At 40.3% G+C, this 144,179-nt stretch overlaps 1 protein-coding gene across 10 annotated transcripts; it reads right to left on the reverse strand.

Annotated features, from left to right (window-relative positions):
• Nucleotides 1-511: 511 nt before the first annotated feature.
• On the reverse strand, nt 512-92,287 carry ADGRF1 (adhesion G protein-coupled receptor F1). Of its 10 annotated transcripts, none has more exons than XR_007401156.1 (23): nt 92,137-92,287; nt 63,376-63,463; nt 57,329-57,460; nt 55,476-55,620; nt 53,020-53,219; nt 52,809-52,889; nt 52,631-52,715; nt 40,819-40,897; nt 38,861-38,953; nt 37,480-37,537; nt 35,135-35,284; nt 33,718-33,891; nt 31,977-32,077; nt 31,070-31,128; nt 27,005-27,165; nt 25,718-25,881; nt 23,878-24,066; nt 20,785-22,158; nt 19,038-19,079; nt 17,981-18,040; nt 14,245-14,311; nt 3,230-3,605; nt 512-1,848 (listed from the first exon to the last, which is right to left on the reverse strand). XR_007401156.1 is itself a non-coding variant. In XM_049092138.1 (20 exons), the coding sequence occupies exons 6-20, from the start codon at nt 40,846-40,848 to the stop codon at nt 3,511-3,513; spliced, it is 2,817 nt and encodes a 938-aa protein (XP_048948095.1). In that variant the 5' UTR covers nt 40,849-40,897; nt 52,631-52,715; nt 52,809-55,620; nt 57,329-57,460; nt 63,376-63,463; nt 92,137-92,287; the 3' UTR covers nt 3,101-3,510. The 10 variants fall into 10 exon arrangements, 2 of the variants coding, with proteins under 2 accessions (XP_048948095.1, XP_048948096.1); XR_007401154.1 differs by having other exon boundaries at nt 52,809-52,892; XR_007401155.1 differs by lacking the exon at nt 52,809-52,889.
• Between the last annotated feature and the right edge of the window lie 51,892 nt (nt 92,288-144,179).

Here is a 144,179-nt window from a genome sequence, read left to right on the forward strand (position 1 = left end):
CCTTATCCTAGACTCCCTGCCACCACTCCTCCTGGAAACATTGTAAGATAACTGAACACACATATACTGTACTGTAGTTTATCCAGAAGAAATATTTGCAAAGAAAAAGCTGGAATTCGGTAATGAAGTCTCACCTCTTGGAAGTAGAAGTTGCGTCCCTACCAAGGTGCCGATGATCTCAGATCTTGAACAAAGTTGCTTATTGCCACATCTATGTCTGCTCTGTAATTTTGCACATGAAACTGTTTTATCAGCTGTGCTGGAGGAGGAATCCCAGAGTTAACACGTTGATTGGAACTTCATAACACTACCAGGCCTGGCATGGAGGTGGGAGGAGGAAGGGTGTGTGTGTGTGTGTGTGTGTGGAGTTAACGCTTCTCTTGGAGTTATCTTCAGGGTCAGCATCACGATTTTCTGCATATCTACTATGATGACCAAATCAGCAGATTTGAGAGGGGTGTGAAATTTTTGTGAAAATGAAATTCATCCAGACCATTTTTATGCATATAAGTAACCATATAAAACAGTGATTTTTATTTTGAAAATTAGATATAATTCTAAGGCGCTAAAGTTATAAGATCTATACCCTCTGTATTTCATACCTAGTTCAGTCTCATAGAACATTTCCAAATTTCCTTTACGTGAATTTTTGAAATAAACACCAAATATAAGCTTGCAATGTATACAGTGGGCCCCATTTGTGGGCAGAGATAGTCATAACAGATGTATTTCAAATGTTTGACAATGATTATTTCTTGGAGAGCTGGGGGGGGGGGCAAAAGTATAATAAGGAAAGGATTTTTACTTTCTATCTTATATACATTTTATATTTGTAATAAAATCAAAGCTGAAAGTAAGAATAGCTAACATATACTAAACACATATTATGTTCCAGAAATTTTGCTACACATGCACTATTTTATTCAATTCTCTTAACAACCCTGTGGGCAGGTCCCATCACTGCCTCAATTTTACCACTGAGGAAACTGAGGCCTTGGGAGAGCTAAATCACTTCCCAGGGACACATGGCTGAGTAGGAGAGCTATAAAGCAAATGTGGTATTCAGATTCTGTACTTCTGGTCACCATACTAAACTTCCTCAACTGAATAAATAAATAAAACATAAAATTCCATTTTGGGAAACAAAGAGTCAATCTCATTACCCCATAGTCACACCTCCAATACATCTTATGCTTATAACTTGGAATGAAAAGTTTGGTTCATGTAAACACTCAATCAAATGTATATAACTGGGCTGCATAACCCTTCCCAGCTCCTGCCATGCCAGGGTGAGGACAATGCACACATGTTGGTGGCAGCGTGAGAGGGGTGGGGCAGGGTGGGGGTGGGTAGAAAACAAGAAAGCCCAGAGAACGATATCTGAGGCTGCAGGCTGGCCTTCCTTAAAGAAAAACACAAAAGCAGAGGGAGAGACAAGCTAGAAAAATCTTGTAATTTGGAAAACTGAGAGCATCGCACATTAGAAGTCCTAACTAGAAGTTACAGTAATGCTTTTTGATAACTTTGAAGTCTGTTTTACATTAACAAAGTAGAATAATTAGTACTTTCTTCTGGTTTGAACTCTTCAGTATTCTTCTTTTCAAAAGCTCTTTTTGGTTTTTTTTTCTTCTGACAAATCAAGGGTCATTAAATTTTTCTATAGGATAATGAGCAAGAAAAAAATATGCATAATGGGTTCCTCTCTTTCATGGTCTTCCTGGTTTCCGCCTCTTTTAAACAAGTGTTTTCTAAGCCATCCACATAGAATGTCCCAGTATGAATATTTTGTTTGATTAAATCCCTATGCACTGACCTTCATACTCTTAAAAGTTGGAGTTTATTTTCCCACTGAAAAAGAGAAAGGAAAAAGAAAATTTAATACCTGTAGTGTACAGACACTAAACAAACTGTTCTATGGACTTCATTTAAGCCTTCCAGTGACCCTGCAAGAAAATTGTGATCTTTCCTATTTTACAAATAAAGAGATAAGAAGATAGCCTGTCCTAGGTGGCCAGTAGCAGAACTGAGATTTGAAGCTTTGTCTATGGTGTATCTTTCCTCTCAGTGCACTGCTTTGATGCAGTAACAATGTTATATGGAATCCATGCTTCATTATGAACATTAGCATTATTAATGTCACTAATAGCCACCATTTGTTGGTTGCTTAGCAAATACCAGGCAATATGCTAAAAGCTTTCAGTTTCTCTGGGCACCTGAGTGGCTCAATCCGTTGAGCATCTGATTTTTGTTTTCAGCTCAGGTCATGAGCTCATGTGTTGTGGGATCAGGTCCCTCCTCTGACTCTGTGCTCAGGGAGGAGTCTGCTTGAAAGTCTCTCCCTCTGCCCTTCCCCCTACTTGTGTGTGCATGTGCAATCTCTCAGATAAATAAATCTTTAAAAAAAAACAATAAAACAAAAAACTTTCAGCTTCTCTCACGTGCTCCCAGCTTTACATAGAGTTATTACTTTTGCTTATGGATTAAATAACGAAGGCTTGGGAATGTAACAAGTTAACACATTTAGTAAGTGTTAAAGCCAGGCCTCAAACTCTTTCTTAACAGTTATTTCACATTACCCAGAATCCCGCCATCCAGCATTAAACACCTCTCTGCTCAGAAGTGTTGGCAATAGAAAATAAAATTGAAAAAAAAAATCCAAAGAAAAAACTAAAAAAAACTAAAAAAAAAAAAAAAAAAAAAAGAAAAAAAAAATCCTCACTCTCATGACCTATACACGAGGGGAGGTTCCAGAGACTGGTAATGCTTATCTTCAGCCTCAGTCTGGAACATTCCCTCCCTGAGTTCTCTAAGTCAGTGGTTCCCAAATCTGAGTGTGCGTCAGAGTCACCTGGGTGTCTTGTTAAAATATAAATCCTTAGGCCCCACTCCAGTGCTTCTGCTTTAGGTGGTCTGGGGTGGGTTCAACAATTGGCATTTCTAACAAGTTTCTGGTCGTGCTGATGCCACTGGTTGGGGATAGGCTTGAGGAATCATGGCTTTGGTCTGAGAGAAAGTAGGGCATGGGCAATTCATGTCATGGCAGACTTTAACAAGTAAGCAATTGTCAACCTAAATTCTGGAAACGATTCCGTAAATGTCACTTTGTTTTTATTCCTTTTTTTTAAATTGATGGGGAGGGAGGCTGTATAACATTCCCCACAATCTGGTGAAGCACAGGACAGGTAGGACTGGCTCCCTGGCCCAGCCAACTTCAGTAAAACAAACTCACATTATCACCAGGGCCCGGCAAAGCTTTCATGCCTCAAAGAGTTGTCCTTGGCAGTGCCCAGCAGAACATTGTCATGGAATTCACAACTGCCTTGCTCATGCCCTGTTTGGGGACATGGCTGACATCTAAGAACCAGGAAACCTTATCCATAAAAGCAATGTATCCCTTGGCAGCACATCACACTGGGGTACTCCTCTGCTCTGGTTTCAAGCATCAGGTCAGAATTCCAAAGGGGTGTTGCCTCCCATCTGGTTGGCATAAATGTAGCTGTTGGCAATGCTTTATCTCTGATTCCTACCCAGCAAGATAAGGTCCTGCCAAACCCACTTGGGCTGGTCCTCTTTGGTGATAAATTTCTCTTCTCTCAGCATGTTACCTATGAAGAGACACAAAATCAGAGAAGGGCAGGACTGGCAGGATTCTCTAAGCTTATCTCATGAATGCAGATCTGTGGTTTTACTGATGGGAAACTGCAACTCCGAGAGATGCCTGAGGCGACTGGCAGTGAGGCGTCCCAAGGACTCCTTCCCAGAGACAACCCTCCATGTCCGCGCCAGGAGGCCATTAAGGAAATATAACTAGCACACTTGGTTGGGATCGAACCAGGTGAAAGGTAGACCCATTCTGGGAAAAATTCGTTGTCATCTGTGAACAGGGGACTCTTCTCCCATCACTTATGGTTTACTTGTTCCTTAAGTCCCAACTCTTCCTCCAACCTCACTCGAGTGACTGAGAGAGTCTGAAGTAAAAGTATTTGGTAAAATTATGTCATGGTATCTTGGTATCATGGTATCCTTTTTTTTTTTTTTTTTTTGGTTTATTTATTTTTAAACATTTTATTTATTTATTTATTCATGAGAGACACAGAGAGAAAGAGAGGCAGAGACATAGGCAGGGGGAGAAGTAGGCTCCCTGCGGGGAGCCTGATGCAAGACTATCCCAGGACCCCAGGATCACTACCTGAGCTGAAGGCAGATGCTCAACCACTGAGCCTAGGTATCCCCCATGGTAATCTTTTAAAAGACAGCCTTGGGAACCCAATATTTATCCCAGAGGGGTACATCTCTGTTCATAAAATATCAGGCACTATGCTACTTGTGTAGGCGGAGCCCGGGGGGCTTTCTGAACAAGGGAAGTGAGGCCAGGTGGGGTAGAGCAGATTCTCCTCCCTCCGTATTTGTTCTCACCACAGGCAGGTTACCCAAACCCTGAGCCACCACTTCCTTCTCTAGAGGGGGAAAGGATATAGACCTTAGAGTGTTGTTTCGAGGATCAAAGATAATCTAGGCTGAGTCTAGCACAGAAACTGGAGTATCAAAGGCTCCATAGTCTCTATTCCTTCTCCCACCTTTTCTTCATATCACGCTAAGTGCTAAAGCAAGGCTGGCGGTGAGGTGAGGGCTGAGGAGCACCCTGCAAGCTTTCTGGTCCTTCCTGAGGAAGCTTTGAGCGCCTAGTAAGTCCCTGCTCAACATCCAGCCAGTTTTTGTTGATGTTATTTTGCCCCCTCTACCCCTAGTATGTTGGGTACAATATGTAATTTGTAAAGAGTTTGAATTAGCTCAGTCATGGAGTGTGTGGCTCTTTTCTGAAAAAAAAAAAAAAAAAACTATAAGATTTGCTATACTACTTCCTCCGAAAAGAAGAGAAGAATACAAAAAGCTCAGAATATTCCCAACCTATTTTGTACCACGTGCTTGAATTAACTCTGAATTTGCCCAAAGCACCCAAGGATATCCCATTGATGCAGCCCAAATTCAAATAAAACACTGCCTTTCTGGCAGGTGGAAATCTCGAGCCAATCGTGGCTAATTCCTGCTTTGGCTTAGAAGCAGGCAGCCTCCCCCCTTCACCAGCACCCTTGAGCATAAACCCAGGAAATAGAGGCATTGTTTGCCATCTTGAAACAGAGCTATTATGTTCTTAGCTCCCTAAGCGCTTTTACTGTACAAAACACACTAGGTACACTGTAAACTGTTCCTAATTAGAGTAGTTGGATTAAAATGCCTTTTATTTCCCCCTGATTCCTGAGTGCATCTCAGGTGTACTTAAGCTTTGAATAATCTGTCCAGGATTTATTTCTTGGTCAGAGTCTGCCCCCTCAAGTTTGATAAAGGCAAGTACAGCACAGCCCCGCTGGCCGTCTTAACAAAAGACAAATGCTTTCCACTAAGAATCATTTGTAGGGACACAGATTTGGGACTCTTGCCAAAATCTGCATCAGTCTGAGAAACCTGCTAGGTGCTACAGAATAACTCTTCACAGCTCTTTCCTAAAATTGCTAGTTCCAGATCTAGAAGAGCTTATCCAATATAAGGCCAGGCAAAGTCTAAATTTGATTCCATTCTGTATGTTCAGTGTGAAACTTTCCCACAGTGGAATTTCTTATTCTGCATATCTATTATATTATTTTATCTTGGTAGAAGATGGGAATGAGCAAGTCAGGGTCTTTATCTACCTTGGCTCTTGTATCCTTGAAATCTCTCTTGAAATGCTTTTCTTAGCTTCCGAGGTGCTACGTTCTCCTGGTCTCCCTCCTACTTCACGGGTTGCTCCTTCTCATTCCCCTCTCTGGATCTTCCTCCTCTCCCTGTATATAGATGATGGGGTTCTCAGGTTCAGTCCTTGGACCTCCTCACTTTTGCCCTGTACTCACTGAATGATTTCATAGGGTCCCATAGGTTTAAGTACCATCTTTAGCTCAGTAGACTAGCATATCCAGTGGCCTACTTGACATCTCCAGTTGGAGGGCTCATAGGCATCTCAAAGACCCAAAGGAGCTGGCCAAAGCCACATAAGCTTGGAGAGTCCTGGGGCCTTTGAGTTCAAGGAAATGAATCAAGGGGACTTCCAACTTTTAAGATATCCCTTGCCCTCTCCAATATGCAAGAGTGCATACACACACACCCCACATTTATTTATATTTAACCACAGTTACATGGATATGATTTCAAGACTCAAAAAACTACAATTTGCTGCTTCTCGGGGAAAATCTCTGTTAACTGTTTTAGCTTCTTCTTTTGATAGTTACTTCCATTTTTTTAAATATCATGATTATAGTGTTGCATCTTGGTGTCTCAGTTTTATTGATTTCCAAACACAAAGAAAGAAGATGTAGGTCTCTTCTGGCATCCCTCAATATAGACCTCCTATCCTGTATCTTCCCAAACACTTTTATTGTTAGTATCTTGGTTATATCAAAATCACTTTTGCATTATTGGTACCCTGTCTACTATATTCACAGGTGAGCTAGGTAGTATGTTTAATTACTTTTTCTTTTCCACATATTTTGTTTCTGTTCGATGTAACATTTGCTTTTTTTTTTTTTTCACTTGCTTGGATTTCTGTGTTCTCATCAAAAATTCATCCCAACCCATCCCCAGCTATGTAAATTTCTTCTAAATAACTCTCAGATCTATTAGGTATCCTATTATTTTCATCTTCTCAAGCAATCTCTCTGCAGATCCAGCCTGTATCTGCCCCGGGCTCCACTTATTCCCACCCTGGAGGCTCCCTTGGCTCTCTCTTCCAATGCATCTTTCATTTTTGGGGACCCAAGTCTTTTTCTCTCTGGGTTTATTGCCACATTTGGGATAGTCTATTTCCCAATAGCTTTTGGGAAAAGAAGAATTGCAGGAAAATTTATGGAGAATTTCTGGTCTGAAGAGATCTTTATTTTTCCTCACACTTAATTGCTTTTGGGTTGCAATACTCTTTTCTCAATATTTTGAAACCATCCTCCGTTGTTATCTAGATGATGATGTAGCTGTGAAAAGTTTGATAATATTCTGATTTTGACCTTTTACATAAAACCTTTTTTTTCCTCCTCTGAAAATGTTTGGATCTTCTTTTTTTTCTTCTATGACCTGAAATTTCACACTGATGTTGTCTTAGTTGGTTCAGGCTGCTATAACCAAATACTGTAGACTGAGTGCCTTATAAACAACATTTATTTCTCATAGTTATGAAGGCTGTAAGTCCAAGATCAGGATGTCAGTATTGTCAGGTTCTGGCAATGGCCCTCTTCTGAAATGTAGACTGCCAACTTTGGGCTTTGTCCACACTTAATGGAAGGGGTTAGAGAGCTCTGTGGAGTCTTTTATAAGAGCATTAATCCTGGGGCACCTGAGTGGCTCAGTTGGTTAAGCATTGCCTTTGGCTTGTTCAGCTCATGATCTCAGGGTACTGGAGTCGAGCCCTGTGTCCAGCTCCCTATTCAGTGGGGAGTCTGCTTCTCTGCTCCTCCCCTCACTCATGCTCTCTCTCAAATAAATAAAATTTAAAAAAAAAAAGAACACTAATCCAATTTCAAAGATCCCACCCTCATGACCCAAACACTTCCCAAAGGCCCCACTTCATACTATTATCACTTGGAAGGTTAGGTATTAACATATGAATTTGGAGGGACACAAACCTAACTGCGGATCTCTTTTTACCTATCATCTCCTTGAGTGTGGCCAGGACTTGTGACTTACTTCCAGCAATAAAATATGGTAAAAGTTATATGATGTCACTCCCTTGATTACGGTATGTTATATATCTCCTATCTTAAGAGCAGACTGGAGTAAGAGACTCTTCCTGAAGGCTTAAGGGCATAAGTGACCATGTTGGAGAAGCCCATGTGGCAGGAAGTATAGATGGCTTCTAGGATCTCAGGGTAGCCTCTAGCTAATAGTCAGCAAAAATTCAAGATTCTCATTCCCACAACTACAAGGAAATGAATTCTATCAACAACTTGAAAGGGTTGGAATTCCCTAGTCAAGCCTCCAGTTGAAAATGCAGCCCTTGTTTACAGTCTTTCAAGAACCTGAGCAGAGGACCCAGTTAGCTGCACCCGGACTTCTGGTCTGTAGAAGCTGTGAGATTATGAACGTGACTTTTTTTTGGTTGCTGTTGTTTTTAAAGATTTTATTTATTTATTTATTTATTTATTTATTTATTTATTTATGAGAGACATACAGAGAGAGGCAGAGACATAGGCAGGGGGAGAAGCAGGCTCCCTGCAGGGAACCCAATGTGACTCAATCCCGAATCCCAGGATCATGACCTGAGCCAAAGGCAGATGCTCAACCACTGAGCCATCCAGGTGTCCCTGGCTTGTTTTAAGCTCCTAAAAAAATTGTGGCAATTTAAAAAAATATTTTATTTATTTATTCATGGAAGTCACAGAGAGAGAGGCAAAGACACAGGCAGAGGGAGAAGCAGGCTCCATGCAGGGAGCCCGATGTGGGACTCGATCCCAGGTCTCCAGGATCTCGCCCTGGGCTGAAGGCAGTGCTAAACCACTGAGCCACGAGGGCTCCCCCTGTGGCAATTTTTAAATTCAGCAATAGCAGCTATTGCAATGTCTTACTCTTTTTCCTATTCTTTTATTGTTTTTAGTAACGTTTTGGGAAGGAGCAGAGGTGACTGTTGTATGTAATCAGTGGGTTAGACAAACATGGCATAGGATATGGGATCAAACATGCTTTCTTTTGTCTCTCATCATCATTGTAAAATTTATTCAGTGGGAAAAGCTTTTCCCTCCCACTGCATATGTTCCAGATATTACTCCAACATCTCCAGCATTGTGGTCACTTTCAATAGCAAACACACTCATTTTGGTGATTAGGATGTCCTGTCTCATGTAATAGTAATAAACACAAATAATTTGGCATTAAATTTCTCTTTTCCCCCAGTGGAGTCCTGCTTTGAGTTGGCTGCTTGCCCTGCCATATCTCTCTTGATGGACTTTTTTGTCTACCTTTTCTTATTCTCCTTCTACCCCACCTCGGGCTTTGAGGTTTCTGACCTCCTTTCCCTCAACTCCAGGGAAGAGAGTTTTGTAGCATAAGATGGGGTTGCCTTCATATAGTGCCAGGTCTCTCTCGATAATAAGGGAAGGTGCATGCAGGAACTCTTCAGAAATCCCATATCCCTGACTTCTCTCACATGTAACTCCTTTAACTCACACAAATTCCTCTGTATTCCAGGTGCTCACCTGTGACACCTTTCTCATCCTCTAATCTGGCTTCATCACCAGCTTCTTGCTGTTCTGCTTCCACCACTTTGGGGGGCCTGATAACACAGTATCCAAGACAAACCCATATTGTCTCTCTTTTCTTGCTTATCTCACCATGCACCATGTGTGGAAAGCACATAGACTTGCTTCACCCTGACAAATCCTAGGTATGTAGGCTGGTCTCAATTCAGAAACCATTCAGGGCCCCACTAGCAGAGCTGTGGCCACAGTTTCATGCAAGAATCAGAACTCCCATTCCCCCCTCCCAGTCAGCCCTGTGATCTAATAGAAGACTGAGAAATCTTTCATTAGGTTTGAGGTCAGAGGAAAAGCATCTCTTCTTCTCTCACCTTTTAGAGTAGATGAGGAGGTTTATGGAGTAGCTTTCTCCAAGGAAATTCTCAAAAACTTCTCTTTTGATTTGTATATATCTCTGTGGAGTATGAAACCATCTACTGATCCTGCATCATTTCCTTTGAGCATCTCACTATAGCTCTTCACCTGTGCTATGTCTTGGTGCCATGTGGAACCTTGCATTTTCATTTATTGTATGTATGCCTATTTAATCCACCACCACTAACTAGAAGCGCCCCTTGCTCTCTTTATGTGAATATTATGAAGCCTATTCATGTCGGGAGGCTAACACATATCTTAAGATTGTGCAATTCTCAAAATAGCCCATTCAGAAATCTGTTCTATGTCCTACTTGCACCTGCCTATTGAGTGCTCAATGTGTCCATGGGACTGAATTCAGATGCACTGCCCTGAAGAGGACATGTTGTGGTAGAGAGCCTGGCCTGAGTACCAAATGGTTGACATAAATTTACATGCTCTGATGCCTTCCTCCATCAATAACTCCAAACTGGCATCATGAAAAGGCATCCACGTCTCCTCTCCTGTCAGTAGGAGAACAGTGAAAGAATGTAGGGTAGGGACTGTCCAGCCTAGAGTTTGACCTTTCTGGGCTTGCTTTTCACTAAGTGCTGGCACTCACATCTGACCTCTCTAGCCTGAAAGATAGAACTGATATATTCTGGGTATATCCAGGCAAAGTGAGTCAGAGAATAAGAGGAGGTTACTCTGAACCATTTTGACACCATGAGTAACAGGAACCTTAGAGACATCTAGGATTGGATCTTGGTATGGGCATTGACAATGTCTATGAAAGAGAGGTGTAGGAGTGAGGCTTCACCAAAGAAACTCTGTAAACAGCAACTGTGAATGTGTGAGAGGCCAAAAAAAAAGGGAGGCCAAGGTGGGTGGACCTAGTCAGGGTGACCACAAATGTCTGCAGATTATGGCCCAGACCACTTTAGGTAGCACCATTAATAGCACAGGGATAAGAATGGCACCCTCTTTAGTACACAGCCTATGAAGCCATATGCAGTGACCTTGTGAGACTGGCCTTCATTATCCCCTTGGGGACTTCAAGAAATAACTGGGAGGACATGTTGGAAGACCCTAACTTCAATTAAACAGCCAATAATAATTATAGCTACTTGTTATGGACAGAGTTGTGTCTCTACAAAGTTCATATGTTGAAGCCCTAACCTCCAATGTGACTGTATTTGGAGATGGGGCCACTTAGGAGGAAATTAGGGTTCAATGAAGTGATCAGGGTGGGACCCCTATCTGATAGGATTGATGTTCTTAAAAGAGACACCAGACACCTCTATTTACATACACACAGAGAAGATGCCATGGGGGGCCAAACAAGAAGGTGGTGGTCTATGAGACAAGAAGAGTGGTTCCATCAGAAAATAACCCTAAAGACAGTTTGATCTTGGATATCCTAGCCACTAGAACTATTAAACTATTAAAAAGTGAATTTCTGTTGTTTAAACTACCCACTTGGTAGTATTTTCTTAAGACAGTCTGAATTAATATACTACTATAAAAAGCCATGATAAATGAACTTGACTTTATCTCATAATCACAGGGTGCTGAGATTCAGGACATCATGGTTATGCGTAAAATAATAACTAGATCATGCAAGACTACTAGAGGATTCTACAGACCAAAAGGTGTAAGATTATAATTACAATTACATAAACAATGCCATTTTCTTATAGTCTAATTTATTTTATTTTTTTAAGATTTTATTTATTTATTCATAGAGACACAGAGGGAGAGAGAGGCAGAGAGAGAAGCAGTCTCCATGCAGGGACCCTGACGCAGGACTCGATCCCGGGTCTCCAGGATCACACCCCAGGCTGCAGGTGGCACTAAACTGCTACGCCATGGGGGCTGCCCTTATAGTCTAATTTATATAACCCCTTACCTATTATAATTCAACATCCACAACTATGATCTTGGCACTGCCATTCACCATCCATGTTGCCCTCCTCACATTATTTAGCCTCTTTGTGCCTTTCTTTCTGCAGCTGTAAAACGGGACAGTAATATTCCCTATTCACAAGCTTATTATAAATATTAAATGAGTTAATATAGGCAAGGCATCAAGAATAGTGGACACTTGCTTTAAACACTACCTGTACAGATTTCAAGGATTTCTAAGATTTCTGGAAGCAAGGATAAATCAGAGGGCTAAGTCCTGAGCCCAGTAGTCAAAGTTGAAATTCAGGTGAGCCCAAAAGGTCAAAGTATGGGAAGGAAATACTGCTTTATGTGGTGTCTATCCACCTGCTGTTCTGTATCTCATCTAAAAGTGGCCCTGGCTATACATGCAAAGAATTCCAAAAGTACTTACAGTGATTATCAAGGAAAACCAGGATGTGTTAGGGTATCTTCTTGAAAGGTGACAACCAAAATCTCTTTCAATTTGCCTCCTACATAGAGAGAATTCTGGGAGTAATGAATCTCATATCTGACCTTATAAATGTTGTTAGGGTCACAGATGATTTCCAAAGGCTGTTATAGGCTGTAGAACTGGACTAGGAATCCAAAGTCCTAAAAGTCCTTAGTACCCCTTTCCTGGCTTCCCAATCTCCACAAGTCACTCCACCTCTCTGAACATCTGTTACCTCATCTCTGCTCTAGATCAGCCTGGACACCTCACTTCACTGGCCTGGGGACCAGATGAAAGCATCCCGTAGACTGAAAAAGACTGCATTACCTACGAAATCATTTATTATACTTCCCAACTAATGGCTACAAAACTGTCTGTAATGGAATATTTCATTTTATTTCTGATTAAATTTCAAAATTAAGTGACTGAACCTAAAAAGAAAAAATAAACATATAATTCAAGTGAAAAAATTCAGGGAAAAAAAAAAGAAAAAATTTGGGAAGCAAATACCTTTTCCCTAGGAAATTTGCACCGATGATTTTTTTATAGAAAGCATGCATGGTCCATCAATTTATCTAAGGTGATTTCATGAAGTTTTCTTACTCCAATTCAGATAACTGGAAATGCCATGGGAATAATGTTATTTGATGAGAAAGGAAATCATAGTTCACGGCAATGAAAAGCTGGTACCACTGACGCAATTTCCAATAAAACCCACTTTTCTACATTTATGAAGCAACTTCTTTGAATCAAACCACATGGAAATAAATGGTTCCATTTAACTGAAGATACAATGAGCCGTGATGAAGCTGCTGAAACCTTTTTATTTTATTCCAAGACTTCTAAATCAGAAAATTCCATTTAAGATTAAGCTAATTTTTTCACTGACATTTAGCTCTAAATGTCAAGTTGCACCAAAAAAATTTTCCTTGATTTTATGGTTCGCAGCCTTATTCAGTTGATAAAAACTGAGTTAGCATGATGTCATTTGAGGATTCACCAGTATGAGAAAGTACATAAATGCCTAAGAGAGGAAAGAGAGGATAAGAGTTATTGTTGCTATGTCAGAATCAAGCATGAGACCAAAATGAAAAGAAGCCTATGTAATCCCTTACAACTCTGGCCAGGTCCGGGAAGATGGTAGGGAAAGATGCAGAATGCAATTGTTTGACTGACAGCATTTCATTAATGCCAGAGACTTGTATTTGTCAGACCTCTCTCATTCGAGAAAAGAAGCACCACATCTCTCAGATAGGGCTGGGAAATGACGTAAAGTAGGTTTGAGATCATAAAATGTTGTTGCTAGAAGAAAACTTTGTGATCTCTTCATTTTTCATTTTACTGATGAGGGACAAATGTCCAAAAAGGTTAAGAGATTTGTCAAAAGCACTCAGGCTGGCCGGTGACAGTGACATGGGGACCCAAGGCTTCTGGGTGAGCATGTTGAAAATTTTGGGAGGGAAGTACCTTTGTGAGTTCAGACACTTGAATTTATTTTGGAAGTCAAATAATGTTGCTTGGAACCTAAAATGAGCAGCCTATTTCCCTGCTTTCATAAAGATAGTAACATAATTTAACATGAAATGGAACTCAGGCACCTAAAGATGACTTCAGGTTAACTTGCAATGCAATGTCTCTTCCTCAGCCCCCCCAGTTCCACTCTTCTCCTCCAGGCATACGGCGATTATTTGCAATGCTTACATAGCAGTCCTCTAGGCACTGAATATCACTGATTTTAGCAACAGCTAATAATGAGCATAAAAACAATGCATGTCACAGGTGGAGGGGACAGTGCTTCCTCACCCACAGCAAATGGTGGCTTCTCCCTCTGTGGGAATATTTTAGGTATTTTAGGAAGGAGGGTATGTCTAATGGGGCACAAATACGTGGCCCACGCCTACTGCTCAGTAGCTGGAACAAAGTTGATTCGAACTTCAGGAAGGATACAACTGGTGTTTGTCTAATCACATTTTGTACCCCGTGACCACAATGATCAATATCACCATTTATAGAATGTCTAAGTGAGGAAATGGCTGTGATTTGTGATGAAATTAAAAGGGACACTAGTGGTCTCCATGAGCATCAACTCCCTGACAATGTTCTATCAGCCATGTGTACCATCCTGATGAACCCCAGACACAGGACCAGCAGATACTCCCCTATTTCTCATGAGGTTTTTAAAAGTAGCCCTTCAATTTTCCTCATATGATATATTCACATTCTTTCATCTACCTTTTGTTAACCTTTGACTTACTGTTAACTCACCTTTGTTCTGCAATGGGTTGAAAGGCTTTGGGAATTTGGGTTTGGCAGATACATCTGATGAGTCTTGCTGCACAGAGAAAAACAAGTCATTCTGACATCAATAGTATTATTTTAGTCATGCTCTGTATTTCTTGACATCTTAATGTCATTAGCAATCCTTTTATTAGTACTCCACTGATGTGGGGCACCATTCTTTTTTCAAGAAATTAGAGTACTCCTTTCTTTCTCTTTCTCCTTTAGGACACTTTTCTCCTTTAAAATGCTTAAGAATGTATTTCTAACTGAATCTTGTGTTCCTGCTTATTCTCACAACTTTTAACAGCAAACTAGAAAGCAATTTTAAGGAAGATGTTATCTTTTTGATGTCCATGCTTATATTTCTTTGGTTCACACACTTACCTCTAAAAGGGGAAACCATGGAGATAAAACAATAGTTTTATAAAAATGGTCTCAAATAAATACTTTGCCTTATTCTCACTCATCTTAGTATTCAAATCTCTTTGTGAATAATCTTTTAGTAACTGGAACAGAGGCTAAACAGTTCAAAATTTTGAAAACTGAATTATCTAAAGGAAATAAAATATTTAAATAAGAAGCATGTACTTATGGGGAAAGGTAAAAGTATTAAGATACATTGTGTCTTTGTCCACCCATGAATTTATTCACTAATTTAATACCTCCTGTTGAGTACTACTGTGTGCTAGACACCAGGAATATTGCAAAAACAAACAAACAAACAAACAAACAAACAAAAAGCTTCCATTTCCTGCCACAGTCCACGTCATGAGGAAGCTAAATCAAGATGTGAGAAACAGGTTCTTGTTATATGCAGTGGACAGCTCAATGATAGCTCCTGATTTTCACTGAAATATGTAAATGGCTATCCCACATTGAGCTCTGGAAAAAAATTATCATAGAGAGAGAAATGAGATATGTAAAAAAAAAATCCAAAGCAAAATTGATTTTCTAGAATTCAGGACTGAGTAAATATATAATACTGTAACCCTTAAAGAAAAATTCTATAGTCGTTATCACTGCATTTAAAATTGCATCCTACCCCATTTGGAGAAGTGATTCTTAGATTATATAACACATTCAGGACTCTACACAATCTGGGGGAAAGCAGCCTCTTCAGACATGAAGCTAAGTTGTTGATCAAATAACAGGGCCTGGGTCACTGGAACCATTAATAAATAAATCTCTTCTCCCTGGAGGGAGAATCTGTAGGGGTCCCCAGTATCTGTCTCTCAGTGAAGGGTGACAATGGAAGAGCCAAGAAGGAGCCTTGAGACCCCAGCAGGGAGAGGATTTTGAGAAAAACCACACTGTGGGGCCGTCCACACAGTGTGATGGTGTCTTGAGGGATGGTCCTTGCTGAGAACATTGTTGGCTTCTTTCATTCCATTCAGCTAACAACCCAAATTTTCATTGCTCTTTTAAGACTCCTATGTTACCATCCATTTCCCGAACATCTCTTAGTGGATAGCCTTTTCTCCTACTTTAAAAATAAAACAACACAAAAAGGTATCCAGGTCTGAATTCTTTCACACGGTGACCCCATCTGTACCCATCGTCCATCTGCATCAAACTGATGCTTCCTGTGTCCAGGGAAGAGGCTGATCCCTGCGTATTCAGACTAGACACTCCATCCGCCTTCCCCCAGGAATCCTCTTCCCTCAGTCATTCCCCTCCACTCCCCATCTGTCTTCAGCCTCGCTTTGCTGGCTCATCCCTCCCAGCATATGGACTTGCTTATACCCTCGTGACTCAGCTCTACCACCACGGCTGGTCCTGAGTCTGCATCTGGTCTCCACCCTCACTCTCTTTTCTCTCACAACGAGTTTCTTGACAGGAACATTCCCACTGAGGTAACTTGTCCTCGCCTTCTCTGTTCTCAATTGCTGTAATCTGGGTTCCTGTTTTACATCTAAACTCCCTCAGAAAATTACAAACACCCATCTTCTCCTCTGCCAACTATGCATTTATTTTCAAGCAAATGAGCCACCTAACCTGAAAACAAAATCCCATTTTTTTTTTTGTCATCTGATTTAAAAATGACGTTGGAAAGGGAGTACAAAGACTGAATGCTCCTTAAGACCTCGATGACCACTGCTGCGTTCTGCAAAGCGTCAACACTTTACATTAGAAACAGGGAGAGAAAACACTGTCAGGCATCCTTACTTTTGTTCTTGTTTTAATTTACTTTGGGGTGTGTTTCTCTCTTTGGTTTTCAAATGAGAAAAATTCTGACTTTTTACTTGGCGGTATGGGGCTGTCCTCTCTCACTCTATTGACAGGTTTTTCTATACTGCAGCCACATGGGCTGTATCTCCTTTTCTTAAGCATAGTTAGTGATTTATTCATTTCACATTCTCTGGTTCAAGAGATTTTAATTCTTCAAGACATAAACTCAAAATCACGGAAAGTCAGAACTTTTGCTTTGAGTAACTAGTCCAACAGTTAATGTCAACAGTTGAAAAAAGTTAAAACCGAACAGTACCATGTGATTTTCCTAAAATCACTCAGCCAATTGATTACGGAGTCAGAAATACAAGGCAGATCTGCTGGCTATTGGACCACTGCTCCCTAATTCACAGCAGTGCCGGAGGAAATGCAGACCCAGAGAAAACGTTTAAGGTTAGAGGTTAATTTCCTCACTTTTTAAAAATTATTATTTCAAAAGATTATATTGCCCCTTGTAAAAATCTCTAACACCTGTGTAGGTTTTCAGGCACTTAAGTTAGCTGACTTCTATCAGACACAGAAATCCCTACCTTAGACCTCTTTCCGAAAGGCCTTCAGTGTTTTGCTGAAGAGCAAAAGTCTAAATTAACTTCAAAAATACAAAACATGAACATGAGTGCTTTTGTTGTTAACTATACTCTTCTCCTAGGGACTGCACTTTCCTGGCAAAGAAACAGGAATCCTTTGTTTCCATACAAATGTCTCAGTTTGTAGATTTAAGAGCTCAAGTTGCAAGGGTCAGAGTCAGTTATACCAACTTAAGTGAGAAAACTCAAAGAACAGTTCACATAAAGAAGATAATCAAAATTTCACCCTTTACATTATGCTGAGTGAAATAAGTCAATTGGAAAAAGACAATTATCATACGGTTTCACTCATACGTGGCATATAAGAAATAGTGAAAGGGACCAGTAGGGAAAGGAGGGAAACTGAGTGGGGAAAAATTAGAGAGAAACACAAACTATGAGAGACTCCTAATTTTGGGAAACAAGCAAAGGGTTGCAGAAGGGGAGGTGGGTGGAGGGATGGGGTAACTGGGTGGCAGGCACTAAGGAGGGTGCTTGATGGAATGAGCACTGGGTGTTATACTAAATGTTGGCAAATTGAAGTATATATATAAAAAAAAAGATTTTGCCCTTCCTTTCATGAAGCCAAAATGATCTACAGGAGGTGCAGAAAGTCAGGTAGAGAAAAGGGTCTCATGGACTCTAGATATTGGAAGGCAAGTCAGATTAAGCAAATGGCACCGTTCAAAAGTATTTGCCCATTTTGTAACTTTCCATGACTTCTCATTCAGTCGTTCCCTTGTTCATTTTCTCACTCAACTTTGTGAGTAGCGACTCTATGTTGAGCACCAGGCCAAATAGCAGAAATAAAATGGTGACAGAAACTCCAGAGCTTTTGCAAAAGTGGGTTTGCTGTGGGACTGCACACAGAGAGAAGTAAAACAGGAATTGCACACATTGGACCTACAGCAGCAGGAGATAATTACCTTTGATGCTTGCTTCCAAGAGCTGAAAGGAGATAATTTGTTGAACAGCAATTGTCGCAGCTATAGGGCAACAGAGAAATATTGAACAGAGACACATATACAATCATAATACATAAATCCAGAAGAAAACTATAGATTAGAATTGCTATTTGACAGAGGTATTTCCTGGAAGCGCTTAATAGACCATAAGTATGGCTCCTGATGAAAAGATTTCTTTTATTTGTTTGCTTTACTTATAAATAAATCTAGGATTAAACAAAGAACAACAGTACCAAAAGCCAGAATAATTCAGATCCTAGACAATAGTAATTGGCAATAATTGCTGAATTGAAATTTATCTTTGAAGTAAAGGGTTTCCTAACCTGTGAATGGTGCCATCAAGAGAATTACTGAGTCCAATCAAGGACAGAAAATTGCTTCTTTATAAACAGGGATTTTGTGCATGTTCTACAATTGTACTAATTATAAAATATTCTTATCTTCTTAAAAACAGTCTATATCACTTAAGTTACTGTCTTGCCTCTCTCAACAGAATTGCTCAATGGGTGGGAAAAATGATAACACAAGTTTACATATATCTTTTCTATTATCTTTTACTTATACTGATCATCCTTCATTAGAGATTTTATTTAATGTTAAAGGTTATTTAATATTTACCATATAAAACTCTAGAAATGTAGAAGTAGATGCATCTTTCAGCATATCCTATGTAAATGCATACATTTAATAAAGGAGCAAAAGGGAATTCACCCCTCTAGAAAGTACTTCTGCTCTTTAATGATTGCCAAACCATTGATTAAAGTAACAAAATGAAAAGTAAAAATAGTTTCCCTTTTTTTCCTATAATGTTTATATTATATTCTGTGATTCGTTCTATATGGTTTTCTTATCAGCAGTGTTTTCACTGAGTTTGCCTTTTATAAAATTATAGAATTTGATTACAAGAGTATGCATGGTCTCATCTCTTATAAGTGAATAAGAGCCCAGAATTGAAGGAGAAGAGTTAGATCCCTGGATTAGAAGAAGAAAGAGATGAAGAGAGAAATGAGCACAATACCTTACTGTCCAAGAGCATTCCAAAACATAAGATGAAAAAACCCTTTAAAAAAGAAAAAGAAATAAATCACATGCATGGGCTTTTCTCCAGAAAAGAAAGCATTGCTGTGTAATACTATTCCATCACCCAACATTGTTTTCTTACCTGCCTCCCTACTAGACTGTGCGCTCCTTGAAAGCAAGAACACAGGCTGCCTCCACAAAACCTGGCACAACACAAAGCACTCAGAAAAATGTTTCAGTTGAATGTATAAGTAAATAAATGAGTGCATAAGATTTTAAATGCATGGGGAGCTTTCTTTTCCCTTTGAGTCATCCTAAACCCCAAATAATTTCCATATGCTTCTATATCTTAGTCTTTCTTTAGAACAGCATTAAATAAACATTTACTGAGTGCACATAAATCTATGACAGCAGTGGACACTGAGGTCCAACCCTAAGCATAGGGTTGTTCTATCTGCATCAAATCCAGCCCTCAGGGAACCCTTGGCAGAGGCTGTATTGAAGCTTGAGGTCCTCTTCATAGTCAGACCACCCTCAGTTGGTGTCTGTTCACACAGCATATCACCATGGGCTTGCCCTCCACAAAGGCTCCCTAAATCTGCCTCCATTAGGTCCATGCTCCCTGGGTTTGCCTTCTGGTACCACTGAAACGTTCACTGGTGCACTGATATAGGTGGAGAACTGGTTGCTTTTAGAAAACATATTAGCATTTCCTACATTCCCGGCAATGTACTAAGAGCTAAATGATGTCATTTAATCCTCACATTTACTTTATGATCTAGGTAATTATATTATCCCTCTCTAACCGATGACAGAATTGAGAGATTAAGTAATTTTTTTAGAGGTCACAGTTGATAACATGACATATTTGAGCCCAGACCTATTTAACTCCAGAGCTCAAATGTTTAATCACCACTTCCCTGATTCATTGTGCAAAGGTGACCAGAAAACTTTCATCCAACCAGGGTTAAAGGCTCCCTTCCACACTCAATGAAACCTAAAGATTATTTCGTCCACAAGTCTCTGAACATTCTTTGATTGTGGAATATAAAACCCATGCTTTGCAGGAGATGTAAGCAAACTTTCTCTGTAAAGAGCCAGATAGGACATGTTTTAGGCTTTGCAAGTCATACAGTTGCAACTACTCAATGTTGCCAGTGTAAAGAAAGCAGCCGCAGACTATATCTATAAAAATGGGCATGGCTGTGTTCCAGTAAAACTTTATTTACAAAAACAGAGCTGGCTACAGTTTGCCAGCTCCTCCTCTGTCATGTTCTAGAGACTGGGCACCATTCAGAGTCAACAAGCACTCATGATTTCTTTCCCTTCCCCTGTGTGCTTTTGCAGATGTCTGCCCAAGAGAAAGAGGACTGAGTTGGCAGCAAGAGGGATTAATATTAGCTCTATGAACTCAAATGCTTAAAATCCTGGGATGGATTCCTGAAGAAGTCTAATATTCTGCTTTAGTGTGAGAATAACTATTAGAAAATATGGATCCTGTTGCTTATGTGTTTATTTTCTATTCACTGTTGCCAGGCAGTGTTGGTTACACACTGGAGGCAGAGAGATGAGATAGCCTCCAGAGTGGTATTACAAACCTCAGTTCTCTATAATTATTCCAGTCACCTGATGATATAAGAAGTTACGAAAGAAAAAGAAAGAAAGAAAGAAAGAAAGAAAGAAAGAAAGAAAGAAAGAAAGAAAGAAAGAAGAGAAAGAAAGAAAGAAAGAGTTATTGTTCTCACCTGGAATGCATTGAGTAATGCAAAAATAACATGCCAAGCCAGATTCTGGTTGTCCACTATTGTTCCTATGCCAAAGCCCCAGGTGAGCCCCAGCAGAGGGGTCAGGATGAGGAGGCTCTTCCCCATGCGGACAATAGTGGCCTTGTTTTCCTGACCCGGTCTTTCTCCAACAGTGGGCCTCCAGAGCTTCGTGAGAACTACTAGCACCACAGCCAAATTCACAGCCACAATAGTCAGTGCGGGAACAGCAAAGGCCAGTAAGGGTTTGCTCCTATCAGACCAGTTAAGCCAACACGCATCTTTCCTTTTGTAGGCATTGCTAGGCTGGGTGACTGCAATCGTGATGACAGATATAATGAGAGGGCACCCATACCCCAGGCAGAACCCGACAGCCATCATCAAAGGCATGGCCATGTGATGGAACACAAGGAGGATCCGATAAGCCAGGAGGATGCCAAGCATGAGCATCCAAAAGAACAAGGAGAGGTAGAAAAAGTGCATAAAGAACACTGCAGCTATGCAGACTCCAGAAAGGTTTACGGTGGAACCTTCAGTGGCAGCAACAATAAACCAAACATCAGCAATCAGGAGGCACAGGGCTACATTCACCATGCAAATGTGACGTGTGTAGGAGGTTTGGTTTTTCTTGACCTGCTTCCAAAATAGAGCTTCAATGATTAGGCATAAGGTGAGACTTCCAATGGAGATGCCCAGTCCCACAAAGGTGATCCATTTCACCACGGGGATGATGGCAGGAGGGACAAAGGGTGACATCAGTATGGAGAAGGAGGTCAGGTGAGTACATCGGCACATCACCGTGTCTGCTGTTTCGTTCACTAGGTGGCAGCCCGCATTGTTCCACTGCAAACGACTGAAATCCCAAAACACACAATGAGGTTGGCTCAGATTTGACTCTATCTTGGAAAAAGTCAGGAAAATCTCATTTATGGAATAATTTTGGATAACCGTGGATATCATGGGCCCATTGACCTGAGCATTTCCATTTTGAGTAGTAGATAGAATATTCCCCAGGGTCAACGAGGCCATGCTGATAATTGTTTCTGGAAGAGACCACCGGAATTGGTCTGACCCAATCAACACATGGCCTTTGACAGGAATGGAGGCATTTGTGGGGAACAGTTCCGTCTGATAGTTGTAACCCATCTTAAGTTGGCTTGCAGACACCGGAATCCCTTTCCAGTCAATAAATTCCCGAGAAAAATTCAGAGGCAGAGCTGTTGGAGGTACGAGGCTACTGATGTTTTCTAGTGTCTTCAGAAACCTCGAGCTGGCTTGCTGTTCTTCCTGCAGTAACACGGTCCAGTTGGTTACTGATGCTGAACTGAGGATGTGGTCAGCTATACTGATGACATCCTGAAATTACAAGGATGAAAGTCAGTTTGTATTTTGAATAAGCAGGTCAGAGGACTAGGAGGGGATAGTCGTCAGGATTAAGTATCACTATTGCCCAGAGAGTTAGCCCAGTTGACCACATCCAAACTCAGCGAAAATGAGTTTAGTGGCTCTGCACAGTGGAAACTTTGGGTAAAGAAACTTGGGTCAGTGGAATTGTGAAAGTTCCAGAGTGATCTCCCCAGAGCGTTTGTATGCACACTGGGATGCCAGCATGGCTGAGAAAGAATCCTGTGATGTGGGCTGCATCAGGGCCCATTTCCTTCCTCAGAGGTGACAAATACGGCCGCCTTCCTGCTCAGGCTGAGGCTGAAAGAGCAACACATTGGACATTGTTTTAAACTGCTTTCCAATGTTACATTTGTTTTGCTGATATCAGAAGTTCTAAATTCATGTCGTCCACATTCAAGTTTTAATTTGTGTGCATATGATAATTAATAGGAGAGACTATAAAGCAAAAGAAGAGAATATAAAGCAAAAATCCTTAAACACTGGACAAGTGACCTGGAAGCATGAAACCCTTGTGGGTTTTAAGGGTCCGTCTTAGTTTAAAAGCTTCCTTTACCAAACAAGTCCTTGAAAGGTGCTGCTTTCTCCAACAGGACCCTGTCTCTGGCCGATGGCTCTGGTTTGCAGGCATTCTGTCCCAGTCATCGTCACTCTGAGTCTGACTCTAAATGAGCCCTCTGTGGCTTCTGGCCCCAAGTCCCATAGCATGCTTCTTTTACTGCCCCTTGGAACCTCTGCCTTCTTATGGTTTCTGTTTGCCTGCCCTGTTTGTGCCCTTCATATTTTTTTTTTTTAGACTTTCTGTGTCATTTTGTTTTAGTTGGTTTCTTGTAAACAACACATAGTCAGGCTTTAAAAAAAATTGAGTATTTTTTCTTTGATTCACGGAGTTTTAACTTACTTATATTTAATGTCTTCTCTGATATAATGTCACCTTATGTAGTTAAAGTATCATGGTGTGATCATGAATGCTATAATTCTACAATCCAATTTTGTAAAATATTATATACTTTACCATATAAAATGCATACATCCAAAATGTTTGGAAGGACATTTATTTAACAAATCTTTATTGAGTTCCTGTTTGTGCTACTTTTCATTTTCTAGGCACTGAGATGATACCTAAAATGCAAGCAGTGGCTATTCTAGGGTGACCAGATTACATATCATTTTTTTTTTTTTGCCTATTTGCAATTCTTAGTAAGCAAGTTTTATATGAATAAAATTTAAGCTAATTTTTAAATATCCCGACTAAATCATGAATTTCCCCATTTAAAAGAGGGATTTCTTAAAATATGCACTACTGAAGTCCGAGCTCTCAGCCACAGGAACGACAGGTGGAAAGACATTAAACAGCGGGCACCTGTCTCACGCAGTGTTATACTGTGTCATACAGCATGACATAGTGTCATACAGTGTCATACTGTGTCATACAGTGCAGATGCTCACCCCTTCCTCTAAGCATGCCTAGACATAGGCCCCTCTTGCTTTGAATTCATATAATTGATCCCATGAGTTTTTTTGTACATTGTGGAGAATGCAATAAGGCTCACACAATGACTGTTCCGTGATTCTGTTCTTTTTCATTAGTGCACCTTCAACTCAGGTTTTTGTCATTCCTCCTGAGACTGAGCCTCTAAAGTGAGTCCTATAAGCACAGGTAGACTTTACCTCCATTGTTGAATTGGACACCTTGAAATGGCTTGCCAGTGATAGGGACAAGACGCTGTCCAGAATTGACACTACTGAAGCCAAATTGCCAGCTGTGGTTGATGGGTTTTGCCGAATGACGACGGAAAGATTTCGCACCAAGGATGACACAGCTGTCTCGGTGGCATGGCCTGCCATCACACTGAGATTCTAGGAATAAAAATGGTTAAGTTTTATAGAACAATGAAAGGCTTGTGTTTCACATAAACTATGACCCTAATTATACAGAAACTGATATTCAGTGAGATTCAGTGACTTTTCAAACAGTACCCAGCTAGGAAGTGGAAAGGTAGGGTCTACTGGTACTAAATTCTGTTATGCTCTCTATACTATGCTGAGAAATCCTTGAAGATAGAGGGACATATGTGAAGATCTGACTACACTTTGTCTTGGGTTTGGAGTTTTGCTTCTTTCTTGAGGTTCCTCTCTACTTCCACTATACTGAGCTATCCTGGAAGGCAGCCAAAAAAGGATATTCCTTTCCCTTAAAAACAAGTCAACCCAGGAACAAGATCCCATCTGTTTTCCTTTTTGAGAGACAGAAAGAATGTGAGCATGAGTTGAGGGGGGGGGGGGCACTGGGCAGAGAGAGAGGGAGAAAGAGAATTTTAAGCAGGCTCCACGCTCAGTGCAGAGCATGCTGGGGGCTTGATCTCAAGACCTTGAGATCATGGCCTGAGCTGAAATCAAGAGTTGGACACTTAACCAACTGTGCCATGCAGGCATCCCCTGACCATCTGTTTTCCTTTTTGCTTTTTCTCAGCTGATAGTAGTATTCTCTGCTCAAAGCAGAGAATTTGTACTCAAATACAAAGTAGTATTCTGTGCTCAAAGCACCTGGGATCTGCCTGCCCTCACACCCTGGATTGGACTAGTCCCAGCTATGGTCCATGTCCAGACTGAGGCAAAGAAAGCAAGAGCAAGGATAGACTCCAGAAGCCATCGAGTCTGACCTCTCCCCACCCAGTTTACAGATGAAAAACCTCAGAAAGGAAGCAGTAAACTTCTATAGTCCCTTGAGAAATACCATTCTGACTTCATCTGCAATAGTAGGGTCTCTAGCTGGAAGAGAAGTTCTGCTTAATATGGACATCTATTTGCAAAACAATATCTGTGAACTGGTCTTGGAGTACTTCTTTTCCATGACTTGAGTTCTAATTCCTCATCATTTGCTTCCATCTTTCTATTTACCTTTCCTTAAGAACTTGAACCCTCCTAAGAAAACATCATGTGGAGGTCACAGTCTTGGACTGGAAATCAAGTGACCATGTTTCTAATTTAACACTTTTGCTACCAGAGGGATCATTAACTGGTTAGTCTTTCACTTCTGTAATAATAGGTTGATAAGCCAGATGACCCTTAAGATCCACTGTCATTCTATCATTGCATATGGTTCATCTCTGGCTGCCCAGATTTCTAACATGTGTATATTTTTACTTGTACTGAGTTTGCAGCTTCTGACTCACACCTTTAGTTGGATCTTTGTTTCCCAGGCTTTCTGAACTTCTAAGACCAGCTTAGTTGCTGTTTTACCATCTATCATAGACCATTTTAAAATTGATTCATTACTCTGTAGCACCCTCCCAACTAGGACTATCACCTCTGACTTTTTCTAACTCTCTTGGCTTCCACCTAGACCCTGCCAATCATGCCAACACTGCCTATATTTACCAGGGTCTGATAACACCCCGACTTCTGTGCACTGACCAATGGAACAAATTAACATATTAACCTTCACCTAGCCATGCTCACTGAGGGATACCCACTGTGAAACTCAGCATGCAAGACAGAGATGCTTTACCTTCTTCAATTCTTCCAGCTGAGAGTGCACACACATCTCCCTGAGGACCTGCCACCCAGAGGGCTGGCATCTGACCGTAATGTTTCCAGTATAGCCACTGCTACAGGGAAGAGTAAACTCATCATTCCTGGACCCAAATCCAAAGACAATGCTGTTACACTGGGCTGGGGAAAAAATGGAAACCAAAAGGAAAAAGGTGTAAATAGCCTGGCACTCTATACAAAGCATATATCAGTGCATTCGAAGTCATACATTCAGAGACAAAACCCAGACAAAATTCAGGAGTAGAAATTTGTCCTTGATGCCCAGCTTCATCCTTATCAGTACTCTTTCTACTTTCTGATGCCCTCCCCATGGCCAGCCTCTTTCCCTCTAGGTGTTTGACCTGTGCCAAAAATCTTGCTTTTAATGGGCTATAAACTAGTAAACATCAGGTGAAAATAAGACAGGGATGATCACTCTCAGAAAAGAGTTTCATTCCATAAGGATGTGTTGGAAAATCAGAAAATCTTCAAGAAGCTATGGAACAAAGCAGTAATGATATGGTTATAAGATGGGTGGTTGCCATTTTAGGATGACACATTCTGCTTTTTACCCTTTTTAAAAGCTTTTCACATTGTGGCGAGCCACTAGTTATTCTTGCCCCTGGCCCTTAATAGTATATTCTTACCGTGATTGGGACCAGGAGAAGGAAACCCTGAATGGACGATCCTCCAGGGCTCTGATGTGTACTTGTTTTTCCCAGTACTGTGTCTTAAGTGCCTAGACACTTTGGCACTTAGTAAATATTGTTGAATAAATGTTGAAAGTGGCACATATGCAGGTATAAGAGGTTTAAGACTGAATGTAAAAAAGGAAAAGGAAAAAAATCTGAAGAAAAGTAGTGGGGTGTCATGTGTGAGTATGTATGTGTGCATGTTAAAGATCTAGATACATGCATATTTTCTTTGGTTCTTTGAATTATGGTTTAGGAATATGTCACCCCCAGGGCTCTTTCAACATGTGTACTGGTGAACTATTGCTGAGTCATGTCCATTAGAGCCTAAAGAGAGGTAGTCTTCCCTTGGTGAGCTGGAGATCAGATCTCTGGTCAGCAAGGATCTGAAATAGGTGGCTGGATTTGAGTTTCATCATGGTGGGGGGAAGACAGCTGCCTGTGTCTACTAAAAGTCAGTCCTAGAACAATTCTGTATCAGAAACCTTTCCAGTCTACTTCCTGAAGAGACAAATGAGTTGCTACTTAGAGGACTCTCATAACCTAAGCCAGGGATGGGAATTCAGTATTACCTTTTGCAAATACTCTGAAGGAGCTGTCTTCTAGTGGGAACAGCTTGTGAAGGCCTTCCTTCACCTTCTTAGCCACCTGTTTAATGGCTGACAGCAGCTCAGATGTGCTGCTGGAACTCACAACTTCAAACCCAGCAAAGATTCTTCCATCTCTGTAAGGACTATGTGGAAAGAAAAATGAGATTCATTTAGTCAGTCACTCAGGGCCTGCTGCATGTATGCACATCACTGGATCCATAGGAACACATCAAATAGATTTGGTCCCTGCCTTCATAGAGCTTACATTCTAGTAGAGAAGATAATACAAACAAGAAGCAAGTAACCACCATATATAAGTAATTATGCAATTGTATATAATATATATATAAATTTAGTTAAATGTTATGAGAGATAAATGCAGTGATAAGAATAGTAGGTGGAGATGAGTCCCACTTTATTTCTTTAAAATTTTTTAAAATATTTATTTATTTCTTTGAGAGAGAGCATGTCTGCATGACTGAGAGGAAGGGCAGAGGGAGAGAATCTCCAGCAGACTCCTTTCTGACACAGAGCCCAATGCGTGGCTCAATCTCACCACCATGAGATCATGACACATGAGATCAAAACCTGAGCTGAAACCAAGGTCTGTTTAACCTATTGTGCCACACGGGTGCCTCAATGAGGCTCACATTAAAATAAAGCTGGCCAAAAAAGGCTTTTCTATGCAGAGGGTCTCTGAAGTTGAGGCCCAAACAATGAGAAGAAAAGTCCAGTGTTACAAAAAACATTGATGTAGGGTGCCAGCTTGTGTGAAGGTCCTGAGGCAGGAAAATGCTATGAGTTAGACAATTAGACAAATAGAAAGACTATCTGCCAGCTCAAGAACTGGAGTTGTTTCTCAATGCAGAAAGGCTTCAGTGTGGGTTTCAATTATCCTAGGGGGAATAAACTGAGTTCAATAAAACAAGTTATAAGACAAAATTGATTGATTAATTAATTTTAGCATAGCTAAGTTTCAATGAGCAAGAGAGAAATGGTAGGAGATGACTTTAGGTAAGTAGCCAGAAGCCAGATTGGGTAGGGCCTTAGAGTTTGAATCTTATTTTTATTAAAAGGTTTCATTCTTTAGTAAAAGTCAGTGCCATGCTCAGAATGAGCCGCTGCATAGAATGAGCTGAAGGGAGGCAAGCAGGGAAACAGGAGGATCCATCAGGGGGCCAGTGTGTGTGGGGAGAAGTGGTCAGGTTGCACATGAAAACTGAGCCATGGGAATCACGAAGGATACTAGGAATGGAGAAAGGATCCTGTCAAGAATGACTGTAAGGGATGGAAAAACAAATTGCAGTGTATTCATACAATGGAATAGCACTGGGAAATAAAAAGGAAGAAACCCTCCTCAAGGGCACTTGGGTGGCTCAGTCAGTAAGGTGTCAACTCTTGGTTTCAGCTCAGGTCAAAATCTCAGAGTTGTGAGATTGAGCCCTAAGACATACTCCATGCTCAGCATGCAGTCTGCTTAAGACTCTCTCTCCCTCTCTCTCTAAAATAAATAAATAGATCTTAAAAAAAAAAAAAAGGAAGGACCCCTTGGCACTCAGAAAAACAAGGATGACTCTCAAAGACATTATGCTGACGGAAAGAAGCCAGACACACACAAAAACTACACATTGGGTGATTCCTTTTATATGAAGATCTGGAATAGACAAAACTAACCTACAATGATAGAAATAAGAGCAGTGGTGATTTCTGGTGGGAGGTAGGGGTGGGCATGGAATTGTCTGGAGGTACAAGGTAAATTCAGGGGGTGATGAAAATGTTCTGTCTCCTTAAAAGGTGGCTGGTACAAGCATTTGTCAATGCTTACGAAACTGTATACATAAGGCTTGAGCTCTCACTATGTAAATTATACCTCAATAAAAAATGATTACAAAGGATGACTTCAAGTTTGGGTGTGTACAACTGGAAGACTTGCGTCACTGTAACTGGGATGAACACAGCAGTGGGAGAAGTAGCTTAAAGGTTTTGAGGAGAAAAGTTGGAGGATCCCTGTTTTGGACACATTATGTTTGACATGACTACTAGAAAGTCCAATGGAGATGTTAATTGGCAGTTGGATATTTGGGTTTGGACTTCATGGGAAAGGCTAAGCTCAAGTAATACATTTAGAAACCATCAGCATAATGCATTGTGTTTTGAGGTCATGAAAACAAGTGAGATCATATATATTAAATCCTGCAATAATGCCATAAAGTAAACATTATATTGTCCCCCATTTTGTAGGTAAGGGAGCTAGAGTCCCAAAGAGAAGTTGGGTCAGGTAATGATTAATTATTAACTGATGGATTAGAATCTCTCATGCTCCAAATATCAAATTCTTAATCACTACATTGAACTACACTCACAATGTTTGAATAAATCCAAACACTCTTTTATGTAGTGAGAGTCACAGTGTCTTTGCATTGATACGGCTCTCCTATCAACAAAACATTGTTTACAAAATATTTTCCTGCCTATGATTTCATTTGATTTAATCAAGTTAAATCATATTCCACAAGCTTTAACAGTCCCATTCACCAGAGAAGTAAACTGAGACATTAAGAGATTAAGATTTACTTTAAATCATAGACATAGACAATAAGACCTAAATAATTGTATTTTATTGACTTATGCCTACTTTATGATTTTATCTACAAATTACAGGAGATAGCTTATAAAATATATGGAATGGAATATGTGTTAGAAATATAAATGGAAGGGCACCTGGGTGGCCCAGTGGTTGAGTGTCTGCCTTTGGCTCAGGTCATCATCCTGGGGTCCTGGGATCAAGTCCTGCATCACACTCCCCAGAGGTAGCCTGCTTCTCCCTCTGCCTATGTCTCTGCCTTTCTCTGTGTCTCTCATTAACAAATAAATTTTATAAAAAAGAAATAAATATAAATGGAAAACTAGGACCAAGGTAAAGAAAAATATGAATATTGAATACAAAAATTACTGTGATTGTTTCAAGTTTTTCTATGCATTCAGTAACTGCAGTCAGAAAAGAAAATATAATTTATTATATAGAACTTGGTATTAGAAAAAAGAAGCAGTATCTTTCCTAACATTGAATTTTAAAGAAAATTATACATATAGGCCTTTATGTAACAACATAAGAGAATTGGAAGGATAATATCTAGGACAGTATATTTAAAGCAATGCTGTTGAAAATTTCCTATAGCTATTCTTTAACTGTGAAAAATATATATTTTCAGAGTCAAGCTCTCTGACCTCTAAGCCCCTTCCTCTATCAAGTAGACTATTAGTAGTAATCAATGTACACATGGCTAACTAACCAGTTGATTTTTGGAATGAAAGCATAAACAAAAGGACAATTTACTAAATATCTCTTTATTTGCTGTAGACAATACCTAGTCAGTTTTGAGCTATGCATAGGTGATATCTACACAAAAATGGTTTACCCAAGTCTCCTCGCATGGCTCCCAATTATATAACTGTATCATACCCCTCTGTGCTTGTGAACAGAGAGAAATCATCCTTCTGCAACCTAAACCCTCATCTTTACCCCTCATCCTTCCCATACTTGCATACCATGATTTCCTGTTTCATCCCAAGTTCTGCAACAATGGGTTTGCAGTTCCAGTTCCTGAGCTACAGCTTGGAGAATGCCATTCAGTATTTAAGTTTCCTCTTCTGACTTTTAGAAGCATCACAGACTTTTGTCCGGTTTTAGTGAGAATCCTACTAGAAAGGCCGGCTCTTCCCTGTTTTCTGTCTAGATCATTTGGGAATGGCACTAGGCATTCTGCAGGATGGGTGCACAATTCTGGGGATGTCCGTTTTTAAAGATTTATCTATTTATTTTAGAGAGAGAGAAATATAGAGAGAGCATGTGAAAGGAGAAGGGCAGAGGGAGAGAGAGAGAATCTCAAGCAGGCTCCCTGCTGAGCTCAGATTCCCAACACAGGGCTCCATCTTATGACCCTGAGATCATGACCTGAACTGAAAACAAGAGGTGGGAGTTCAGCGAACTGAGCTACCCAGGCACCCCTCTGGGGATGTCCTTCTAAGGCCATTGTGAGTACTTACCGAAATTGGGTGACACGAACTGACTCAAAATCTTGAATTCTTTTGAATGCCTCCTTAAGCTTACAAAGAGAAAAAAGGGCAATATGTTGATCTTTGACCCCATACAAGAAAGATATTTAAGAAAAAAAACTCACGCAGATAATAAGTAAACCAATAGAACCATTGAGCAAAGGAAAGAGATACTACAGGAGGCAGTTGCATATTATACAAATAGAGTTCAAATGACAGTTGAGAATTGTACACACACACACACATCCACACACACACACACATCATTTATTTTTGAGTTTGCTAGTAAAGATTGGAGAACCAATTGCTTAGAAAATAGGGGATTGGGTGCTAGATGATACAAATTTACCCACAATCTGTTTTCTCCTTCACAAAAATAAGCCATAAATCTCCATATGCATTTAAACTGACTCTATCTGGCAAGTAATTGTGTATGTCTTCAGTGAAAATGACATCTGAACCATCATCCTAAGCAGACAGACACTGATTCACTTTTTGGTGACTTCATTACATAGTCCAGAATTTTGCTCAGTAATTCTGTTTAGAAGCGAGGCTTCTTTATGGAATGAATCCCAAATGCTGACAATTGAGCCTGGAGCATGAAATTTTCTTTTGACAAATATAAAACAGAAAATAATCAAGAAGACTTGGTAGACTATGACTCACATAAATGAGCAAAAATGAACACAAGAGAAATGGAAAGAAGTCAATTGTTAAAAATCTCCCAGAAAGAAAACGTTCAACATACGTCAGTTGTGGGCAAAGCGATTAACTGCTCTGTAATAACTCATTGAACATGAATAATTAAGAATATGTATTAAATAAACACACTGAATTGAAAACATCTGAACTTATGTTTAGCCAACAATTTCTTATGTAGTAAGTAGAAAGCGCTTACTTGAATTTCAATTCCAGTCGCATATTTGGAGTATGAAGGAGAAGATGAATTCAAAAGGTCTTTGGTAAATCTTTCATTAATTTTGAAAGTGCCCCAAACCTCTATGGGAAATAAAAAGAGGTTTATAGATATAAAAATCACTCAGTGGAATTTATTGCAGCATAAAATTACAGAAGTACATTTGAAGCCCATCTACTCAACAGCAGCATTTCAATTTCTTCTTGTAATGTAATGAATGTTCACCTAAAATAATATGGGAAGCAGACACAAAACTAGACTTTTCAGTTGTGGATTTGAAATATAACGAGAAGGTGCTGGTGATCAAGATAACCTTACAAATACGTAAATGTGTGGCCACTCATGTGTGGTTACAAAAGGCAGTCAGTTAACACTAAAATGTGTGTCCATCTAGGCATTGAGCTGAAACATTCTGCCTATGAAAAATTTTTTAAGAAGAAAAAACTATAAGACACTACTTGCTGACTCTCCCATTGCTTTTCTGTGCTGGGGCAGGTTGTTGTTCATTTTCATATGGACAAACTCTGTTTATCCTTCACTTAGGACCTAGTCAAATGTACCTCCTCTGCAAGGCCTCCCCAGATCCCCCAAACGCAAATTCTTTCGCTCCTCTAAACTCCTACTCCTTTACAACCTCTTGTACCAACATATCTGTGAGCATTTCTCACGTTTATATAAACACACTCCACTTTGGAAAGAGCCTTGTGAGTATAATCCCTGTCTGATCCATCTCTGTATCTCTTCAAGATGCATCAGACATAGACCACCTTTCAAAAAGTAGGCTTTCATTCAAATTTATTGAAGAAATTACATTGTCTTCTTTCTTGGATTACAGCCTCACCTCCCCAACTGGGCTGCTAATTCATAGAGAGAGAGAAATGTTTCATTGTATCCTCCCAGAATTCACCTCAGATCTGGGTATAAATATGGCGTTTCATAAATATGTGTGGCCATCATGAATTGGCATGGTCCTGGGAAGGGGAGCCAAGAATGCCCAGGAATGCTAGGTTTTTTTGGGTTCTCCCTCTCTTTGCACAGCTCTACCAAAATCCAGAGCTTCAGGAGAACTGGAGTAGTCTCTGAGGAGACTTTCCAAAGTCCTTCAAGCCCTGGAGGCCACATCATTTGGCTCACTTCATCATCTACTGAACATAACCCTAAGGCAACAAAGGTCCCCCAGCTTCCACTGGTTTCCTAGGCTAGACTTTTAACTTCTGTTTTGTTTTGGTAATGCATTCAATACATATATTTGTTGGCCACCTAGAACATGTATTTCAGTATAACCATTATGTGTTCTTCCCTACTCTCACACCTCTAGACTTCCCTTTTCTGGAAATTGATGTTGGCAAAAGAAATGAAAAGAAGGCAGGAAAAAAATTTTGTGTACTCAAGCAGTTCTCCTACTTGGGATTCCTGTGAATTCCCCTCAATCTCAATAAAATCATTGAAATGCAGAGCTGAGCTGGATGACCATGAGGTTAAAGTGATGCCCAAACATCAACTCTCATTTCCCTTTTTTCTACACTTATAAAGCTCTCTCTCTGTCCAGCTAAGCCTAGTGGGTTATGTTGTCATGGCCCTTTGACAATCCTGCAAACCATAGCTCTGCTCATGGAGACTAAGAGTTAACACATGGGCAAGAAACTAGAGTTCCCTCTCTGTGCAGGTTGGGTGGGAGGGGCCCCAGCCCAGAACTCTCCTCCTGGCACCCTTATGTGCTTACTTGTTCTCTCACAGAAATTGGTGCTCTGACTGAGGTTGTTGACATGACAGTGACAGCTCTGGAGTGCTCCAGCTGTGTGAAGGTAGCATTTCTGGGGATCAAGGCATGAGGGAGGAAACCAGGTGTAGCCGTCCTCACAGGCACACTGCAAACTCCCATTCTGGTTGCCACAGTCTGCACAAAAAACAGAGCTTGGTTGCATGAGATCTGGTTTATAAACTGACCAGTCCTGAGCTCTCACCCTTAGACTTAGAATCTGAACCAAGTGTTTCCCACCAAGAGCTAGAAGGGTGAAAGTAGGATGGTAATATGTTTAAGGTAAATATATGTCCAATTCAATAGATTCTCAGCCTGATAACAGACACCTAACAAAAACACAAAATCAAGTGGCTGGGCCTGACATCCAAAAGAAGGATGGATGCCCACGGATGCCCTGAAGATAGCCCTTAGAATGGGAAAGAGAAGCAGAAGAGAGGGTGTCAACCTGACAGCTATTTAAGAATTCTAAAAAGTTCTTTACCACCATTTTGCTGGAGGTTCCTCCTACCCACCCAGCACCATTCTCAGGTGATGCTAAACATCAAGAGAGTTTTTTCTTCTTGAGAGTCATGGTGAAAAATTCCATCAGCCAATTCTGTGTGCTCATTCCCTACTGACTGACCTAAAACACCTATCAACAGGTATTCCTTTATAATTGGCCAAAAAATTGGGACAAAGTCACCAGACATTTTTGGGGAAATATGCATTATGATATTTGATATGGAATGATTCTCAAACTTTGTGATATTATGATAGGGAATGATTCCCAGACTTTGTCATGTGTCAGAATCACCTAGAGAGTCTCATTCCAAAGTTTCTGATTCAGTAAGTCTGGGACAGGGCCAAGGATTTACATTTTCATTAAGCTCTCTGATACTGGTTCCGCTGCTAATCTGGGCACCACACTTTGAGAACTACTGCTTTAGGCAAATCATTTAATGTCTCTGAGACCCAGCATTGTGATCATTAGTGCTATCAATTACTTCTTGCTCTTTTCCAGGCACATAGTAGGATTACATATCCTGGCCCCCTGAGGTTGAATGGGGCCACAAGACCAGTATTTGCCAATAAGTTGTAAGCAGAATTAATATGTGTCACTTCTGAGTTAGAGGATTCAACTGCCAATGAGTGTTCTTTTTGGCTCCAACTGAGTACATCTGAGATAGTGTCTGATTCATTAGCCTGAATTCCCAAGTGACCACACAAACACAACCCTGCTGCCAGCCTGCAATAAAGAGGTAGCATGAAGAGGAAATAAAATGTCTTCTTTCAAACCACAGATAATGTGGGGTTGATTGTCTCCATAGCATAACCTAACCTGACCCGACTGCTACCCACCTTCCCCCTTCCATTCCCAGTCCCAAGAGGGCAGATTTACGTGTAGTGGCTTTTGCTCTAATAATCTTCACTGGAGCATGTAACCATAATGATGGAGGCTTCAAAAGCTTCAGAAAATTCTTCAGGTCTCTTTTCTCCTTGGAATCTCTATAGGACACCTGAAGCAGTAGCTCATACTCCCGGACTGGGCCTAAAGAGAGGAAGATAGTCAGGAGCTTTCTTTTTCAATCTGAGAGAGAAATATTGCCAAGGAAGCCACCAGAAAGCAATTGTCACATGTAGCCTGGAGGTCATAGGCTATGTCACGCTGCTTGTTACTGACTTCTACTCATCCAGACACTAAATAAAAATGAGCATCCAGAGGAAACACTTGCAGACAGCTCCACATGTGCTTGATCTATGTTTATCCCCATTTCTGCCAAGCCAGCTCTCCACTCTCCCTGACCCATCCTGGTATCACCCTCCTGACTTTACATGGTTCATCAGGATGCATTCAAGGTCAAGTTTCAGGCACCAAGACCCAAGAAAGAAGAGGTGAGAAAAATCCTAGTTATTCTTCCCTCTTGCTCTCCCGGCTCCAGTCTCCTTGGAGCATGTCCAGTATAAAACCCCCAGTCTTGGGCAGCCCAGGTGGCTCAGCGGTTTAGCCACTTTCAGCCCGGGGCCTGATCCTGGAGTCCCAGGATCGAGTCCCCTGTCAGGCTTCTGCATTGAGTCTGCTTCTCCCTCTGCCTGTGTCTCTGCCTCTCTCTTATGAATAAATAAATAAAATCTTTAAAAAAAGAAAAAAACCCCAGTCTCACACTTCCCTCTCCAAAGAGCCCTTTTTGATCCTCTGAGAAGGTTTCAGTAATTAGCCAACTTTGAGTACCTTATATGAAATGCAAAAGCAAAACCAAAACCAAACCAGACCTTACTTGAGCCTTTATGTACCCTCATCTCTGTCTTATCACTCCTGAGCAGCACCTTTTGTTTTCCTAAGGAGAGGCTGTTACATGTTCTGGACTCAGGAGACTATGAATCCTAGGAGGATCCTCCTACCCGGAACTCATTTAGGCACATTCACATGAAGCATAGTGTGGGATTTCATGAGGTTTCAAGATTGTCCTAAGCTCATTTACACACCTAGATTAGGAATATAAGGACCCTAAAGAGAGAGAAGGAAAGGGTGAACATCCTTCTGTTGTGGGTCTCCTCTGACTGCCACGGGCACTGAAATTTCCTAGAATTCTCAGATTTCTCGTGACAGCCATGCTTTCTGCGGGGATGGAGGAGATGGGGAGCTTCTCTGAAACTGGCCCATTTGTTAGGAGCCTGGGGCACCAGGCAGGAGGGAAATTTATAGAGAAGGAAATCAGCAGATCAACCTCTAGACTTTTCAGAAGGCATTCAAGAGGGTAGCAGGAAGCCAGCTGAGGCTGACATGCCCCAGAACATGTACAAGAATTTCCTGCTACCATTGCTTCCACCATCTCCCTGCATAGAGCTTCAGCCCAGCCTCTTACTCTCTCCTCTCCTCTTCCTTGTAGGCTGGAACCTCTGTCCCAGGTCTTGGGAGCTACACCAAGTAGGCGAAGGTAAGTGGACTTCTGCTCCCACTGCCCAAGCAGGTAAGAAGTGGGAGGAGGCTCATGGCACTGGTTCTAGAGCCAGAGTGTTTAGATTTGAATCATTCCTCCTCCCCCTAGCTCTGTATCTTAATTTTATTGTCTATAAAATAAAGATGACCATTCCGCCTAAATCAGAGGGCCAGTGTAAGGATTTAATTCATCTGATGCACTTAACATAGCGTCTGGCACCTAGTAACACCTCACTAAATATTGTCTTTTCACCGTCAGAGAAAATGTTTTCATAGCATTCCAAGTTGAATTTTTATTTCATTCTCTGAAGAAGTGTAGCCTTGCAGAGTGGTTAGTACAATGACACTATTTGCATACTTTTTATGACAGATCACTTCCCTGGACCAAAGCTTTTGTGGACTGACCCAGGAACATAACAACCATCTGTGTGCACCATGGTTTCCACCAAGAAATATATTCAATGTCTGGAACATCAGAACAACAGATTAAATTTCAGAATGCAACCTATTCCTAGGCTGAGGGTTGGGCCCACTAATTACATTGTTAGGACTGAGATAAGGAAGGAAAGGAAGAATATGAAACAGCTACTTGCCCAATATGATGCAGGTTACTGCGCCTTTATGTATTATTTAATTCTCACAAATGTGTTGCATTTGTCCAGTAAGGATGGCTATTATTCTGGTTTTCCAGATTTGAGGTGTTTAATTGTATGTCAAAGACCTCCAGTCAGTCAGAAGACCTACTGAGGTAGGAACCCTAGTTCCTTGTCTACTGCACCACACTCCCTAAGGTAGGCTCAGCTCACCTGGATGCTTTTTCTTATTCAAAATGAGTCCTCTTTTTGTTTTGATGCCTTCAGTTCTCTGTTTAAAAGAAAATGAGAATTATTAAGGCAGAGCTTTGTAATGATTGTACTTCATAAGGCCTTATTGGATCTCCCAGATGAATTGAAATTATGGATCTAAAATCCAAGTCAGAGATAGTGGAGAGGTGGCCAGAGAAGGCTTCTCTGAGACAACTTTTGAGCACAAACCTGAAGGAGGTAGTGGAGTAAGGATCCCTGGAGAAAGAACTTTCCTGGCAAAGGGAACTGCACATGCAATGGCCTTGGGGTAAGAATATGTCTGGCATGTGAGGAGAGAGTGAGGAGGCCAGAGTAGCACAATGGAGTGGGGAAGGGGAGATGGTAGCACTTGAACTCAGAAAGTAACTCCAAGGAGGTGAGCTGTTGGATCTTTATAGGGCAACAGCTTAATTTTTACTTGAGTGGGATGGGAACCCACTGGAGAGTTCTCAAAAGAGGTGAGAGTGCTCTACTTTACTTTTTAGAAGGCTTAATCCTGCAGCCATGTTGGGAACAGACAGGCAGAGAAGCAATGAGAGCGTCTCAGGAGTTATTGAAATAACACAGGCAAGAGATACTAAAGGTGTGGATCAAGGTGGAAGCCACAGAGGTAGTGAGAAATGTTTGAATTCTGGGTGTATTTCAAAGATAAAGCAAAACAAAACAAAACAGGAGCCAATGGTTTAAATATGGATTATGGGAAGAGTCAAACGTGAAAATAAGTTTTTTTGCCCAAGCATCTGGAGAGACAATGATGCCACTTGTTGAGATGGGAAAGGAGAAGCAGGTTTGGTGAGAAAAAAAATCAGGAATTTAATTTTGGACATATTAAGTTAAGGGGTCTATTGGACACCCAGCTGGAGACACCCACGTAGGTAGTAGACAGACATATAGCTGTAGAGTTCAGGGGAGAAGGTCGAGATGCAGATGTATATTTGGGAGTCATCAGGGTGTAAAGAATACTAAAACCATGATCCTAGATGAAAGCATTGAGAGAGTGAGTGTAGTTGGGGGTGAGAGTCCAATGATTGCCTATGCCAATCTTTACGCCTTTCCTCAGTCAAAGAAATCATAAGAAGGAATGTGCTGAGCTAAACATGATCTCCAAAATGGTTTAGTCTGAGTTCCTTATTTTGCAGTTAGCTCATCTAAATTCCAAGAGATAAAACTGTCTAAGGCTATGCAGCTAATGTTGGTAACGTGGAGACAAGAACCCAAGATTTTTCATTCCAAGTCTATTAAATTATGCAGTTCCAGTTGCCAAGAGAATGATGGGTTTTCAAAGGGCAGAGGGAGAGAAGAGAGGTGGTAGAGAGGGAAAATAGGGCATATGCCAACTCACCCCCGGGAAGCCTTCCCAACCCTCAATGAGTGTGAAGAAAGAGATGAGCCAGAGCACGCGGACTTGCATCTTCAGTTGGCCTCCCTCCTTATCCTGGATTCAACGTAAACAACCAGAGTCACAGTCTGTGGCTAGACAATGGATATATCATGCAAGGCTGAGGCACAAAAACAAGTCATTCAAGCCAGAATTTTAAAATGCACACAGCGGTGGAGACACGAGCGGGTCAGAATCCCTGAGTGGTTGATTATTTTTCCACCTCACATGTGTAGCCTGAGATGCCATTATTTCCACTCTGGTAGCAGGAGTAGTAAGCTTCTATCTTTACAAACTGCCTAGAAAATTGCTCGAGAGCTCTCCTCTCAGTGATGAAATTTGACCAAACATAGGCTATTTTAAAATCATGCCTCGCTTAACTTTGCAAACAAATGCATTTAACATCCAGTTTTTTTTATTTTTCATGGTTTCCTTTTCATCTCCATAAAAACAAACATTAAAATAACCGAAGGTCTGGGGCACCTAGGTGGCTCAGTGGTTGAGACTTTGGCTCAGGTCATCATCCTGCGGTTCTGAGATTGAGTCTCAAAACAGGCTCTTCTCCCTCTGCTTGTGTCTCTGCCTCTGTGTGTGTCTTTCATGAATAAATAAATAACATCTTTTAAAAACAAACAAACATATAAATAAATAAATAACTGAAGATCCTTAGAACCATGAATATAAGGACAGAATCAGAGTATGTAAGCATAGAAATAATAATGAACAAATCAAAAAAATTTATTTCCTTATAGTTGATGTAATTATCAACAAATTATCCTTGACTTTATGCTTATGTCAGAATAATTTAGACAAAAATCAACACATAGTCATGGTCACAAAAATCAACACAAAGTCATGGTCACATTAGCCATGTGTACCCAGGATTTTCATGTCAACAACAACAACAACAAAATCATGGTAAGTTAGAACTGTTCTGTCCAATATGGTAGCCACTGGAGCTATGTGGAAATCTAAATTTTAGTTTTAATTACAATAGAATGAAATGAAAATTTCAATTTCTCTGTCACACTAGCCACATTTCAAGTGCTCAACAACCACATGTAGCTAGTGGCTACCAATGTTAGGCAGTGTAGATGCAGAACACTTTGATTATTTTTTTGAAGATTTATTTATTACTTAGAAAGAGAGAAAGAGTGCACAGGGGGAAGGCACAGAGAAAGGAAGAGAGGAGAGGTAATCTCAAGCTGAGTGGGAATTCAGACTTGGGGCTCAATCCCACAACCCTGAGATCATGACCTGGGCCGAAATCAAGAGCCAGACACTCAACTGACTGAGCCACCCAGTTGCCCCAGAACACTCCCATTATTGCCAAAAGTTATATTAGGCACGAAATAGTATTCAGCCTTAAAATAGAAGGAAATCCTGTCACATGATAAGACATGGATAAACCTCAAGGGCATTATATTTTTTAAAAAGAAGCCAATGGGGAAAAGATCTTGTATGATTCCACTTCTATGAAGTATCTAAAGAAGTCAAGCTCACAGAAATAGAAAATAGAATGATGGTCACCAAGGGCTTGGAGAAGGGAAAACAGACACTTGTTATTTAGTAATAACAATAATAATAATAAAAAGTTTCAGTTTTGCTAGAACAGAAAGTTCCAGAGAACTGATGTACAACAATGTGAATATACTTTACATTATTGAAACTGCACACTTAAAAATGGTTAAGGCAGTACATTTTATGTTATGTGGGTTTTTTTTTTACCACAATTTCTGAAAAGTTGTATTGAATATATTGATAGAAATGAAGGTATACTTCCCTCTGGCCTCTCAACATTATTCCACATGGGAAAAGATGAAAAACTCTAATTCCCAAACTCAGTAACCCACCACTAGAATAAGTGTCCTTGGTTAGCTGCACAGAAAACACAGAGTTGGGCCCTTCCTTCCACCCCTTACCTTGTTTCCCAGATGCACTTTAACCCTCATACAAACCCTGCCATGGCTGACAGCGCTGCCTCACACTTTGCTCTAGGATCTACAAAAAAAGAAAAAAGGTGCTAGAGACAAGATAAAAATTACTACAGCCATGACCTACATGTCAGCAGAGACCCTTTCCAGGGCTTTCTAAGGAAGCATGAAAAATAAGCAAGGAAACATATACAACTTGTGTGTTTACCTTTTCCCCTCCTGGTCCTCTCCTGTCCCTACATTCCCACTTGCCAAAACTCCTTCAAAATCTACTGATTTAGCTTTGAGCAGAAGCCTGTGCTCCAGATTGTTCTTCTAGATCTTGCTTTTCAAAACTCATCTCCTCTGGGTCCTATTTCCTCTGGCCAGCTCTGGGCTGGACATTTATCCATAGAGCAGTGTTTTTCAAACATTCTGATAAGGACCCATAAAAAAGATATATATTTTATAATGTGCATATATACATACACATATAATAAAATGTATGAGTGTGTACATCTAAATAACGGAATAGTTAAATAACAGAACAATTCTATGAAACAGAGCTTAATTATTTCTGAGATGTGCCCTTGGATATTTCCATTTTTTATTAACTTTTTATTGAAATTCCACTTAGTTAATATTAGTTTCAGGTGTACAATATAGTGATTCAGCACTTGTATGCAACACCCTGTGCTCATCACAGCAAGTGCCCTCCTTAATCCCCGTCAACTATTTCCCTCATCCCCCCCACATCCCCTCTGGTAACCATCAGTTTCTTCTCTATAGTAAAGAGTCTGTTTCTTGGTTTGTCTCTCTCTTTTTCCCCTCTGCTCATTTGTTTTATTTTTTAAATTCCACATAAGAGGGAAATCATAGGGTATTTGTGGTATTTGTCTTTCCCTGACTGACTTATTTCAGTTTAACATAATTCTTTTTATCTCCATCTATGCCTTGCAAATGGCAAGATTTCATTCTTTTATATGGCTGAGTAATATTCTGTTGTATATATATATATATATATATTATATATATATATATATATATATATCACATCTTCCTTATCCATTCATCAGTCAATGGACACTAGGGCTGGTTCCATAACTTGGCTATTGTACATAATGTTGGTATAAACACTGGGACGTATGTATCCCTTTGAATTAGTAGTTTCGTATTCTTTGGATAAACACCTAGTACTGTAATTTCTGGATTGTAGGTTATTTTTTTTTTAAGATTTTATTTATTTATTTTGTTTGAGAGAGAGAGAATGAACAGGTGGAGGGGTAGAGAGAGGGGAAGAGAATCTCAAGCAGACTCTGCACTGAGTGCAAAGCCTTTTGAAGGGCTTGATCTCACAACCCTGAGAACATGACCTGAGCTGAAACCAAGAGTTGGATGTTTACATGACTGAGTCACCCAGGAGTCCCAGGGTAGCTGTAGCTTTACCTTTTTGAGGAACCTCGTACTGTTTTCCACAGTGGCTGCACCAGTTTGCATTCCCACCAACAGTGTAAGAAAATTCCCTTTCTCCACATCCTCATCAACATCTGTTATTTCCTGTGTTGTTGATTTTAGCAGGAAAACAGAGGAACACACCTCACACATTCTAACAGGTGTGAGGTGATATTATAGTTTTGATTCATTTTTCTCTGATGGTATGTGATGTTGGATATTTTCTCATGTGTGTGTGTTGGCCATCTTTTGGCCATGTCTTTTTCTTTTTTTCAGATTTTATTTATTTATTCTTTTTTCTTGTATGTCTGTACATCTTTTTCTTTTTTTTTTTTTTAGATTTTATTTATTTATTCATGAGAGACAGAGAGAGAGGTAGAGACAGAGGTAGGCTCCCTGCAGGGAGCCTGACTCAGGACCTGATCCCAGGACTCCCGGATTACAACCTGAGCCAAAAACAGGTGCTCAACCACTGAGCCACCCAGGCAACCCCTATCCGTATGTTTTATTTGGAAAAATGTCTATTCGACTCTTTTATTTTTTAATTGGATTCTTCATTTTGGGGGTGTTGAGTTTTGTAAGTTCTTTATATTTTTTGGATACCAACCCTTTATCAAATATATCATTTGCAAATAACTTCTTCCATTCCATAAGTTGCCTTTGAGTTTTGTTGATTGTTTCCTTCACTGTGCAGAACTTTTTTATTTTGATGAAGTCCCAATAGTTCATTTTTGCTTTTATTTCCCTTACTGAAGAGACATATCTAGAAAGAAGTTGCCGTGGGTATCGTCAAAGAGGTTACTACACGTATTCTTCTCTAGGATTTTTATGGTTTCCTGTCTCACAATTAGGGTTTGAATCCATTTTGGATTTATTTTCATGTATGGTGTAAGAAAGTGGTCCACTTTCATCGCTTTGCATGTTTTACACTTTTCCCAACACCATTTGTTGAAGAGACTTTTTCCCATTGAATATTCTTTCCTGCTTTGTCAAAGATTAATTAACCATATGGTTGTGGGTTCATTTCTGGGTTTTCTGTTCTGTTCCATTGATCTATGTATCTATTTTTGTGCCAGTACCATACTGTTTTTACCACTATAGCTTTGAGATATAACTATTTGTTTTTATTTTATTGGGTTGTGGTTTTTTTTCTGGTTTTATTTTTTTGGTAAACTGTCACATCCTACTAAATTGATTTACCAACACCTTCTTCGAGTACAGCCACATCGTAGAGGAAGCTTGTGCTCTTTCCAACCCCATTCTCACTTTTTCTCTACTTCCAGGGAAAACTTTTTAATGTCAGTTCCTGACATTGAGCACTTTTTGCACCATAGTCTGTAGTGCTGAAGCTTTCAAAGAGGGCAATAGTCACTGTGCATGTGGGTATAATCTATCCTCTCCTTGTGCCAGAGCCTGCTTCCAAATGGGAGGCCTGGCTCTTATGTAGCTCTTTCTCTCAATCATTTCTCTCTGAAATATCTTTTTTCTCCATCATATTGCCCAAGCTTGAGCCTGCAAACCCAACTCTAAAAGTCCCTAATGACAGCGTGGGCATTATGAGGAAATTCTCTCATACTCTTGGCCTCTTTATCCCCTCTTCCTCCCATGTGGAGGGTGTATTCTGGGCTGTCTCCTTGGACTTGCTAGAAATGGTAAATTGTCACTTACAGTCAGAGTTTCAGACCAGTGATTCCTGCTCTGTAGGCCAATCATGAATAGCTGGACTATTAAAAGGAAGGAGGAGGAGAGGGTAGGGAAGGAAGAACAGAGGAAGAAAAGAAAATATTTGGAAGCTCATTAGAAAACATAGATGCCCTTATCCCCCTTAAACCCTACTCAATCCTAGGCCAAACCCAGCCATGTGCATAATTAAATCAACCAAAGGATGCTGACCTCTATGCAGGTTTAAGAGTTGTTATTCTAGCCTGGTTCTGGGATAGGGAACAGGAGTGCAGCACTGAAGCCAAGCCTGTGATTTGAGTTCTACTTTGGGGTTTGAGACCATAGCTCAAACTAACCAAAGGGTTTTCTGTGCTTCCTTGGTGTATACTTCTGGGATAAGGTTGGAAGACTGAATTTCAAATAAATAATGACTAATATTTTTAGTGTTCAGTATGAGACACACAATATTTGATACACTATTGATCATCCAGAATTATTCTGATGATCAGAACAACATCAGAATTTCAGTTGTTTTTCTGAAATTCAAATTTAACCGGGCATCCTCTATTTGACAGCTAGTCAAAGGTGGGAAAATAGAATTTCAAGGTGCACAGGACCCAAGCACTGTGGCTAGATTGCCCAGGGCTTGGGTACCAGCTTTGACTTGATAAATGTCAAACTGAGGCTTTCATACCTCAGTTTACTGATCTATCATGTGGAGGAAATCGTATTAATTCAGAGATTCTTAGGAGATTTGAATGCATTATTGCATGTAAAGTACATCAAACAGTGCTTGGCAGGTGGTAAGCCTCAATTATGGTCAGCAATTAATATTAGCATTACTAATATTTTAATTTCATCACCTGTGTTTATAGTTACTTGTTGAATTGTGTCAGAATTTGACTTCAATTGTGAGTCAGATTAACTTACCAAGTAAAAGGTGCTCCCAAGTCAACGGCCACCACTATGTAAAGAGAAGGATGGATCCCAGCCTCAAAATGATAAAAAATATTTTTTTACAGTAACTGAATTATCTGACTCAAAAGAGAGTCCTCGACAGTGTGCGTGTCAGAAATACTGTGTCTGTGTGTGTGTGTCTGTCTGTGTGTCTTGGGTAATCTGAAATCCCACTTAACTTTGCTTTTACTAAATGTGACCCCCATGGTATTTTCAGCACTTCCTTTCCAAGCTGAAAGGGTCCTGATTATTTTTTTTTAAGATTGTATTTATTTATTCATGAAGGACACAGAGAAAGAGCCAGAGACATTACAGAAGGAGAAGCAGACTCCTCAAGGGGAACCCAATGAGGGACTAGATCCCAGGACCCTGGGATCATGTCCTGAGTCAAAGGCAGATGCTCAACCACTGAGCCACCCAGGTGTCCACAAAGTCCTGATTATTAAAAAATTCTCAGAATCTGTGTACTCCTGCCACAGACAAGGAGCTGTTGTTGACATCAAAGTACGTGTGTTTACATCACTCGCTGGGCAGCAGCTGGGGACTGCTGATGCCTGACCCACAGCTGTGTTGGCACCAGCTGCAGTGGGAAGGCTTGACCATGGTAGAACCTCCCTCACTTCCTTGAATTCATTCAAGTGAATTCATTCCTGATAATCCTTGTCCTTCAATCTGCAGAGAACAATCATTAGGTTTCACTACTACGCCTCTGGAGAATGTTGTCCATTGTCTCTCCATTCTTCCAGTTATGTCTTTATGGGTCCCAAATATTATTTATTTATGTCAACACTTGTCACCTTATCAACAGTGGTGCTGAGTTGGAACTGCTCATACCTACACTTCCCAGCGTTTTTAGCAATATTCTAATCTTAGGCACTGTTGAACACTTGGGTTGCTCTCCTGGCACCAATATTTATGGGATTGTTTCTTCCTCTATAAATAGAAGAATTCCCAGTAGAGATGTCCCCCTCTTCTCTGTCCTGGATTCACATGGGCACACGTGCATACCACACACACACACACACACACACACACACACGTGCATGCACACACTAATTGAAACAGCAGATCTCCAGCTAACATCTGAAGGACATCATAACTCAAATAGAACTGATTGTTTTATAGGCAGAAGACCTGTAAAACCTTGGTTTTATTTCATCTTTCATTTTATAGCTTTTTGGTAACATTTTCATTGTGATATGTCTTTGTGGAGGAAGCCTTAGGCCTTTTGCCTTTGAGATGGGTTTCTTTGTACTCCTTTAAGTAGGCAGTTATAGTAGAAGTCAGGTAAAAAAGGTAGGTAGGGACAAAGAAGACAACCAATTCACATCTGGAAAAGTGTTGAGAAGTTTGGTGAATCTTGAGCTAGACAAATTTCTTCTGGAAGCACTACAATTTAAAGTTATTTAAAATCTCAGTGAGCATCTGCATAGATATGTGTGCACAGTACAATTTTAAGCACATATTTTACATTTTAGCATATTTTTAGTATGCTTCTGTTGTATAAACATAATGGAAAAGAGCTAGATGAACAGAATCTAACCCCAGGTTTGTCTCTGATCTGTCAGAACCTGTGGAAGCTAAAGAAAAAAAAAAACAGAACATGCTGGAACTGTTTCTTCCTCTATAAAATAAGCAATAGGGGAGTATGAGCCCAGAGCCATTCACATTCAAAGTCTATTGTTATATGCCCATTTGTCAGTTTCTCTTTGGACATTATTTATTTAATTATTCTCTCCTATAGTGTCTGTCAATCATCAAGCTAAGTGGGGAAAGATTAAAATTTTTTACTGGGCTTTATACTTGTTTTCTCCTCCAACCGGTTATTAAAATTCTGGAATATGTGTTGAGATAGGCTGGGAACCTACTAAGAATGAAGTCCTTGGGTTGAGAACAAAGGTGTGATTTTTGAGAATTCTAGAATTATAAAGCTGAGAGAGACAAAAGGAACGACTTAGCTCAGTCATTCCTTCCCCAGGATGCTTTACCCATCTGCTAAACTCTAATTTGTTCAACCACTGGATATTGAGAGCCTCCAATTTTCTGGGCACTGTACCAGACACCAGCGGTTCACAGCATAGCTGGGCAAGGCATTCATACACTCTAGCTCCCGTAGTTTTGGGAAACTCCAAAAGCAGTGATCCAGCCCTACTTTTGAAAACAACTGCTGGGTGGCTGGGGTCTCTTTGTTTCTTGTTTAAATCCTGCACCGTTTCCTTGAATGGATCTCCCTTCAGAGCCCAGTTCATGACCCTACCTCCTTGTGGGATCCTTTTAGACCCCAAAATCAAGAAATCTATTTTTTACAAGTGTGGGTGTCCTCTCCCACTCGTGGGAACTTTGGCTACAGAGCATTTCTCATATTGCTGGTGCTGTCAGCCTAGCATGGCTGCGTGCTCCCCACTAACAAAGATCTGGACTTTTTAAAGCTTTTCTGTCTGTACTTTGTATCTCAACAAAGACACAGGATGATCTGTTGTTCTTAGCTCATCACCCAATACTTCTTCCGATGTCCTAGTAGAGTACATTTCCCACAGACAAGTCCAGCTCAATCCCGTTGCAAGAGCCTGATGGCCAGCCTCGGGAGTTGGCTCTCTTCCAACCCCTTGTAACTAAAGATTTTCTCCTGTCATTCATGGGTCAGTAGAGCCAATATTAGCACCAAGCCCTTAGAGGACGATTAATGGCATTCCAGAGAAGGTGCCAAGCTGTTTCTTCCAGCCAAGCCTTCAGCTCAGCGATAGGGACCCAGCCTTCCTGGAATCCCCAGGTCAGATTTATTTCCCATCTTCCTCACAATACTCTGCTTACTTAGCGGGTAAAACCCATGGAATTTAAACTTCCTCTTAGATTGTTCCATTGAAAAAGTACTTGAACAGCACTTAAGGGAGGTGATGGTTACATAATAAGAAATAAGTATAATTCTTTGTCATTTACTAAATGCTTTTGTATGTATAGATTTGGTTATTTTGGCAATCTTACAAGTAAAGTGGGGATTATTTTCATTACATACTTGCAGAAAATGAGAAGGATAGGCCTATATTCTAAATAAAAATAATTTATCAACCTTTTCTCTAAATTTCTCTCCCCAAAGAATTTAATATTTCTCTTGGACTCTGAGCCAATGCATGTTATTGTTTGGGATATGATTTTAATAAGGTCCTGATTGTTAATTTGATCTCCATCTGAGTTTCTTACAAATAAGCTTGCTTTGTTCAGAAAAAAGAAGAATATACTTTTCAAAGCTATCCTCCTAGCAATGTGAGTGTCATCAGTGTCCAAGGATGAAAACACACTTTAGTAGGCCCATTGGAAAGAACCAGAAAACAGGCTTTGTGGCATCTTCTTATGTGAATGATCAGATTAAAGATGCTACAAGCTCTTCTTGGATACCTTTGTAAAGAAATGTAAAATGAATATCCAACTTTCATTCAGAGCTTAAACTGATAAATCTTAACTATTTCAAGTATACTAAAAACATTCTTTCTTTGTTTCCCTATGCCTATTAACCGTATTTTCATAATAATCTCCTAATGAGTAAAAGCAAGTTCCAAAAACATTCCCCAAATGATTCTTCTAGAAATAGAACCAGTTTCCTGGCATTCCACCTATCCTATAAATATTATGTTAGTCCATACTCAAAAACCTCCCAGGCCCCATACTAGATTCAGATAAAAAGTACACACACTATTGTGGCAGATTCGTCATCTGGACTCCTACAATCTGCCCTCAAACATTCCTTCTATCAAGCTTTGTCTTGTGCATCCTTAATTCTGGACAAACTGAGATTTTTTTCCAGGTTCAAGTGCTGCTTCAAAAGGTCTATGCATTTTGAACTTCAATCAAAGTAACCAAATGCCCTCTCCATTTGTCCCCATCTACACACCCCAGCGAGGTGTAGGAATGCTAATTTCATCACCATGTTCCCAGCATCTTTTTTAAAATGTTTGCCAAATTGATAGGCAAAATTTTTGTCTAATTGTTTTATCTTCCATGTCTTTGGTTTTTTATCATTAAGACTAAGCCTTATTTTTGTCAGATGTTTATTAGCCATTTGTTTTGTTTGTTTTTCTGGCTTGACTTTTTAAGTCATTGTTCAAAGTTTTTCTGTTGGGTTGTTTACTTTTTCTTAAGAACTGCTTCTTTGGAACTTTTGTATAACATGAATATTAGCTCTTTGTCACTTCTGTTACAAATATTTGTTCATTTGTCTTTGGTTTTTTAACTTTTCATGTTCTGCACAAGAGCTCAAAGTGTTCATGAAATCACATCTGTCATTCTTTTTCCAGTATGTATTTTAAACTAGGAGTCATGCATAAAAAATTTTTTTATAAAAAAAATATTTTTATACAGACACCTGGGTGGTTCCCCAGTTGAACATCTGCCTTGGGCCCAGTGTATGATCATGGGGACCCAGGATCGAGTCCCATGTTGGGCTCCCTCTGCCTGTGTCTCGGCCTCTGTGTGTGTGTGTGTCTTTCATGAATAAATAAGTAAAATCTTTTTAAAATTTTTTTTAATAAAATGACTGTAAAAATATTCTTATATATTTTCTTCTAAACCTTCTTTAATTTTAATTTTACATTTAAACTTTTAATCCTTTTGGAGTTACTTTAGATTTTGGTATGAAACCAGTGTTTACTTTCATTTTCCTCCAAATGAACAGTTATCCCAACTACATATCTTGACCAAACCATTCTTTAGCAAGATAGCTCAGTAATTCTTTATCAGTTTTAAAGGCCACCTTCGTCATATAATAAAATTCTGACTTAAATATTTGCAAATTTTACTGCTGTGTCTTTTCTTCCACTGCTTAGTGGTTAATTAGTATTTTGGTCAATAACATGGTAGAGTGTTATATGCCCAAGAAATATATCATTAAGTTTCTTATGAGAAACAATTAGCCTAATTTTCTAAGGGATTAAGCATAGGGAAGTCTTCAAGCAAAATTGTGCTAAACTACAAACACAAGTGTGCAGGGTTTTCATGGAAAATATAATCTGCTTATACAAAGTCTCTTTACCCAAAACTTCGCAGGTGTGAATCTGTTCCATTGTGACAAGCTACCTAATACCACAAATTTATAGTAAATGCCTGCTTATCCCTAAACAATAAAGGAACTTTTACAATCAGTTTTTTTATGTTATCTTACAATAAAAAAGCAAATAAGGAAATTCTCTTAGACTTTATATTAAAACACTTTATTTAAAACAAAATGAAAATCTAGAGTTTCCAAAGTCTGTGGACCTCAGAAATTAAAAATGGACATTTGCACTGAGGACCCAGAGGGGGGCCCAATAACCCCCCATCAACAAGATTTAACTACCGTTTGCACAGTTTGAGGGCTACATGCCTCACTGCTGTTCTCCTCTTTACATATTATTTATTCAACTGACTGCCTGCAGGGAATTTATGACAACTCTCTGAAATACCAGGGCACTTTCACACTTATTAATTCTTACGGATTTTCATTCTCGACATCTTAGAATTCCAGGTTTCCACCTGCCATTGAACAGGAGCCTCTGAGATTTTCAGTGGCTTTCAGAGGAGGGGTATGGTAGGAAGGCCTCCATTCTCCAAGGGTTTGTTCCTACAGTTGTGGATTTCCTCAAGGCTGGAACCAGCTGGGCATGTGAGAGGATATATGCCAGGCCATGTAGACCTTTTGCACCATCCCTCCAAATTTCTAGATTATTTTCACAGCTATGAAGACTGGGTATCTATTCCCTCTTGAACTGTGGAGACCCTGACATCCTGTGATCACTTCCTTGCCTACACACAACTCAAACTCCTCGATGTGTTTGGGAACTGTGTTTCCCCTTTTCTGTAACTATGGGTATTTCCTGCCTAAGAACTTAGAGAGAGAACAAGGTAGAATATTGTTAACGTTGCAAATACATGTTTGGATTGGGTGGAACATGGTTTTGTAAGCAAAACTGAGAATTCAGTGACACTGCCCCAGGAATACTACTTCTCCACCTTCTGCATTCTTCACCTTCATAACATCCCTACCACTGGTGACACCTTTTAATACCCAGGACCCTCTTGCTGCTTCCAGCTTGCCCTGGCTCTGAATCAAAGTGCTAACATCAGTCACTTACACCCCAGTTTAAATGAACGAGTTCATTTATTTTTTTCTAGGAGAATATTTGCATTCCTTTAATTGTGGAATGAATGACATCAAAGTGCATATGGATGCAAAGTATCTTCAGCACAACAAGAGATAAATCCTGTAATGGGAACCCTATCCCTACTTGAAAAAACAATTAAAGAAATTTACTCTCTTTTTAGAGAAGTAGGACATGCATACCTATGAGGCATGTCAGCAACAGTTTCCATCAATTTGTGGCCGTGCACAAAATAGAAGGATTTGCAAGTCAACCTGAGAAGCCTCAACATGCCTACATTTATTTTAAATCTTAATTTAAATCTTATTTTAAATCTTGACGCTGGTCCCTACCATTCTGCAAATTAAGTAACCAGAGCATGAAAAGCTAAATAATGTGCTCAAAGTTACAATAATTGCTAATAGTTGAATAAAGTAGTATGCTTGTGGCCGTTTTTGTGAGACTGTTTTGAATTTTGGTTATGGTTGGATAATTAGCAGTGGCTCTATTACAGAAAAAAAGAACATAAAAGGCTGTATTAATCTTCAAATAAATTATAGAACATATGTTTATCTATTTTTATTATTGTTTTTCTATCTGTAATTTTTCACCTATGTGTATTACTATCAGGATTAGGAAAAGCCACAGACATCATTTCTCCACACCTCTGCATTCTGACCTTCTTTCTATACTTTCTTCAGTAATTTCCCATCATCTAGTATATCAGGTTTACATAAATAAATTTATCTTAAAAAAAAAGAGGGGGGGGATCCCTGGGTGGCGCAGCGGTTTGGCGCTTGCCTTTGGCCCAGGGCGCGATCCTGGAGACCCAGGATCGAAGCCCACATCGGGCTCCCGGTGCATGGAGCCTGCTTCTCCCTCTGCCTATGTCTCTGCCTCTCTCTCTCTCTCTCTGTGACTATCATAAATAAATAAATAAAAATTTAAAAAAAATATTTAAAAAAAAGACCAATTTAAAAAAAAAAAAGAGGGGGGATCCCTGGGTGGCGCAGCAGTTTAGCGCCTGCCTTTGGCCCAGGGCGTGATCCTAGAGACCCGGGATGGAATCCCACGTCGGGCTCCCGGTGCATGGAGCCTGCTTCTCCCTCTGCCTATGTCTCTGCCTCTCTCTCTCTCTCTCTGTCTATCATAAATAAATTAAAATTTAAAAAAAAAAGAGGGGCACCTGGGTGGTTCAGTGGTTGAGTGTCTGCCTTTGGCTCAGGTCATGATCCTGGGGTACTGGGATCGAGTTCCTCATCAGGCTCTTTGCAGGGAGCCTGCTTCTCCCTCTGCCAATGTCTGCATTTTTCTCTGTGTCTCTCATGAATAAATAAATAAAATGTTTTTTAAACAAGAAGAAAGAAAAGAAAAAGAAAAATTGCTGATTTTCAAGGCCTGTCAGTCAGAAAATACAGTGTATGGCTTTATATTTATTAAGGGAAAGGAGCAGGAGAATGATAATATGGATGAATTTTTGGATTTTTCCTAGTTCAAGGAAGGAACTAAGTTGGGAAGTACTTTCCAGATTTATGCTGGTTCAGGCAAAGCTTATTATGAATTCATCTTAAAGTGAAAATACACTTAATCTGCTCAAGCATCTTTTTATTTTAAGAGATGGCTCAAGTTAATGTATTACTGACCAGGGGAAGTCATGAAACTGATATTTTTAACAAGTATCCATGGTGGCGCCTTCTTTATTCCAGTCCATCTACTTCCCAGGCACACCTGAAAAATAATGGATACTGTGTTCTAATCTCTTGTAGAGAGAAGTGTGTGTACAGTGTCAGAAAACCTGGAGTCTGTGAATCAGCAACTCACCTCAATTTACACAGTCACCAAGAAGATGAACTCTCTTGTCTCCGCTCATTGCTTTTTCCATCCTCTATTCATTTATTTAGCCTTCTTCAGGAAATGGGATTTTGAAATCAGAGTTTTCCCCACAGTGGAAGGGAGAATATCTCAGATGAACCAACCGTACTGGTGATACTAGACACATTCTAAGGAATCAAATGACAGCCATTGGGCTTACCTGGTGATTCCTCTCTTTCACAGCCTTTGGGAGCTTTCCTCCAGTGTATTTGTGGTTCAGTCACTTCTTAATGCTCTTCGGAAAGACATCGTTCATATCTGAACAGCAGCTCACCGGCATTCACACGGGCCCACTGATACATAAGGAACTCCAGGTGCATGTTGCTGCCCTTGTATGCAGACAAGCCCAAGACACACCCCCTTCAAGAAGGAAAAAAGAAATACTTTTCTGCTGACTCCCTCCCACTTGGAGTGAATACCAGGCCTGGTAAGAGGAAGGAGCTCTGAGACCAAGACCTAATGATTTTGCAGCAAACACAGACAGATTTCTGAAACCACAAAAGGAAAATGGAAGAAAAATGCTCTAGGGGAATGCGGAACACTTCTGTCCTAGATCAGTCTGCTAGCAAATGCCACTCTATCAAGCTTTCATGTCCAGCCTCAGGACAACCCGGGTCATACCCCATAAAGCAAAAGGAATGCAATCCTTCATGTATCATTCCAATTGGGGCAGGTGGGTAATTCCAATGGAGTGAAGGTAGGAGTCCATGTTATTTTTCCATTGCTGACTTTCTCACTCAAAGCCGAAGAGCCAACTTAGCTCTTTCCCAGACAAAGGAACCGCAGACCTGCTGGTGGGATAATATGGAATGGAGGCTGGTGAAACAGAACAACAGTGTACATGCTGAAGGTGAATGCTTTCTGTATATTCTTTGCTCTTAGAAAACCTAGAACTAAATCTGATTTTTAACTTTTTAAATAAATGTTTCTTTCCTTCCTAAGGATCCAACAGATTTGAAAACTAGCATTATCTTTATTACAAATGACTTTGAGGTGGCCTTAAGCCACTCCCTATTTTGCAAATGACTTGAAGTGGCTCATAAGGCTAGTGCATCAAAAAAAAATGATATTAAAATAGAAATAGAAATAAGGGAGCACAAACTATGAAATTTCTATATAAACTACACAAACTATAAAAAGGGAAGTTATAAAAGTAGAGTGGCAATTAAGAAAAAGAATGCAAACAAAAACCTATGCAGCGTCCACATGATTTTATAAATCTGAAACTTCATTTTAGGAGCAGAGCTTCCTAGCATTCAAAAAAAAAGGGGGGGAAGCTAATCGGGTATATTGTTCTTATCACAAAAGAGGAAGCATTCAAGTTCTGAGGAAGGAGAAAATGGTCTTCAGAGCACTAAATTCTGATAGAAATATATTTTTTTTAGAAAGAACAATATCCCTAAGACTTTTAGGGCCAAGAAGACCCAAATACAATGTGACCCTCTCATTTCCAACACCAAGTGAACCACATGGTCTGTAGCACAATTCTACATGGTCAAGGCTCAATCTGGTCCAGTAGAAAAGTTGTCCAAAGGACAAAGCCTGCTTGACAATCCCTAATTGCTCAAAGGCATCAACCATTCCTCTTTGTCTCCCATGAGCCCAGGAAGAATAGAACTGATCTCATAATTCAATCAAATCAATTTCATTCTCCTCTGTGCCCTTTTGCCTGTTTTCCTGATCCACCAACCAAATACAGAGAGTCAAGAGCTTCCAGAAGGACTTCATTCAGTTGATCTAGTCCTGAAGTACTAGGACTAGATGCTCTCTTTTCAGTTTGGTGCTGCCCTTTTCCTGTTATCTCTATTAAAATGCAAGTGCCTGTAGGAGCATAAAAGTCACTAATTCCTTAGTGGGAATATGTTCATAAAATGGAACCAATAATCTGCCAATCACTTAGGGAGAAAAGTGGCTGTGGAATTGGAACGGGAAAAAGGGAACGAGTAAGGCAGACAAAATGGCTAATCAATGTGGAGCTTAATGTGGGGGGGTCTTGAAGCTCACAAAGAAGCTCTGTTACTGACATCCAGCTCATTGTGTTGCAAAGCCTAGCAACCTCCCAGGGGCTGGCATATGGCCCTAGGACCCAAAGAGATTCCTATAGTTTCTTATTAGACCAAAAACATTTTAGCAGATAGTAGTAAATTAGGCAACCAATAGACATTAATAATTTCTTGAGCATATTGGTTTGAGGGAAAAATCTGAATCCAAACAAATGAATATATGTAAGAGTTTGTTCATTCCATATTTAATGGAAGGAGATCATAGTATGCCCAATATTTCGTTGTTTCACCAACAGGGTGTGCTTTTGAATTACTGATGACTCACTGGTAAGCCACTTACTCAGCCCTTCTATTTTCCTCCTAATGATCTACCAAGACATGAGACTCTGAACTCCTCAATACTTCCTGGTTAGGTTATGGAGCTCCTCAGTCCCTGCAGAAGATGGGAAGCAAAAGAAAACAGCATGGGTTTTGAGCCCTGTGGTGGCATTGTGACATAGCATTGTCCTGAGCCCAGGAAGAGCTATGTGTGAAGGCAGAGTTGATGAAGGCCTTGCTCCTCTGGTATACAATTGTAATTCTCCTGCTACTACAAAACCTCACAAATGCTCACCTGTGGAGCAGAAGCAAGGTGCTCACCTGAGCACACAAAGGCAGCTAAACAAATGTGTTTTGGTCCATCTCGGTCTACTTTACATCTCTTCTCTGGTAATCATAACCACAGAGCTTCCTTGACTAGGTAGGCTGGGCCCAGCATCCTAGAGAGAACAAGGAGGAAGATCAGAGGCTGAGGAAGCACTTGCAGACCTGTTGTGTCACTTGTTTGCTTGTGCTGGTTTTCTGAATGGTCTGATGGCTTTGGTTTCTCAGCAAGAGTAGAGTCACAGGAATAAACAGCAACAAACCTGAGGCCCTGGAGAAAGGCACTAGCAAACAGAATCACTCATTTGGTTGGAACTTGTTTTCTAAATCTTACCTCATCTTATCACTGGGTGGGTGGAGATATCTGAATGAGGTCAGCAGGTGAACCTGGAGAAGACTCTGGAGGACAGTGTGTATCCATCAGGGATGCTAGGCATTCTTTGCCCTTGGTCTTAGAGAAACTAATCCACAGGCTGCAAACACAATTGGTTGCCTTGAATGATATGGTGACTCTGTGAGATTGGTCCTGAGCTGTTTCAGGTGGCTTCATTCCATATTGTGAAATGACTCAATGCAGTAAGAAATATTTCATGGGTGCCTGGGTAGCTCAGTCAGTTGAGTGTCCAATTCTTGATTTCAGCTCAGGTCATGATCTTGGAGTCAAGGGATTGAGCCCCACATCAGGCTCTGTACTCAGCATAGTCTGCTTGTCTCTCTCCCTCTGCTCTTCCACCTGCCCCCACTCACACTCACTCATTCTCTCTCAAATATATAATTAAATAAATAAAATCTAAAAAAAATTATTTCAAGCGTGTGTGCCTGGGTGGCTCAGGTCATCATCCCAGGCTCCTGGGATGGAGGCCCACATCAGGCTCCCTGCTCGGCAGGGAGCTTCTCTTTCTCCCACTGCTCCCCACCCCGGGTCATGCTCTTTCTCTCTTGCTCTCGTTCTCAAATAAATAAATAAAATCTTTACAAAAAAATAATTCACATTATGGGGCACCTGGATGGCTCAGTCAATTAAGCATCCAACTCTGATTTCAGCTCAGGTCATGATCTCAGGGTCGTGAGAGCAAGCCTTGCTTTAGGCTCCACACCCAGTATGGAGACTCTTAAGCAGTCTCTCACTCTCTCCCTCTGCTCACTTGCTCTCTTTCTCTCTCTCTCCCCCCAAAAAAAGAAAAAAGAAAAAGAAATATTTCAGGTATATTTCAGGTCCCTGAAAGGAACAGTAGACAGAAAGGTTGAGTGTAAAATGTAAATTATAGGGCAGCCTATAGCTCAGTGGTTTAATGCTGCCTTGGACCCAAGGCATGATCCTGGAGACCCAGGATCGAGTCCCATGTTGGGCTTCCCTGCATGGAACCTGCTTCTCCCTCTGCCTGTGTCTCTGTCTCTCTCTCTGTCTCTCATGAGTAAATAAATAAAATCTTTTAAAAAAATGTAAATTATAGTGAGGAAGTTTTCCTAACTAATACGATAAGATTTTATCAAAACAGATATAGTCTCTTAACACACTCAGAACTAGGACTTAAAGAGAAGTGGGCAGGGAATTATTAAGCGAATTGAGGATAAAGCTTGGTTGAAGGGACTTATCAGAAACTCTTGGGAGTGGCATTTAATAATTATTGTAATGCTAATGAGCCTTAAAATAAAGTACATTCAAATAAACAGAAAGTTCACAAAACAGTAGGAAATCTTTTCCCATTGGTATCAGAGACAAGTGTAACAATCTACACACATGAACTCTGGCCCAGGGAGAAAACCAGAGAAGCTATCAGTGATCAAGCACATAGTAACAGCTCACATTTCCTAAGTACTTACTATGTTCCAAGTACTGTTCTGAGTGGTGTCCATGAGCTTTATGTTCCCAGCAGCCTGTGAGGCATTACCACTATCATCCCCACTTCACAGGTGAGGAAATGGAGGTACGCTCCGAGGTATACTCCGCTACTTCTAAAGACAGATGAGAAATGCAATTATTATAGATATATAATATATATCGCATATGTCTATAGATATCTATAAGAAGAGTATTCAATTCTTCCAAAATAACCAAAGAAAAGTGAAAGGCAACATGATGTCTCAGCTGTTAATGAGGCATAGCATTCTTACCATCCAGACCTTTCACAGTAAACTGAAGAGGCACCAAAGCCCTTCAGAATCCACATTTCCATTTCATTCAGGGAGGAAGCTTCAAGTTTTCGCTAAAATCCAAGGCTCTGGGCAAGTTTAGCAGGGCCAGACAAAATTCCCCCATTGGCTTTCGGCAGTTCAGAGTGTACAGTATTTGAAGGCCAGAGCTAACACCGAGAAAGAAAGCTATGGACTATAAAAGCAGTAAACTTTGTTTTTTTTCACTCTGCATTAAGAGAATTATACAGCATCAAGCATCCTCCTCTCTAAGCTTCCAGGGGTGGCAGGGAAAGCACACATCTCCCTGCACTCACAGGATGTGGAAAAACATGCAGGTCAGGGCAGCCTCAGTGAAGCTCAATCTGATACAGTTTACAAGAATCCTGCTTTTACTCTGCAGGTTCTGGAATCCCAGACCCTTAACAGTAAGATGCATTTCCCCATTGTCCTATAACAGCAGAAAAAAGAAACACAAACAAGGCTCCAGTACACTCAAGGGTCTGCTGGATTAGAGGCTAAAACCCGAAGGACTGTCACTTAGTCCCCCAGAGAAAAATTCCTGTGGGTGAGAAGCTCTCCCAGGACAAAATAAATCTGATTCTGTGCCTGGACATTTTTGCTTTGACGTTGTGGCTGTACTCAACTTCCTCATGAGGACAAACATCTGAAGATGTGGCCTGAGATTAAGACATTCTTTTTTGCGCAAGTGTTGTTTCTGTTTAGCAAACCGCCAATTGACCCCAGGGCTTCAGAATGTCCTTTAAGCAAAGGGAGACACCTAGTGGCCAAGACTCACCCCATAGCAGAGGCCACCTGTTTACCAAATCCCTGTAGGGTACAGAGGTTTAGATGCCATGAGGGTGAACTGGGACACTTGGTGAGAAGGGAGGAAAAAGAAGAAATGATCTGAATCAGGTAACCTCCGAGATCCTGAGCTACCTGGTCCAGATGCTTGGCAGGGATTCCACTCTCTGTGAAGTTCATTCACTCATCCATTTATTCATTCAACAAACAATCGTGTTAAATATCAACTTAGCTACAAGACACTCTGAGGCCATGGGGACCTCATAATTTATATACACTGCCTTCAAGGACCTTGTAGCTTAACAGAGAGACAAGGCTAGCAACAATCAATTAAAATATACTGTGATAAGGCCAGACCACACTATGCTGTAGTAGTCCATAGAAAAGGCACTCAAACAAATCTCCAAGGGTAAGAATACATGTCTAAACCACAGGTCTCAAACTGGCACCCTGAGAGCCCCATCTGGCCTGCAGATGTGTTTTGTTTGGCCCAAGCAGTATTTTTAAAACTCCGAATTAGTCGCTAACATGTAAACATCAAGGGATTTCACATGAAAATCCAGACTTCAGCTTTTTTTGAAAACTGAGAAGATCTGACAACATTATTTCCATATTCCTGTAGAATGATATTTAACAGGAGCTGGGCAGGGGCTGCTTACTTTCCTGTTCCTTTTTTAAATAACAACAAAGAATTTACTTATTTCAATGAAATTTTGGTAGATTTCATATGAATGGGATGCAAAAGTCAAAATTACAAGAATATATTCGTTGAAAATTAGTCTCCTACTATGCCTTATTCCAAGCCAACAAATCATCACCTACAAAGGCACTCAAATAGTGAGTTAGACATTGAATGTATTCCTACCTCATCCCCACACCAAAACTAGTTGCATTTGTATTATTGATTTTAAAACAAAATATGAAACTACAAATACTAGAAGAAAACAAAAAAAATTGTTTCCATTTTATTCTTTAAATAATATATTCATTTATGGAAAAGACCTTTTGTAAAGAAAGACCGTAACTCAGGCATCACACACAAGTTGATATTTGACCACTTAAAAAGGGAGGGGCGGGATTCTTCCTACCATAAAATATAATGAACAGCAACCAAATACAAATAAGCAACTGGAAAAATATTTTTGATTTACGTCATAAATGACTCCTTTCTTGAATATGTAATTCTTGTTAATCAATAAGAGGCACAACCAAAGAGACATGTGGGCAAATAGGAATAAACAAAAAAAAAGGATACAAATACTTTTGAGATAAATGAAAATGATGAAAAATTATTTTTCACCTCGCAGATGGGAAAAAAAATCAAAAGAAATGATAATATTTTTGTAGGTAGGAGGAAAGAGGCAGTCTCATATACCACTAGTAGGTTTATAAACTAGTAATTCTGTATCAAATTATAAAATGCACATATCCTTTGGACTAGCAATTCTTTTATTGCACTTCCTCTTATTGCACACATCCTTTTATTGCACTTCACTTTGTTGTGCTCCACACATAATGCATTTTTTTACAAACTGAAGGTTTATAGCAGCTCTGAATCAAGCAAATCTATCAGCCTCATTTTTCCAGCAGCATTTGCTGGAAAACAGAGACATGAGTCTCTGTGTCACATTTTGATAATTCTCACAAAATTGCAAACTTCTTCATTATTATTGAATTTGTTATGGTGCCGTGTGATCAGTGATTACAACTGGCTGAAAACTCAGATGATGCTTAGCAATTTTTAGCCTAAAAGTACTTTTTAAGTAAGGTACCACACTGTTTTTTTAGAGATAATGCTCTTGCACACTTAGTAGGCTACAGTATAGTGTAAACATAACTTTTATGTGCAGTGGGAAACCAAACTTTTCATTTGACTTGCTTTATTGCTCTATTCACTTTATTGCAGTGGTAAGGAACCAAACTCGCAGTATCTCTAAAGTATGCCTGTATTTCTAGAAATATAACCTACAAATATGCTTGCTTGTGTGCAAAATTATACAAATATATCATTCAAATGCATACCTATACAAATATATCCAGTGCAGAATTATTTTGTAATATGTGAAAATTAGAAGCAGTATAAAAGTCCATCAATAGATGTGGTGGATTGTATTTAAAACGTATTATATGTTCAGAACATATTTTTTTTTGTTTTAAGCAATTGAAATTCTGAAATTGTTACTATAGTGTAAATTAGCTTAAATTAATACAGACATTGGTACCAAGAGTGGGACACAAGCTTTCATAAGAGAAATATGAAAAGTATGTGGCATTTGCTTCCAGTCTGGCAGATGGGAAGCAAGGAAATTTATTGGAAAAGAATAGAGAGAGGTGTTATATGTAATGCAATGAAACATTTGAGTGAAGCTGGATGGCAGATAATGTGCTAACCAAACTTGTGGCTTTAGGCAAAGAAGTTAGAATCCTTTTTAGTATAACAGTGGCTTTCCTTACAGTGCAACTCTCTTAAAAACATAGTTGGTTTTTTAACTATTTTATTCCAATTAGCTCTATGGCCTGTGATATTGTGACTAATAATAAGAAACATGTGTTTGGTCTCTGTCCCTGTTTCTGGCACAGAGCTCCTAAGTTTTATTAAAACCATTGGAATTTCCTAAGTGATGGATGCAGTAAAATTGTCTTATGTTAAAGAGATGATTTTTGTTTAGCATCTAAGGATGCAGGAGCTGATTGCCAGGAGAACTGAGTGATTGAAGGATTAGAATTTATGGCCCCACCCTCCTAGGGAAGGGACCGGTGTTGAGGGCTGAATCAAACACCAATGACCAATGATTTTATCAATCCTGTCTGTGTAATGAAACCTACATAAAAATCCAAAAGGACAGGGGTACCTGGGTGGCTCAGTGGTTGAACATCTGTCTTTGGCTCAGGTCGTGATCCAGGGGTCCTGGAATTGAGTCCCACATTGGGCTCCCCACAGGGAGTCTGCTTCTCCCTCTGCCTATATTTCTGCCTCTCTCTGTATGTCTCTCATGAATAAATTAAAAAAAAAAAAAAATCCAAAAGGACAGGTTTCTGAGAGCTTCCAGGTTGGTAAACATGTGGCAATTTGGGGACAGTGGCACACTGGGAGAGGGAGGGAGCTTTATGCATCTGTTCCATCTGGCAGTTCCTGAGTAATATCCTTTTATAATAAATTGGTAATCTAGTAAGTAAAATGTTTCTCTGAGTTCTATGAGCCACTCTAGCAAATTGAACAAACCAAAGGAGGGAGTCATGGGAACCTCTGATTTATAGCCAGTTATTCAGAAGTATAGGTAACAACCTGGAGTTGCAATTGACATCTGAAGTAGGGGATGTGGGAGGCAGGCTTGTGGGACTTTAACCTACGGAGTCTGATGCTATCTTGACTGACAGTGTCAAAATTGAGTTAAAAGGTAGGATGCCCCACTGGTGTCCAAGTCTTGCTTGGATATGTGGGGGAAACCCGTCCTCTCTCCCACATGCATTGGAAATGGATGCAGAAATTTCAGTGCCAATAGCTATGCTCCCCCACCCCCCATCCTTTGGGAGACCTTTAGGGAATCAGGCCACACCTTTGGTCTCTTTTCCCGGAGCAATTTTTTCCAAATGAAAGGATTTACTTAGAAGCATCTTAATCCAATTGTTTCAGCAACAGATTTGATGGTCATACCCTGACTTGTTCCTTGTCAGGAGGCTTACTTGTAATTGGTCCTACTCACTGAAGTCCACCTCAGTTTTATATTTTACTAGTTAGAGGTAGGAATTAGTTGCATCTTCTGCCTGGAAATTTTGCTTTTTTTAAATTTTCTTCTCTTTTTATTCCTGCTTGAGAACCAGTCATTGTTTTCTTGGAATAAGTAGTGTAAGTGGGCCAGGAGCAGCTAAATGATGCTAATAACTGTTTTTTCAGTTACCTCACTATTTGTTCCAACACCATTTATTGAAAAATCCACCTTTTCCTCATTGTTTTGAGATGTCACTTTCATTAAATATGAAATTCCTGTGTGTCTTGGGGTCTATTTGTGGACTTTGTTGTCCTTTTCATTCATCTGTGTTTACTCAAGGACAAACAACACTATTTGCTGTAGCCTCACTATACATCTTCATATCCAATATAATAATTCTTCCTTATCATTTTCCTTTTTCAAATTTTTCTTTCTACTGTTTAATAATTTTTTGTATAAACTTTAGGAGAATTTTTCCATATAGACTTTAAAATCAGCTTGTGGTCCCTCCCTCCAACAAACACTACCTCCTTCAAAATCTATTTTTTAAAGACTTTATTTATTTATTTAAGAGAGAGAGAGAGAGCAACTGCGCATGAGCAAGGAGAGTGGTAGAGGGAAAGGGAGAAGCAGACTCTCCACTCAGCAGAGAGCCAGATGCAATGCGGGGCTCAATCCCAGGACCCTGAGATCATGATCTGAGCTGAAGGCAGACATTTAACCCACTAAGCCACCCAGGCGCCCTCAAAATCTATTAATATATTTATTGAGATTGTGTTGAATGTAAGGCAAACATAAGGATAATTAATAGCTTTTGAATGTTGGGTTCCCATAATTAAGAATATGGCTTGATTTTCCATTTGCTCGAATAAAATACTGAGGAATGTTTCTAACAAATATACAAGATCCATAATGAAGAAACCTTCCAAATTTACTAAAGAACACAAAAGAGAATTTTTTTTTAGTTACATCCCAGGCTTGTGAGATATATGTGCATGCTCACATGTGTCATTAAAATATAAAACAAAATTAACCTGATATTGAGAAATATTCCACTCAGGATGATGTTCCATTGCAAGTTTACCATGAAATTGCAAAGAGGAGCTTCTGGGATAAATGGGGAATAAAAGATACACCTTTAAAAAGAAATACATTTATTTCCTAAAGAAAGAGTGGCAGGGGAGGGGAAAGAAGCCAGGGAGACAGAAAAAATATACTCACTTTTGCTGCTCTGGCTATTTATATTTGTTACTGCTCCTGCTTTATGGCCCTGGGATATGATGTGGGTTTGCAGACAGCTCCTATTTTCCTGCACACCGATGAAATTTAAACAAGGTCAGAGCATGCTTAATTATCCATCTATATTTGTTACCCACCCCACCTTTTTGTCCCTTTCCTTTCCTCCTCTTGCTCACCTTGGCAGTTCCTCTGCCTTGCAAGGGCATGGTGGAGGAGGGTACTGCAAATCATGAAGAATAAATCCCAAAGCTCTCTATTGCAGTATGTGTTCGGTGCTCTGGCAAGCGTTGGTACTGATTAGTAGCAACCTCTCTTAAAAGACCTCTTTTAACTTGACTTAACTCTAATTTTCAGACCTCAAAGCAGACTCTTATGTGGAGTATTCTCAAATTTAATGCTTCTTTCACAGATTCTGTAAGCCTTTATTCATAAACTTGATCAAACACATCCTCACACTTAATGACTCTGCCAGCTAGAGACCTAATTTATAATTTGTCATATAAAAAACTTTTTCACAAAAAGTTTTAAACAAAAATCCACATCAATCCACATAGAGAATTTTAGGAGCTGGTGTCAATTTATCTTTATAAACCCATATTCTTTTTTCTAGTTCCCTCTCATGACAGCAACTCACAGTTAGGCAGCAGGCCAGACTTTGGGGTGCAGTTGTTTAAAGTGGGAAGACAAACTTAAATGGTTCATCAAATGCCTGAACAGAATAAACAAAAACACAAGCACGCTTAATTTACCAATTGTGTTATTAGTCAGGGTCCTCCACAAAAATAGGACCAATAGGCTGTACGTAGATAGAAAGAGATGGATTATAAGGGATTGGCTCATGTGAATGCAGAGGCTCAGAAGTCCAAGATTGGCCATGGGCAGACTGGAAACCCAAGTAAGATGATGTGCAGCTCCAGTTCAGAACTGAAGCCCTAAGAACCAGGAGAGCCAATGGTGTGGGTTCCAGTGTGAAAGCTGACAAATTCAAGATCCAAGATCCCAGAAGAGTCTAAATCTGAGGGCCAGGAAAGACCTGTCCCTGCTCAATCAATCAGGTGACAATATTCTCTCTATTCACAGGGAGATCAGTTTTCTTGTTCTGTTTAGGCCTTCAACTGATTGGTTGAGGGCTACTCACATTATGAAGGGCAATTTGCCCTATGCAGTCTATCAATTCAAATATGAATCTCATCCAAAAACACCCTCACCCTCGTTACAAGTTAACTGCCATAAATGGTCCAACCCATATGGTTCTGGATTTTTCATGCTGCTCTTATTGGCCTCCACATGATTTCTATCCCACTCTTCAAAAATTATAATGTTGTACTTTTTTGTTGAGACTCATCTATTTAACCAACCAAAAATAGATGAAAATCAATGAGATATTGGGTATTGCACAAAAGCCATCAGTACATCAAGAGCTACCATCTTTTGTCCATGGTATGGAAAATTTCTGGCACTTCATCTGGATCACCTTAGCCATCTGATCCCATAGATAACTCCTCTTACCTTGGTAGGTGTCAGGTAACTGGACACACAATACATGAAGAGGCCTATATTCAATCCAACTGACCCTAACAACTGACTAGCTAGAACAATCTGGACCCTTCAGGTTCACTTAACAAGCATCAAATCTGTGTTTACCATGACCCAACATTTCAAGAGGTCTCCAAGGGCAACATCTTTTCAGGGTGAATACTTGGGAATGGGGAATACACTGAGAATTACTAATATCAGTGCTTACCTACATTAAGGCACTTTAAAGTATTGGTTTGCCTACTAGATACAAGAAATAAAATCTAAGAGAAAGAAAAGAAGCTTTTTTTTTTTTTTTTTTTCCTGAGAGTAGACTATTTCAGGTCTTCAGAAAAAAAGGTGTAATGATTCACAGAATAGGTTTCTATACTAAGAAACAAGGAAAACCTCCAATCAAAGAAAATGTGAGGATCCACCTTTCTCTGTGGTATGGATAGGGAGAGTAGTGAATTTCATCTGGGCACAATACCTATGCAATTCCCCCACTGAGTCATGGAACCTGTTGAAGTTGCTTCTCCCTGTGGTTGTCCCACAACAAATGGACCACAGTGCTTCCTCCAACCACCCACCCCCGGTGCCACTTACTCTTTCCTAGGACACAAATAGCCTTTGAATAGAAATAACCAAGACAATTCCACTTATTTCTCACCTCCTAATTTCACTTTTAGGAACACAGTAGTTCCAGAAAATGTTCTGCATGTATTTACTTAATTAAATTTCACAACAACCATCTCTGAAGTGTTCTATTTGTTTCTTCCATGTTATAATGATGAAAAAGGCTTTGAAAGGTTAGCCAGCTCATTGAAGGTCACAGAATCAGCAGAAAAGCTGACTCTGAAAATTAGGTCTGTCCACCTTGGGTTTCTGAGCTTTTCCTTATTTATCCTTAAATCATGACTTAATGCTTCTATGTCCAAATTTAGAAATCATGAGACTTTAAGTATATGGTTTTAAGGAAACTTTACCAGTCGTAGGATACTTCAAAGGATGAAATTCCCCCATCTGTGCAATGAATAAAAGTTTCTGGACCTATATTGGTTAAAAGAAATTCCACTTCAGAGATTTTTTTTTGGGGGGGGTCTCAAAACATAATTTAAATTACTGCTTTAAATTCTTAAAAGCAGTTTGACCATTTGAGGAGACAATGGGAGCCCTGACTCTAGCTGTTTCATAACTTTACTCAAAATCATATGGCTGAAAATTTTTCTTTTTTCTTTTCTCCAGCTTTATTGAGATATAATTGGCCTATATCATTGTGTAACTTTAAAGTGTACAATGTGATGATTTGATATATGTGTATATTGTGAAATGATCACAATAAAATAATTTGATTTAACTAACTCAAGCTTGAGAGGACTGAGGGAACTGAAGAGAGTTTCTTTAATTACTGAGGGACTTCTCTGAGCTAAATACTAGCAATCCCTACCCTCAGGGGACATACAATTAATAAAGGACATGGACAAACAAACAATAATAGTGTAACCACCCCACTCATCATAATGGGAATTGGAGTCTAATAGAGCTGGTGATGAGCAGACTCATCCAGGTCATTTCATCAACCTCACAATGAGCTGACACTACATCAAATGAAACTGAATTTGGGAGATCTTATTTATGTTGCTACAGCTGACTTTTCTATAACATTAATATTATAGCTAAGTGTTAGATCAGCAGATGCCCAAAGAAATACTGAGCACCTAACCCATGTCTGAGTACAGAAAATATATATAAATTACACCCATTCTGCCAATCAAATCCACTGCACATTTCTTCCCAGAACTCCCTCTTGCCTCTCCTATTGCACCATGAAAAACAGATAGTGCAAGGGTTAAGAATAGGGGCTCGAGGTACAACTGCTGGTTTTGAAGTCAATTCTACTTTCTTGGCTGATGACGCTAAATAAGGCATCTTAACTCCTAAACTTATCCATAAACCTACCTCAATTCATGCCTATCTCAGAGGGTTGCTGTGCAGATTAAATGAGACAACGTATGTAGAGTGCTTTTCTAACAACTAGCATAGAAAAATGCTTTTAAAAATGTGGCTTCCTCAAACAATAGCCATTTCCTTCTTCTCCATCTCATCAAGTCCTACAGTGAATTAAAAGCCTGCGTTGAGTTCTCTTTTCCATGGCTATTTTCTCCCTTGCTATTCTGGCTTTTAATAGGATGACTTCCCTTAAATAATCAACACCACACATGTAAGCCTTGGATAATAGGCTTATTAGATTCTGACAACTCCTACAAAGGAAGTTGGTTGGGATGGGTAAGGGGCAAACGGGCAAGCACTATTTCCATAATGTTGCTCATGCTGGTCCAGGCTGGCCAGGTTGCTGGAGTGTTCCAGAGGGGACCAGTGGAGATCAAAGACCACACTTCTATCTTCCCCTCCTTCCCCTTCAATCTACTTTCTAGCTGTATAACTCAAGGTAAGGACAGGTTTGGTTGCTTTACCTATAAAATGGGCAGGATCCCATTTCTCCTAGCTGAAGTCAGGAAGCTGAACCATATCCTAGTTGAAAGGCCTCCTTCACCTCTGATCTGAGATTCTCCTGGCACATGTGTGCTGGGTGTGAGAGGGTGCCTCACCCCAAAGCCAGGTGGCCAGTACATCTGGCCTCCCCAGAGGCATCCATACCCTCTGAGTGAACAGGACATGCTGTTCTTACTTCCCTCTACTCCCTCCAAAATCTGGAATATCTCTCCAGTCAGGCCATGAGCCAACAGCTACTAGAACCCAGGCTGCCAGCAGGGCAGTACCCAGGGCTCACTGATGTAAATACTGATGAGGAATGATTGAAGTTTGGCTCTGTCTGTCCCTTTATGTGCTATCTTCAGCCAAAGGCCTGCAGGCTTTCATCTGCTGAGCTGGGCATCATTAAACAACATTATTCTTCCTTCCTGCCTCAATGGCCACCCCTCCTTCTGGCTGCTGTCTCAAAGGAAATAACCAGCAAAAAACAGACAGCCCCTGCCATTTAGACCTCTTTTAAATGCGGGGGGATTCTGGAGTTTTCTCCAGCATCTCTAATTCTTTACTTTCTTTCCTGGTGACTAACCTCAAAGAGGAATGACAGACAGACAGAAGAGGGGACTCGAGACTTCTTTTGGCCGGAGAAAGAAATGATTTATGACTGAAGAGTTCTGATTCCGTCTGTAACCAGGCAAGGCCCATCTGCCTCCAGGTCTTCCTTAGACAATGCAGGATAAGGTCCCTGGTGAGAGTAACCCACAGCCCAATGCCAATGCTGTACCTCACACACACACTGTGGGCACACAGCTGTCTGTGAAGACCATCAGGGCATTGCATTCAACTGTGTAGGTTGTGTTTTCCCAAGGGCACCTGGCACAGTCAGGGCTGAAACTCAACTTGGTCTCCACTTGCCAAATCATGTGTCACATCTGTCCAGCCTGCTGCCTTTTCTGGTTTTTACAAAGTCCCTGTAAAGGCTAGCGTGGGCACTCAGTGGGTCTGTGTCTCTTGTCAGCCATGCTGGATAGATGTCCAAATAGAAGATCCATAGCATCCTATCAGCTGGCTGTTCTCTCACCTCCATACCTCCCTATGCTATGACTTCCTCCTCCTCCTTCCTCATCTTTCCTTCTTCCATTCCCTCCCTCTTCTCTAGTCATTCTCTTTTTCCTCTCCTCCTTTCCCATTCCTTCCCTTTCCCCCTACTCCTTGTTTCCAATATATTTTCACATACTGAATGGCTAGATCTTTTCCAAATACTCAGAAACAGTCTGGAAGGAAGGGGGGCAGGTAGGAGTGGGAATGAGTCTTTGTATTCAGATCACAACCTTTGTTTCTTTCTAAATTGTGGCCTTGGGATTAATCACAGGCTATTCTGGGAGATGGCAGAAAACACCAGGAGGGTAGATTTAAGAAACTTTGGGAAGAATTTAAGGAGGTTATTTAGCTCTGCCCTATAGAAATTGGTAGGCACAAATGGTGACAGTATACCTAAGTGCTATTTTCCTTTCTAGTTGACTGCTGTAATAGGCAGAACAATGTCCCTCTTTCATCCTGGAGATGTCCATGCCCTAGTCTCCAGAATCTGTGAATATAATACCCTACATGACCAAGGAAACTCTGCAAGATAACTAAATTTACAGTTGACCTTAAAATAAGGAAATCATCCTGGATTATGAGGGTGGGCTCAATCAAATCACAGAAACCCTTAAAGCCGAGAGCTTTCCCCAGCTAGAAGCAGAAGAGATATGTAGTAAGGAAGAAAGCAAGAGAAATGCAGCAGATGGTGGAGTGGGAGAGATATGAAGTATGAGAGGGACTGACACATCACTGCTGATTCTGAGATGCAAGGACTATAGAGGGGCCTCCAGGAAATGGTGGAAAGCAAGAGAAGTGATTAGGCAGCCATTAGGAGCAAAGACCATCCCCTGTCTGACAGCCAGGAAAGAAATGTAAACCTCAGTCCCACAACCACAAGGAATTCCATTCTGCCAACAACCTAAAAAGGTTTGGAAGTGAATTATTGCCCCAAGCTCCCATTAAGGAATACAGCCTTGTCAACCCCTTGAATTTAAGCCAGTAAGACCCACTTCAGACTTCTAACCTACAGAATAATGAAATAATAAATGAGTAAGTCACTAGACTTGTGGTAATTTGTTAGAATAGCAATAGAAAACAATTGTCAAAGACCTCTGAGAAGGTAAAATAATTTCCTTTTCTTCAATTTTTCCTTTTATAAATAATGTTCTGGTTATTATTTATGTTCATCTAATTACCCCAAAACTTAGAGGTATAAAAAATAAGCAATTGTTTTACTCCTGTGTTTATGAACAATGATTTCAGAAATGGTGCAGCTAAGTAATTCTGAGTAATTTTCTCAGCCATTTGCAATTAGATATTATCTAAGACTGCAAATATCAGAAGGCTTGCCTGGGCTGGACAGCCAAGAAAACTTACTTCCAAAGCTAGCACTGGATACTGGCTGTTGGCTGAGAGCTCAGCTGTGATGGTTGACGGGAGTGTTTACTTGTGGCTTCCAGTATGGTGGACTCAAAGTAGATGGAGCAAGCATACAAAGATCCCCAGACAGAAGATGCATAGCTTTTTCTGATCTAGCCTCAAAAGTCATGCGTCTTAGTCAGTTTGGGCTTCTATAACAAAAGTACCATAGACTTGATGGCTTAAACACAGAAGTTTATTTCTTAGAGATTGAGAATCTGGGAAGTCCAAGATCAAAGTGTTGGCCAATTTGGTTTCTGATGAGAACACTCTTCCTCAGTAGCAGATGGGCACTTTTTTTTTTAACACTATCCTCCCATGGTAGAGAGAGGAAGCAAGCTCTCTTATGAATCTTTTCATATAAGGGCACTAATCCCATCATGAAGACTTTATCCTCATGACCTAATTACCTTTAAAGACTCCATCTTCAAATACCATTGCATTTGGGGATTATGTTTTAACACATGAATGGGGAGGGATGCAAACATTCAGTCCATAGTATTATAGAGCTAAAAGTCCTGGATAATACACATAAAACAAACATAAGAAGGCCCTGAAAAGTGAAGAGAAGAAGACAAAACCACTAAGGATCTCTGAACACAAAAAATGACATGTTGGTGAGTCCCTTGTGTTTTCTTTTTTTTTTTCTTTTCTTTTTTTTTTTTTTTTCATATCATCCAGACATGGAGCTAAAGAAGCTGGCAATCCAGGAATGTTAACAGGTATAATCACAAAAAACCCCAAGGAATACCACAGGAAAAGGGCAAATTAGCAAAGCAGAAAACCTTTAAACAATAATCATTCTATTGCAGGCAAATACAATAGAAAAACTGTGGCCCTACCTCAAACCCATGCCAGAAAAAGCAAAATGGGGAGCCTAGGATTCCACTGTCACCAGGCTGTAATGAGGCACCCAAGGTCTCCTGCAAAGGTGGTATCAGAGAAAGTGGAGTAGGGACCTGGGACACCATTCCTACCAGATATATAAGTCCTGTTCCCTGTCCCTCTGGCTTCAGTAGAGACACATGCATAGTCTAGACTTCTATTCCCACTTGGCAGTGGCAGTAATGAGGCACAGCTTACCTTCTTTTGTAGGGGGGTGTCAGAGGAAGTATAGCATAGAGTCAGGACTTTCACCAGTGCCCAGATATAATAAGATCACCTCATCTCCAGTGTCAGTAGAAACAGAAACAAGGCAATCCTACCCTTCTCAGCCAGGAAGGTATCAGTGAAAGCTTAATGGGGAGCCAGATCTCTCACCCTTACTCAGTAGTAATGAGAAGCCCCTCATTTGAGTTTCAACAAAAGCCAAGTGAGAACCTGGACTTCTCCTACAGCACAGTAATGAGGGATTCCTCTTTTCCGCTAGAACAGTGTCAGAAAAAGACAGCTAAAACCGAAGGTTTCAATAAGTTCTATTGTCTCATAATATAATGCTCAAAATGTCCAGCTTTCAGTAGTGAATCATTTGTCATATCAGGAACTGGGAAGATCATGGAGTGAATAAAAAGAAACAATCAAGAGATGCCAATACTGAGATGACAGAGATGATAAAATTGCCTGCTAAATATTTTTAAAAGATTTTATTTATTTATTAGAGAGCCAGAGCAGGCACTAGTGAGGTGGAGGGGAAAGGTAGATGGAGCAGTTGACTCCCCACTGAGCAGGGAGCCTGATGCAGGACTCCATCCTAGGACCCTGAGATCACGTTCTGAGCTAAAGGCAGCTGCCCAACTGACTCAGCTACCCAGGCACCCCTCTAACAAATATTTTAATGCAGCTATAATGATAATGTTTCAATGAGCAGTTATAAATATGCTTGAAACTAATGAAACAGTAAAAAGTCTTAGCAAAGAAACAGAGGACACAAAGAAGCAAATGGAAATCTTAGAATGGAGAAGTGAAAAAAAAACAAAATAAAAACCCAATGTATAAGATAAATAAGTATTAGGGATGTAATGTACTACATGTGGACTAGAGCTAACACTGCTATACACTAATATACAGGAAAGTTGTTAAGAGAATAAATCCTAAGAGCTCTCATTACAAAGACATTTTTTTTTCCTTTTTCTCTTTTCTCTTTTTATTGTACCTATACGAGAGAATGGATGCTAGCTGAATTTTTTGAGGTAATTATTTCACAATACACATAAATCAAACTATCATACTGTATGCTTTACACTTATACAGTGACATATATGTCCAATAGTTTTCAATAAGACTGAGGTAGAAACTCAATGTTGAGTTCAACAATAAAATAGTGGGCACAGGGGAAAGAATTAATGAATTTGAAAAGATAACAATAGAAATTACCCAATCTGAACAACAGAGAGAAAATAGACTGGAAAAAAGTGAACAGAGCCTTGGGACCTGTGGGATTATAACAAAAGATTTACCATTCATTAAAGTCATTGGCTTTCCAGAAGGAGAGGAGAAAGCAGGCAGGGCTGAAAAGGACTAAAAATAATAGCGACAGAAATCTTTAAAAATTTGACAAATGACATAAATTTACAGATTAAAGAAGCTGAACAAAGTTTAAATAGGATAAACCCAGATAAATCCACACCAAGGCACATCAAATTCAAACATCCGAAAATTAAGACATAGAAAAAAAACTTAAAAGTAGTTAGAATTGATATTTTACTTATAGTAAGAAACAATTAAATGACAGTTTATTTCTCATCAGAGACTATGAGACAGGAGACATTTTTTGAATATTGAAAGAAAAGAATTCTATATTTAAAAAAATCTTTCAAGAATGAAGAGCAAAGTGAGACATTTTCAGACAAAAGAAAACTAAGAAAATTTATCAATAGCAGTGCTACCCTAAAAGAATGGCTAAAAGAAATTCTCTAAATAGAAAGAAAACAATCAAAGAAGGAAATTTGGCATATCAAAAAGGAAGAAAGAACTTGGTAAGTAAAAATATGCATAGATACAATAGACTTTTCTTCTTTTGAGTTTTCTAAATTATATTTTAATGTTGAAATAAGAAACCATATTGTTATTTAATATGGTTCTAAATCTGTATGGGGGAAATACTTGAAACAATTATAAATGGTAGAGGGTAAAGAGACATAAAAGGAGGCAGAGATTCCACACTGATATGCCATGACCAAGTGAAGCTTATTCCAAGAATGAAAGACCAGTTCAATATTGAAAAATCAATGTAAACTACTATATTAACAAGTGAAAGAAGAAAAATCAAATGATCATATCAATGGATGCAGAAAAACATGTTACAATTCAACATCTATTCATGATTTTTAAAAAAACTCTTAGAAAGCTAGAAATAAAGAGGATTTTTCTCAATTTGATAAAGAACATCTACAAAATGCCTAGTTTACCTTTCGCTTAATAGGAAAAAAAACAGTACTTTCATCCTAAGATCAGAAACAAGGCAAAGATATCTATTCTCATCACTCTTGCTAGTATGACACTGAAAGTTCTAGGCAATGCAAAAAGGCAATAAAGGAAATAAAAGTTGTACAGACCAGAAATTAAGAAATAATCTGTCCCGATTTATAGATAACATGATTACCTACCAGAAAATCCCAAGGAGAACTAAAATACACCACACACACACACACACACACACCACAACTCTTTGAATAATATATGCATTTAGCAAATTCGCAGAATCCCCATGTAAAATCAATTGTACTTCTGTACACTAGCAGTTGCATTCCCAGGCATTTGTGCAAATGTATGTTCACACAAAAAGTTGTACATGAAGATTCAGAGCAGCTTTATTCATAAGAGCCCCAAAATGGAAATATCTCATATGCCCTTCAACAGCTGAATGGTCAAACTGTGTTGCATCCTACCATGAAATACTTCTCAGCAATGAAAAGAAACAAACTATTGATACCTGCAACATGCTCTGAGTGAATTCCCAGAGAATTACGCTGAGTGAAAAAAGCCAATCCCAAAAGATTATATGCCATATGATTCTATTTATATAACATCCTTGAAATGTCACAATTATAGAAATGGAGAAAGATTAGTGGTTTTCAGGGCTTAAGAAGAGGGTATGGATGGGAAGGAAATGGATGTGACTATAAAAGGCAACATTAGTGATCCTTGTAATAGAAATGTCCTATATCTTCCTGACTGTATCAATGTCAGTATCTGAATGAACTGCAATACTGAACTGTAGTTTTACAATATATTTAGTTGCCATTAGAGTTAATAGTATACTGGAACTCTCTGTTTTCTGCAACCCTTTGTGATTCTACAGTTATATCAAAATAAAAAGGCTAATTAAAAAAATCAAATGAGCACATCATGCAGCAATTCAAGGTAAATTCACTAAGTTTTTAAGAAAGCAAACAACAAATAAAAGACATGCAACTGACTTCCACTCAGTTCTGTGGGTTCCAAACAAGTCATAACACCATTCTACATTCAAGCAGAGGGGAATTAGACTTCACCTATTGATGAAGGCATAACAAGCTCACTTTATAGAAAGGCATGTGGAATGGGAGATGTTGTGGCCATCTTTGGAAAACACAATCCAAGAGTGTGATTTACCACTATTCTCTCTCTCTCTCTTTCTCTCTCTCTCTCTCTCTTTCTTTTTCCCTTCTGGAAAAGAGCTGGAGAATAAATGAGTGAATCCTTTTGCCCTATATCATATCCCTTCTCTTTCAAAACTATTCTGTAGCTTCCTTTATTTAGGTCTCTGCCTTCTTGGACTATTTTTCAAAAAGTCGTTGATGTTGAGATAGTTGCCGGGAGTTTTCTGAATGTTAATTCTGGGATGAAAGAACAGAAAAATGCTGTACTAATGGTAGGTCTAAGTCTGCTTTAAAAAAAAAATGTGTTTCTGCAAAGGTTGATTGTGTTTTGTAAATAAAGTTATCTCTTAAAAGTCCTTTAGGAGACTATATTATTGGGGCACCTGGGTGGCTCAGTGGTTGAGCGTTTGCCTTTGGCTCAGGTCATGATCCCGGGGTCCTGGAATGAAGTCCTATATCAGGCTCTCCACAGGGAGCTTGCTTCTTTCTCTGCTTAGGTCTCTGTGTCTCTCATGAATAAATAAATAAAATCTTTTTTTTTAAAAAAAAGGAGATGGTATTATTGAAAAGATTTTATAACCAACTTTAATAAGAGCTTTCACATGTCATCCCTGAATTTATGTGTCAAATTGTCCTGAATTCATCAATTTTACAAAAAATAAGGGATATTCTTTATGTATTTGGCAAAAAATTTGTCAAGTATTTCCTTTAGGGTAAGGGACATGTGATTCCTGTCTCCAACTCTAAAAGTCCCTCCATCTTTGTGTTCACCATAATAATATGAACTGTTATTCCAGTAGCAATGAAGAATTTGGGCAAATCCATCCCAAGTTCTTGGTTGAGTTCTTTCTGCTGGACTTACCATAATCTGGGGGTAGTGACCTTTTTATAATCCATCAGCTGTTGAATAAATAGATAAGAAGCCTAGATAAAGTGAAAGAAGAAAGTTTGCTCTGCTTAAGTCATGATATTTGTTCAATCTATAAGACAAACTGAAGACCTAAAAGTGATTTTTTTTTTTTTTGCTTAAAATAAGATATAGCTGAATCTCTATCATTGGTTTCATGGATGAGAAGTTTCCTGTCTCTTCAATACCTATAATTAGAGATAAGTTTTTAATTGCAATTATCCTTGGGAGAGAAGCTCACTAGCTTGAATTCACACTAATAAATGACTACTCATACATTATTTTCTGAGGTATTTTGGGGCTGAGCTCTAATCTGTGGATGGCGTAGGGAGTGATTAAGTGATAGACCAGTTGAAGGGCTCTTTTCTCTCCCAAAAGAGAAAGCGTATCACATGGAGGGTTAAGAACTATAGCAAGAAGAAGCTACTTAGACAGAAACATTACAATTTTTCCTTTCAATTGGTTCTAAATCCTCTAACATGTGGACAGAAATACATGACTCATCAATTTACGTGGCCTATTTCTTCCCTTGAAGTTTTTCACTTCTACTATATACACAGTCTTTAAGTTGGCAGCTAAATATTTGGAGTCATAGAACATTTGAACTGGAAAGCACTTAAGAGATAATCATGTTCTATGTCCTCTGACTCTGGAAATCCTCTACTTCACACAGAGAGCAGTTGAAAACATTAGGGAAGCCTTCTGAAAGAACAAGATCAGGGGTCACATTGGTCTTCTTAAGTTAGTTGAAAGGTTCTTCTGTGAAAGAGTATTAGGTTTGTTCTCTCTAAACTTGGGGGATCAGCATTCAAAAACTTGCTAGAGGTCAGAGCATCCCAATGTCGGGAAGCAGTTCTGTTACTAATGTGCTCACCCATGGGCAGTGCAGCCACTTAAGTCTCCATGGGTTTCATCCCTCAAAGAGATGTGGGATTTGATAACTTTGAGTTTTCTTTCTACCCTGGGATTCTAGAGCTGCATTACCCAATAGGGTAGCCTTTAGCTATAAAGCACTTAAAATGTGGCTAGTCCAGCATGTAAAATACACAGAAGATTTCAAAGTATGTTATTAAAATTAAGTTCACCTGTTTCTTTTTAATTTTTAGCTCCTAGAAAGTTTTATATTATGTATGTAACTATGGGACTAGCATATTTCTATTGAAGAACACTGTACTAGCTAATTTGAGGATTTTTCCCAACTCAAGGTCTCCTACTTTCCAAAAATTAAATTATCTTTGAGCCAGCTGTGACATGACCCTTTCCCACTTCATGCCATGAAATGTACCTAAGACTCATCTTTTGGGTAAACAACATTGGCACAGTATGACATGGTTTCAAGAACACACTTATATGAGTTTTCAAAATGAATGGGAAATTTAGAGATTCTCTAACCCTCCTCCAATTACTTATTAATATAGATTAGTTTATAAGATTGGAAGATTAGTATCTGATATTGAAAACAGTATCTGGCTCAAATTGAATTTCAGAGGTGTTGAATTTGAGAGAATGAAACAAACTGACACTTAGGTAGTCAGGGAGCATGAAAACTAGTGATGAAACAATCACAGCAGAACGATGCAACCAGGTCTTTATACTAGGTAGTTGTAGAAGGTTGAAAATTCCAGGGTAGAGCAAGACCCGAGATGATTGCAGGTACTAGAGGCCAGTGATTGACAGGGATTCACAAGCAAGCACCTATGCCTCCTTACCCTATTCTGTACAATGATGTCACCAAAACCCATTGATAAAGATCCACTGCTGGGCAGGAATCCTTCCACTGAATGGCATATGTAGAGTCTCAATTTCTTCTTTTATAAATGAACCCCTGCATCCAGAGGTTGTTGTAAAGTCAAATGATAGATAGAAGGTGCTGAGTACAGAGTAAATGCTCAGTAAATTATAGCAGGTATGACGTGTCTTTCCTCTGCTACCTGTAGGCAAATATTCTCTATAGGTAGACCTAAGGATGTGTTCCTCACAACTACCAGTGAGTGAACTTGTGCTTATAAAAAGTAAAACAGTACAGTCCGTATTCAAATTAATTGTGTTGCTAGTACAGAAAAGTAAAATACAAATCCATTTGCAAGAGTTTGAAATTCAAATTGCAAAAGTGTTCTCTAACCAAAAAACTCATTTTATTTTTAAAATATTAAAGAACCGTAAAAGCACTTACCTTGACAGAGCTGTTTTAATTTTGACTAACAGCAGGGTATGTTTTTGTGCTTCCTAACACTCTGTAAACACTTCAGAAATGCTAAATAAGAGAAAATCCACATTCTTGATTATTAAAAATATTGGGTAAGCCAAATGGCCTTATTTCCCTTCTCATAGCAGATTTGTCCTCTGGGAAAAAAACTCCTTGGTTGTTAATACTTGAGATTTGTAGGTGACACTTGTCCAATTAGAAATGGTAAGAATTTATGCAATCACTTAGAGAAACATTTATTTGGTTTTGGCACTGTAATAAGTGCTGAAGCAGAAATGAACAATGTTGGTAATAAAGGGCTAGAGATTCCATGGATGAAGAATGTAGAAAGATTCAAAGGAAGAACTGTTGTTCCTGGAATTGGAGATGGGTATTAGTCAAGAAAAGCCTCCCAGTATTCAGAGATGGAATAACCCTGGAATCAGGTCTTAAAACAGATATGTAGATAATGTGGCTTTGAAGTGGGTTGAAGGAGAGGAAATGGACAAGTAAAGAAATGAGGAAGGAGAGCAGAGAATAAAGAGCATCCTTCTGAAAAGGTGAAAAATGTGTATGTAGAGCATGTGTCTGTGTGGTGAGTGGAATACAAGAGGTACTGGTGAAAGGCAAATCTGCAGAAACATCTGGCTTTAGGGGCCCACTAAAGGTGACATGACTTTAGGGTGACATGACATCCGGCTCCATTGGGCCCACTAAGGAGTACAGCTCTCATCCTGCAAGCAATAGGGAGCTACTGAAGGAAATTCACTTCAGCTGCTTTGTGGGAGATGGGTACAGAGGGAAAAACTGAAAGCAAGAGCATTTTAATAATCCAGGGAAGCCAGGAGCTGGGGAAAAAAGAGAGCAACAGATAAATATCACAGATGCTGAGGAGGTCCAGTCTATAAGACCGGCAACTGGTTGGCTATAGGAGTGAAGGAAAGAGAAGAAGCTATAATGATCTCTCCCACACACAGGATTCTGACTTGAATGAATAGATGGATGATGGGGGAAGAGAAAGAAGAACTGGCTTTATAGGAAAGATAAGTGCAATTTTGAGTATGCTGAGTCTGAGCCCCCTACATGTGACATCTAGGGGAAAAGATCTTGAAGGAAGCAGTTGGAACTTAGGGGAAAGGTCTGAAGGTGGGGATATAAATATGGGGGTACTCAGTACACAGGCAGAAGGTGGAACCATGGACATGAAATAAACGACCAGAAAAGAGTAAGAAGGGGCAAAACCCAAGGACCATAAGGGACATCAGCATTTGAGGGTGGGAGTAGAGAAGAATAGTCAGAGAGAGAGAGACAGACAGACAGAAGAATTAGTAGGTCCTGGTATCATGGAAACCAAGAGCAGAATCTCAAGAAGAAAAAAAGGGGAAAAAAGGGATTAATGGAGACAAGTGTTATATAAATGTCAAACAAGGTGAGACTAAAAGGAGTCCTTTGCTTCTAGCAATTAGACAGTATCGAGTGCTCTATACCAGACCATTTTATTGGAATTGTGGGCTGGGCCTGGGAAAGTTGTCATAGGGGAGGTTGAGAGTCTAAAGTGGAAACCACAGTCATGAAAAATGTAGTAGCTAGGTGTAGTTAGAAGTACAAATGTCAAATAGAAAGGATTCTTTGTAGGATCTTATCTGGAAAGGGAAGGGAAGAGAAAGGAAAGCACTGGGAGAAGAAGGGGAGAAAGACAGGTTAAGAGAGGATGTTTGTAAAAGATAAGAGAGACCTGAGCATTTTCATAGAAGATGGGAATGGACCAGTTCATAGAGAAAAGGATATGACAATACAAAGCAGAAATAACTTGAAACAAGCTCCTGGACAAGACTCTTTGGATGAAGAGCACAAGAGGAGGGACCAGCAAGACACTGGGAAAAGGCTGCCTTTGTCTGAAACTGGAGGAAGAGAGGGAGGCTTGTGGTGGGAGACAGCCTCAACCTTCTCTCACAGGTCAGTGGCCAGCAGGTCTGCTGGCAAAGGCTTGAGGGGAGTAAGGAAAGTTCAGAAGGGCAGATGTAGAAGTGACAAATGACCACTGTCATGATGATTGGAATTAAACCCTCTATATGGACAAGAACATTCTGTGAGACATGAAAAAGGAATTTGTTTAGGCCCACCTGGGGGTGGTTTTCCTCTAAAGAGAAAACCAACTTATTTCAATTTCTCTGCCCTTTATTTTTCACACTTCTATGTTCATTTTAATTAAATTGGCCTTTGTTCTTGCAAATAATCAAGGAATATTCTGGGATAAAGCATGTCACAGCATGCAAAAAGTTACACTCATTTCTCCCTGTGGATTGAGTTAGCAACCACCAAGGGCTCATCATCACTCTGGCTATTCAAGTGACACAACCATTCTTATGGTGGAGAATTATAGTTAAGTCTGATCTGGCAATCCTCAGCGGTTGTTAAAGATCCTTGTGAAAAAAAGCGAGCCACCTGGTACTGAGGGGAACAGGTCTGCTCTGTGTAACGGTATTGTGGTGGAAAAGCTCTGACAAAACAGGGCATAACATCTCCTTTGGAGACCAGATCAAGGAGCCAAGCAAGATGCTATCTGGGCTTGTCAGGCTCAGAAAAAAGATTGTCTTGGAACAATTTGGGCAGGAAGACAATAGAATTCTTTATTTCTTGGCACAAGAATGAATGAATCTTTATCCCAAATGCAAAGCAGGCTTTAATCCAAGGACAATAAATGGTGAGACCAGCATTCCAGGAACAATCACGGGCTTTCTCTGTGTGCTCACAGTGAAAACAGTCCCACAGGGCTTCAAAGAGACATGTGGACTTCTTTTTCTCTTCTTAAGTAAACAAAATTAACAGAGAACAAGCACTTCCTACAGCTGTGGATGCCCAGAATTTCTCCCTACCCTATCCCAATCCTGACCCCAACCCAAAGAGCCCTCATCTTTTCTGGCTTAAAGTAATGTGTACAGATAATGACCTTGAGGTTGAACATGAACCTATCTGAGCGCCCCATTTGAAGAGCAAGGTTGAAATATTCTCCAAAGTATAATGAACCTTCCTAAACCCCCTGTACCTCGCTATCTTTTTCCTATTCTTTGAAAATAAATATATATTTCTGTGAACAAACCCCAATATTGATCATGTATGCTTATAAAATAAACTTGGGGAGGGTCAGATAGTTCTTGATGATAAAGTGTGCATTGAGATATGTTGAAATGTAAGTTTTTTGATGCATTTTAAAATTTAGTTTTTATTCATAGAAATAAGCAAATTCAGTCTTCCAGTACAAAGGGACATTCCAGTATTCCTTTAGCTCAGCTTTCAACTCCTGAAGGAGATTTTGTTTCATTTTATGCTAAAAACTAGCCTGTAAAAACCTGGTGCTGGTCCGGATAGGACCTGGAGTCAGCTGCCCCTTTGTTTTCTATTTCCTGTCAGGCTGGCAGAGTGCCATCCCCATATAAAGTCTTGTCTTTGTAGAGGCCGGCAAGGCTCTCTGTAGAGTCACCTCTTGCCACTTCTCAGAAATCACTCCTGAGTCAGGGAATTGCAAATAAAGATTATTCCACATCACATGATCCCCTACTCCCACAAACATCTCTCTTTGAATCTCATGGTTTATATATTCCCAGAAGGTTAAGTCAAGGACATTTGGTCACACGGAGAGTTATGGAAACATAGGGTTGGCCATGCAACAAATTTAGAAATTAAAAATTTCTCTAATTCCATGTAGGATGTTACATGGGACTGCTTCCCTATGACAGAGAGCTGTCCTTTTCTCAGAGTAAGACCAAAGTGTGACCAATCCTTTAGGGCAGACAATTCCAATTTAGTTTCATGGACTTTCTGCCCTGAACCTACAATTTGTTAAACATGAAGTCACAAAAGAAATTGAAAAAGCAGGTCTGGGCCTGAGAAATCTTACAATCTAGACAAAAAAACAGGAAACACACACACCCATGAAATAGTTTGTTGATTCATTTAACCAACCAACAGATTTTTATTAAGAATCTACTTTGTGCCAAGCACTGTATAAGATACTAGAGAAATAACAAATAAGTTTGATCTTGTCTTTAAGAGACTTGCAGTCTAGGGGTGCCTGGGTGGCTCAGGTGGTTAGGCATCCAACTCTTGACTTCAGCTCAGGTCCTGATCTCAGGGTCATAAGATCGAGCCACATGTTGGGTTCTCAGTCTGCTTGAGATTCTCTCCCTCTCCCTCTGCTCCTCCTCCCCTTCTCTCTCTCTAATAAATATGTCTAAAAAATGAAAAAAAGGAAAACAAGCTTGTAGTCTAGCTAATGAAAACAGGTCCATCTGTAAACATAACCTCTATTAAAAGGCAATGTATCTGGGCCAGTGGTGGCTGAAAATTGTTAGGGACCAAAATGACTTAGACATCCAGCAAATGCTGTAACAGGTCTTTAAAGAAGAGATGAGCAAATACAATAGAAATCAGGGCAAACTCATGGAAAGATGAGATTTGATGTAATTCTTAAAGGATGGTGGCCATTCCAGGAAGAAAGGCCATCTGAGATTATGAGGAGGGCAGTTCCCAGGATGGGGTGGAGATAGTCACAGGTGGAGTGAATTACTATGCACACTTGCAATTCTTTAACACAGCAAAACATCCAGTCCCACATTGAAGCAATTGGCCACAAAGAGGTTATCAGTGAAATAATGACTAAAATATAATGCAGATACGTATAACTCATCCAGCTCTGCCACTTCTTTGCTGCACATCCTTGGATCAGTTACTTAAACTCTCCAAAGCTCAGTGGCTTCTTTTGAAATCATAGTAATCACCAGATAGGATTCCTATGAGGACTACTTGAGTTATACATGAAATATGTTAGAACAGTGCCTGACACATGGTATGTGCTTAATAAATAGATATGATATTAAATACAGATACAGCACTAGAGGAATACCACAATGGCTAGCATTTATTGAGTGTTATTTGCCAAGGGAATGTACTACATACTCTTCAAGGTATTAGATAATTTCATGCACACAAAAAAATAATAATAAAGGTATCTCTGGGCAGTGGAGGCACCAAGAAATGGCTTAGAAAGATTTCTCCACAACACTTCTTAAAACTTCCATTAGTGCCTATTTCAAGTCAAGCACTTTGATGCAGAGCTTGAGACAAGGATTACAGCACATGTGATACATTGAGGAAGCTCTTAGGAGAAAGAGACAGAAGAGAACTGGGCAGGAAAAGGAGCTAGACTAGGATGTGGCCTCACTGGGGAACTAGCTTTAGCCTCATCCCCCAGGAAGCACTGGATTGGGAATTGCACCATAGAGTCAATTCTGCTTTGAGGCAAAGGGACCACTTTTTTCTTACCAATTAGTCATTGGCTGGAGGCTGGCCTTAGGGTGAGGGCGCTGGACATAACCTCCCTTGTAACTCCAGCCAGAAAAGGACAGTTCTCTGGAGAAGGGAGCATCTGTAAACTGTTAGCAGTCCACACTCACAGCAGCTGGAGGATGGATACACCGGATGGATAAAAGGGATCTGGGATCTGTGTAGCAAACCACCCCAAACTCAGTAACTGAAAACAACAGCAATCATTTATTTTTTTAAAAATCTACAATTTGAGCAAGGTTTTTCTGGGACAGTTTATCTCTGTTCTCCATGCTATCAGCTGGGATAGCTTAAAGACTGGGGGTGATTTGCCTGAGGGTGGAACCCTCTGAGAAGACTCACTATGACTCATTTAAAGAAAATGTTTCAAAAATTAAAAAAATTAAAAAATTTTAAAAAGGAAATGTCACAAATGAAACTTTAACACGCCTCTTTAGTTGTCGACTTCCAACCAATTCACTGTCTTTAAGCTCTTCCAACACAAAAATTCTGAAGCCGCTACTATTCTGAGTGATGGAATTATGATGTGCTATTGGTTTTTAATAATAATAAATATGCATTCTTATGGATCAATGTTATGTTATATAAAATGCATAGATTTAAAGAAAGTTATAAAAATTATGCACTGATAGAATGTGGCCTTGGTGAAGTATAAGTAAACTTTCCAGTAGAATCAGAACTGTAGCAAATTAAAAGATTGCTCTACCCACTGTGTGTCAGGAATAAAGTTTCCTATGTTGGGAGGTGGTTGTCTTTAATTTTTTTATTTTTTTATTTGATTAGAGACTAACACATGCTATGTTGGTCGATATTGATTGCCATATAAAATTCTCCATCTTCTCTTTTTAGCATACCTTTTTTTGAAAATACTTTTAAGTTGGGGCTACATTCAAAAAAATTAAAAATCATATATATAAATATAAAAATATAAAATATTTTATAAATATAAAATATGTGTGATGAAAAGTCTTTCCACTCCTGTCATCAGCCCAGTTCCCACCACTTTTCTTAGCATATCTTTCCAGATTTTGTTGCGTATCAAGCAAATAATATAAACACAAGTTTTCCTTTTTGTCTTCCTTTACACAAAAGGTAGGTTATTTTTCACACTCTAACATACACGGCTTATTTAGTTACTTATATCTTGAAGATCTTTCCATATGAGTTCGCAGGCATGGCTATGTCTGTAATACATATAAACGTACTAGATCGTTCAAAGATTGTTCAAAGACAAAGAAACGTACAAGATTCTTCAAAGATATTTGCCAACAGAACATATTTTCAAACTTGTACTTTTACAGATTGATTGGTGAAAATGATATCTTTCTGTAGCTTGAATTTATATTTTTCTTACTCAGATAAGCATTATTTTACATTTTTAAGAGTCCTTTGCATTTTCTATTTCCCGAATTCTTCATTCTTCTCCTTCACTCATAATTCTATTGGATTGTTGGTTATTATTCTTTTTGTTAATTTCTAGAAGCCCTTTACATGTTAATGAAATTAGCACTTTGTCAAGGATGCAAATCCTATTCTGCTTCTAAACCTCAGTTTTGTTTAGATACTAGACTATTTCAAGCATCCTTCACCTATAGAAAACTTGGAACATAGAAAAAGAAAAAATAATCAGCATAATCCCACACAAGAGATCTCAGAGTTGAATAAAACATAAAACTTTTCTTGACCTATTTCTTTAAGGAGATGACAGTTGCAGGGGGGAAAAAAAGGAAAGGAACATTTACTGAGCACCTGCTAAAACCTACTAATAGCATTTTATTCATGTAATCCCATTTATAGTGCTCACAACAGCCCTATTTGGCACTTTATTTCCATTGTATAGCTAAGAAATTTGAAGCTCAGACAAGTTGAAAAAAAAAAAACAGACCAAGAGCATACAACTAGTAAGAGGTAGAACTGGGGTTCCAACTTGGACCTGTCAGACCCTAGGGTTCCTTCCCTTTCTATATAGTTCCTGTTGCTTCCTTGCTACCTGTGTTTTAAGAGTAGGCTGTTATGTCCTTGAAGATCTGTAACAATGGAATAACGGCCAACGTAATTAAGAGGATAACAATCTTAAGAAAGATGACAAAGACCCTGTTGTTGTTTTGAATACCACTAGAATTCATTCACTCTCAGTTCTGGAACATTTGGAGGTCTGGAACTGTCACATTCATCAGGAAGTAAGGCCCAGCTGGCTGCTGCTGGCTCCTGGCCATGTGTAGACAACCCCTGGTCATTTGTCAATGTTCCCAGGGGTGCCTGCTTCATGTTAAAATCCTGGCAGTGTGCCTCACTCCACTGTATAATTGTCCTGGCCATAGCAAGGCTGACTAAATCCCCTTGATGCTTCTGCTAATTCCATGGGCCCAGCAGGCTAGAGGAGCCCAGAAACAGAACAGGGCACACCCAAAGTGCAATCCAAAGGCTGGAGGCTCCTCTGGTTGCTTAACATGAGTAAACATTTCACTGTCAAATTGTCACCACGCAAATACAGGCAGAGCTTTCTTCTGGGCAAGAATTGAATGTTAGAACTAGAATTGACATCAATGTTTCCCTCATACAGTGTTCCAAACTATGCTCAAAAGGCTCTGAGATGGTGGAGGAGGTTTCCATAAAGGTCCCTGTGGGGAATCAGGAAAAGCTGAACAGGTGAGGGTCTTGGTTTCACACCCCAAGTTCAACCAGATCAGGTCTACTTTTGCCTGTATCCACCCTATAAGATTTATCTGGAAAGGGACTCCCAGCTGAAACAAGCGTGAGAAGCTCTTCATTGTACTGGTTTACAAGCTGAGGCTCAGGAAAGGTTTGATGCAGCGTATCACACAGGAAGTCAGTGGCAGGACTAGGCTTAGTGGTGGACTCCTCAGCCAGAGCTCTTCTACCGTCTGGACTCTATTATCACACGGAATTCTGTTTCCTTTGTGCTGGGTCCTCAATCTTATGAATTTGCAGTCAACTAACTATTCCCCAGACCCTCAGTTATAAATCAACTCGTCCTGAATTCTCAAAAGCCCCTCCACGAAGCAAGCTTTCAGTAAAAATTTCTTGGTTATTCCCTGGTCTGTGGCATCCTGCACTATGGTATGCCAGGCTGAGCCGCTGGAACCGGAGGCAGAGGAGAGACATGCACACCTATGTACATTTACCGAAACATCCTCCCAGATTTTGAGCCAAAGTGGAAACATTGGTGAAAGCTCTACAATTAAAAAAGACAATCTCTATATAAGACTGTGTGATGCCCAATTTGTTTGCTCACCATTATCAACCATCAGATATCTGCTGTGGGAAAGCAACAGCATACAGCTCCAGGAACCCAGAGCTGATGAAAAACAATGTCCCTATGGCAGAGTAACTCGGGATTGTAAAATAGGCAAAGAGCAATAGCTTGTTTCTGTGTAAAATTTTGAGATTTTGTTCATTGTGGATTTTTTCATGAAATTTGATTAAGTATTGTGTTAAAATTTGTATTTTTGATTAAAATAATTCTTAGTTATTTGAGTCTCGATTCTTGAGGGTTTTTTTTTTTTGGCACTCCCTCAAATTTTGTGCCTCATTCAGCTGACCTTACCCTAGGGCTCCTGCTCACTTGCACAGTCTCAACAGCATCTCTCACTTAGGGCTTCTACACACAGTCTAGTCCTTAAGAGAACCCAACAATACAATAGCCCATGTAGCCAGCCAGTATTTTATCTCTTGTGTCTCCTTGAAAATCCGAAGGCCCAAGTTTTTATTTTTTTAGTAGAAACTTTTTTTTTAATATTTTTTTTCAATTTTTATTTATTTATGATAGTCACAGAGAGAGAGAGAGAGAGGCAGAGACACAGGCAGAGGCTGAAGCAGGCTCCATGCACCGGGAGCCCGACGTGGGATTCGATCCCGGGTCTCCAGGATCGCGCCCTGGGCCAAAGGCAGGCGCCAAACCGCTGCGCCACCCAGGGATCCCTTTAGTAGAAACTTCCAGAAGAGTGTTTTTATTTTTTTTTACACTGAAGTATAGTTGACATAATATTATATTAGTTTCCAGAGTACAACATAAGAATTCAATTATATACATTAAAAAATGTTTACCATGATCAATTTAGTCACCACCTGTCACTCTACGTTATTATAATATCATTGATTACAGTCCCTTACATTTTGCGTTTCATCGTTGTGACTTATTTATTTCATAACTGGAAGTTTGTACTCTTAATTCCCTTCCCCTGTTTCCCTCATCCCTCCACCACTTTGGCAACCACCACCTTGTTCCCTATCCACATTCTTATTTTACTATTTATATCAGCCCTCTCTACCTACTCCCACATGCTCCAATAAGGAGTTCTCTCTCAAATCATAACTCTTCTTTAAAGATTTGTTCATTTATTTTGGAGAGAGAGGGAAAGTACAAGCAGGTGGAGAGGGAGAGGGAGAGAATATCAAGGAGACTCTCCACTGAGCATGGAGGCTGCTGTGGGACTTGATCTCAAGACCCTAAGACCATGACCTGAGCTGAAACCAAGAGTCAGACACTCAACCGACTGAGCCACCCAGGCACCCTCAAATCATAATTCTTTTGTAAAGGGTTATGTTCTCACTCTGCCTAGCAATTCTTCCTCCTATGGGTGCTGAATTAGAATCAGAGCAAGACTTAATTACCTTTAGGACTGAGTCAGAAATATACACTCTAGAAAACTATATGAAGGAGATTCCAATATGTTAATACATGGTTTGAAGTTACCAGTTTAACTTGTATCCCCCAAACTTTTTCAGGCATTAAGACAACTTGTTTAGACAAAAATAATGTGGAATTTGGGGCTGGCTTAGTATGGGCTTCTCAGGCACCTTCATTCCCTCACAGCTATTAATTTTGAAACAACCAGTGCTGACTTGGAAATTGCATACTAATTGAGTATGTGGTCTGAGAATAAACTGAGGGATTGGTGGCAAGTAGGTTGTGCAACTTCCTCTGCTTTGCAACACACCAACACAGGTGCAAAAACAACAGATTGGAGAGAGCCAAAAAATGTTGTTTTGCTCTTTTCCTTCTTTCAGCAATATCTTAGAAATGTAGTTAGCAACATGCTTAGCCATTTGTTTACCCAAATTAATCCAAAATGCTGGTTGTGGTTGGCTGTTACTGGCACTCACCTCTCAAAGCCTGACCAATCTTCTCTCAGTCCTAGGGCAACCAGCTGCAGGAATCAGGCTTAAAGCACCAGCACCCTGAGTTTCTTACACATTTCCCAACTTCCTTTCCAGTGACTCTGCCCATTTTTGTTTACATGTCTCCAGCTTTTTGTTCACATCTTTAAATCTGGGATGTGCCTTCTGATTTTTATTTCTTTCTTTCTTGTTCTCATTAAGGCCAGATGGAATCAGGTCTCTGGGAAACTGTTTTGGATGTTCACATCTGGATTTTGCTACCCTTTTGTTCTGTGACTATAATCTGAGACTGCTGTTGAATGGGTCTGAACATTTGCAGTGGGATTCATATTTGAACCAAATGAAGATAATTTGGAATTCTACTTTATTTTTTGACTTTTAAGTCATACTTATTTCACTGTTTTTAGTGTTTGCTGCAGAGATTACAATATACGTTCTTAATTTGTGAAAGCCAACTTCAAGTTCATATTGCACTACTTCATGTAAAATACAGAAATCCACATTACTTATGCTATAGTTCTAATATGTGTTACATCAACATACATTATAAGTTCCATATTAGAGAATGTTATGATTTGGGGGGTTATATATAGATGATGTTTTCTGTTTCTTCATACATCGATTAATTGTGGATCATATCCCAGACATTATGAAAATATGTTATAGAGAATCTGGATTCTGTTATGTTCCTCTGAAGAGTATTAATGTTTTTTTTTTTTTCTTTTCAAGTCTATTCCTTGTACATGCATGATTCAGAGTTTAGAATCTAGAATCTGGGGCTTTCCCTCTCTGATCCTTTCCTTTTCAGGATTTACTTTTCCCAGCCAGTAAGGTATCATTTTCCACTTGCTCTATTTATCCCCACAAGCCACAGACTGGGGTCTGCCCTCAGATTGGCAGCTATTAGAAAAAGGAGCAGGAGGAGACTATACCCAGTGCCCTCCACTTTGTCCATGAATCGACTCACTTCCAGTATCTGTTTGCTTATATTCACTCTCTAGTGCCTTCAGGTAATTGGATTTTTTTCAATATCTTTCATCTTGAGTTCACAGTTTTTATCTTTATGAAAGTTGGTTCAATAGGAACTACTTAACCAAATCAGAAACAGAACTCCCTCAAATGATACTGGGTTGATAATTCTAATGTGAAAATGGCATAGGGCAGATGGAGAGCTATGAAGTTTGATTAACAACCTGTGGATATTTTCAGCTTCATAAATATTTTTGGAGCACCTTCTAAGTTCCAGGCACTGTTACAGTTATGGAAAATACATAAATAAAGCCCACCGGCCCAGCCTTTGAGGCAGGTTACACTTTTATTCCAGTTAAGAGAGAAGTATAATATTTCTCACTGTAAAATGTGAGCTATTTATTGCCTTTGCTGGGAAAAGAAGGAGTTAAATTCATGACCACAACTGACAGAAGTGGTAGAAAGAAACACACTTCTATACCAGACAAGGTGAATGCTTGACTGTGCTATTTCACTTTCCCCCAAACCAACCCAATGACATCACTGATGCTTTGTTCTTTACCCTTCTGCTACAGATGAAAAAGATGCTCTGAAATGTTCGGTGTAACTTGTTTGTAGTCACATCACTATTAAAGGGAGGGATTGGCTCTAACTTCATTTCCACTCTCATTAACCAAACTTGAAGATATCTGGTCTCTACCTCACTCTATCTGACTCTGAGCATATCAGGAAACTTCATTTCCTCTCTGTAAGATAAAACTTATCTGTACCCTTGGTACCTACCCCCACCATTCCAAGATAAACTAGTTTATCTAAGAATAAAAGAACCTTTCAAATACATTAGGTGTACACTTCAAATACCATGAGGGTGAATTGTCTCCAAGGTCCTTCACTTTAGGAATCTTTGAGTTTTAGACAATATGTGAACATTACCATGGTGGGTCTTTCTCTGAACCCTTATGGCTCTTCGTGTTCTACCCTTTACTCAACACTCCTTGCACCTCATCTTACAGGGGGTACTGTCTTTTGGTCTTCTTTCTGCAGGGATTGCAGCATCATAGATGCATAGTAGATTTTAATAATAATAGAGAACAACACCTTATACCTAAAGCATGTCTTTTATTTTTCAAGTTCCTCTTGTAGATATTCTTTCATTTGATCTGCACACCACTTTGAGGTAGCCTGTCTTATATTTTCTCCTTCTCTAAATGAAATACTAATTACATTTCTTAAATGTCTTTTTTTTTCTAGTGAGAACATTATTTCTATTTTAGGAAGGTAAGTTTTATGTGCCAAAGAACATAAGATCCTTAAGAGAGTCTCAGTCTCTCAATGCCAGGGTTTATTTCCTGTTTTCTTTGTATCCAAATCACCTAGCCTGTATTTATAACATAATCGGTGAGACCTTGACAAAAATAGTACTAATAAACCTAGTACTGATTAAGTTTTAATATGATATTTCATTTTATAAATGATGTGTAAAGGAATGTCAAAAAAATCCAGGCTCCAATTCCAACTCTGCCACTCACTAGTGTTATGGTTTTGGCTAAATTACTCAACCTTTCTGAGATCCTGGATCCTTACATGTAAACTCTGAGCAACAGCCCAGGGTTGTGAGATGAAAGGTTACATTTCAGGAAAACCAAGTACAGTGTCTGGTATAGTGCGCTCTCCAAAATACCAATTCTCTGGTTTTTAAGTGAGGAGAATGGCATTTCCCCCACTTTTAAAGATATTAAAAACAAAGGCCCAGTCAGGTTGACTTGTCCAAGGAACACGAAAGCGGTTAGGAAGATTTCCCCCAGCTTTCTCTCACTTTGCATTAGACTGTGGCTACCCTAATCCTGACCTACACAGTATGTACTTGACAATACTACTAATAATAATTAATGCTATTCACTGCAATGTATGAAGACCCTGCCATCTTCTGGGCACTGTCAGTTTCTATATTCACATTCTTCAAACAGTAACAACAGTTCTGCAAGATAATTGTTACTTGTGCCTGATTTACAGATGAAACAAAAAAGGAGATTTCGAAAAGTTAGCCACCTCACTCAAGGATGCAAAGACTATAAATGGCAGATGTGGGATTTGAACCCACATTCCAAAACTCATGAGCTCTTTCCATTGATTCTCCTCCCTTTATACTACCTTTCTAAAGGGAAAAAAAAAAAACATGGAAATGTGATAAGTTATTGGGAAAATTTAAATTTAAACTCTGCAATCACTTGAGGCCTCATGATCCAGGGACCAAAAAAAAAAAAAAAAAAAAAAAAAAAAAATCCCTCATTTATTTTCTGCCTAATTGGTGCAATTCTCAAGTAGTTGATTAGGCAGTCTGTTTTTGTCTACTTCTAAGGTGCAGAGCAGAGGGAGAACTTAGAAAGGAAATTCATGCCACCAGTGAAGGGCAAGGTGAGTCCAGTGCAACAAATCCACCAAGTGAGTACAAAAGGCTCACGGGCTCCAGCACTATTCCAGGAGGAACATGCTGAACTGCATTGTTTGAGTATAAACATGTGTTTTTTCTCAAAAGAAAGACTTCCCCAGCAAGCTATTTCAGAGATAGAAGCTGGACCAAGATCTGCTCATGAGGATCGGCTCCCAGCTGATGTATTTGGTTGTTCTTGGGTTCTACGAGCGAACGGCCATAAGGGAATGATTGCTACAGCTTCCACAACTTGGCAACCAAAGCTCCTGGGGGTTCACTGGGTGTTTTCAATCCTGGCAGCTACTTGCAGCTCTCGGGAGAGAGCAGGCAGAGAGGCAAAGAAGAAAGCCAGGTGTGGGCAAAGAAGAAAACCGTGGTGAAGCAGAAGATGAATAAGGAATCGTCAAATGACCCTGAAAAGACACACAGAGGACAAATGATCTATTCTCAACTTCCATAGGGCTTAATGCCTGCACTGATTCAATGTTTTGCTCCAAGGTGTAGACGGAACCTCTTCCCACAAAGAAGCCCAGATAGAGATGGTTGAGTAGCCATGTGTAACTACTTTCGAGCTCTGTGCCTACGTGCCATGTTTTTAACAGAGGTGGAATGGGCACCGGTGTGGAATGTAACAATGCTGAGTTCTACCCCAGGTGCATTTACGGACCCATGAACCAACTGAGAGGCAAATGGGCCACAGTGGGAAAAGCAAGAGGACGGTTTCGAACCTAAATGTTACCTTTGTATTAGTGGAGCAACACCCTTAGCTTGTCCATGGCAACAGAATCCAGTCTGAATAACTAAATTCCAGAAGACTTGGGTTCTAGTGGGGGCTCCTCCATTATCCAGCTTTGCAAATCTGTGGCCTCAGATTCCTAAAATCTGGGCTTTGGGCTCCTGTTACAGAAAACCAAAAGGCAGCACATGATAAAAAGTACACCAACTTGGAACACAAAAGGCCAAAAACAAAAAACAAAAAACAACAAAAAACAAAAAACAAAACAAAAAAAAAACAAAAGGCCTCGCAGAATGTCATTTAACCTCTCCTAGCTGACTCAATGCAAAAGCTATTTTTCAGCAATTATTTATGGAGCATTTACTAAGCTCTGGGAATGTGGCAAAGAGCAAAACAGACCAAACCCCTGTTCTCATGGACCTTATATCTTTAGATAGGCAAAGAGATAATCAGAAAATAAACAAATACATGGACAGGGGATGACATGCCAGACGGTCATAAGCTCTATGAAAAAATAAATAAAGCAGGAGAGGAAAAGAGGGAGGGCTTGCCATTCTAGTTAGAGTGGCCAGGGGCAAATGATATCACCCTGAGAACGTTATTGTGGAAAAGCTAACAGGGAATGTATTTTACCAGATTACAGCATGAAGCAAACATACCATAGCGCTGAACGTTTCAATGGCTCACAGGACTACTTCCCATAAGATAAGGTGGGGCTTTCAGGCTGTGTCCATGATTGAGAAATAAAGCTCAGCATTGCCTGCTCCTGCCATTGCCCTTTCCCTGGGTCCTTTCAGTGTTGCCTCTTTAAGTGTGGGGGCTTTTTGTTTTTGTTTTGTTTTTCCCCATTCCTGCAGGGGGAACTTGATCTCTGGTAACAGGAAGTTAATGAATGTAAAACCTTCTTGGAGGAGAGGCATTTGATACCACTGACGATGTGTCCACAGTTTGTCTCTGTTGGTCTCCAGGGTTCAGGCCTCAGCACAGGGCTCAAGGTTCAGAGGTGTGAGGCCTGTTAGTTTTGGAGAGATCCGTCCACCAGGTGGTAGAAACTTCCCGTTCAGGAAATGAGCCCTGAAGCAATCAGGCCAGTGGATTCCATCTGCCCAGAGCACAACAAAGGGCTCAACTGTGTAGCCACATCCTGGCCCAGAACACGCCTGCAGGTAGCAATACCCAGACCATGCCTAGCCTGACTCTTGCACTCAAGGCTCTGACTTAGATCTCTGGGAACTCATGGATTTTAGGGTTTTAAAAGGAAGGCAGTCATCCGAGAACTGGCTCTTCTTCGTCAAAAGCAAAACTCTCTGTTGTGCTCAAGTGTGACTCAATACATACATGTCTAGGGTTTTCCACCTCCATGTTAAGGCAAAGCTTTCCTGTGGGCCATAGAATGGCTGACAAATAGGTCACAGATCATTATCCATTGTCATAGATAACATTATGAGAAATTATAAAATAAGTAAAACATTTTAAATGTTTCCGGCTATCCTGTCAACAGGCACTTTCCAATGTAATTTGGATCTGTTGTTCCATTTGTTTGTCACTCAAAACATTGTGTCAAATGAACTTTACCCTATAAATCCATGGTAACCAGCTTCCAAGGTGGCTCCTAGAGACCCTCATATCCTGCTGTCTATACCCCTCTATAGTCTTCCTCCCCACTGAATCCTTACTGGTTTGTGTGGTCAACAGAATAGAATAGAAATGACAGTATGTGCTTTCAGGGGCTAGATCAGAAAAGGCACTGCGGTTCCCACCTTGGCCTCTTAGATTACTCACTCTGGGGTCAGGAAGCCACCATGCCATAAGAACACTCAACTAGCTGAGCATCCCAGAGAGGCTCACATGAACAACAGCTGGAGCATCTCACCTATAGGGTGGCATGTAAATGAGCAGCCTTGGAAGTGGATCCTTAACCCCAATCAAGCCTTCCAATGGATGCGGCCCTGGCCAACATCTGACTAAAACCTAACGAGAGATCCTGATCCACCACCCAGAGGAACCACTCCTGAGTTCCTGACCCACACCAACTGTGAGAGACAATAAATGATTATTGTTTTAAGCCACTAAGTTTGGGGTAATTTGTTACACAGCAAATGATAACTAATATAAAAACTATTGAGTTACCAGGATTGAATGGAAGAAATTACAGTCTGTTAAACCCACCAAAACTAGATTCTAATTAATGCTATACTGTTCTGCCCAACACCACAGCAGCAATTTTCAGAAAACTATTATCTAGAGTTGGCATTGGATTTGCAGTACTAGTAAAGGCCCAATCTTTGCCTTTACAACACTTGTGGGCACACCAAAGGAATAAACCTTCTAAGCATTGCCTCTGAGCATGATCTTACAGAGGTACTGGGTTTCACATTATCTTTACATTCTGTAGATGAATTGGAGTTCCTACAGTTATTGGTTGAAGATTACCAGGGAGGTGGACATCAGCTCCCCAGCACTTCTGGCTTGCTAAGCACATGGCCAGAGTGGGTTCCTTCTTCTAGAGAAAGCCAGCAGGCAAGTGGACACAGGTGCTAGTGGTTGCAAATTGAACCACTGAATTCCGAAATGGCATGGGTTGGGGGGCACATGGGTGGGGAGGCCAATTGTCCACTTCAGTTACCACATAAAGGCTTTAGTCACAGGAAAAAAGCACAGATCTGAAACTGAGGGGCATAATCAAAGCCCAGCTATCCAAATGGGGGTTCAAGTCAGGGCCAGACTAGTAGCAAAAGCATCCTAGACCTGATGGTAAGTCTGACCTCCCAATTCACTCTGGCTGGGAAGAAAAAGCAGGAGGCTTAGAGACTGGGAATCCCCCTCATGCCCCTCCGCCCTAACCACTGGCATAAGATTCACCAGGCTCACCCTGTTGGGACTGTGCTACCATTTTATTTTCTCGCTGTACACTCTCACCTGAAGCAGCTCTTCCTTACTATGGGCTGTCCTATTTAAAGGACAAATTGGTCATTTGGAAATAAATTCAACCCAGGGCTTTAAAAGAGCCAAAAGATGGCACTCTTCTTCTTAAGGAAGTCAGTGAGTTAACGTAGGGCTTGGCACACAGTAGGTACTCATAAATGTTTTTTTTTTATCATAGTAAATTATTTTTTTTTAACTTTTATTTATTTATGATAGTCACACACACAGAGAGAGAGAGAGAGAGAGAGAGGCAGAGACACAGGCAGAGGGAGAAGCAGGCTCCATACACCGGGAGCCCGACGTGGGATTCGATCCCGGGTCTCCAGGATAGCGCCCTGGGCCAAAGGCAGGCGCCAAACCGCTGCACCACCCAGGGATCCCGGTACTCATAAATGTTAAGCTGGTTTCCCTCCAGCCTCTGCCACCACTGCCTTGGGACTGCCAGGCAGGAACAGAGTCAGAGAGCTAGCTAATCTCTATCTGATCTCCAGGCCTGTTTCTTACCAAAGAAAACACTCAACGCTAGTACTGAGTCCTCCATGTGTAGTGGTACTGCTTTTTCACTGGGAATCCACCTTGGTGGAGCGTTACTCCCGAGGCCTCATTAGCTTGACACAGGCACATAGGGTAGAGCATGTGGGAAGTTCCAGCAGCGAGAACAAACTAGCACCTGGAGCTCAGATTTGAGGAACCACCTGATTTCCTCAGTGGTTCCATGGTATTTCACACTTGGGTTCCACTAGAAAATAATGTCCCTCCAAAGTCCTCTAGCCTTTGTTCTAATTCACTTGGAGGCAGGGACTTAGATAAAGAGCAGAGGCAGAAAACTTTTGAGTATCCTTTTTTCTCTCTTGCAAATATTTGCTTCTCTGACTTCAACCTCCAGAGGGCACTGATCCTCAAAAGACTAAACCCAAATACTAAGGCTGGGCCCTACAGAATGTCAGCTGTTGGCCATCCAAGGTGAGGACATCCTCACCAGTTGTTAATTCTCTGTAAATAATTAATGCTGGTGAAATTGAACCAGAGACATCATTAGCACTTATAAATGGGATATCTTCCCCCTGATAATATAAGGAAGCCCCAAGCCCATGGTTTCTGCTGCTCTTGACATCCTTTTACAGAGCTTCCCTCACCTCCCCACTATTAGCTCCATGTATCTAGTAGGCTTTTTCTGGAAAAACTCACATTTCTTGGTCATGCTTACTGTGAGGAACATCTGAAATTGAAAGAAACCTGGTAGCCCAGGAAGCCAGTCCAGAGATTCTCAGAAGGCAGCTGTGATGCTTCAGAACTATGTGTTAACAAATGAAGATGGAGGTTTTAAAGTTTAATAGACCTGGTTTCAGACCCTAACTCTGCCTCTTGCTGGCTATATGACTTTGGATAAGCTATACAACCATGGGGCACCTGGGTGGCTCAGTGGTTGAGCAACTGCCTTTAGCTCAGGGCATGATCCTAGGGTCTCAGGATCAAGTCCCACATCAAGCTCCCCACAGAGAGCCTGCTTCTCCCTCTGCCTATGTCTCTGCCTCTCTCTTTGTCTCTAATGAATAAATAAAATCTTGTTTTTTTTTTAAAAAAAAAAGCTATACAACCACATCTCAGCCTTACTTGTAAATAGAAATGATAATTAATCTCATAATAGTTTGGCATGGAACAAATTCATTTGGACATATGCAACACTAACACTGTACCTGGCATGAAATAAGTACTTTGTATTAGTTCCTTCTTTGCCATCCTTTTCTCTACCTTTGATAACACCACACAGGATCAGCAGATTCCTGCAAGTTTTCCTACAGAAGCTTCAGTCACTTACTTGAACCCAATCTTTGCCCCGTTTTTCATGAGCCTGGCATCCCCCAAACAAGGAAGGGTGAAGTCCATGTGAGAGTCAGAAAGCCAGCTAAATCTGGAGGCCCTGGGGCTGTCTTCATTTTTGTACCCTGATTCTTCTGGAGTCGGGTACACACGCAGTCCGGCATTGGCGGAGTCCTCAGGACATATCTTCAGTGAATGATATTGAAAATTTATTTAGCAGAAAATTCTCCTATAATGTGAGGCGCCCTACTCCTTCATCCCCACCTCAAGTGCCTTATATATTTCAAAGGTGATACCAAAGTCAAATTCTGTGATGAGTAGAGAAAGTACAGAAACAAATCTTGAGTAAATATACCTCCCTTGTGTCCTGGATATTACCCAACGAGTCACTGGGCTGCTGCCATGGAACAGGCCCAGTTTAAATCCTGAGATGGCTGGGCCCTCATCCTCAATGATCTTTGTCTACCAAGGGAGACAAGTAATAAACAAGCAATGACAACATCATGTAATAAGCTCTGCATTTGGAGCCAAGTACCACATGTCTAGGCCTGATGTGGCAAGAGATGGGGATCTGGGCTGTATCGAGGACGATCCACATCCTTCACCACTTGCCATCCCATCTTTGGTCACCAAGATGACCTGTCTGGGCTGCACTTTCTTTGAGCTCTCAGTTCCTATCCTATCATGGGACTTCTTTGCCTCAGCTTATTTGTCTTGAATAAGGACCAGGAATTAGAATACTGTAGGGATGGCTCTAACCAGGGCCTAAACAGAGGGGAAATGTGAAGAAAATTAGATTTTTAATATGTTTTTAAATGCTTTTAGAATTTATCATGAGGCTCTCAATTACGAAACTGAGCTATCCTAAAAACAAAGAGGGGTGCACCTCTGGGTAGCTCAGTCAGTTAAGCATCTGCCTTTGGCTCAGGTGATGATCCCGGGGTCCTGGGATTGAGCCCTGCATGAGACTCCCTGCTCAGTGGGGAGTCTGCTTCTCTCTCTCCCTCTGCCTCTCCTGCCTGCTCCTGTGCTCCTTCTCTCTCTCTCTCTCTTTCTTTCTCTCCCTCTCTCAAGTAAATAAATAAAATCTCCAAACAAACAAAACACTGGCATTTAATAACCATCCTGGTTTTTCTGAGACTGTCCCAGTTCTCGCACTGAAAGTTCCATGTCCTAGGAAACCCTTCAATCAGGACATGAGGGAGCAGCTGGTCACAGCTCCTGTCCAGAGTCCCTCTCTACCCAGCTCTCTCGGCCTCCAGATTTGTGCTTCCCTGCTCTTCCCACTCCTTCAAGGCTTGGAGATGTTAATGGTTACCCCCTTGACCACTCTCAGGGCTCTATGCCATCATTTGGAATTTCCCAAAAGCTTGACCACACATTTGTACATTGTACACACACTGAATATGTTTTTGTTTACTGCTAGAATGCTGACAAATATAAACATCAGGAGAACAACTAGCTCAGTGATTTCTAAACACAAGTTTGGGCACAGTTCTGTACTGGCCACATCAGCATCACTTAGGAAGCTTTAGAGAGTATAGATTCCTGGACCTCACACCTGGACTACTAATTCAGAGGACCCTGGGTGAGGCCTCACTCTGTATTTCTAGTAGCTTCCCTGCCAATCCTGCCACTGTAGCCAGATCTGGGAAGAGTTCACTTCCGAGGCCCTGATATAGCTGGACCCTTTCTCTTCATCAGTATTTTGTTGTCGTTGTTGTTGTTGTTGTTCTGGCTTCACATTTCACTCTCTTTGATTTCATTTTGGTTAGAAACAAAAGAATACAGCACATACAGAAACTATGCTTGTCCTCCAGAAAGGTGATCTCCTGTTAGGGTGGGAATTTTGGTCCACTTCTTTCAGGTCTAGAACCTGCCTGGCACATAGTTGGCACTTAATCAGTATTTGTTACATAAAGGTTAAATGAATAATTAATTGCGCACATTTGCAGAACTTCCCAGGGCTTAGATTAGTTCAAGTTGACAACCTCAAGAGGGATATGACCTAAGCTCCATATTTGAGAAAGATCCAAATGAACAAAAAGTGATCTTGAGAAAGATGAACTTGACAACAAAGCTGAGTAAGTCACTAATATAGGTATAATTTCAAACTAGCCACTTTCCTAGAACTTTACCCCATCTGTCCTTGGAAGCCTGTACATTCCACTAGATAGGATGACTTATGTTAAAAGACAGGTAGCTACTATGTATTTGGGAAGGTACTTTTGAGGTGAAACCCCAATTTTACTTTCTCCTACTCTACACTATTATACATATTTGGAGGACTCATAGCACCATGTTTAACACAGAAATTGCCATATGATCTCAATTTGAGTATTCAAAATAGTTCCTGAGCAGAATAAAAACCCAGAGCCAGGCACATCCTTTCCACTCCTTACCAGTCCTCTACCTATTTCTAATGACCCAAGGAGACTTGGCCTTCCTCTTCCCCCTTGCCCCACTTTCCCTATCTTTTTGTACTGCTAAGAGAAAAAAAAAAATCTCTTGGCTTACATTTTTCTAACAGGATATATCAGCAAATTGCTAGCTAACTGACCTCTTTTCATGCCAAGACTAAATGTGCTTGAATAAACTTGGTTGGAAAGCATTCTAGAATAAGAAACACACTTCTCCAACTCTTTAAATGGATTATACTGCTCATATTCTTTTTTGAGGATCATCTTTTCTAAATGACCCATGGTCCTCATGATGAAAATCAATTATTGATTTTAAGGTATTTAAAACCCATTGGCTGCCCAGGAGCCAAAAAGTGGTATAGAGCTCCTTGATCTTTTTATAACTGGCCTCAGCCTGATGCATTGGCTCAGTCTGTTGTTTGCTTTTAACAGCTTCTCTGTCATCTCCATTGCTGATTATGGCTTGCTGTTGTCAGGATGCTTGCTCCTAAGGTGAAGCTCTAAAAAAGAGCTCTCCGGGCAGGTGAGGGGTCACTCAGGGCTTTTAGACAAACGTGTATTTCTGCTCTGAGTTATGTAGGAGCTGATCTGAGAGGCATCTTCACAATCTGAGAGATGTTGTGAAACGAGAAAAGCTCTAGGAGTTAGCAATAAACTGACAATTCATCAGACTTCTAAAAATATTTTTAAAGACTTGAAGCAAAGATTAAGAAATTTGTGCTATTTAACTTAGAAAATAAGTCTGATGAATGATTAGATCTTGCTTTTCAAATGTTTGTTACTTTTCGGAGCATATGCAATGCTAATTAGAGAAAAGGAGGCAGAATGGAGAAAAAGAAAGAAAGAAAGAAAGAAAGAAAGAAAGAAAGAAAGAAAGAAAGAAAGAAAAGAAAGAAAGAAAGAAAGAGAAAGGAAGAAAGAAAAGAAAGAAAGGAAAGAAAGAAAAAGAAAGAAAGAAAGAAAGAAAGAAAGAAAGAAAGAAAGAAAGAAAGAAAGAAGAAAGAAAGAAAAGAAAAGAAAGAAAATGACTGTGAAGGGTGCTGGAAATGTCTTTCTAAAGGGAGTTACCAAACCAGTTGGCCTTGCAGTCCCTACACCAAGCATGGCTTCCCTAAATCTATGTGAACCCCCGACCAAGGAACAATGTGGGGCAGGGGGAGGGAGGCAGAAAAGGAGGGGGATGGACACTATGGGTTCTCCAATTTCCTTCTAACCTCAGAATTCAGAAAGATCATTTCTCCATGGTTCTCCTATGACATTATACATTTTTAAGGTATATTGTCTATGGGTTTAAAACTATGCCTAATCTCCTTAATAGCTTGGTTTTTGTTGGAGAATTGCAGAAAATAAGATAAAATAAATCCCTTCAACAACAACAAAGAAAAAAAAAAGAAAGAAAGAAAAGAAAAGAAAAAGAGAAGTAAACAGGAGAAATGGAACTCAGAATTTTTAAAATATGGTATTATTTCTGATCTTTGGAAGTACATGTGCCCCAAAACATCCTAATTCACCCCAGTGCCAGTCTTTAGCAGCATCTGAGACACTCCTCTGCATTACTTTCTGGAGCAGTCTGAAGTACTAGGTCAGGGACCATGTGGAAAAGCAGAGGTTAGCCTATACCCAGTATCTTAAGATACCAAATGCATATATTTGCATATGAAGAAGCATCAGTGTTGTACTTCCCCCTTTGCAACATGGGTCTGTTATTCTCCAATTTCATGTTTAGGTCTCAAGAACCAAAATTTGAGCAGTGGAGCATGGAATGCCTGTCCCTTGGCCACCTGGAATTAGTCAAGGAAGGCATTTGCTGTTCAAGAAAAAATATCCTCCCATAATTACCAGAAGCCTTGCTTACCCTGTAAGGCCCTCCCTGAACTTAGTCACCACGCTACCAAGTTCTAGAGGAAGAGTCATCAAACAAATGATTCAAAACATTTTCATTCAAAAATAATAATAAAACTGACAATGCCTTCCTTTCATGCCACAGCAGGAAAACTTCCATGACCAGGGAAAAAGCCTGCCTGTTACCTGCATGAATTGGCAAATGGGGCCCACTGCCACAGAAGAAGTTTGTCTGTGGTGCCTCAGTGGCTGAGAAAGGGCAAATATATTCTTAGAGCAACTGTTTGATTTAATTGCCCAGAAGTCAATCTAGCCAAAACTGCTCACATTCAGCAATTTTTGTTGATTATAGTTCTCCGAGTAAACATCAGGTGACAGAGGAAAACGGGGAAGGAAACCAATTTTGAGGCCAAAGAGGGCAAAACAGCATGAAGAGAATCAGTTCACCTGTCCATTCTCACAAATCTACCCGTTTCAGACTGACCTGCCCATTTGGTGTGAGCTTCAGTTAGAACATATAAATCGTGGAACTTTGGCACTTCAAGGAGTTTTAGAGACCATATAATCTACCTTCTCACTCTAGAGATGAAATAGACTCATGGTCTATTTCTTCTCAGTGTCTGCAAAGTGATTTGTTGAGTGTCTTAGAAATTGAGCACAGTGGGGGAAGGGAGGCTCAATTGGTTTAACATGCGACTCTCATTTTTGGCTCAGGTCATGTTCTCAGGGTCGTGATCTCCTGATCTCAGGATCAGCCTCACATGAGGCTCTGTGCTCAGCCCAGAGTCTGCTTAAACTCTCTCTCTCCCTCTGCCCCCCTTCAAATAAAATAAATCTTTAAAAAAGAAAGAAAGAAAGAAAGAAAGAAAGAAAGAAAGAAAGAAAGAAAGAAAGGAAGGAAGGAAGGAAGGAAGGAAGGAAGGGAAAGAAAAAGAGAAGAAAGAAGAAAAGAAGAAAGAAAGAAAGAAAGAAAGAAAGAAAGAAAGAAGAAAGAAAGAAAGAAAGAAAGAAAGAAAGAAAGAAAGAAAGGAAGGAAGGAAGGAAGGAAGGAAAAGAAAAAAAGAAGAAAGAAGAAAAAGAAAGAAGAAAGAAAGAAAGAAAGAAAGAAAGAAAGAAAGAAAGAAAGAAGAAGAAAGAAGAGAAGAAAGAAAGAAAGAAAGAAAGAAAGAAAGAAAGAAAGAAAGAAAGAAAGAAAAAGAAAGAAACTGAGTACTCTGGTCTCCTGTTAATCCAGTACTTTTTCCATGTATCATTCAAGGAGCTTTCCTGGCCTAGTGGTCCAAATAGTGGAGCACAGGCTTTAGGTGAGATCTGCTTCTGGAAAGGAAGGGAGCACAATGGAAAGGCAGCCTTTATACAGAGCTCCCAAGGAGACTCATAGTCATTCTTTTCTCATGGAAGTCCCCAGTACCTCTAGAGACCACATTTTTCTCCTCAGCAGAATGTTGAAATATATGTTAGGGGAAACTAAATGACCATCCTTTTGATGGCAGCTCAGATTTCCAGTCCTCCAAGGACAACACACCTGCCAGCCCTTGAGATACTGGTCCCCAACACTTTGACACAGCCCATGGCAGCCTTTGAAAGAGCCAGCACCTTAGGGGTCACGGCCATCCTAGCTGGGGCAGGAGCAGAAGCCAAGACACCGTTGATCTTTGGCCTCCAGAAGCACCCCTATGTACTGGGGGAATAGGAGCAGATTAGTGTACAACGACAGTGAAACAGGAGCTGCCTGTTGCCCCTTTTGTTAGTGTTGCTGTTGTCTCTGGGCCATGAACAGCTCAGGGTTTCAACCCACTGTTCCCCATGATGGGCTTCCTCTCCAGGTCTCCAGCTACAGTTCTGTGTCTCAAGGGCTCTGCTGAAGGTCTCCACTGGAGGTCCTCTATCACCTCATTCCCACCAAACCTGACAGGGAACTCACTCTTCCCCTGCTCCCTTCCCTTTCTGAAGAAGAACCTCTCCATTTCTGTATTTTTTTTTAACATTTTATTTTTTTTATGTTTTTTTTTTTTTATTGGAGTTCAATTTGCCAACATATAGCATAACACCCAGTGCTCCGTTTCTGTTATAAAACACCACCTGGGGGCACCTGGGTGACTCCATCCGTTAAGCATCTACCTTTGGCTCTGGTCTAGATCCCAGGGTTCTTCGATCCAGCCCCACATTGGACTCCCTGCTCAGCGGGGAGCCTGCTTCTCCCTCTACCTCTGCCTGCTGCTCCTCCTGCTTGTGCTCTCTCTCCCTCTTTTTTTTCTCTCCCTCTTTCTGTCAAATAAATAAATAAATAAAATCTAATAAATAAATAAATAAATAAATAAATAAATAAATAAATAAATAAAACACCATCCTCCCAGCTACACCCCTGAGTTACTTTTTAATCCAGTCGCCCTTTCCCACTCATTCCCACCTGGCATATCAAGTAGTCCCCAAGTCTTAGCAAGACTCCTGTGTATGTGTAAAGCCTTTCTTGTATTGCCCTATCATTTGGTCCACAGCTCTTGAAGAACAAATCACTACCTCCACATGCTCCACACCGCGTGCTCATTGCACGAGAGACAATAAATCTCTGTTCATTGAAGCCACCCAGTCTGTAGTATTTGTTATGGCAGCCTGGGCAAAGTCATCCACCGCCTGTCCCTCCCCACACAGCTCCAGGGTGTACTTTGGCATTTCAGGCCTCGGGGCCTTGGCACTGACTGAGTTTTTTGCACCCCACCCTCTTCTTCGTCTGATTTGGTAAACCCTTAATCGTTCCAGATTTAGCTTAATTGTTCCTTCTTCCGTGACTCGTTCATAAAGCCATCTCATCCCAGGCCCAAACTAATCTCTTCCTCCTCGATCCTGGCCAACCAGGACTCACACGTTCCTCTCATAGCTTACAGCACGTGGAGCTGCAACCACCTGCCAGCTTCACATTTGCTTTTAGACTGTCGTTCTCAAACTTTGCTATATGGTAGAGTCATTTCGAGTGATTTTTTAAAATACTGGTCAGAGAAAGATAAATACTGTAGGATTTCACCTATATGTGGATATTAAGAAACAAAACCAATGAGCAAAGGGAAGAGAGTGACAAGCCAAGAAACAGACTCTTAACTATAGAGAATAAACTGATGGCTACCAGAGGGGAGATGGGTGGGGGGATTGGGGAAACAGGTGATGGGGCTGAAGGAGTGCACTTGCTGTGATGAGCACCAGGTGATGTATAAAGTATTGAAACTAATAAAACACTGTATGTTAACTATACTCAAATTAAGATTAAAAATTTAGTAAAAAAAAATAATACTGATGCTCAGACTCTACCCCGGAGATTCTGATCAAGTGGTCTGGGGAGTAGCTCTGGCATCAGTGTTTTTCAAAAGGCCCGGGTGATTCTAACCTGCTGCTAGGATGTTACATGCTATATTAAACCATGCATCTGATGGATTGGGTTTCCGCCTTCTTCTTTGATCTGCTGTTACCTTAAACAGTGGCTAGTTTCAAGTGAGCACTTCCTAAATGTTCCTTGAATTGGGTGAAGGAGCCCAGACCCTCTGGCAATCCTCTCCTTTTCTCATTTCTCTTCATTTAACATCTTCGCCTCATCTCAAGAAAACACACAAAAAACACAAAACAACCCATATGTGAAACAGATCCTCTATAAAATATCAATTTGAGATTTAGAGAATGAGATCATCTGAAATCAGCAGAGGCTGGGGGTGGTGGGGATGTCATACAAGTATGATAATAGTAATTTAAAATAAGCAGCTCCTGTTCAATATCCATTTCCCCGCCGTCTAATATTTAAAGCAACCTTTTTTCTCATTCTGAACACAGAACGTGGGAAACTATCTCATCACCCCAGCACTTGTACTCCCACTCCATGCCTTTTCCCTTGAGGGATTTCAGAAAGGAAATGCAATGCTATATTTATGCTTTTCTAATGCCCTTAACCAATCATCCCTTAGTGACCATGGACTATGGAAAGATCTGGAACCCCTGGTTTCCCTGTTAGATCAGTTAGATCTCAGTTAGATCTCATATATTCCCTGTCCTCACAAATCTTTCTCCCTTCCTTCTCCCTCTAAAACTCTAAGAGGAAAGTGACTGATAAAGAGCCATTTGCTTTCATTTCTTCTAAAGATAAAATCAATACATATTCCATATACAAAGTTTAGAATATACCAAAAAAAAAAAAGACCATACATAGCTATGTAAGGAAAATGTTTCCATAAATGCATATACAATGTCTCATGAGTAGGTGGGTATGAGAAAGAGAAAGAGAGATAGGACGGGGTGAGGGGAGAAGGAAGGAGGGTGAGATGGAGAGAGCAAGGGAAGAAAGAGGGAGGGAGGGAAAGAGAGAGAGAATATATATTGACTGTCTCATGGTGAAGAGATCTGTTCACACTGTACTAACTTGTTTCTTTATATACTCAGAATACTGAGACTCAATTCGACAATGCATTAGGCTGAGGATGTTCCTGAAGATTCCAAAGAGAGGATGGAAGAGAATCCTCATCTTGCTCGCCCACAGCTCTCACCATCTTTATGCGTATCTCCTCCCTCTCAACACCCTGCCCAACTTCATGTCCCTTGGCACCAGCCTCCCCACACCCAGATCTTTCTCCCAGTCTCTATGTTTCCTTCTTTAGGGAGAGCAGTTTAGCAATATAGCTTAATTTTCATTCATTCTGAGGGGATAGGCAGGCTTAGCTCAGAATCTGAGACTTTGGGCCTGTTAGGACAGAGTCTGTAGGAGGACGGAACAGGTTCTGTAGAATCAGAGCAGGAATCAACTTCCCCCAACAACACCCCACCCTACACACCCATAACCATAGAAACACCCCTTATCGGCCTTCTAGAAGGATCAAAAGGGCTTAAATTATCCTAGTGCTAACTGAAGAACATTCAAAAGAGACAGCAAAAGGAAGTTTTGCAAATCACAAAGCTTTCCACGAGGGATTTGTTCTTGGAAAATACTGTAGTATGGTAGTCAAATGCCTTGTCTTTGGAACCAGACAGGCATGGGATTGAGTTCTACTAGCTGAGCGACCAGGGGCAAGTTACTCTGTCTCTTGAAACCTCAGCTATCATCTGAAAAATAGGAAGAATAATAGTAGCCTCCTCAGAGCATTGTGATGAGAAGTAGATTAGATAATATATGAAAAATACTTAGCACAATATCCAATGTATGAGCAGTGCTCAAGAAATGTTGTTATGAAGACTGTCCTCTGGCTGACTCATGCACTGGGAGTGTTGTTATTGTAATTTCCTGAAAAGTTTGTTTAAGCATCATTATTAAGAGCCCTGGAAATTTTTAGGCATTTAATAAATGATAGCAGCAAAGATCTAGTTTGGGGATTACTTTGGCTCATAGAGCATCTTTGAAACTTGTCTGATTGAACCTATGAGAAGAAATAAATTTTATAAGGAAACGCATCATATACACCCGTGCATGTGCATGTATGTTTACAACTAAAGAAAAAGAAAGTCCATAAAGTAATACTCAACCTTCTGATGTGACATTTGATATTTTCTACTGTATTTTTAAAATGGTGGACATAATCAACTTAATTAAATTTTGCAACCCACTAAAAATTTGAGACCTACAGTTTGAAACCCATGCTTCATGGGACCATCAAATGAAATGTCCTGAGGCATAGGTGTCTCTTATCTCCAATACAATGATTCTTTATAATTTTGAGCTCTGTAATATCTTCCATTATTATTTGTTCTATGTTTCTATGTCTTGCCCCCTTAGTATATCTTTTGAAGTTAAAATAAAGTTGTAGGCTTTTTTAGAATCTTGCACAATCTTCTATTACAGTCATGGAAACAAAAGACCTCTCAGAAATTGTCTTTTAGGCGTAATTGAATTTATATTTGCAGAAAATTTAAGAAACCGATCTCTCTTTCATAGGAAATTTCTTAACACAAATTATAGAAGATAATCAGGTGCCAATATTGTCTATCTAAAAAGGCTACACCAGGATGTAAAGGAAAGACACTGAGGAAAGTATATAAGAAAAAGCCAGCCGGTCCTCCTAGTTTCTATCTCTCCATCTACCCCCACACCATGTTGTTAATGACAATTATTAAAGGGCTGGATCTACTTCTCATCAAGTAGGTTATGGTGTTCTCTCCTATCTTAACTCTTCTCCTTCTAACTGTACCCTTTCAGACCTTCTAAATTGTGATTCCCTCTGTCACTGACGGAAACACGACCAGTATCCACTGGTTTTGCCTCGGTGACGGGATCAGACCTGTCAGACCGAGAAGATCCCAGGCAGACACTTCAAGACCGATGCACCCTCTGGCTCCTGGACTCCACCTGCATTCCAGAACCATGCATGTGCTTTCAGCACCTTTGACTGCCCACAGTCCCAAGCCAGAGGAGACCAGCTTGCAGAATTTTGAATTCCAGGACCTTATTTTCTTTCTATTTCACACACATGTTCTAATCATAATCCCATAACCTATTGACCTTTGCCCCCATTGGAATGTCTAAACCAGCTATCCATGCTCAGCCAGGTTAGAATAGCTGTTTGAATCTCAAGTAAAGTTTTAAGTTTTTACATTTTTACTTGAGTCTTTATGCTTCAAACATTATACCTTAGGTAAATATTACAGAAAAAAAAAATCACTAAATAGTAGTATGGTGTTGACTCCCTGCATCTCTTTCTTTCTTTTTACATTTTTCTTTCTTTCTTTCTTCCTTTCTTTTCGTTTCTTCCTTTCTTTTCGTTTCTTTCTTTCTTTTCATTTCTTTCTTTCTTTCTTTTTCTTTCTTTCTTTCTTTCTTTCTTTCTTTCTTTCTTTCTTTTCTTTCTTCTTTCTTTCTTGTAATTTGCTGAATTTCTTCCCTTTTCTTCAATGTATTTTGAGGTGAGGGATATAAAAAAAATTACTTAAGAAAAAATTATACTATTATCCCCCTTAAAATGTCCATGATCTTGTGCAGGAGAATTCATCATAGTCGGTGTGTTCATAGCTCAGTGTCAAAGGCAAGGTCAGGAAAACAGGACAATATTATGTAAAGTAATTACTAAAGGGAAGACGATCTGGGTTCAGGTCTTCTTCCCTTTGTTAATCTGTGGCTGTGTGGCTCTAGAAAGGTGCCTTGCCCTACCTAAGCCTCAGCTTTTCTATCAGGAAAATGAAGCTAATAAAAGTATGTAACACTCACTGGATCCAGGCAAGTACACAATAAATAGTAGTAGTAGTGGTAATGTTGTTGTTATTATTGTTGCCATAAAATTTCTCCTCCACCAGAGCCCTTACAGAAAAAAAATGTTTGGAGGTGATGAAAATGCTTTTTATCTTGATTGTGGTGATGGTTTCATAGGTGTATGTGTGTGTTGAAACCCATAAAACTGTATACATTGAATATGTGTAGTTTTTAAAGTGTCAATTATATTTCAATAAAACTGCTAAAAAAAAAAGTTGGACTGGCATGCATGGGAATATGGAGGAGGCACCAATAGTATCTGCCTCCATTAGAAACTAAACAATCCTATTAATAAATGTTTAAAAAGAATTTCTAACTAAACAGTAGAAACAGAAAAAAAAACCCACACAAACAAACAAACAAACAAAAAAAAACAAGCAAACAAAAAACTTATAAAAGCCAAAGGCCATAATCTTGGATAAAAATAGGATTTCAGCAGCATAACAGAGGCAAAATTTCATTTCTAGTCCTATCAAGAATTTCCCACCAATGAGCAAATAGCCGTGCGGCCAGAAGCTATGGGAAAGACCTCCAAGATGATATGACCAAGTGAATGTTCCCTAATGGATCTTCCAAACCTTCAGATGTGACTGGCCTCCTACTCCATAGAGACTCCTCAGGGCCAAGGGGTCCTAGGAGTTCACCGGCTCTTCCTGACAATCTCTGAAAAGCACATTGTCAGTGATGGAGTGAGGCTGAGCGGGAGAGCTTTCCTGAAGATTCTGCACGTCAATTTGGGAGAGGTTCCCACAACATGGTTATCAGAAGCAGATAATCTGAGGCAAGATGAGGACAGGCTACAGTTTGTATTTCATAACATTACCCAGATTTCCCCAGACTCCACAACTTTGACCTATGTCCTAGAACCACAAGCTGAGAGAACAAGGGGTCACATGTGTCCCCAGCTTCCAGAGTTTCCTGCCAAGCTTCCTAGTGGCTGGGAACTCTTTGCAGACCCTTAAGGAGGTGTGAAAGCTGACCCCAAGTTCACGGGGTCTATTAAAAAAACAACTTTCTGGCTGGGATGTTCAAAATAGAGCACCTATAATGGGGAGGAAGAGACCTCTGGATGTCCCTGAGGCCAGCTCCCTACTCTTCTAAATGCTCTGCACTGTAGCTCAGCCTTTAAAGGGAGCAATGAAGTAAATGTTGACCTCTAGCTACTCCCTCAACCCACATGATTAGTCCAGGAAAATTTTTCACAATATAGATGTTAGAAACTGATTGTCTAAGCCTTGATCTGAAGAAATGAACCTGCAGACTCATGTCATAAATTCTTCTGCATTTCTTAATCTCCAACATTTTAGCCCTGAGCCCTGGAGACCCAGGAAGCTAAGAACAGCAAAACAAGACATTTTGCCTCTTGCTGAATTCCCATCTCCTACAATTTCCTGTCAGATCTGTAACTTTCTCTATGTCATGGCTTCACAAGGCACACAGCCACATCTCTTAGGCTCAGAAGGACTCTAGGGATGATCTGCTGCCTCTTAGGAGCTATACTCAAGTCATGAGATACACTTATGGCTTTATGATTTTGACTTCCCTTAAACACCTTCCATATATAACAGGGTTGGACATACTGATGCAGTCAGAAAGTGGGAGCTGCTTCCCAATTTTTCCCCAGCCTCAGTCCCAATGTGCAGAAGCTCTGATTCATACTTAACGGAGCCTTTGATAACACATATACCATTGCCTCGGGTTTCTGGTCAATGTCCCTGGGCTCGGCCAGGCCATTGTGTGATGGACAAAATCTGGCTGCATCTCAGGACTCGGGAGCTTCATGAGATCTAAGAGATGAAGAAGAAGATGAGTTAAAGGTGACTCTGTGGTTTGAAGCCTGGTCTCTGATAGAATAAGCAAGTTAACAAGTCCAAGAACATTGAGGTTGTGGGGACAACAAAAGAGCAGATTTATGGGTTCCTCTGGCATGGAGTCATTTTAGAGGGCATTTTGACTTCCACTCTGAATCCAGAAAGGATGAATCTCATTATATAAAAAAAACTATTTCTGAAGGCTTAAGGTGGCAGGGATTACTCTGCCATGGAAGCAACTGTTTGTCACAGGAAGTAGCTAGAATCAGAAGGAGATATTATGAGACAACTTTCAAACTTACTTGACATTTATACATAAAATAATAACCTTTCATTTCCAGTATAATATCCCAAGAAAAGGAAGATTGTAGGAGAGATTATAGGGGAGCTAATGATGCCCCCATCCCAAAGTCAACCCTGAATTCTCAGCTAATCTTAGTATTCAATAGTTCTTATCTCCCAAAAAAAGCCTGTTTTATTTTTTTAGAAGAACAGCCCCAGCTCCATCAAATATTCTCCATACATGATTGTTTCTAGAACACTCAACACTCATTCACCTCTGAATACATTTTAGTTTGTAATATTCTCCATACATGATTGTTTCTAGAACACTCAACACTCATTCACCTCTGAATACATTTTAGTTTGTCAATGTGCCTCTGAAAATTACAGCATCTAGAATTTTTTTTTTTTAGCATCTAGAATTTTAATAAGACCTCTAAATGCAATATGATCTAGAAAAATTAAGAGATCTACCCGTTGTGTACTCATCAGTTTCCCTTAACACAACCTAATGTCACACTGGAGTTTTAGCAGTCATGTGGTTTGTTTTGTTTTGTTTTTGTCTAACTAAAGGTAAAAATCTACTCCTGTTAAATTATATAGATTTTAGATACTTGCCAATTTAACTCTGGATTCGGACTTCTCATTAACTATCTTCCCCTACTTTATGTCATTCTCAAACTAATAATCAGGCCACTTAAGATTTCTCTCAAATATTTGATAAAAATGTTGAATTGGGAGAGAGGGAAACCAAAATCACTGTGGCTTTTGATACCATTTTCCTCCTTTTCAACTGTTTTCTTTGGGATCATATTATGTTTTTTAAATATTTTATTTATTTATTTGAGAAAGAGAGAGAGCAGAGGAAGAGGGAGAAGCCCAATGAAGGGCTTGATCCCAAGGCCCCAGGATCATGACCCTAGCTGAAGGCAGTTGCTCAACCAACTGAGCTACCCAGGTGCCCCTTCAGGATCATATTACTAATGTATTCTTCACTTACTTACAAAATAAACCATTACATTATATAAGTAATTGAAAATTTTATAAGCTATTTTTATACTGCCTGTTTGAGGAACTTCATTGGCTTAAGGGAATAAGTAGCTGTTTCATTATAAGAAAAAAATATGTTGTTAAATTGGAATACAGAAAATATTCAACTTGAGGCTCTCATCTGAGTTCATGATATAATAACGTTCTAGCTCTAGATCAAAGATTGAGGCTAAAGAGCATTGATAATCCATAACATGGATGTTGACAATGGCTGGAAGAGGTCACTACTCAAACCTCAGCAGAGTGGTGACAATCACTCTGGATAATCACTAAATGACATTCCTGGATGTTTTATGGTTTTATAGGCACATTAATCACCCTAGGGATTGACATAAATAGAGTAATAAAAAGAAGCCATTTGAAATATCATTTCCCTCTCAAAATGATGTTCCTCATTGAGCTCAAGTCAAGGAATTTGAGTAGCTATGGGACATATTTTGGTATGATTATAAAGGGGGCAGAGGGAAATTTTTGTAAGTTGAGATTAACCTAATAAAGGTTTCTGAGTGAATTAAGTTGAGTTTCTTTCCAACTATGGATTCCTGAAGGATCATCACAGTTCCTCAGTGCAACAATCTCCAGTCTAACCCATACTCTTACCTCCTCTAGTCTTCCTAGACAAAAACATGCTTGTCTGCAATCACAAGATTTGAGTTGCTAAGTGTATTCCAGCCCTGCTATGGCTTTTCCAGGCCAGTGGCCTTACAAGAAGGTCCTCTCACTGCCAGGGCATCAGAAGCCATCTGCCCTGAAAATATCAGCAAGAAGGCTGGAAACAGGCACAGAAAGATGGCAGAGGGCTGGATGGGGAGCCCATTGCAAGGCATTGACTCTCTCCTCCCTTCTGGCTCCTCTGGCCTGAGTGTGGCAGGAATGCTTCAGATCCATGTACAGAAGCCTCTCACTAGGGGAACCAAACTACCCAATTTGCCAGGGACTAAGAAGTCGCCCAGGACATGAGACTAAAACTGGGGACATCCAGGCAAACAGGATGAGTTGGTCACTCTCCTCATATGTACAACTGACAGTAAGACTATAAAAGCTCATTAAAGTCACAAAATCCCTTCTCTTAATTCCCCCTGAAATCCCAACTATTATGGAAAATAAAAAAAAGAAAGATCTGTGCTTAATGTTGTCAAAGCCCACCGCTGTGAATTTCACGCCTCCTGGTGGAGTCCTGAGGGTGTGCAGGCTGGGTGGTTTATTGTGGGCTCTTATCTACTGTGTTATTCATATAACACAGTGGGTGGGAACATAGACTCTTGCCTCAGGCTGCATGAGTCCAAATACCATGGAGAATTTTTCCTCTCCTGTCCATTTTTTTTTTTTAGTCTTTTTATTTATAAAAGGTAACAGTGACCAAATCCTAATCTATCCAATCAAGTGTCTCCATGGTCTACTTGTTTCATGACTGTATCACATTTCATAGTAGGTTGAGGTCTTAAGGGGAGCCCCTGAAGAATACTGCAAATTACGTGTACGTTTCAAAAGAAAATGCAAGTTGAACCCAAGTGGGGTCAATTCTCAGCCACCTTAGAAGTAACACAGAAGTACACTCTGCATCAGGTGACCCAGTCCACCACTCTTAGCTGATGGGCTCAGAGGAGCACTGGGCTCAAGGGCAACGGATGCATACTGTCTCCAGTGAATATGCCATGAACGGCACAAAAATATGAACAAGTAGGGCTCTTATATATGTGAGCTTGAAAACATCAAGAGAATGTACAGTTACCCATAGGAGCTTAAGCTAAAATGCCTTGATATTGAGAGGGAGGCAAGAGAAGGCATGAGTAAATGAAATTGAGGGAGCAGGAGCATGAGAAAGGAGAGAAAAGAATAACGAAGGGCAGGTGCTATGGGAAAGAGAATATGTAGTTCGTGAAAGTGAGCCAGGGAGAATTACACAGGTCAAGTTCAGGGCACTGTAGGTATAAAATAAAGCTGCCTTTTCTGAGATAACCTGAGGAATCTTTATTCTCTGCAACCACAGAGCCGAAAGGGGCAAAGAGAGAGTGGGGGGAGGGAGGTGGGAGGAGATGGGGTAACTGGGGGATGGGCATTAAGGAGGGCACTTGATGGAATGAGCACTGGGTGTTATATGCAACTGATGAATCACTAAATTCTATTCCTGAAACTAATAATATATACCATGTGTTAACTAACTTGCATATAAATTTTTAAAAAGAGAGAAAGCGGGAGGTGGAATTACTTACCTTGATCAATGGTTCTCACAGTGTGTTCTGGAAATCCCTAGAGTCTGAAGACCTTTTTGGAATGTCTTTGGGGTCGAAACTCCTTTAAGGAGAGAGGGTAAAGATGAGGAAGAAGAAGAGGAAGAAAAGGAACATGTAGGGGAAAAAGAGGAGGAAGAGGAGGAGAAAGCATCCTTTTCTCTTTCCACTTGCATTCTCACACATGTGTACAGAGTATGAAAAGCTTACTGATACAGTTTAAAATTTCACATTGCAGCTCATCTTTAAGAATCAGACACCTGTCAAATTTTGCTATATTATTAAAAAAGAATACCCATAATTGCCTGAAAGGCTGTTAAAATACTCCCCTTCTCTAACCAATATATGTGTAACAAGCTAGATTCTCAACAAAACGATCCATGACAACAGACTGAATAAGAAATCCAGCCATTTACTAAAACACCAAACATTTGCAAAAATGTTAAACAATAGCTTTCTTCTTAATATTTTTTTGTTTTGGAAAATGTAAGTATTATTCATTAGAAAGGATGTTATGCTATCAAGACATAGATTTTTATTAATTTGAAATGAATTAATACACACATAATGAATACATACATACATTTAAGTGTTTCTAGCTTCAGCCCATGTAAACAAAAGCTTCATGAGGTCCCCAATCATTTTTTCAGAGTGTATAAGGGTCCTGAAACTTAAAAGTTTAAAAATCACTGTTCTAGTGATTTTAATGCCCCTTTATCATTTTGCTTTTCATCCAATCTGCTGCACACACTGGCCACAAACCCCCAGGATACTGCTATAAGCCACCACTGTAAGCCACTGCACTCTCAAGTCACACTAAGAAGATGGGAAGCAAAAGCTAGTATGCCTGGCACACTGTGAGGCCTCTCTGCACCACCTAACCTGCAGGCACTGTTTTTAATTCACCCTTTAATTATAGCCTTAAGTTATCACTCCCCAGCTGTTTTCATTTAGCAGGAGCTTGTTGACAAATTCAAATGAACTCACTTCATAAGTATTATTCACGGAGATTGCTTCATATTGAAATATCCTCCCTCCTGTTAAATTATTTATTTGGCTTCAAAGTTATGCTGACTTCAATTTTCGCCCTCTGTGGGGACACAAAAATGCTAGGTAGCCTTGATTGACTCCTGCCATGGCCAGGCACAGTTTTAAGGGCTCTATATGCATGGCTTAATTGACTTATATGAGTAAGCCTCTTGGGGTCGTTATGGAAATGAAGTACGCCAAAAGTGTTCAATAAGCAGGACCTGCTTAAGAAATGCTGCTTGTTGTTAAAGCCTCTGAACTGCCTTAACTCTGTTTTTTTCACACCCAATCTACAAATGACAAAACCGACATGAAGCAACTCCTCCAAGGCCATTCAACGGCATAACCAGACTTCAGAGCCCATGCACTTAACCTCTATACTTATGACTTTTATTTGCTAGAAATTTATTGAAGTTTCAGGTTAAGACAGGCTGTTTTCAAAATTTTATTTCAGATTTTTCATGGTGTCGAAAATGGGAAAAATAATCTTCTGCCATTTAAATTGCTTTGTACAGTTTTTCAGAAACGATTATAGATAAATTTATAATTACTTAATGCTGTCCTTATCAATATTGTAAACAAAGGAGTAATGAGTTGACCATAACCCATTCAATGTTGGGGGGTGATAAATGGGTAATTTGCCCATACCTCTTCTTTCAAATGGTGAAATTTCTCTACGGGTAAAATTTTCTGTCTCTCCCTTTCTCTCTCTCCTTCTCTCTTTATTTTTTTGGCCCTAGCTCTCCAGATCATGAATAACTCCCTTATTTTGGGTTCTGGACGAGAATCCTACAGGTTGTAAAAGAAGATCGATTGATATGGCTGAATTCACACATGTTAATGGCAAGACCAGGATTCCAGTTAGATTCTACAGGGCTCTCTCCGCCTGAGTGTGCATTTCGTTGATGCTCAGAAAAACTACAGCACCAGTTATTACAAGCAAAAGTTTGAAGACTGGCTAGGGAAAAGCTATGTATAGTCCTGTTGGCAATATACATTTCCATTATTATTCATCATAGTAACCATAGTGATACTTTCACTTTTTCCGGCCCTCTGTTCGGAGGATCATAATTCATGTCACAATTCACATCTATATTCTGCAGACTCACTGAATAAGGGACATTTCCCCTCTTCCTCCCTGGGGTACAGAAAAGATTACCTCTGGAGGTAAGGTCAAAAACAGTAAGTTGAGGGATGCCTGGGTGGTTCAGTCAGTTAAGCATCCAATTCTTGATTTGGGCTCAGGTCCTCATTTCACGGTCATGGGATTGAGCCCCAGGTCAGGCTCATGCTCAGCAGAGAGTCGTCTTCTCATCGTCTCCATCTGCCTCTGCCCTTCCCCCCACTTGCACGTATGCTCTTGCTCTCTTTCTCTCTATTTCTTTTCTCCAATCAATAAAGAAATAAATCTTTAAAACAACAACAACAACAGTAAATTGGAGGAAGCAGGGGGATGCATGGCCTAAGAGCTGTTTCAGTAACAGCTGGATGACTTAATGAGTAGACACCGGAGTCAAAGACATAATGCACAGTCTATGTGTGGATAAACCAGTGTGAAAGGGTAGCTGCATTCTCACACCAATGCCCTCTTTAGGAACAAGAGTCGAATTTTATCTTAGCACAGGGAAAATATGCGTGAATTACAACGGATGGGAGAAGGAACCAGCCCTTTGGTTTCTCTTATTGTTTCCAATTAACCAGAGAAATAAATAAAGACAGAAGTAATGTATCAGAAGAGAGCTGAGGGAAGAAATCAGGAGTCTTGTCACAGTTCAGAGAATTTAGGGAAATGTTGCTTTTAGGGATTCAGCAGCAATTGATTTTGTGCACGATGAAAGGGGGAAAAAAAGACAAAAGGGAAACCTGCTGGTGGCTAGAAGGTTCCTAGACAATGAAGGGTGAGCAAAGCCAATGTGCTCTGTAAATTCAAGTCTGGGGACACGCAGCTTGGAGGACCACCAAAATGGCATTCTCAGACCCAGAGACTGGAGCATCTATTGAAAAGGCACACCGACATTAACAGAAGTCGTTTACAATCCTAGATGGAAGTGTCTTAACTCCACACACACAGCTTCTACTACGTGAGAAAAGGATAGGATGGCACATACCTATGTGCCAAAGGGGATGTCACGCGCAAGTCCTCAGCAGAGACAGAACAATGACATCGACAGGGTGGTGCCTGGGAGGTTTTGGCAAATTTGATGGAGACCAGGCAACACCTAACCGGGGAGGTAGGGACTGTCCCCTGGCTGTGACGTGCCTCTCATGCCCTAAAGAATCTCAGGATCGTGGGGAAATGGGTCGAACGCTTCCTTCACATTTACCTCCAGCAGAGTAAACAGGACAGAATAAAATCTGATACAAAAAATGCAGAACACCAAGCTCCAGATCTAGAAGACAACGACCTTCACACTCTAGAAGTGCTGTCGGGAGACACAGGTGAAGGCAAGTCCTCAGCAAAAATGTCCATGTTCTCCTCTCCAAGGCCACATGGTGAGGAGAGGCAGGTTTCTCTGTATGGATGGCAGATATTTTGAAGCACATTGGAAATACTTTTATGCAGGATGTGGACAACACCCTGCTCTCCCCCACACTCACACACACCATGGAATAGGATAAACAGAGGTTCCACAACTCCTTGCACTGTAGAAAGCATTCCTTCCTTTCACTGCAATGATAATTCCGTGAACCAGGCAGGAATGTTTCTGGAAGACAGTCACAGGACAAAGCTAGGGCTGTCTCCTCTGATTGTCATCTTGGTTTCATCAGACTTGCAATAAAGGAGACAGAGAAAAGGAAAAATAAGGAAGAAGTTTCAAGGGGAAACACTGGTAACCATCTTCCTTCCCAACCCCCCACCGCCAACCCAATCTCTTGACTGAGAGGCTGAGTGCATCACACGTCATTTTTCCCCTGTGTTAATGACACCAGATATTAAGAAGAAACTGTGCAACCACAGGCACAAAGCACTCAAATTACTTGAGGGGTTCCTTCAGAGACCCCCGTGCCACCATAGACAGCAAAAGCATTCAAGATGATGTCTTCTCTTTGTGTTTAATATACGTCAGGCCAAAGGGTACGCATCTATCCCTGCTGTACCAAGCAACTTTGGCAGGTGGTGAATAAAATGACTCGGACAGCCTGCTCTGTGGGCACCACCAGTATGTAAACACAGGTAAAGGCACGTCAAAGGAGCATCAGAGATGAATCTTTTTACAAAGAAGTCACTGATTTTTTGTTTCATGCCACAGAAAGCAATGGTGTGATTTCCAGTAGGCCAATCAAATGTACAACTATAAGGCCAAAACTCTCCTCCCCAACCATCCTTGCCAGCCCTCCAGCTACTATTATTAACAGTTTGGCATATATTCTATCTACCATGTGCCAGTATAACCAAGCAAGTATACATGTGCCTATTGTATGGAGATTTTTAAGTCCACATGCAACCCATCAGAAAAATCTTTTAGCAGTACATCCAGAATCTGACCATTCACTCCCTCCACCATGACCACCCAGGTCTGAGAAGCCTCATCCTTGGCCTGGACTCTTTAGTACCCTCTAAATGGTCTTTTTATTCTCTTTAAGATATTAAAAAAAAATGCAGCTTCCTTCTCTGCCTGAGTCCTCTAAACAGTCCCATTTCCCTCATAGTCAAAGTACTTATCCCACTCCACAAGCCTTGCCCCATTGCCTCATCTGAGCCCCCACCTGCTACCCTTTTTCCAGTGCATTCTGTGAGCTACCCTGAGCCCCAACCCCCTGCTCCAAACCCACCAGCCACACAGTCCAAACCAAGGGCCTTTGCCAAAGCAGACCTGCTCTGTTTGGAATGCCCTTCCCCAGATTTCAAAATGACTCTGTCCCTCATTTTCTTCAGCCTTTTGGTAAATGTCACCTTCTCAGTGTGGCACACCCTACAAACCAATTTTAAAATTAAGACCACCATGCCTCACTTTCCCTCGTCCTCACCTCCATGTTATTTTGTTCACAGCACTTGTGACCATCTCACATAGTATGTTACTTTCTTTCTTTTTAATAATTATACATTTATTTATTTATTTTTTACATTTTTTAATTTAAATTCAATTTGCCAACATTTAGTATAACTCCCAGTGCTCATCCCATCAAGTGCCCTCCTTAGTGCCCAGCACCCAGTTACCCCATCCCACCACCCACCTCCCCTTCTGCAACCCTTTGTTTGTTTCCCAGTTAGGAGTCTCTCATAATTTGTCTCCCTTTCTAATTCTTCCCACTCAGTTCCCCTCCTTTTCCTTTATAATATCTTTCACAATTTATTATATCCCATGTAAGAGTGAAACCATATGATGATTGTCCTTCCCCGATTGACCTATTTCACTCAGCATAATACCCCTCAGTTCCATCCACGGTGAAGCAAATGGTGGGTATTTGTCTCTTCTGATGGCTGAGTAATATTCCATTGTGTATATAGACCACATCTGCTTTATCTATTCATCTGTCAAAGGACATCATGGCTCCTTCCACAGTTTGGCTATTGCAGACATTGCTGCTATGAACATTGGGGTGCAAGTGTCCCGGCGTTTCACTACATCAGTATCTTTGGGGTAAATACCCAGTAGAGCAATTGCTGGGTCATAAGGTAGCTCTATTTTTAACTTCTTGAGGAACCTCCACACTATTTTCCAGAGTAGCTGTACCAGTTTGCATTCCCACCAACAATGCAAATGAGAATGTTGAAAATTGACAAGACAGGAAACAATAAATGTTGGAGACGATATGGAGAAAAGGAATCCCTCTTGCATTGTTGGTGGGAAATTATGTCACTTTCTTAATCTATAGTGTTCAATGGTGACTGTTTCTCCCCCCAACAAGAATATATGCAAAGGTTTTCATCCGTTTGTTCTGTATTTCAGAGGCTTAGATCAGTGCCTAGAACACAAACCATGCACAGTAAATGTTGAACAATGAAACAAATTATTTTTGCACCACTTGAAAATTACTGCACGACATCACAGGGGTGTGTGTTCCATAATTTACTCACTCCTTTTTTTTTTTCTTTTTAATTTACTCACTCCTGATTGGGTACTAAACAACAACAACCAAAGAAGGATCTTGACCAGGAAATAAAGTATGCCACATGGAGTGGAAGGAGGAAATTGTAGAAAGCAGGACCAGATGCCTCAACACCATCATATGTTAAGACAGACCATTTAAAACACCTATACAGCACTTCCATGTGTGATATCACAGCACACCAGTGGTATCACTGGTATCAGTGGAATATGGGAAACAGATAAAAATAACAACAAAAATGCTAAGTATCTAAAAATAATCATGGTCAAATTTGATGATTTAGGAAAAATGACTCCTCACACTTTGCTTTTCTTTGAGTTATCCTTCTTTTTTTGTTGTTGTTTTAAGACATTCTTTTATTTCTTTGGGGCGACAGTAGAGAGGCAAATGGAGAGGGAGAGAGAATCTCAAACAGACTCCCTGCTGAGCACAGAGCCATTTCATGGCCCTAAGATCACGATCTGAGCCAAAATCAAGAGTCCCAGGCTTAACCTCCTAAGCCACTCAGGTGCTCCTGAGCTATTTCTTCCTAAAAATTGAAACTTACCAATGCTCAAATGTCTACCTGGTGCAGATATGAGAACTAACATAGCCAAGAGTATTAGGAGAGAAAGAGATGAGAAATAAACACGAGAGAGAGAGAGAGAAAAGAAAGAAAAGAAACCTTGTAAGATCAAAATGGATTCTTTATAATTTAAGTTTTACTTTCAATCTACTTAAAACAAGGCTCAATTATTGTTGCCTTATGTTTAGGGTAGCTAAAGGGAAGTAAACTATAACCTAAAGCCCATTTTTTTAAAAAGATTTTATTTATTTACAAGAGACACAGAGAGAGGCAGAGACACAGGCAGAGGGAGAAACAGGCCCCCTGCGGGAAGCCTGATGCGGGACTCGATCCCAGGACCCCAGGATCACAACCTGAACCAAAGGCAGATGCCCAGCCACAGAGCCACCCAGGTTCCCCAGGGGCCCATTTTTTTTTAAACAATAAACTTTCTAACTGCCTGCTTCCAAACATAGGCAGCCCATGTAACACAATGTAAAGATAGATAACTGCTTCTCCAGATGAAAGCTCTCTGATGTACAAGTCCCATGATACTTGCCTAAGTTGTTTTCCAGGAGCTAAGAGGCCAATGCCATCCAGTTCAGATGGGTCAAGACCTTCTTACTTGGGCCTCCACAAATGCCCACAGGTGACTTTTGACATAGAGGAGCCTCAAATCTCCACACCCTGATCATGTCAATACCCCATCTTTGAACAGGCAACCTATGAGGAACCATGATGATGGACTGCACCATCATAGAACAACAATTCCCTGATCTTTAGTCACCTTTTCTAGCTTCCAATCCCATTCACTCATGCTTTCTCTAAAATCCTATAAATTCTTGAGACCACTTTTTATGAGAAGGGGAATTTGAGATCTTGGCCTAGAGATCTTTCTCCCTCTCCTCATTCACTTGGCTGCCTGGTGATTTAAACTTCCTTCCTTACTGCAAACTCACAGTGCTGGGCTTTGTAGTGTTTCGGGCATAGGAGCTCTCCTTGGCTTGAAACGTCAAGTCCCTCCACCTTCTACTGTGCCCTTTCTGCCAGCCATACACCTCTGCTGTAATTCATTTTGTTTGCTGTGGCCTCCCCATCCTGCTTCCCCAAGCTGTCAGGTTGCTAGGGAAACAATAAAGTGCTGGGTGAAGAAGGGTTTAGAATATCCACGCTGCTGGGTGAAGTTGATTTGGACTATGAGAGGGTGAGATTTACCTCCAGGAATTATTGTGATTGTCTCATGTCTCTAATGGTCTGTAAATATACATGCCAAAGGTTCAACCCTCTCTACTTGTTGTTCAAGGGCCTCAAAAGTCTGGCTGGGGGGAGAAAAATAACCTCGCAGGCATTTCAACTGACACCTATGAAATTCAACTCAGTTGTTGAATACATAGCTGGTCATTGAAATCTCCTGCCATCCAAATATATTTCTCTTTCTCCTGATTCTCCCTTTCCCTCCAAAAAATGGAAGATCCCTTTGATCTACACAAGATTATGGAGCAAATGCCACAGTACTGACCCCACTGAGCCAGTCAGATTGGTGGCTAGATCTTCTCTTTCATCATGTGGCTCAATACCAGCCCCCTGGCTCAAATACTTTCAGACCTAGACTTTGCCTCTTTCTCAGGGTTGTGGCCCAGAGGCAAGTATGGGATTGCAGAATCACAATGGCAGGGGATCCAATCTGGCCATTGCCATGGCAACTTGCTGTTGAGTAAAACCCCTGTGTGAATGACTGGGTGATACTCATAATGTAGCATATTTTACATTCATTTCAAGCCATGAGTACTTGTCAAACACCTAATACGTACAGAGACTGCCATCACAAGGACACTATTTTTATGTCCATTGAAAGTTGTCATTGAACCATATTGGATCCATAGACATAAATTTTGTCCTTAATGATCATCTATCTTTATAAGAGAAGTGGAGTACTTATGTGTATAACTACAACACAATCGTAAAAGTTAATCATTATAGGAGAAACGTCATCTGATAAAGTGGTGTCAGGAAATCCAAAGAACCAAGGCTTAAGGCATCAATAATAGTTATGCTGCACCTGAAAAAAATGAAAAAAATTTTTTAACACTAGAAGGGAAGCATTGGGGGAGGGACAAAGAAGAGAAAGTGATATGGGTTTTCAGATCTATGGGAAAGCTGCTGGAACTAAGATCAGTTCATGGAAACTTCAAAAAGGACACGACGTTCGATCCCAATGGCATGCTCACTGCACTTCAGTGTTTCCTGCACACCCAGGCCCAATCGGACTCCACCTTCATGTCCTTTGCTTTTCTAAAACTGGCAAGGCTGTGATCCCCATCTCTTAGTATGCCTTCACTGACTCCCCCTCATCCTTTCAAGGTCAGATCATCTACTTTCAGGAAATGACTCATACAAGGTATACATTACCAGCACTGACACAGCACTGACCCCTAAGGGGATCATGCACTTTAACAAGAGATAAGCAGCCTCTAGACTGATAAATGATGTTGGACCTCAGATTGCAGGGTACTTGAAGGAGCTGGGAATGGCTGTTGCTAGGAGTGGCTTCCCCAGAAATACACACCTCACTTGGAAGTGGGGTCACCCCACCTTCTTTATGTGTTTATTTTGGATCTTCCCTCCACTGAAATGCAAGCAGCTCTTTAAGAACAGCTTTGTCCCTCTCATTTACCTCTACATCCAGTGCCTAGAACACAGCCTAGCCTACAGTGGATACTAAGAAAACTCTTGTTAACTGAGGACTTAGTGAATGACGTCTACGGCATAGACCTGAAGAACTAAGGAAGATATGGGGCAGCAACAAAGCCTGGATCTTGTAAAAACATGTTCAATATTGAGGAAAGAATTTAAAACAGATAAGCAAAAACAAGAAAATTAAAAGCACTCATAATTTTCTATTGTTACCATAGTAAGGTAAACCAATCCAGATTTACACATGCACACACACTTTAGCCAAAAAACATCACATCGTCCTTAATATTTTGTAGCTTGCCTTTTAAAATACAATAAATTGCAAACATCTCACCATGTAGTAACATATTTTATAGTCTTTTAAATGACTGTCTAATAGTACAGCACCTAGATGTACCTACCAGCAGGCTCTCTTCAACCAATTCCCTATTTCTGGACCTTAGGTTGTTCCCAATTTCTCACTATTATTTATAAAAACACAGCTGAGAATGTCCTTATTGCCAAAACTTTGTGCCTATTATTTCCTCATACAAGTGAAATATTACCATCATTAAACATTGGTAATGTTTATTGAATGCCTGCTATGTGCCAGGGTACTTACTTCTATTACTTTGGGTGATCCTGCCCCAAACCCTATTATTCACAGATGAAGAAACTGACTTTGAAGATACTGAGTAATATGCCTGAAGTTACTATTAGTCATGTCTTTTAGTGTTTGGGATATATACTGTCTTCTGGAAACAAGCTTTGGAATGTTTCATGGAGTAAGTGGGAACTGTTGCTTCAGGTAAACTCTCTATTAAGGGAGAGATTACACAATCTCCCTTAGTGAACAGTTCCCATGTTTTATTGACCTGTCAACATTTATTTTCCCCTTATGTTTATCTAAAATCTTTGTGGTGGTTTAATCACCCTGTACTAGCTGGCAGGTAGATATCTTTTGACGTACCCTCTGATCAGACCGTTTTCCAGGGAAGCAGTATGGTCCTGGACTCAGAGTCCTAAAACATAGGCTTGAACCCTGATTTCATCTCCTTTCCTGGATTGAGTCCTTAGGTACATCAGTTAACTTACCCAAGACTTAATTTCCATACAAGATGGCAAAAATTGTATTCATCTCCCAGGGTTGGAGTGATGGGATAAGAAAATGAAATCAAAAGAGATGTGCGTGCGGGAAAAAACAACAGCAAGGCAAGGTATTGTTGCCATTATCAATACCATCATCTTCATTATGACCATTAAGTCAGTTACCTTGCTGTTGATGCGGCCTTTGCCTGAATAACATATTGGTACTTTTAATAAGTAATCAGAGAGAAAGAAAATTGAAGACAGGAGAAAAAGGAAGATCGAAGAAAACAGAGGACAGGAAAGAATGAACTGTGCTATTGGGAGGCACTTGAGAGAACTCCCTATAAGAAGGAGCAACTGATCAAAATTCAGAACAGGGATCCCTGGGTGGCTCAGCTGTTAAGCATCTGCCTTCCAGCTCAGGGAGTGATCCGAGTCCTGGAATCCAGTCCCACATCGGGCTCCCTGCATGGAGCCTGCTTCTCCCTCTGCCTATGTCTCTGCCTCTCTCTGTGTGTGTCTCTCGTGAATAAATAAATAAAAAATTTTTTTGAAAATTCAGAATAGGCTGAATGTAGACCAGATCTACACCAGTGCAAGGATTCAGAAGACGTTGTCTTAGAGAAAGTATCTCTCACAGGGAAACCTAAGCAGACCTGTAGATACATCCAGGCTTCACCAATAATTACCTTTGCATCTCATTTTCCTAATCTTTAAAATAAAGGAGTTAAATTCTATATGTGGTCACTTCCAGTCTTGAAGTTGACAACTATCTGAAGTATTTCTTATCAAATTCCTTTGCCCTCGGGACTTTACAAATTTCTCTTCCTCCTTCCAAGACCCTATCCTGTGAGAACTTGGAAATCTCACCCCACAGGGTCAGAAGACTAGGTTTATAGCACCTGGTATCTGTGATTCAAGATGTGGTCCCAAATGCATTTTGTCTTTCTCTCAGCCACAGTACAGAATGAAGTAAAGGTTTTCCAGAAGATCCCATTCGTATTGCCGGCAAAGTCTAGTGGGCTGGAAAAAATCCACTGTACAGAGAAATCTCATTTTTAAATTTAATTTCTGCTTGCTAATCAGTCATCCCCAAATGAAAGGAAAAATAAGGTTAATCAAATACAGGCCTTGAAATAAAGCAGATTACTGTTAGCTTCTCAGGAAAAATTCTGGGGATGGCACAAAGAGAAAGGAAAGTGGATAACTGATATTAAGCACATCATCTCAGAAAGTTGAATGATTTCTAAAGGGAGCTACTCTTGCCCATAATTTCTTAAAGAAATACCTCTCCTCCCTAAGGATGGATGTAAGAGGAATGGTTTTCCTTCTCCCTTATTTAAATCAGAGGACTGAATGACATATTTCTACCAAATGATTCTAACATTGTTACTTGGCTTTTAAAAGGCAAAACGGGATTTTTCTATGAATGGTTTGAGAGTGTAAAAATGCAAATGACTCTAATTTACGAAGCCATTGGGGAGGGGAGCTGAGGTTCAATCACTAATTTTCCAGTTCTGTGGGAGCCAAAAAAAAAAAAGCTTTGCGATGCAGGTATCTCAAATTCCTTGTAGAGAAACCTGGAAGCTGTTCGCCTAAAGCCCATCATGTTAGATGGGAGAGTTTTGTCTTAAATCGTGTCTACACGAAGTTGGGCAATGACTCCTATGAGGAAATTCAATTCCTGGAACCAAATGGATGGAAAATTTTTTTTTACACTGATAGGCAGCTGCGTGTCTTATAAGTGGTATTTTGGAAAGAATTTTATTGGAAATGATGGGAACATAATGAAAGCTAATGAAGTGGCTTATCTCAGTAACAGAAGCTGCCCTGGGTTTTACGGGGTTACCCTGAAGATTTCTGTTGTGGGAAAATACCCAGGAAGTGACTGAGCCAAGCCAGTCATTATTGGAGGCACGTAGAGGACAAGGCAGGATTGGTTACAAATGTCCTCTTCTGGGAACACCCTGGAAAGGGGTAAGGAGGTCGCTGGGATCAGGGCAGCCCCATATGGACTCCGTTTGCAGAGATAGAGAGAGACAAGTGTTGGAGGTAAGAGGAGCAGAGTGGTACTGAGGGGAGTGGTACAAAGGGGAGGAGAAGAGTACGAAGTGTGGTGGCATCAGTTGTTGACAACCCTGCTGTGTCCAGGATTGTGCAGGGTGGTCCTTGCCAGCCTCCCCAACAAGGACAGTGGACACAACTCTGGATAAGATAATTAGTTCTCCCTTCAGTCTGCTCTGAAATCCCCACATATTTCCATAACACCAAACATGCAGACCCCTGTGGAAAAGCTAATCAGCTGTTCTTAGGAATATTGGAATAAATGAAACCCAGATTACTCATTCATGTCTTAGAAAAATTTAATTTACCAGAAGTTACCCTTTTGCAGGAATTCTGATGAAATAGGTATAGTTACTTTCATATTAACAGGGAAAGAAGAATATAGGAAAATGCTTGCATCAGCTTTCATTCATGAAGTGTTTAACAACTGCTTATTGGGCATCTACTCTGCAAAGTCCTATAATTGAAGGAAAGACTTTCAGAAAGGCCTAAGACAACATCCCTGCCCTCGGGTTTTTATGGTGTAGTTTGGGATCTAAGGCATGAACTGTAGGAAAGGTGACATTTAACATAAAGTGTACATAAATGCCCAATGAAAAGTCAAGTGCCACAAGAGGTGGAAGGGGAGAGAAGACCTTTGAGGACATTCAGAGCTACCCCGAGAGAGGGGCCTGAGTAGCATGTTGCAAATTCACAGACAATGCTAAAGGGGGAAGGTGGGAGTGGAGCCAAGAAAGATCTCAGAAGGTAGTTAGCTAGAGAATGAAGATGTATGACACTGGAAAACAAAACTTGGTACAGCGAGGAGAGCTCCAGAAGAGGATCACAGCTGGGCACAAGACTCACACAAGACCAACCACCCCACCTCTGGCAAGACAGTTTGATATGGCAGGAAGAGAATTTGTAATCAGGACAACCCTGAAGATGACTGGCTGTTTTGTGTTGGGCACAGTGCCTTGGTGTTCTCATTTATAAAATCAGGATAAAAATCCCTATATCACAGGATAAGATACATGCCAATGAGCCTCATGCATGGTGAGACCTTCACACAACTTCAATCCCTTCCCCGACCTCCAAATTCTTACACACACACACACACACACACACACACACACACACATACACCAATAAGCTAGTGGGGAGAAAAGGACATTCAACATATGCCTTTGTTTAACTTGATCCATAAATCATTTCCATAAACTGTCTTTAGGAGAGGGAAGAGTGGAGCTATAACAGGACTCTGAATCCATAGAACAGAACATCTTCTAGGTTGGGTCCTTTAAGAGAAACCGTTATTGGCAGTAATAGAGAAAACAAGCATTTTATATGTGCCTGGAAAGGAGGACATTCTCCATTGTCAAAGACAGCAATCTACCAATAAGACTGTTGTTACCAGTTAAGTTTTGCAGAGCTGTGGTCACTCTCCTTCCTTACCCCCGTATTTTACTTATTGGTTCTGGTCATTTCTTAGATGTGAGTCACAACAACTCCTCCTCTAAGTCTTACAACAACTTTCCCCATTCTTGATCATTACTACTCAAAAATAGTGATGTATTTAGAAGGCCATCCTCTTCCTGAGAGTTAGGATTCTCCACCAACTCTGCATTCATATTTGTCTCCATAGACAGAACCTAGAGGCCAGCTGAAAGGAAGACTGTGGTAAAAGAAGAAAATTCCAAGGTCAAAGTCAAATACTTGGCTACATACCCATCCTAAATATACTAAGTATAGTACTGAGATTTTGTGCCTCACACCAGATTTGTGGACTAAGAACTTTGCACCCTGAACTCTCTCTGGCACTTGTCTTCTCTCTCTCTCTCTCTCTTTTTTAAGATTTTATTTATTTATTCATGAGACACACCGAGAGAAGCAGAGACACAGGCAGAGGGAGAAACAGGCATCCTGTGGGGAGTCCGATGAGGAACTCGATCCCAGGACCGTGGGATCACGACCTGAGCCAAAGGCTCAACCACTGAGCCACCTAGGTGCCCGTCTTCTCCCTTCTGTTATTATCCTAACTATTGCCACTTAGATACCCTGGAAAACATGGGTGTCAATATGAACTAAAATGTTTGACCTTAAGGTTCTAGAAGATGCCTTTAGAATATGCAATATGGATTTCGGCTCATAAACTGTGGAAGGAGCCTCGGTGTCCATTGAAAGATGAATGGATAAAGAAGATGTGGTTTATGTATACAATGGAATATTACTCAGCCATTAGAAGTGACAAATACGGGCAGCCCCGGTGCCGCAGCGGTTTAGCGCCGCCTGCAGCCCAGGGCGTGATCCAGGAGAACCCTGAATCGAGTCCCACGTCAGGCTGTCTGCATGGAGCCTGCTTCTCCCTCTGCCTGTGTCTCTGCCCCTCTCTCTCTCTACATCTCTATGAATAAATAAATAAAATATTAAAAAAAAAAAACACCATTTGCTTCAACGTGGATGGAACTGGAGGGTATTATGCTGAGTGAAATGAGTCAATCGGAGAAGGACAAACATCATATGGTTTCATTCATTTGGGAAATATAAATAATAGTGAAAGGGAATAGAAGGGAAGGGAGAAGAAACGGGTAGGAAATACCAGAAAGGGAGACAGAACATGAAGACTCCTAACTCTGGGAAATGAACTGGGGGTGGTGGAAGGGGAGGAGGGCAGGGGTGGGGGTGAATGGGTGACCGGCACTGAGGGGGCCACTTGACGGGATGAACACTGGGTGTTATTCTGTATGTTGGCAAATTGAACACCAATAAAAAATAAATTTATTATTAAAAAAAAAAGGATTTCGGCTCAGGGTCATGAGATCGAGTCCCACGTCAGGCTCTGCACCCAACACAGAGTCTACATGAGATTCTCTCTCTCCCTCTGACCTTCCCCCAGCTCACACTCTCTCTTTAAAGAAATAAATAAAATCTGGCAAAAAAGCAATATGCAATAAGGATTAACTACAACAGGCTTCCTGTCATAAGGGCATAGGAATGTTAAAGTGTATCTCAAAAATTTGTCCCTTGTGGAGCTCTGCCTGCAGTTTAGATAAAATGCTCTAAAATTTACTAGCACAACTCTGGTCAATTATGCAAATACTATATATCCCTTTAATTTTGCTAATACCACAAATACTTTCCTTCACTATACTTTTTTTCCCACTATACTTTAAATAAAAACAGAATTTAAAATTTACATATTGTGCCAGAAGGAATGTAAAAAACTTTGAAACAGGCAAAAAAAAATTAGTGGAATATTAGACATTATCCAGTGGACCTTCCAGAATTGTCTGATTCTATTGTATCTATGCCTTTCACATAGAATAGCCTTTGAGCTATTCTATAACTTTAGAAATTGTAGAAAACTGATAGTATTGCCAATGAACATTGTCCGCAAAGATGGAAATGAATTGTGTCCGGTGGAAATTCAGCTGACTTCTCCCTAGCAGAAGACAGTTTTTGTGTTTATTAGGAAATCTACTCCAGTGTTACTTATTGTCTCCTCATAGGTCTGTCCTGTGGATTGTCCTTTGAACTGATTGTAACATCTTACTGGTTTCCTCTGTAATTCATGGCTTCAATGAAATCTTGGACATGTGTTTACTTCATATTTGTGTGAGAGTCATAATGTAACCATTTTGAAAAATTTCCTTCCACATTGGAAAAGCACAGTTGATTCTTGAATGACACAGATATAAGCTGTGCAGGAGCACTTATGCGTGAATAACTGTAAGCTGGTTTTCACAACACCGCACTGTAAATGTATTTTCTCTTCCTTAATGATTTCCCTAATAACACTTTCTTTTTTCCAGCTTACATGATCGAGATAATACAGTATATAACACATATAGCATATAAAATAGTATGTTAAAAAAATAATAATAAAATAAAATAAAATAGTATGTTAATTGACTGTTTCATGCTATTGGTAAGACTTCCAGTCAACTGTAGGCAATTCATAGTGAAGTTTTAGTGGAGTCAAAAATTATGCACAGATCTTCAACTTTGCAAGGTACCTCTAGCCCCTGCACTGTTCAAGAGTCAGCTGAATAATAATTATTGATAATTAATTCTGTGTTCACAAGAAAGAAAAGAAATAGAGCAAGACTTACATAACACATTTAAGTGGATAAATTTACTGATGATAATTCCTATCAAGCCCTCCAAAAGAATTATAAAATGCCTCTGAGCTCTTTCCACGTGGTCACTTCCCTCAGAGAATCTATCAATTCAATTCTTTTTTCCCCAAAGAAATCCCACCTGAGCCATCCTTCCTTTTCCTCCACTGAGAATAGCTTGCTCCATTGCCAGTATGGGACTCCCTTCCATCTCTATTCTGATCCCATGCTTCCTTCTGGTCATTTAATTCCTCATTCTTGAAATGAACATTCTACAGTAGCATTTGAAAAAGAGTTTACAAGAAAGAAATTTTTTGAGACACTGCCAGTGTTAACATGTATTTTTATTCTACTCTTGCCCTTGTTTTGCTGGTTTGGCTGGTATATAATTCAGCTCCTCCTCCACACAAAATAATAGTAATGATGATGATAATTTCCTTGGAATTACAAATATGTTTCTTCATTGTCTTTTTTCCTTCCCATTTACATTGAGAAGACAATGTCATTCTTTTTCTTGTGCTATGAATGGTCTATTTTTCCCTCCTGGAAACTTTGAGGATTTTTCTCTTTATTCTCAGTTTATGGTTACTTCATGATGAAGCTCATTGGTATGAGTCTTTTTCCGTTCATTGTACAAGGTCCTGGGTGGATTCTTTCTATCAGAAAACTCAATTTCTGGTGTTGTAAGATGTTTACTTGTGTTATTTTTTCCCTCTCTCCCCTTCAAACTTGTATCATTTTAGTACTTTTCTCCTTCCTTTCAGTTTTTGTTTGTTTGTTTCTATTTCTGGAACCTTATTATCTACTAGATCGATTCTCTAAGTTTCTTTTTTTTTTCCTCTATTTTTCAGGGTTGTTGGGGGATTTTTTTGGTCTTTTTCCCCCCCATATCCAAGAAGATTTCTCCAACTTTATCCTCCAATCTCCCTTCATTTTCCTTCTCTCATATTTTAAACTTCCAAGAATTCTTTCCTGTCTTTGAATGGAAATGTTGGCCTTATTCCCCTAGAATGTTGACCTCATTCTATGGATACAGAAACTTCTCTTAACTCTTTGAAGATTTTAATTACACATTTGTAAAGTTTTCTTCTATTCCTTGAATTATTTCTGTTTGCAGAAACAATCTCAACTCAGGCAGTCAGCTAAGCTCTCCCTGGTTCCCTTTCCTCCATCATAACCTGGAACTCTCTAATGGCAGAAACTGGAGCAATCATAGGACTCATAATATTTGTTTTCTGTCTCTCTCAGGAATCAATGTCCTTTGTTACCTGATGTCCACTGTTTCAAAGCTGTTGTTTCCTATATTGCATGCATCAGTGTTTGGTTATATCAGTTGGGATGGTAAATTCAGTCCCTCCTATTGCACTTTAGGAAGAAACAGAAGTTCTGTGTGTGTGTGTGTGTGTGTGTGTGTGTGTGTGTGTGTGTGACCTTATTACTTCTATAAAAACATTAATTTTTGAGATCTCTTGTTTTAATAGTCTTTTAATTTATTCTCTTTGTTTTATTAATGTAATATTTATATCTCTTATTCATATTCTTATCTAACAATAATAGACTGTGCACAACAAACAGTGCCTCACAACGGTGTGAGAGTGCAAAGCCAAGGCTTTTAAGGTTTCTAGTGTTTTCACTCTAAACCTGATGCTGACTAGAGTTTGAAATATCTTTTTTATCATTTGGTAAAGAAAGTATCCATCTATTGTAGTTTTCTTATGTGTTTTGAGTTGTTCATCTATGTTCTAAAATCAGAACTAATTATTGGGGCGCCTGGGTGACTCAGTCGGTTAAATGTCTGACTCTTGATTTGGGCTTAGGTCATGATCTCAGGGTCCTGTGATCAAACTCTGTGTTGGGCTCCGACCTAAGTGGGGAGTCTGCTTGAGAGTCTCTCTCTCTCCCTCTTCCGTTGCCCCTCCTCCCATACCCCTCCTCTAAAATAAATAAATAGATCTTGAAAAAAACTAATTATTGAAATTCATTAAAGGCCTTTTTTTGGCCATTAACTGAGATGAACATCATTTTCCCTTTGATCTACATTAGGATAGTGTATGATCATAATATACATCAAGTACTAAGCTATCTTTACTCTTCAAAAATGAATTCTGCTTGCTGTATTTATTCTTTTGCTGAATTATGTATTTTTAATAATTAATTTAAGGATTTGTCATCCTTATTCTTAAGTAAGATTGAATGCTACATTTCTTTTTTAGTGCTATTTTGTAAGGTCTTGGTACAATGTTACTTTGGCTTTCTAAAAAAAAAAAAAACGTGAAAGCTTTGTATGAAAGCTCTGGAATGGTTTAAATAGCAGGGAATTATCAGTTACTTAAGAAATTGAAACAATTCACCCATGAAGCAATCTAGGCCTAAAAAATATTTTAAGCAGTGGCCAGCAGGTGTAGGAGTCAGGGAAGTGGGTGGGAACAATCATCTTTTCAGTTTCTTTTGTGGTGGTTGTTGTTTTGTGTCTTTATGACTTCTAAGGTTAATTTTGTTACTTAGAAAAATATCCATTCACCCAAGTCTCCAGTTACACTTCCAAATCATCTTGCAAGATGCTGCTTAATAATGTTTTAAATATGTTCAGAGTGTGTAGTTGTTTCTAATTTCTCATTTATGATTATATACATAATTGGTGATTATTTTTTTTTCTTTTGTCTTCTTGATTAAGCCAGGCAGGATTAGCATATGGTTAAGATGTAATGGGATCTGAGGTAAAAATACCCAGATTCAAATCCTGTCTCGATATCTTTTGATCTTAGTGTCTTCATCTGTAAATGAGTGTATCCGTTAGAGGACAGACTAGGTTACGCCATGGAAACAAACACCACCAACATCTCCATGGCTTGCAGTTCCAATATGTTGTACGTTTACTGCAGGTCAGATTCATCTGGCTCTATGTCAGATTCTTTCCAGGACCCCAGCTAACAAAGCAGCCTCTTTTTGGAGTATTGCCTGACTCTTAGCAGAGAGGGAGAGGAAAAGGAGACAGAGGATCACATGCTGGCTCTTAAAGCTTCTGTTCAGAAGCGATACACATCACTTCTGCTCAGATTTCACTGGCCAAAGCAAGACATGGCTAAGCCTATATCAATGAAGCAGATAAATTTAATCCTCCCAAGGAGTGACAGCAAATATCTTAAGAGATTATGCATTATACATAAGTAGTGATATTAATAAGTTTGTGAGGATAAACCCACATAACTTCCTATGGGCATAATGCTTAATCATAGTAAAGACTTACTAAATTATCCCACTCAACAAATATCACAGAATACCTGCCATATGCTGTGTACTATGCTAAGCACCAGAGAGGTATAGTGTAATTGATTGCATAGATTCTTAGTTACAAACCCATTCTATCCAGTTTAGTCAGAAGTGTTGAACTATTAATGTGTTTTAGCTATCTCCCAGAATGTGGAGGGCCAGAGAATTTGGTTTGGAGGCTACTGCCCTGTGAACAATTCCTGGTCCAACCACAGGCCAACTCCAGGCAGACCCCACTGCCCCACAATGGGCATAAGCACAACAGGTTGTCCCAGTATTGCTGGCCATCTGGTGCCAGAAGCTTCATCACTGCTATCCTCTGAAAGCCTAATACCCTGAGAGCATCCTGGCCAATGATGGATGCCTCCTCTACTTGGCTCTTCACCTAGTGCTTCATGATCAATCTCACATAGGTTAGTGTGACTGGGAGAACCTGGGTAACCTGCCTGGACTCTAGTTGTAAGGGAAGACATAAGTTCTGGATTCTTTCTTAAAGAAACTCATAATGAAGAAAACTGGCCAAATTTAAGAAGGTGGTCCAAAAATACTGGATGGCCATAATGCATGATAAATCTCTACCATACAGATATTAGGAAAAAATAGGCATGAACTTTACCCTCACAGAGCAGTATAGTGCAATAGAGACACTGCTATTACTCAAAATTTAATAAAAAAGCTGTACACAGTTCTAAGAGAGCTTTTGCTATTCAGGCATAGTCTAAAAGTCAGACATCCCTGAGGAAACAGCAACGGAGTTGAAATCTGAGGATAGTGCAAAGTAGGAGCTTGTTGGACGGAAGGTAAGGAAAGAGCCTAAGAGGCAGAGGGAATGATGTGTGCAAAGACCCATCATGAAAGTGCTAGAAACCCCTTGAGAGGCTAAAAGAAAAGTCACTAAGTCCAGTGGGTGGAAATCCTGTGGTAAGACAGGGGAAAGCAGGCAAGGCTGTGCCTTGCCTCCCCTTCCCCCACAGAGCTCTGAGAATGCCCAGTGGCACGGGCGCATGCCCACAGGTTGGTGAATACTGAGACTAGATCATGTATCAAGTTCAACTTCCCCAGGGCACTAGCTTGTCACTCCCTACCCCTTGAAAGCCGAGCAGGCCCCAGTCTGAGGTGTACGGGGGTAGGGCAGGTAGAGGCCAACTTCCTGCCTCCTGCCTACTGTTTCCAGCTCTATGGTTGGCCTGGTTGGGGTGAGTGCCCTCCAGTCCAGCATCAGTCTTGCCCTTAGCATGACTTCTCAACTGTATTAGTAAGGCAGTAAGAGAAAAGGAGGGTTTGGTGAGGAAGAACAGTATTTTGTAAACACCTACCGATTGCCAAGCCCTGTGCAGAGGGGCTTTGTATAAATGACCTCATAGGTTGGTGTATTCACATGAATGAGGAAACTAATTCCCAACAAGTTTCAAGAACTTGCTCAAGGTCATACAGGCAAGAAGGAATAGGAACAAGCTTTGAATAATGCCTCTATGGTTCCAAACCCCACAGTGGTTCCATAACACTTTGTAGCCACCAGCAGGTTGAGGGAACAATGTACCAGGCCAGTGGTTCTAAGTGTGGTCCTCAAACCAGAAAACATCAGCTGGTTTAACAGGAGTTTGTTAGAAATGCAAATTCTTAGACCCCACCCAAGACCTAGTGAATCAGAAATTTGGCCTAATGAGGCCCAGGGCACAATCTATGTCAGAACAAGCCATCCATCCAGCTGAGTGTGGTACTCTCCAAAGTTTGAGAAGCAGCACTCGATGCCAGAGGTTCTCAAGGGGACTGATGAAAGGCCTCTATACCTACCTTTACCATTGCCTCGGCCTCTCTTCTCCTTCAACCATGAACGTAGTCCTAGAAGCCGCTTCTTGGACAGGAACCCATGTCACTACCATGGATCTGCGGTCAACAGCTGCACAGCAGCTACTGCTCTGTTCACGGATGTTATTGTCCTAACTTAAAAATAGTCCAACAGAACCTTGCCCCAAGGGCCCATGAGTAACAGCATGTGCTTTCTCTGCTCCCCTGGAGAATAGAAGACAGAAGGAGTATAAAGAGAGACTTCCTGTCTCTTTGTACTTATAAGAATGTCAAAGAACTGGGGGAGGCTCTCACCATCCTCAATAAAGGAAATCCCACAAGAGGGGCCCTACCAAGGCAGAGTTTTACCCCAGGGGAGCATGAATCAATCACTTTTTATGTGTTTTTTAACAATTAGCAGCCAAAACTGTGTTTCAAAGAGTGTGGTAGGAGCATGGTAGTCAGGGAAGAGATAATCAGGAAAATCAGGGAAGAAAGATGCACTCTATGGGGTACCTGGGAGAAATAGGAGGTGGTGCTGCCAGCCAGCATGTTTGGGTCTGTCTGACTGAGGGGTGTGGATGTTTGTCACAGGCCTGTAACATGCTGCTTTTTTTCACATACCCGATAGAGCTTCCTCCTCTCTATCCCTTTCCCCAATTTCAGCCATTACCCTCACCTGCCAGGGCCCCAAACAAATTCAAGGTGCCCTCAAAGCATCAAACTCAGGAAGAGTGACCCAGTTCTCTGTACCCTGAGAGCCCAGCATCTGGGAATTGCAGTGTTGGGTCACACTGCTTCTTTGTCACTTGCTCTAGACATGTGTCAAATGCCAGCTTCGTGCCAAGACAGAGTCCAGATCTGAAGGTATGGTGGCAACACCGACCACACAAACTGTACTTTGGATCTAAATCCTAAAGCAAAATTATGCTGACCCATGAATTTTCGAACAAGGCACTGGGACTGAATCTGAATTGAAATTTCAGAGAGTTGGTAGAGGAAAAGTAGAGGTTAAGTAGGAACCAAAGCCATTGATTGTCTCAGTCAACAGTGATGAGAAAAAAAAATAAACAAACAAAAAAAACCTCATTCAGATATGCCCATGGGAGTTGGGCTTGTGTCTCTGCTTGCTTCAAAGCCAGGCCAACTTGTGAAATCTTAGTAGCCTCTTTATTTATATGGTAATGAAAGAAAGAGGGAGAAGAAAACTATCTATATTTGCTTTCACTGAGAAGGTGCCACAAGTTGGTGTTGGGCCTTTCATTCTCTATTTCTTTTCTTTCTTTCTTCTGGAAACCAGGTGCTGGTGACAAGGGAAGGATCTGGATTCCAAATGAGCATTTTTCTATAACCAGGCTTGTATGCCATAGCACCACTTAGGAATTATACTGCAGTATTCTCAGAAAGAAGAAAAAGTGGGAACTAGGCTGATTCTAAAAGACAAGCTGAATTATTTAGCAGACTTAATCACAGGGCTGCCTCTGCTTACCCTTGAGAGCTCATTCATTAGCCTCTCACTGGAGAAGAAAAGTAACACTGAGGTTAAACACATCCCACCAACATGAATCAAACTCAACACTCCTAATTAGTGGGTCCCACGTTTAGTGAGTTAGTGGAAATCATGATTGAGGCCCCTTCATCCTCTTCTACTTTCCCCACTGTCAAGGTGAAGATCTTCCTCTCAAGTAAGTATAAGCTGCAGATTTACACATATGTAGTAGATGTGTTGTTGTTCAATCTCTCAGCATTTTCAACATGCTTTCTTGTGATTGGGAAATTCCTCACTGTAGACACCAGAGCTTCTTTCAAAGACTAGGGACTGGCATGTGATCAAGCTGTTGCCATGAGAACCACCTGTGTCAGACTTTTGCTAGAAGCCAGTGATCTAAGGGCACCTGGGTGGCTCAGTTAGTTAAGTGTCTGCCTTTGGCTCAGGTCATAATCCTGGGATCCTGGGATGGAGTCCCATGTCAGGCTTCCTGCTCTGTGGAGAACCTGCTTCTCCCTCTCCCTCTGCTGCTCCCCCTGTTTGTGCATGCTTGTTTTCATTGTCAAATAAATAAATAAAAATCTCTTTTAAAAAGAAAGGAAAGAAAGAAACTAAAACCAAGAATTTAAAAAAGAAGAAGAAGCCAGTGGTCTAAAGGAACAGACACCATCAGATTTCATCTTGGTGAGAATGGTGGTGGCCAGGTCCAGTCTCCCAAGGCAGCAGCAATGGGAGATTTCAGCAGTAGCTTCCAGGGCCCCTGCCCTTAGAGAGGGGCCATTCCAGTGGCCTCTAGCCCAGATCTTCTATCCAATATTAGGCATCTCTGACTGTGCAGCCTCTAAGCCCAATTTTATAGCCCTAATGGAGATTCTGTAGGTTACCCATTCTCCAGTAGGTTCTTTTTCAGCCTAAATTGGTCCCAAGTAGATTCTGTTGCCTGCACCCAAGAATCCTAACTTGTACATGTTTTCTCTCATTGGGTCCGCAGAACAACCAGGTCGAGGACAGTTAACTTCATTTCACAGATGGAAAAATAGAGAATTCTAGTAGTTTACTAAGCCTAATAAATGGGAAAGCTGAGTTAGCATATCTCTTTTCCCTTCCATGGCCTTTCAAACATATCATACTATTTATCTCAAGGTGAACTTAGAATTGGAATTTCTTTGATTTTTCTGCCTCCAGCCTTCTATCCTTAACTTGTACATCATTATTTTCCATTGAACTAGCTACTTCCATCTTATTGCTTAGCATGACCTTCCAGATGCTAGGACCCTATTGAATGCCTACATTACATCATTGCTAGTTTCCTCCCCCCCCAATTCTTATCATGTTTATACAACTAAAGTCTGATAGATATGAAAACAATATCATGCTTCAGTATGTACATCTCAAAATCACTGTGTAGCCTGTGAAAATCTGTAAGAGGAAGGAGATTATTGTTGTCAGGTACCCCAACTCCATCTTGCCTGCTGGGAAGGCGCTTAAAAGCATTGGATCTCCTCAAGTGCTTGTGGCTTGCAGCCGTCTCCTCCACTCCTTTCTGCACACATGCGGGCAGCTTCCCTGAGTCATTCAAGTCTTCTCGCTTCCAAAGCCCAAAACCTTGTCATCTCAAAAACTCTTCCTCAGTCTGTTTCCTTTAAGCCTCTCTTCCTGTGAGCCATGGGGTAATCAACCTCATGACAGATGAGGACCAAGGCCGCCACCACAAGTCCCATGAAGCCCTGGTGTGGAGGTGCAGACAAGACCCACTTATCCAAGTATTCCAAGAGGAGTTGGCAACAGTTGCCAATTCCCTGACATGAGGACTGTGTTCTAGTTGTAGAGGCACCAGCCACAGGCACTGGGACGCCCACCTTTGCAGGAAATGAGGCTGTTTATCATGTGGTGGGTGCACTAGACTTTTTCTCTCCCATCTCCACCCCTTGTCTAGAGAAACTTGGGGATTCGTGCTCCTCAGAGTCTGACAATCTCTCAGGGTCTTTGAGGTTTAGTATTCTGTCTCTGGAATCTTTCCTACCAGTGAGCACAAGGCAGGCAGCTGGGAATGGCAGAAAGATGTAGTATTCTAAATCACTGTCTATCACTTAGATGTTATGGACTGAATGTATCCCTCAAAATTTATATCTTGAAGCCCTAACCCCTAGTATGATGGTATTTAGAGGTGAGGTCTTTGCGAGATAATAAGGTTTAGGTGAGGGTCAAGAGAGTGGGACCCCATAATGAGATTAATGTCCTGTAGAAGAGGTAGCGAGACCAGAACACCCCTTCTCTCTCTCTCTCTCTCTCAATTTCTCTCTGCCACATAAGGATGCAGCAAGAAACCAGGAAGGGGGTTCTTGCCATGAACTGAATCTGCTGGCACTTTGACCTTGGACTTCCCAGCCTCCAGAACTGTGAAAAATAAAGATCTGTTGTTTAAGCCACTCAGTCTATGCTATTTGTCATAGCAGGTGAAGCTGACTAAGATAGCTGTCATCCCATCACCACTATTGCTGATTCATTCTTCATAGCATCCATAAAAAGAGGGGTAGAAAATAAGCAGCTCACATTTCCCAACCGCCCATTCTGTGCCATGCTCTGCGCTGGACAATTTCAGTTCTTTGCTTAATTTTTACAACAGCCTTACAATATCATCTCTTTTGTTTTGGTTTCATAAATTAGAACACTGAGCCAATAGGAGAACATACCACCAGAGTTATATAGGTAGTATCTAGCAGAAGTTTGACTTGAGGCCATAATAATTTTTTATCTCAAAGTTTCTACCACAGCAAAATGAGATTTAAGAACAATGCCTGCCTTCTCAGGGGTACATAGCAAAAGAAAATGTAGATAAAGACCTTATCTTTTAAAATCCAGGGTCCAGGTTTGTTCCTGCCCTGGGAATTTAGAGAAATGTAGATGCTAATTGTTTCTTCCTTAAACTAATTTATTTCATTTAATCATTCATATATATTATTTCCTTAGCTGATAAGCCTAGAGATTTAGGCACAGCCATATCTCATTCATTTTCATATATCTTACAGTGGCACTACCAGTAAAACGCAACAGGAAAATGACATTTGCCCAGGATGGCCTTAAAATATGAAACAAAATGAAGAAAACATAATCCTCACATTGTCAGACCATTGTCTTTGATGCAAGTTTTAAATGGACTATAAATGAAAAACCTGCCTCAGAAAACACAGGGAATTCCAGAGTTTTCCCCTAAAATTTCCTGTTATCCCTATTTGCCTATACCTGGGATATTTACCACCACCACCAAATATTATGCATTGGATCAATTTCAAAAACCTGGGTAGCAAATAGAGGAGGCAGTCTTTCTTACTTTTTTTTTTCTTTCATTTGCACATGTTCTTCCAAGATCTACTGATTCCAGGAATATGGAAGACAGTTCAGCTAACTAAACAAACAAACAAACAAAAACATGAATGTTAATTCACTCCAGGTCTAGAACAGAAACAAAGAAATCTACTACTCCTTGTGGTGAAACTCAGAGGCATCTGGAAACTAAGAAAAGCATGCCCACCTGAGAATCATAGTGTTGTGTTTTCCCCCCTTCATCTGTGGCACCTTCCTCCCCCAGTGCTCCCTATGTGACAGATACTCAGCAAATTAAAGTGAAACCCACTTTGCTGCGACACCTGGAAATTAGGGAATAAAATCTCTGCTCACTATCTGGATTAGAGGTCAGCTGATTGGTAAATACACAACTTCTGAGTTCTCCGTGCCATGTCAGACACCGTCAGATATAGAAAGGTTTCAAAATTTGGCCTTATACTGAAAGAGGTGATATGCTTGTATGGACAAAGATGATCACAAATGAAATAAGAGTGAGCAAAATAAAATATTAAATTATTACACTTTATGATATGTACTGCAAGAGCTGTAAGGTTTCGAAGGGGTGGGCAATTGATCTGAAGGCTGTTGGCGGGCAGAATCAGGCTCATAACCTCCTTAGCCTCAACCTATCCTTCCCCAAGGGCAGCTCCAAGCCCATTTGGCACTTTACTTTGCTATTAACCTTAAAGCCTTCAGAAACTCATGCCTTACTTGCTTCCAGTTCAAATAAACAGAAATGTATTAATAAACTACCATGTGCAAAGTACTTCTCATGTTTTGAGGATGCAGCAATCACTGAGAAACCAGTATTCTTCAACGACACTACCCTTCAGTCTTTGGATGTGGACAGCTGCAGAAAGGAGGCATGTGGCCTTGGGAAAGGCAACTACCTGGAGCCAAGGCAAATATTATAAAGGCCTGACAGTGGAGGGTATCTACCCACAGCACTCTTAGCAGGTGGAGGAATGAAGCCCTTCAGTGCTGAAAGTGGATCTAGGCAACACACCACAGTCTACACTAGTCTTTCCTTCATCCCGCTTGGGTTCACTACTTTAAGTTCCGGAAGCATCTCTCCTAGTGTTCGGGGGGTCAGTTTGGTGGGAGGAAAGATTCTCTCAAGGGAAACTTAGAAAGGAAGGTTAGCCCTGGGCACTGTTGCTGGTTTCAAGGTAAGTGCTAACACCCATTATCTCCTTCCTCTTCAGCCATTGTAGATGCTCCCCACTCTAGCCTAGCATTTGGAGTCTTGCTGGCTCACCTCATGTATTACCCATATCATCATTCCCCAAGGAATCTCTCCTGGTCATCCTGCCTTTATGTGGTTGCTTCATTCATTTCCCATTGGACAAGAGATTATCAAGAGGAACCCAAGTGAGTTACTTGGGTAAAAATGTGGTTCTCCTTGCATCTGTTGTGTAACAGAAGCCATACTTCCTCTTGATAATCAAGGTTACTTACCCCTGCTAGAATTGTGACTTAAACTTGAATATACAGCCACCCCATCCTAGAATCTAACTCAGGGTTTTTCCCCATACACCAGCTGGTTGTTAGGGATCTATGGTCATATGTGTGAACTGGGAGAGAGATTCTATTGCAACAGTGATGGATGACATGAGAGTCTGGGCTACTTGCTTACATAAGTTGTTTGTGCCCTCTGGCCCTGCTCATGCTTAGTTCTTCATGTACTACTTCCATTTTGCAATAGATGCTTGCTGGATCTGTCCAACCACATGACTTGGTAGGTCTGATAGAACCCTGCTCATGATGGACAGTTGTGACTCCATGGTCATCAGCTTCCACTGATCCCAATCACTCCAGCTCTCCCATGGCTCAGAATTTCATAGCATGCCAGAAGCAATTTTTCAAAAGGTATATAATTGTTAGAGTTGATGTGGTCTTACTCCAGAATCCTATAGTCTGTGTTGTGATTCATCTTTGGGGCTTAGTATTATCCCTACAGTAAGTCTTTTCCCACTACTGGGGATATTTCTAATATCATAGGTCTGCTAGGTCATTAAGCCAAATTCCACAGTCAAATAATGCACACAAGCCTTGATCCACTGCAGAGCCCTTTCCTGCACCAGGCCCTAATCAATACTGGGAACATTCTGTGTCCCTAGGTATTTGGGCTGCAACAATATTCCTAAATGTGGAATGTGCAGCCTCCAGAACTTCAAGAGGTCCACCGGGTGTTGAATTTCCTTTGTGCTGAGAAGCACAAGATGAAATAATTTGCCCTTTTCTGCAGAGATGATCTGACCTACCCCAGACTACTAAACACCCAAAATTTTTACTAATATGGGGCCCTCAAATTTTTTTCTAGTTTTTTTTCTATATCCTGAAGTATATGGGGCTCCAATGAACTAGCCACTAGTTTTTCATCTAGTCCAATTTGCATGATTCCATTGATAGAGTAAACTAGTGGATGTTCTATAGAATGTCCAGGTCTCTGAGAATTAACACAGCCTTATACCAAGATTGTAAATGTTTTCTGTCTCAAAGGAATTTGAAGTCTTCCAGATACCTTTTTCTGATAGAGATAACAGAAGTTTGGATTGCCCGGGTCAGGGACTACATGTTATGAATCTGAGGCTATGGTAATCTGCTGTAAAAGGAATATTGAAAAGCCAGCAGCCGCAATTGACACCAGTTTGAGCTTGAAATATCTATAGTCATCCTACAGGATCCATCTGGCTTTTTTAGGGCTCATACTGAACAATGAAAAGGAGATAGGATGGGAAAGAATTTCAAGGATGGTACTAATTTCTTTCATTCCTCCAGGATGTAATATTCTTTTTGACTTACTACATTGACAAGAGAGCAGAGGTGCAATTTCGGTGGCTTCCATCCAGTCTTCTCCACTCCAATAACACATACCTCACCAGCCAAGAAGCCAATGTCAAGATTGTGCCCATTACCAAATATATCTTCTCCACTCTGTAATCCAGACAGAGGCCTGAGCTCCATTTATCACCAGATGTAATATGCCCAACTCTCTAATAGAGGGCCCATGTAGATGCTTCAAATCTCTGTACATCAGTTATCAATTCAGACCCAGTGTCCAATATCCTCAAATGTTGAGTATTCACTTTTCCCTAACATATGGTTCCCTGAGTAAATGTTTATAGATTCATTTGGAGAAGTACTGGAGGAATCATTATCTGTTGACTTATTGTGGTGTCATAGAATCTTTCCTCCTGGGTATACCATCTCATTCAGTCAGTGGGCTCTGGGTTTGAAAATTGGCTCATATCTGGAGCTGGGTGAGAAGCCATGACTTTATATTGCGGCAACTGCCCTTCAGCACCCTAATCATACATCTTTGATAGCTTTTTTTTTAAAAGATTTTATTTATTTATTCATGAGAGACACAGAGAGAGGCAGAGACACCGGCAGAAGCAGGTTCCATGCAGGGAGCCTGATGTGGGACTCGATTCCGGGTCTCTAGGATCATGCCCTGGGCTGAAGGAAGGTGCTAAGCCATTGAGCCACCCACGCTGTCCTGATAGCTTTTGATCATATAAATTGACTAGACTCCTTGTTGTCTGCCCATTTACTTCACTCCCAGTGATACAAAATTGTGTTAACTAATTCTATCATTCTCTGTGGTTCAGTATCCTGGCTTCTCCTCTGTCCTTGCTTTTCATTATGATAAATTCTATCCAGCTGGCTTCTGAGGGTTAAATAAAATCACCTGCATCTATTGTTCTGGGATCCTATTATCCCCATTGCTGTCAAGGAGCCCAGCTCTAATGGTATGTCTTATAATCAGCCCTACCCTACACACCATAGCCACTAGTAAACTTCTTAATAATGCTGGGGCGCCTCTTATCGGCACCTCTCTTAATGCTACCAAGAAATCCCTTTGACTGGCAAACGTAGCCTTTAATTGCCAATTAATCCCTCACAGTCTTTCATTATCTAGTTCACAAATGTCCATTGTGCTTAACAACAGCTACTCAGTTCTACTATTCTTGGAGTTACTTTCCCCCTATTTCTTATATCCACTAAAAA

Source organism: Canis lupus, chromosome 12 (genome assembly GCF_003254725.2).
Source record: "Canis lupus dingo isolate Sandy chromosome 12, ASM325472v2, whole genome shotgun sequence".
Classification (NCBI taxonomy): Eukaryota; Metazoa; Chordata; class Mammalia; order Carnivora; family Canidae; genus Canis; species Canis lupus.

Excerpts from the sequence above, each read along its gene's own strand:
- ADGRF1 (XM_049092138.1), bottom strand. The coding sequence starts at position 40,848 with ATGAGGGTTAAAGTGCATCTGGGAAACAAG. Across the intron at positions 35,285-37,479 it reads GAATAAGAAAAAGCATCCAG|GCCCAGTCCGGGAGTATGAG; the intron begins GTGAGCTGAGCC and ends TCCTCTCTTTAG. Across the intron at positions 22,159-23,877 it reads TGTCCAATTCAACAATGGAG|GATGTCATCAGTATAGCTGA; the intron begins GTAAAGTCTACC and ends TTGTAATTTCAG.